Source organism: Phyllobates terribilis, unplaced genomic scaffold, assembly GCF_046119375.1.
Source record: "Phyllobates terribilis strain yellow unplaced genomic scaffold, ASM4611937v1 Scaffold_1__5_contigs__length_1240528914, whole genome shotgun sequence".
In the NCBI taxonomy this organism is placed as follows: Eukaryota; Metazoa; Chordata; class Amphibia; order Anura; family Dendrobatidae; genus Phyllobates; species Phyllobates terribilis.
Window position 1 is genome coordinate 35,742,863 of NW_027362761.1, and position 122,559 is coordinate 35,865,421.

The window sequence follows — 122,559 nt, forward strand, 5'->3', positions numbered from 1 at the left end:
TATTGTTTTTTTTTCATAATAATATTTATTTATGAAGAGAAAAAGAAGTTACATCCAGCACTGGGTCCTCATAAAAAAGTCTTCTTTATTGCAAATCCATAAAAAACTCCAGAGTAATCGCATACGCGATGGTGAATGAGTAATTAGATCTGCATTCTTCCAGGACATGACCTGTATATAGTTTGTCTAGTTTTAGTTTAGAGTATGTATGCAATGACTAAGGACGTAACCGTCTGAAACGCGTATGCGATTACTCTATCTTGACAGAGTTTTTTATGGATTTGCAATAAAGAAGAATTTTTTATGAGGACCCAGTGCTGGATGTACCTTTCTTTTCTCTTCATTGTTCCTTGCTATACTACAAGACCTCTGTGCAGAGAAGATCCTCAGTCCATGGGTGAGCTGAATACCAGGTTACCGCAAGGTTTCCTGTGACTTTTATAATATTTATTTATGGGTACAGTATATTTTTCCTTTTTTTTTTAATATTTTTACAATTTTTTTTTCACTTTCTGACACTTTCTTTCACTTTTATACTTTGTCCGACTATGGGACTTTCATTTTTTGCCGGCTGATCGCTTATATAGCACAGGGATGCAGCAGCATCCTTATGCTATGCAGGCTGTCAGCTCTGCACTGGCACAAGTTAGATAGATCGTGCACAGAGCACGATCTATCTAACTTCCTGATGCCTTCATCATAACGACATCGGGTCACCTTGGCAACGATCTCCGATCCAAGGTAAGAGGGGCTCTCTTACCTCTGCCTGCTCTCACAATGCTTCGATCGCAGCATTTCGGGGGTTAATGTGCCTGGAGCGGTGTGGGACTGCTCCCGGCACATAGTACCGGGTGTCAGCTGTTAGAATCAGCTGACACCTGGCGGTAGTCGCGCCCGCACAGGCCCAGGTCACAGGTACATATTATTACGCCTCACATCAGAAAGGGGTTTAACAAACAGCCATATTAAGCAGATTAGCAGTTAAAGAGTAATTAAACTTTTGGAAGTGTTTTTTATTTTTTAGGCTCTTTAATTTTGAAGTAGATTGGTGGGGGACCAGACGCTAAGACCCCCAGTAATCACCGCAAAGACAACATACATAAAACATACACACAGTACAAAGCAGATGCAGTAGAAAATCATAGCCTTTCTGTGCTCACCAGTCTCTTGAGCTGCGCACTTCTAAGACCCTGACAACACCTTTTTGCTCATAATTAAAGGGCATACAATATACAATGGTGTGAAAAGGTGCTTACTGATTTCTTATTCTTTTGCATGTTTTTCACACTTAAATGTTTCAGATCACAAAACTAATGTAAATATTTGTCAAACTGTTTATTTGTCAAATAAACAGTTTTTAAATGAAGGTCTTTATTATTAAGGAAGAAAGAAATCCAAACCTACAAGGCCCTGTGTGAAAAAGTGATTGCCCCCTAAACCTATTAACTGGTTGGGCCACCCTTAGCAGCAACAACTGCAATGAAGCGTTTGTGATAACTGGCAATGAGTCTTTTACAATGCTCTGGAGGAATTTTGACCCACTTATCTTTGCAAAATTGTTGTAATTCAGCCAAATTGGAGGTTTCAGAGCATGAACCACCTTTTAAGGTCATGCCACAGCCTCTCAATCGGATTAAGATCAGGACTTTTTATTTAAGTCACTCAAAATACTTAATTTTGTTTATCTTAAGCCATTCAGAGGTGGACTTGCTGGTGTCTTTTAGATCATTGTCCTGCTGCATAACCCAAGTGCACTTCAACTTGAGGTCACGGACAGATGGCCGGACATTCTTCTTCAGGATTTTTGGTAGATAGCAGAATTTATGGTTCCATTTACCACAGTAAGTCCTCCAGGTCCTGAAGCAGCAAAACATCCCCAGACTATCACACTACCACCACCTTATTTTACTGCTGGTATGATGTTCCTTTTCTGAAATGCTGTTACTTCTACGCCAGATGTAATGGGACATACACCTTCCAACAAGTTCAACTTTTAGCTCGTCAGTCCACAGAGTATTCTCCCAAACGTCTTGGCAATCATTAAGATGTTTTCTGGCAAAACGGAGACGAGCCTTAATGTTCTTTTTGCTCAGCAGTGGTTTTTGTCTTGGAACTTTACCATGCATTCCATTTTTACCCAGTCTCTTTCTTATGGTGGAGTAATGAACACTGACCTTAACTGCGGCAAGTGAGGCCTGCAGTTCTTGGGATGTTGTTGTGGGGTCTTTTGTAACCTCTTGGATGAGTCGTCACTGCGCTCTTGGGGTAATTTTGGTCTGCCAGCCACTCCTGGGAAGGTTCAACACTGTTCCACATTTTCGCCATTTGTGGATAATGGCTCTTACGGTGGTTCGCTGGAGTCCCTAAGCTTTAGAAATGGCTTTATAACCTTTTCCAGACTGATAGATCTCAATTACATTGTTTCTCAATTGTTCCTGAATTTCTTTGGATCGCAGCATGATGTCTAGCATTTGAGGATCTTTTGTTCTACTTCACTTTGACAGGCAGGTCCTATTTCAGTGATTTCTTGATTGAAAACAGGTGTGGCAGTAATGAGGCCCATGTGTGGCTAGGGAAATTGAACTCAGCTTCCCAAAGATGGGATAAACCACAGTTAATTTATGTTTTAAGGGGGAAATCACTTTTTCACACAGGGCCCTGTAGATTTTGATTTCTTTTTCCCTTAATAATAAAGTCCTTCATTTAAAAACTGCATTTTTGTTTACTTGTGTTAACTTTGTCTAATATTTAAATTTGTTTTGTGATCTGAAACATTTAACTGTGACAAACAAGCCTAAGAAATAAGGAAGGGGGCGAACACTTTCACCCCACTGTATATGATATCTCCCAAAAGCTAATTTACTTTTTACATTTTTACTGTTACTGCATGTATCTAATCAGTACTGTGGTTTTTATATGGTCCCCAATCTGATGATAGATAGCAACAACAACTCCCATCATCTCCTGACCATCATTAAAGACATACTTGGAGTTGCAGGTTCATGCAATAAAATTATATATGCCGTAAGTTGACCTGAAATTGCAATTGATCACTGTACTAAGCTTGGTGGTCTATTCATGTATTGATCATGGTTCTAATGCTGTAATATATACTGTACTGATGATGGTTCTCGTGATGTATTTATGTACTGATGATGGTTCTGGTGGTGTAGTGATTTACGGATGTTGGTTCTAGTCCTGCACTAATATACTGATAATGCTTATAGTGATGTATTCATGTACAGACGATGGTTTTGCTGATGCATTCATGTACTGATCATGGATCTGGTGCTGTATTCATGTACTGACGATGGTTCTGGTGATGCATTCATGTACTGATCATGGCTCTAGTGCTGTATTCATGTACATTCATGATGGTGGTTCTAGTGCTGTATTCATGTGCTGACAATGATTCTGGCGCTGTAGTCATGCACTAATAATGGTTCTGGTGCTGTATTCATGTTCTAATGGTGAACTTGGCCAACTGCTCGTCTTCCAGACCATGGTACATTCAAGTGGGGTTGCCTCTGGGATGCCCACAGTGCTTGGAAAAACTCCCGCAGATTGGGAGTGGGCCCAGAACGACAACAGAGATGAGAGGCCAGGCCAATATTTGGCCATGGCCAGAGGAGCAGGCAGGGCTGTCCTAGGAGGGGAAAAAGCTGCTGCGTCAATAGGATAAACTGAGTGTGATCCAGCATCTCTTGTGTCATAAGATATACCTACAGTCGGAGTTGCAGCATCGCCAACAGATTTTAATTCCCATGACCTTAGGTCCAGTAGCTGCTCGAGAGGCCCATGAGAGAGGGGTGTACTGCCCAGATCTGGAAAAGATGATAATTGAAGCGTTCCAAAAATGTTAAGCATGTGGGTTGAACAAGAGTCTGGAACAGTGGGCTCCAACTGGAGATACTCACAATAGACTATATGCAACTAGGGTACTCCAGTTCAGGACATTCGTACTGTTTGGTGATGACTTATCATTTCACTAAATATGCAGTAGCGGTACCTACCAAAGAACAGACCGCAGAATCAGCCACTGAGCCAGTATGTCATCACTTTATTCAGCATATTCATTCTGATCAGGAAGCGTGTTTCCAGGGTGCCTTAATGAAGGAACTCTATCGCCTGTATGGTATTGAGCAGTCTAGGACAATGCTCTATCATACGCATGACAACGTTGTGTGTGAGCGCTTTAATCGTGCCCTCCTTCAAATGCTGTGGACCCTACAGTAGGATCAAAAAGCGCTCTGGCCTGAGTACCTGCCTGAACTGATATGGGCCTATAGCAATTGGGTGCAGAGCATGACAGGGTACTCGCCCCATATGCTGATGTTCAGGAGGGCAGGTAGGGAGATTGAAGACCTGCACATACCTGATCCCATGGCTGACCCTCCTCGGACCACTACCGCATGGGCCCAGGAGCACCAGTGGCAATTGAGAACGGTGCACAGAATGGTGACAAACCGGTTGAGACAGGTGGCACATCATGACCAGAGACCAGTGCAGAAGGAAGTGTTAGGGCCAAAAGGCGGTCTGTGATGTTAGATGATCGGTGGGAGATGGTACAGTATGTGGTGAAAAGGAGAGTGGGGACTATTCCTGTGTATGAGGTGGAACCGGTGAGGACTTGGGGGGGCCAACTAGGAATCTTCATCGCAACATGCTGCGACAGTGCCAGTTTGAAGAACCAGCGGTCGTTGAGGCGACACCTAAACCTGAGTCGAGGAAAGCAGACCCGCCCTATAGATGTTGATTGGTGGGCTGTACCCGCTCCCTTGCAAAATAAATAAATTAGTAGTCCAAAGTAACAACAATAAAACATTGTTTTTCAACTTCCATGTTGCAATTTCAAAGAAGAAACAGAATAAACAGCATGTGCAGCAAGGCACCACTAATTAATACTTGGTTGCACACCCTTTGGCATTGATGACAGCCTCCAAACGTTTCTTGTAACCATCTATAAGCTTCTTGCACTTCTCAGCTGGAATTTTCTCCCACTCTTCCTTTAAAGCTCTTGAGTGTTTGTAGGGTCCTTTTTCCCAGTGGCAGACTTCAGCTCACCCCAAAGATTTTCTATGGGATTGAAGTGGTCAGGACTCATTGCTGGCCATTTTAAAACAGTCCATTTTTTCTTTCTCAACCCTTCCTGTGTACTTTTGGATGTGTGCTTTGGGTTATTGTCTTGCTGGAGGACCCATGATCTTCGACTCAAACCAAGTTTTTTCTTACACTGGGTAGGACATTTCGCTCTAAAATCTTTTAATAGTTCTCCGATTTCATGATTCCTGTGATATGGTCAAGGCCTCCAGTACCAGACGCACCAAAGCAACCCCACAGCATTATGGATCCTCCACCATGCTTAGTTGTGGTAAGCTCTATTTTTGTTTCATCTGTCCACAGAACATTTTCCCAGAAGGATTGTGGTATGTCACAGTACTCTTTGACAAAGATCAGTCATTCCTTTTTGTGTCTTTTCTTAAGCAATGGCTTCTTCCTTGGCTTTCGGCTATAAAGCTCTGTTTGGTTTAGTGTGCGGCTTATGGTACTTGTTGACACCATGACCCCAGACTGTTCCAGGTTAGCCTTCAGGTCTTTGGATGTTTAACTTGGTGTTTTTTCCACTATTCGCACCAACCTTCCAAGACATCTCTTGTCAATTTTCCTCTTCCCCACATGTCCAGGGAGGTTCTTGAATGTTCCATGCTTGGCAAACTTAATAACATTGCCGACTGTTGAAACTGGGATACCAAGGTCTTTGGAGATGGCCTTATACCCTTTGGGAGTCTTGTATTTGCTAATAGCAGTTCTGATGTCCTCAGACAGCTCCTTTGTCTTCACCATTGTGACAAAGGAACAGAGCCTACCATGTGGCTTTTTAAAACACTGAAGTCATCATTTATTGGCCAATTCATTTCACATGGGCACTGACAATCACAGGGGAATCTCTTTTGTGACTTACCACAGGCAAGTCAAAATAGGTTTTCATACTAAATTAATGTAAAAGAGTGCCAATACCAGTGTCACTGCAAGCTTTAGGTTTTTCTATTTTCCCTCCCATTGTTTTTGGTTTTAAATTATTGCTTATCATTTGCTCTTTTGCATTGAACAGAGTGCTCTATACAAAAAAAACTGTTGCACTTGATTCATTTCTTTCAGGAGATATTCCACATTATGTACTTAAACTTCATGGGTGCCAATAACCATGAGCAGGACTGCACATTATGCTTCAATTTCCTTAGCCCAAGCCTCCAACTTATACAAATCCATCTGCAATATTACATTATCTTCCTATGTGTTGATTACGTTGAAGAGTTTGGGATCATGCAAATATTGAAATTTTAGGGCCTAACCAATTCCATGATGCTTTACACTGCCCTCACAGCTAGTGCTAGGAGTACAGGAACATAGGCAGGGTGGTCCTATCTGTCTGCCTACTCCACTCAGACAGGATATTGCTCATGCACTGCTCTATGTAGCCAGTATTTCAGTGCTGGAACAAGGTCAGTGAAGCCATGATGGATCTCCTCCTCCTCATTCTTAGTAGTACAGCACAAATCACTTACACTGCGCCCATTACATCCATATTGCTAATAAAGTCCATACATGTTCTTCTATATTATCCTCATTAGAATACCTGATCTGCTCCCTCTCTGCCGGCTCACCCCCCTGTACATGTGTTATATTACCAACTTATCTCCTACCTTTAATCTTCTCTCTGCCTGCTCAAATTCCCATGTATTATACTACCACTCCTATCCCCATGTATTACAGTACTGCTACTATCCCCAGATATTATAGTACCCTTTCTATCTTTGTATATTATAGTACCACTCTGATCTCCAAGTATTACAGTACTCTTCCCGCATTATAAATAGTGATGAGCGAGTATGTTCTGTTGGAGCTCGGTCGAGCATACTCGCCGAAAGGGTTGAGTATTTACAGCTGCTCAGTGATATGTTTGAATCGCTCCAGTGTGCATGATTTGCGACTATTTGACAACTTTAATACATGTGAGGAATGTGTAAGAAATAGACATTCCTTACATGTACTAAAGCTGTCAAACAGTCGCAAATCATGCACACGGGAGTGATTCAAACATAACACCGAGCAGCTGTAACTACTCGGTGCTCGCTTGAGCATACTCGCCGAAAGGGTTAACAGAACATACTCGCTCATCACTAATTATAAACACTTTTGTATGAACAGAAGGCGATCACATTCTTTCTCTCCTGTTCCTGCCTCTCATACTTCACACGGGCTGAAGTTAGGTAGAGGGGTGTGTGTGTGTGGGGGGGGATTTTAACAGGCTATATCTGAGACTAGATGGCAGCTACAGGAATTCTCAGCTTTAGCCCATGATCACACATTCAGTATCTGGTCAGTATTTCACTTCAGTATCTGTCAGCCAAAACCAGGAGTGGGTGATAAATACAGAATTGGTGACGTGTTTCTATTACACTTTTCCTCTGATTGTTCCTCACCTGGTTTTGGCCTAAAAATACTGATGTAAAATACTGACCAAATACTGAATGAGTAATAAGTATGAGCTGCCACACACCTACAGCTTTAACCTTAATCCTTGATATCTAGGGCTGGGTTTCAACTTCAGTGGCAATGCTGGTTTCATTTTAAAGCTGAAATGAGTCCTGAAACACTTATGCACCTTGCGATCCAGGCTGAGATATGACCACTAGTAGCTAAGGTGTATATCAAATGTCATTGGCTACTTAGTTACTTCCCTGCAAGGCCATATGAGATACATCCTTGGCAGCAAAAGGGTTTAACGCCCCAAGGATATACCGTATTTTGCGGATTATAAGACGCACAAGTTTGTAAGACGAACCCCAAATTTTGGGGAGGAAAATAGGGAAAAAATTTTTTTTTAATAAACTGATGCGTATTATAATCAGCATAACTGGGGGGGCGGGTGGCCGTATTGGTAGAGCGGGGTCCCAGGGTTGCCACTGGCTGAGGCAGGAGACGCTGCAGGGTCCTGGAGATGCTGCGGAGGCAGGACGGGGTGTTCGGTGGTGGGTGGCGGCTGCGGGCCCCAAGCTGTCTGAAAAGTTCTGCTGGAGGTGTTCGGCGGTGCAGAGGATCCGCCGACATTTTGTGGCACCCGGAGCCCCGCACCTTATATTCAGTTCTATGTGATGGACTCCGGGAAAATGGCCGTCGGAGATCTTGGCACCGAAATCTCAATCTGGGCATGCGTCACTTCCGGCATCCATCTTCCCGGAGTCCACCGCATAGGACAGTAGGGAAGGTGCGGGGCTCCGGGTGCCACAAAATGTCGGCGGAGCCCCTGCACCGCCGAACACCTCCAGCAGAACTTGGCAGACAGCATGGGGCCCGCAGTCTCCTCTTACCTCCAAACACACCGTCCTGCCTCCGCTGCACCGCAGCTGGAAAAGTGATTTTGCTTTGTAAGACGCACCCCTATTTTCCCCCCAAATCTGGGGGGGAAAAGTGCATCTTATAAAGCGAAAAATACGGTAATTGTATAATATTTATAAGGATATCTACATAGAGACATGTGCGAAGAAGGAAAAAAAAAAGTTTATTTTTATTGGGAATGTCCATGATGTACAAGATGAACAGAAGTTGAGAACTGACTTTAAAAAAAAAAAAAGTATATTACGTTCCAATACAGATGCAGGGAGAAGGAATCCTCCGCCATCTCCGCACTAGCATTAACTTCCCTTGTGGGACATGGCATTCTGCCCAACATGAAACATATATTTTCACTGCAAAAGCTACAACTTGTGTTCATAGAGCGAAATATAAGTTAATCAGGTCCAGGTCATGCGCTGGGAGCATACTGCAGCACAAGGCGATCAAATTCATTCTCCTGGAAGAAACAGAAGAGAACTATTAATGTCTTAGGAGGAGCAACTGTTACAAAGAGAGACATTACTTCCTATAGGTCATAGATTGTAATGGCTGAAATACCTTATATAGGGCCTACATTCATTTTTCCAAAATCTATATTATGCAGAAAAATTAAAAAACTAACACTAAAATCTCTTCCAGTATATGACACGGTCAATGACATACTTTCCTGTGACCATTTGGAATGTAGCATAAAAATGAGAATTACAAATTTTTAAACAAGACCCATCAGGCACAAATATAAAATAGATGCACAAAAAAATAAAATAACCTTCATACAATGGACATTTTTATCCACTTTGATTTTTTCCTGCCCTGCTTGAAAGTGAAAACACAGTGCAGTTCCAGAATCTACGGGATACTTATGCAGCAATTTCAGTGGGACAAACCCTTAAATGTTAAGGCGAGGTGGGAACGTGACATTGGTACTATAACCTCGGAAGAATGGGAAGACGTGGTGGGGAGCATTCCGATTCTATCTACATGTGAGGCATATAGACTCTCACAGTTGTTCTTATTACATAGGGTATATAGAATTCCCAAATTTCTACAGCGCATTGGGGCAAGGAATGACAGTGTGTGTCCAAAATGTGGAGAGGAAGGAGCAGATCTTATGCATATGATGTGGACGTGTAGGAGGGTCGCGGTATTCTGGAATGAGTGTGTGCAGTACATTAATAATGTGTTTGAGTGTAATCTACCCTTATATCCTAAACTGTGTGTGTTGGGCCATGTAGAAATAGTAGGATGTGAAGAGGATGAAATAATAGCCGTTAAGAGGACTCTATATCAGATCAGAAAGCTTATAGCTGCACATTGGTTGGATCCCTCTCAGGTTCCAGGAATTCTTGGATAGAATGCATCTTTTATTAAAATTAGAAGAGGGAGTGTACAAAAAGCGGAAGGCTATACGGAAATTTGATAAAATCTGGGGTAAATGGAGCATGTTTCATGGTTATCATATTATGTCCATTTTAAATATCAATTGAGTTTGAAATGTTGTGGTCTCTCAGGTTCTACTTAACGAATCACTGACTATTAGATATTATGCTCTGTATCCATGGATCAAATTATCAATGCTTTAAGAGTTAGATAAGCTATATGATAATATGCGGTCTGTAATTAAATTCGTCTTTGCCATAGGGTTTTTAGGGGTGTAATGGGCGGGGGGAGGGGGAACGGGTGGGTTTTGAAGGGAATTGCCAGTTGGGTGATGCCTCAATGTTGTTTATGTGTAATGTTAAAAAAGTCTTTTAATAAAAAGTATCTGATTTGAAAAAAAAGAAAACACAGTGCAGTCTCTCAATCCCAGGGCTCCAAGGGGCACCGATGGGTTGCTATGGTAACCAAAGGCATAATAATGGCCTTCAAGTCTGCCATAGACCAAAGCCTAATGGATCCGGACAGAGGCTTTAACTCATATTCTGCCTGTCAGCAGAAGGGCTCGTTCATATAGAATTGGTCCTGGTAACCCACGGAGAGAACTCGACCAACGACCATATTATAGCCAGCATGCCAGTGCACATGGCTGGTTTTCTACGTGGACCGATAGACTTTGTTGAAAAAAGGCACACAAAGCTGCACAAGGAGCCAGTCACGTCCATAATTTGTGAACTTGACTAGCCCAATTACCAGTATCGCCATGTGAACTTGGCCTAACACGGACAAGCTGGATAATGCCCTGCACTACCTTAGTACTACATAGGTAGTGCAGTGTATTGTCAGTGCAATCAAAGGTTCGCCTGTTCAAGTTCCCTTGTGGGACTAATAAATATTGAAAAAAATAAATTTTTACAAAAAAAAAAAAATAAAATATCACACAGTTTTCCAGATAAAGTAATTAAATGTGAAAAAAAAAAAACGTGACTGGTACTATAAAACTATATTCATCATGATGAAAAAAAATGTAAATAAACCATGCCAGAATTGCCTTCACCCACTTCTCTGCACAAAAAAGTGAAACATTTATGGCTCTCAAAATATGGAAACACAAAAGGAAAATTTACTTATTTATACAAAAGCAATAAATCATAAATGAAAACTATATGTATGTGGTATTGCCTCAATTGTGCTGTTAACACTATTTATCCAGCACATGAATGGAAAAAAAAAGCAAGATAACAAAAACAACAGAATTGCTGTTTCTTTCTATTTTTCCTCCATAAACAGTTAATAAAATGTAAGTATTAAAGGGGTTGTCCACTACTATGGATAATGCCCCAATCCCCCAGCTATCGCTGGCCGCTCACAGGTATCACGTGAACACAGAAAGCTGCCAATCAGTGGTGGGGGCAGGGGCAGACTACCTACAGGTGCATCTCGCAATTAGAATATCATCAAAAAGTTACATTTATTTCAGAAAGTGAAACTCCTATATTATATAGAGTCATTACAAACAGAGTGATCTATTTCACGTGTTTATTTCTGTTAATGTTGATGATTATGGCTTACAGCCAATAAAAACACAGAAGTCATTAATTCAATAAATTAGAATACTTTATAACAGCTTGAAAAATGATTTTAAAATCCGAAATGTCGGCCTACTGAAATGTATGTTCAGTAAATGCACTCAATACTTGGTCGGGGCTCCTTTTGCATCAATTACTGCATCAATGCGGCGTGGCATGGAGGCGATCAGCCTGTGGCACTGCTGAGGTGTTATGGAAGCCCAGGTTGCTTTGATAGCAGCCTTCAGCTCGTCTGCATTGTTGGGTCTGGTGTCTCTCATCTTCCTCTTGACAATACCCCATAGATTCTCTATGGGGTTAAGGTCAGGCGAGTTTGCTGGCCAATCAAGCACAGTGATACTGTTGTGTGTAAACCAGGTATTGGTACTTTTGGCAGTGTGGACAGGTGCCAAGTCCTGCTGGAGAATGAAATTTCCATCTCCAAAAAGCTTGTCGGCAGAGGGAAGCATGAAGTGCTCTAAAATTTCCTGGTAGACGGCTGCGCTGACTTTGGTCTTGATAAAACACAGTGGACCTACACCAGCAGATGACATGGCTCCCCAAACCATCACTGATTGTGGAAACTTCACACTAGACCTCAAGCAGCTTGGAGTGTGTGTCTCTCCACTCTTCCTCCAGACTCAGGGACCTTGTGGAGTGTGTCAATGACTGCCTTCTGGACATCTGTCAAATCAGCAGTCTTGCCCGTGATTGTGGAGCCTACTGAAACAGACTAAGGGACCTTTTTAAAAGCTTAAGAAGCCTTTGCAGGTGTTTTTTGTTAATTATTCTGATTTACTGAGATAATGACTTGTGTTTTCATTGGCTGTAATCATTAACATTAAAAGAAATAAACACTTGAAATAGATCACTCTGTTTGTAATGACTATATAATATAGGAGTTTCACTTTTTGTATTGAAGAACTGAAATAAATTAACTTTTTGAGGATATTCTAATTTAGTGAGACGCACCTGTAGCAGTGGGTCAGGTAATCTTCTAGTGATAATCTCCTGCTGATAAAACTGATTTTATAAAACACTACATTAAGCAGACAAGTGACATCATTGTAATCAGGGTTTATGCCCCTATATCATGCTGCTCTCATCACCACCAGGAAATGTAATTATGAATCCTAAAACCAATCTAGACTACTGGACTACTACTGGCAGTCCTGTTCCAGACAAAGATCTGGCAAAAGAAAACTACAGCCAGCCCTGCTAAAACCGCCCCCCCCCCCCTTCCCGTCCCCTCAAACGAGAGCATATAGAGTTTTCTACAACACAAAAACTCAAAAAAAAAATTATTATTCATATATTAAGAGAGGCTCATTAAATATAAGATTTCAGAAATGTAAATGTGAACAGCTTGAAACAATTCTGATGATGCCACTTGCTGGAAGTATAAGGATGAATTCACATGCAACAGATTTATTGCAGAAATGAATGGGTCTGAAATTCAGTTCCAACAAAAGAAAATTAGGAGGATATGCTAAAGGGCACATGCTGCATATATAGCAAATAATCAGACACTTTCTACACAGCGGGCAATATATATGAATGGAGCCAAAACAATCACAAGTGATAATTATGTATCACATTGATGCCAGACCAGTGATAGATGCTATATTAGCTATGAATAAGTGAGATGCAACCACATGAACAGTCAAACTGGATATCAAGTAATACAGCAACAAAAAAGTGCCCTGAATGGGTAATAATACAGGCATAGCACTAGAATATACAACATCACCTGAATCAAAAGGTAGTAAATGGCTCTGGGACTGGCAGGTTGCTCAGTAAACACCGCTTCATACACCTAAATGGGGATGTTTTGGCAGCAAGCTCTTGGATTTTAGCAAGTTCCATTCATGTGAATGGGACAATCATGGAAATTTCTGCAACAAATCTGCCATTTTTAAATTCACCCTTATGGTGCATTTGTTAATTGATTTTTTTGCAGCACGCCAAAATGATATTTTGGGTTTTGTTTTGTTTTTTTTTACAGTAAATATTGCTGTTTTGCTACAATTAGGTGTTCCCTAAATGTGCTCAGAAAAAGAGTCCTTTTTTTGTTTAGTATTCCCTTAGGATGCTTTCACACTGTGTTTTGGTACACATAATAATCTTCATTTTTATATAGTGCTAACATATTCCGCACAGCTTTACACACATTATCGTCGCTGTCCCCATCGGGGCTCACAATCTAAATTCCCTGTGTGTCTTTGGACATTCGTTGGTCCAGTCGGGGATTACGTTCAAGCCCCCCGCAAAATGAGATTCGGCGTATGCGTGAATGTGTGCTCTGTTGTGCATTATTTTCGGGGGTATATGAATACTGGAGGTTGTCACTCAGACGTAGTAGACTGCATCTGGGTGTAAGTCTCCAGTTGGCATGAAAGCCTGAAAATGATGCACGACAGAACACACGTTCGCTCTGTCGGCACCATTATAGTGTATAGCCCCGTCGGTGCATATGCCCAAATCCAGTTTTGCAGGGGCGTCGGATGTAAACCCCAACGGGACCAACAAGTGCCAAAACACAGTGTGAAAGCACCCTTAGGGAACAGAAAATCGGTGTAAGGATTCCAGCAAACCACTTCCCATATCTTAATTTAACCTACAGATGCAACAAATGTTTTCCTTTGTGAAACAGAGCTATCCCACCAGAGCCACATGATTTCTGGGTGACAGCATTGTGGTTCACATTGAAAGCTTCCACCCTTTGTGGACAGCCTTAGCTGTTACACTCACTACTGACCACCATCTAATCGGTTAAGCAACCAATTATGCTATATGCACAGTGAAGTGCTATGTAGAAGGAAGAGAAGAGGAAAGTGTTGGCAGATACATCTGGATCCACTAATCCCCAGAAACTGGACAGGAAAAAGAACATACCTTTCTATATTTATCCCACCTGTTACTCCCCCAAAAGAAAAGGTTGTACAAAAGTCTTCCAGCAACCATAGAAACTGGATTGCTGGTGGCTCCGCTCTATCCACTAACGTAATCTAATTTCTATGGGCAACGTCAGGGTTTGACCAAAGATGATTATTACAAGGCGAAAAAAAACAGGAAATATTACCAGTGAAATAATCTCATTGCAAAGAAACCCATAAACTTTCTAGAATTAAACAGAAGATATAGCAAATATATGCGGTTGATGGAATACTGAAGCAGGGTTAGCTCTTTAACTAGCTGTTTTATAAAGCTGAAGCTCTGCTATTACCTTTGCTTGAAATTCCCTAATAAAAGGGTGATTTCGATGTCCATCCTTCAACTGAGACAGGTAGCGATTTGTGACCTTGAGAGAGATGATAAAGTGCACATCATGAAAATAACCCAAGGAGTGCGGCAAATCAGAGAATTAAAACGTTCTCGTAATATACAGCTAGACTTTTTATTTTAACCTTTTTCAAGTTGTAATATCCCTTTATTAATAATGTAAAATGAGATAACTGAAGGGTATACAGGTAAGGGTATTAAACACTCAAAGACCAAATTTCAGACAAGCACAATATAGGTTCAGAAATTCAGCAATACTATGGATGCATATGCGGGTTTAATGACCTGAATATGGTTTTTTTTTTCTTTTAGGGAGAACACAGCAGTTTGAAGAAGGCCCTCCCATTATTAAAATATATATTACACACACACTGGATGTCAAGGGGTCAGAGCAATTAGGGAAATATATATGCAGTGTAAGCCTGGCCTAAGATGACATAAAGTACATGTAATAAGAAACATAAACAAAACTCTTACTTCTGGAGGTTTTCCAATGTGTTGAGTTAATACAATGAAATTAATCAGTGTTTCTGGGTGGCTGCTGTCCTGCAAATCAAGTAGAGATTATGTAATGTGACATTTATCAAACATACAAATACTATTCTTTATATTAATATAGTCATTATATAATAAGTACATTTGAAGTCCTCAGTAAGTTCATTCCCACAAACATTATAGTAAGGCTAAGTTCACACACGTTGTGTTTTGCAGCAGATTTTTATGCAAATTTTCAGCTGCATCTAGCAGTACCAGCAAAGTCTTTGAGAAACCAGAATTCTCTGTTCACACGTTGCTTTTTGTTTGCGGTGTATTTTCTGCCTTGCTTACGTATTTGGAAAATAGAGAATGTCACTTCTTCCAGCGTTTCTGCACCAGAAAACGCAGGTGCATTTTTGCTGCATTTTTTCACCCATAGGAAGTAATGGGTGGTCAAAAATACGCAGCAAATGCGCAAAAAAGACGCAACAAAACCTGCGTTTTTTACGCAACCGTTTTCCTGCCAGAGAAAAGTTAGCAGCAGAAAAAAAAACACAACGTGTGTGAACATAGCCTAAGAGCTAGACTCACCATCAGTGCTACTTACAAGGAAGGGGCACTTGAGACCTTTTTATTAGTCATTTGTGGGATTCCCGCTGATCTAACATTTAACACCTCTGTGGATAAGTAATAAATGTTTTATTTATATTTATTTTTCTATATGTTCAATACTTTTAGCAACTGTATTACAAACCCAGTCTATATGGACCCAGTAAAGAGCACTATTTTGATCAATACTCAGCCATAAAAGCTGCTCCATCTACAAAACCAGGGCTGTGGAATCGGTAAGCCAGACCTCAGACTCCTCAATTTCCACGACTCCACGACTCCCTCATACATGGCTCATGTTTAAGTGATAAATTTACTGTAGCACAGATTCATCTCAGCTAAAAGTCTAGACCCTTAGATCAGGAATAGGACAGACATTTATAGGACATCTCATAACGTTCCCAAATTCTTATGGAAAAATATTCCCCACAAACTGCATTGAATTAATGTACCCAATTTATTATATATTTTAGAAGTTGGAGTCGGTCTATTTTATACCAACACCGACAAAATGGGCTCCGATTCCACAGCCCTGTGTAACACAACTGAAGTTGAAGTGTAAATGTACAGAAATGATAGGGTAGCATGGTGGCTCAGTGGTTAGCATTGCAGCGCTGCGGTCCTGGATTCAAATCCCACCAGGAATAACATCTGCAAGGAGTTTGTATGTTCTCCCTGTGTTTGTGTGGGTTTCCTCCGGGTTCTCCGGTTTCCTCCCACACTCCAAAGACATACTGATAGGGAATGTAGATTGTGAGACCAAATGGGGACAAGTGATGACAATATCTGTAAAGCGCTGTGGAATATGATGGCGCTGTATAAGCATAATAAATAAATAATAAAATGATCTTCCTGCCCTTAGGCCTACTAATTCCAAGATCACGACATTCTATATATACAGTCATGGCCAAAAGTTTTGAGAATGACACCAAAATTATATTTTCACATGATCTGCTGGCCTCTGATTTTTATTAGTGTTTGTCTGATGCTTATATCACATACAGAAATATAATTGCAATCATATTATGAGTACCAATAGGTTATGTTGACAGTTAGAATGAGTTAATGCTGCAAGTCAATATTTGCAGTGTTGCCCCTTCTTCTTCAAGACCTCTGTAATTCTCCCTGGCATGCTCTCAATCAACTTTTGGACCAAATCCTGACTGATAGCAGTCCATTCTAGCATAATCAATGCTTGCATTTTGCCAGAATTTGTTGGTTTTTGTTTGTCCACCCGTCTCTTGATGATTGACCACAAGTTCTCAATGGGATTAAGATCTGGGGAGTTTCCAGGCCATGGACCCAAAATCTCTATGTTTTGTTCCATGAGCCATTTAGTTATCACCTTTGCTTTATGGCAAGGTGCTCCATCATGCTGGAAAAGGCATTGTTGGGCGCCAAACTGCTCTTGGACGGTTGGGAGAAGTTGCTCTTGGAGGATATTCTGGTACCATTCTTTATTCATGGCTGTGTTTTTAGGCAAGACTGTGAGTGAGCCGATTCCCTTGGCTGAGAAGCAACCCCACACATGAATGGTTTCAGGATGCTTTACAGTTGGCATGAGACAAGACTGGTGGTAGCGCTCACCTCTTCTTCTCCGAATAAGCTTTTTTCCAGATGTCCCAAACAATCGAAAAGGGGATTCATCAGAGAAAATGACTTTGCCCCAGTCCTCAGCAGTCCACTTCCTGTACCTTTTGCAGAATATCAGTCGGTCCCTGATGTTTTTTCTGGAGAGAAGTGGCTTCTTTGCTGCCCTCCTTGAAACCAGCCCTTGCTCAAAGAGTCTCCGCCTCACAGTGCGTGCAGAAGCACTCACACCAGCCTGCTGCCATTCCTGAGCAAGCTCGGCACTGCTGGTAGTCCGATCCCGCAGCTGAAACAGTTTTAAGATACGGTCCTGGCGCTTGCTGGTCTTTCTTGGGCGCCCTGGAGCCTTTTTGACAACAATGGAAGCTCTCTCCTTGAAGTTCTTGATGATGCGATAGATTGTTGACTGAGGTGCAATCTTTGTAGCTGCGATACTCTTCCCTGTTAGGCCATTTTTGTGCAGTGCAATGATGGCTGCACGTGTTTCTTTAGAGATAACCATGGTTAACTGAAGAGAAACAATGATACCAAGAACCAGCCTCCTTTTAAAGTATCCAGTGATGTCATTCTTACTTAATCATGACTGATTGATCGCCAGCCCTGTCCTCATCAACACCCACACCTGTGTTAATGGATCAATCACTAAAACGATGTTAGCTGCTCCTTTTAAAGCAGGACTGCAATGATGTTGAAATGTGTTTTGGGGGTTAAAGTTCATTTTCTGGGCAAATATTGAGTTTGCAAGTGCAGTAATTGCTGTTAAGCTGATCACTCTTTGACATTCAGGAGTATATGCAAATTGCCATTACAAAAAATTAAGCAGTAAACTTTGGAAAAATTACTATTTGTCTCATTCTCAATACTTTTGGCCATGACTGTATATATATATATATATATATATATATATATATATATATATATATATATATTAAAAAAACACTTGATTAGCTGTATGTAATATATTAGTTTAGCCTGTTTACCAAGACCACTCAAATATAATGCGTCATCAGAAAATTACCTATTGTTTAAATCAGGGTTTTGTGTTCAATTAATTAAAAAAAAAAAAAAAATTGTTGCCAAGGTTTTTTTTTTAGCATATCACAATCCGTATTTAACCCCTTCCTGACATTTATAGTACACATATGTCATCGTCAGGAAGGACTTCCCGACCGATGCAGTACGTTAAGGCGATCGCCCACGCACAGGGGGCTGTGTGAGACCGATTGCTGCCAGGTGTCAGCTGATTCTGACAGCTGACACCCGGGAGTCAGTGCCAGGAGCGATGTCCGCACCGCTCCTGGCACTTTAACCAGCTAAATGCTGCGATTGCAACATTTAGCGTTCAGGCAGAGGGAAGGAAGCCTCTCTGTCTTTGGATCAGAGACTCCACGACATCATCGTTGGGCCCGAATGTTGCCATGGTGACCTGATGTCATCATGACGACACCCGAGTCACCAGAACTAGCAAAGTTGCTAGATCATGCTCAGTGCATGATCTAACAAGTTTGCCTGTCAGTGCAGCACTGACAGTTTATAAGGTATATGAATGCTTCTTCATCCCTATCTATATATATATATAATCGTCTTATCCTGTCTGTCTGTGTGTCCAGGAAATCCCGCGTCGCTCATTGGTCCGGCAGCGGCCAATCAGCGCCGGGGGATTTCTAAAAAAAAAAAAGATGGCGGCCGTTAGCGGCTCATCTGCGGGACGGAGCTGAGCGGCGATGCAGCCGGGAGATGACCGGCGCGAGGCGCTCATCTCCCGGCCGGCAACAGCAGAAGGAACCCGACCGCCGGACCCATCTGCGGGACGGAGATGCAGCCGGGAGATGAGCGGCGCGAGGTGCTCATCTCCCGGCCGGTAGCAGCGGAAGGACCGCCGGCGCCGCTGACCTCCATGAGGAAGGGAGGACCGGGGAGCGGCGCTGCGGGTCCGGATACTTCTCCTGCGAGCGCCCGCTCATGTCCCGGGTTCTCGCAGCGGAAGTATCCGCACAGGCAGCAGCGCTCCCCACCAAGACGATTCGATGATTGGTCGCGGTCTTCGGACCCGACCAATCACTGATCTTACCGCAAAACTTAAACACTATTGTGCTGATTGGTCGCCGACGCTGCCCGCGACCAATCACCGATTTGGGCGCCAAATTTAAATATCGGCCGCGACCAATCACCACAGCGGTGTTTAAATGTGGAGCCAAGATCGGTGATTGGTCGAGGCCGATATTTAAATTTGGCGCCCAAATCGGTGATTGGTCACGGTCAGCGTCCGCGACCAATCAGCACAATAGTGTTTAACTTTGGCGCCAAGATCAGTCATTGGTCGCGGGCCAAGACAGCGACCAATCACCGATTTGTGCGGCAATTTTAAATAGCGTCCGCGACCAATTGGATGTCAGCGCCGCTGCCTGTCCGGATACTTCCGCTGCAAGAACCAGGGACATGAGCGGGCGCTCGCAGCAGAAGTATCCCGACCCGCAGCGCCGCTCCCCGGTCCTCCCTTCACACCCTAGCCGCTGATGTCCCCACAGTATCCGCATGGTGTTACAAAGGTCCGGAAATTTGTGTTAAAAATCGCTGATTGGTCGCTGGCGCTGCCCGCGACCAATCACCTATTTGGGCGCCAAATTTAAATATCGGCCGCGACCAATCAGCACAGCGGTGTTTAAATGTGGAGCCAAGATCGGTGATTGGTCACGGCCGATATTTAAATTTTGCGCCCAAATCGGTGATTGGTCGCGGACGCTGCCCGCGACCAATCAGCACAGTAGTGTTTAACTTTGGCCGCAAGATCAGTGATTGGTCGCGGGCCAAGTCCGCGACCAATCAATGATTTGTGCGGCACATTTAAATAGCGGCCGCGACCAATTGGACCCGCAGCGCCGCTCCCCGGTCCTCCCTTCACGCCCTAGCCGCATGGATGTCAGCGGCGCTGCCTGTGCGGATACTTCCGCTCCGAGAACCCGGGACATGAGCGGGCGCTCGGAGCAGAAGTATCCGGACCCGCAGCGCCGCTCCCCGGTCCTCCCTTCACACCCTAGCCGCTGATGTCCCCACAGTATCTGCATGGTGTTACAAAGGTCCGGACATTTGTGTTAAAAAACGCTGATTGGTCGCGGGCGCTGCCCGCGACCAATCACAGATTTCGGCGCCAAATTTAAATATCGGCCGCGACCAATCACCGATCTTGGCTCCACATTTAAACACCGCTGTACTGATTGGTCGCGGACGCTATTTAAATGTGCCGCCCAAATCAGTGATTGGTCACGCACAGCGTCGGCGACCAATCAGCACAGCGGTGTTTAACTTTAGCGCCAAGATCACTGATTGGTCGCGTGCGGAGAGCGCGACCAATCAGCGAATCGTATTGGTGAGCGGGGAGCGGAATCGTATTAGTGAGGACCGGGGCGCGCCGCTGCCTGTGCGGATACTTCCACTCCGAGAAGCCGGGAGATGAGCGACTGCTCGCAGCAGAAGTATCCGGACTCGCAGCGCCGCTCCCTGGTCCTCCCTTCACACCCTAGCCGCTGATGTCCCCACAGTATCTGCATGGTGTTACAAAGGTCCGGACATTTGTGTTAAAAAACGCTGATTGGTCGCTGGCGCTGCCCGCGACCAATTACCGATTTGGGCGCCAAATTCAAATATCGGCCGCGACCAATCAGTACAGCGGTGTTTAAATGTGGAGACAAGATCGGTGATTGGTCGCGGCCGATATTTGAATTTGGCGCCCAAATCGGTGATTGGTCGCGGGCAGCGCCAGCGACCAATCAGCGATTTTTAACACAAATGTCCGGACCTTTGTAACACCATGCAGATACTGTGGGGACATCAGCGGCTAGGGTGTGAAGGGAGGACCGGGGAGCGGCGCTGCGGGTCGGGATACTTCTGCTGCGAGCAGTCGCTCATCTCCCGGCTTCTCGTAGTGGAAGTATCCGCACAGGCAGCAGCGCTCCCCGTTCCTCACTAATACGATTCCGCTCCCCGCTCCTCACCAATACGATTCGCTGATTGGTCGCGCTCTCCGCACGAGACCAATCAGTGATCTTGGCGCTAAAGTTAAACACCGCTCTGCTGATTGGTCGCGGCCGCTGCCCGCGACCAATCACCGATTTGGGCGCCACATTTAAATAGCGGCCGCGACCAATCACCGTTCTTGCCGCGACATTTAAACACTGCTGTGCTAATTGGTCGCGGACGGCAGCCGCGACCAATCAGCGAGATTGGCGCCAAATTTAAACAACGCTCTGCTGATTGGTCGCCGGCCGCGACTAATCAGCGATTTTGGTGCCAAATTTAAACACGCTCTCCATTCCTCACTAACACGGTTCGCTGATTGGTCGCGGATGGCGGCCGCGACCAATCAGCCAGATTGGCGCCAAATTTAAACAACGCTCTGCTGATTGGTCGCGGTCGCCGGCCTCGACCGATCAGCAGAGCGGGGTTTAAATTTGGCCCCAAAGTAGCTGATTAGTCGCGGCTGACGGCCGCGACCAATCAGCAGAGCGTTGTTTAAATTTTGCGCCAAAATCGCTGATTGGTCGACGCCGTCGGCCGCGAACAATCAGCAGTATTGGCGCCAAATTTAAACACCGCTCTGCTGATTGGTCGTGACTAATCAGCGATTTTGGTGCCAAATTTAAACACGCTCTCCAGTCCTCACTAACACGGTTCGCTGATTGGTCGCGGCCGCCGCCCGCGACCAATCACCAATATTGCCGCCAAATTTAAACACCGCTTTGCTGATTGGTCGCGGTAGCCGAACGCGACCAATCAGCGATTTTGGCGCAAAATTTAAACACCGCTCTGCTAATTGCGCCCCGTCGGCCGCATACCTATTCTAGAATACCCGATGCATTAGAATCGGGCCACCATCTAGTGCAGGGGTCTCAAACACGCGGCCCGCGGGCCGCATGCGGCCCCTGAGGCTGCTTTATGCGGCCCGCAGGCACAGACCCCTTGACGATCCCGACCTGGTCCAGGAGGAGCCGCCGACAACAGCGCTGCATTGCCGCACAGAGACTGTTTCCCAGCACTGCATTTCCAATGCCAGCCGCTGGCCAATCAGAGGCCAGCAGCTGATATCTGCGTGTCGGCGCAGCGAGTATGACGTCATTGCCATATGCAGATGTCAGCTGCTGGCCTCTGATTGGCCGGCGGCTGACATTGAAAATGCTGTGCTGGGAGACAGTCTCTGTGCGGCAATGCAGCGCTGCTGTCGGCGGCTCATCCTGGACCAGGTCGGGATCGTCAAGGGGTCGGACTCTGTGGTGCCTGCGGGCCACATCTGCAGGAAGGCCGCCGAGGGAACGGAGGACAGGTGAGAATCATCTTTTTTTTTTTTTTTTATGTGTGTGAAGAACAGCACAGGGGGCACAGAGCCACAACATGGGGACCTGGATGGGGCACAGAGCCACAAGAGGGGACCTGGATGGGGCACATAGCCACAAGAGGGGACCTGGATGGGGCACATAGCCACAAGAGGGGACCTGGATGGGGCACATAGCCACAAGAGGGGACCTGGATGGGGCACATAGCCACAAGATGGGGACCTGGATGGGGCACATAGCCACAGGATGGGGACCTGGATGGGGCACATAGCCACAGGATGGGGACCTGGATGGGGCACATAGCCACAAGAGGGGACCTGGATGGGGCACATAGCCACAGGATGGGGACCTGGATGGGGCACATAGCCACAGGATGGGGACCTGGATGGGGCACATAGCCACAGGATGGGGACCTGGATGGGGCACATAGCCACAGCATGGGGACCTGGATGGGGCACATAGCCACAGCATGGGGACCTGGATGGGGCACATAGCCACAGCATGGGGACCTGGATGGGGCACATAGCCACAGCATGGGGACCTGGATGGGGCACATAGCCACAAGATGGGGACCTGGATGGGGCACATAGCCACAAGATGGGGACCTGGATGGGGCACATAGCCACAAGATGGGGACCTGGATGGGGCACATAGCCACAAGATGGGGACCTGGATGGGGCACATAGCCACAAGATGGGGATCTGGATGGGGCACATAGCCACAAGATGGGGATCTGGATGGGGCACATAGCCACAAGATGGGGACCTGGATGGGGCACATAGCCACAAGATGGGGACCTGGATGGGGCACATAGCCACAAGATGGGGACCTGGATGGGGCACATAGCCACAGGATGGGGACCTGGATGGGGCACATAGCCACAAGATGGGGACCTGGATGGGGCACATAGCCACAAGATGGGGACCTGGATGGGGCACATAGCCACAAGATGGGGACCTGGATGGGGCACATAGCCACAAGATGGGGACCTGGATGGGGCACATAGCCACAAGATGGGGACCTGGATGGGGCACATAGCCACAAGATGGGGACCTGGATGGGGCACATAGCCACAAGATGGGGACTTGGATGGGGAACATTACTACAAGATGTTTGCCATTATTACTATATGATGCTAATTGTAAGACAATATTACTGTATGTGGCCAATTGGGGGAAACAAAATTGTAAAAATCAAAAAAATAAAAATAAAGCCTGAAAAAATATTGGGCACTAAAAATGCTGTTTTATATGTAAACTAAAGTAAACACAAAAAAGTGCACGTTTATTATCGCCACATCCATAACGACCCAAGCTATAAAAAAATAAACACGGAAAAAATGTTCAAAAGGTGTATACAAAAAAAAATGGTATCACTAAAAATGTCACATTGAACAAAGAATGCGGCCCCCCAAATTCAAATTTTTTCCATGTGCGGCCCATATACCCAGCCGAGTTTGAGACCCCTGATCTAGTGCCTTATAAGCGATCAGGGTGAAAAAAGTCCCATAGTGGGACAAGGTAAAAAAGTGAAAAAACATTTGTAAAATATTTTTAAAAAATAAAAAAATAAATCACAAAATAATAATAAAAAAATATATTGTACCCAAAAATAAATATTTTTATGAAAAAATAAATGAAAAAAAAAGTACACATATTTGGTATTGCTGCGTCCGGAAAAACCTGACCTATAAACTGTTCCACTAGTTAACCCCTTCAATGAACACCGTAAAAAATAAATAAAAAACGAGGCAAAAAACTATGCTTTATCATGATACCGCCGAACAAAAAGCGAATTCAAACCTCTGAAAACGGCTTTGTCCCGCAAGAAACATGCCACCATACAGCTCCATCAGTGGAAAAAAAATAAAAAAAGTTATAGCTCTCAGAATAATGCTATTTTTAAATTATTTTTTTCTATCAAAGTTTTTATTGTGTAAAAGCTAGGAAACATAAAAAAACAATATAAATGTGGCATCACTGTAATCCTACTGACCCAAAGAATAAAGTTGCTTTATCAATTTTACCACACACGGAAAAAAAAAAAAAAAAATTCCCGTATTGCTGTTTTTTGCTCATTCTGCCTCCCAAAAATCAGAATAGAAAGCGATCAAAAAATGTGCCCGAAAATGGTACCAATAAAAACGTCAACTCGTCCCACAAAAAACAAGCCCTTACATGACTGTCGGCCAAAATATGTAAAAATTATAGCTCTCAAAATATGGCTATGCGCAATAAAAAGCGTTTTTGTTTTGTTTTTTAGTGTGTGACAGCCGCCAATCATAAAAAAACGCTATCAATTTAGTCTCGCTGTAATCACACCAACCCGAAGAATAAAGTCGTCTAATCAGTTATATCACACGAGGAACGGCGTAAAAAATAAATAAAACTAATTCTTCACCTGCTGCTGATTTGTGTATTCTGCCTCACAAAGATCACTGTAAGGCTCGGCGCACATTTATCCTGCGCTCTACGCTGAGCGCTTACACCGGGGTTTCCGTGTAAATCTCTGCAATAAGTGATTCAGACGGAACCCACAGCGGAAGATTCCCTGTAATGGAGGCAGATGGAGGCACCGTGGACACCGTCTGGCTTATTATCTGGCGGTGTCGGTCTTTTTAGGCGTGCATAAAAGTGCCGTCGGCCACAGTTTTGTGCACTTCTACAAGGCCCTTGCTCTTGCCGACTGCTAAACACTCCCAGCATTTTAGAAAAACACTTGAAAAATTTGCCCTTTGTGTCATATTGAGAGTAAAAAAACAGCCTTCCTCTAATTTACTTTTTATTCCCATCCATGTGCCTTACATAAACAAACTGACTTTTTGGTAACTTTGCGGACCCTCTAAAATGGGGACATTAGGACTATCACATGGTAGAACAACACGTACCCATCACCATTGAACTCTATCAGTTCTCTTCAGAGGCGATTATGCCACTGATGCTTCAATGCATGTTTATTAACACTCATTCCACAGAAAGGCCTTGACTTGAAATCACACTTAGCGGAATACTTCGAGCTTAATAAATAATCTGTTTACAGATTTATTATTATTGCTTTATGGGCAGTCCACAACGTTGTCATCAATGTCTGATCGGTTGGGGTCCGACACCCTTGCCGATCAGCAGTTGTCGGTGTTGGCGGAGATCAAAATGCTCAAATGCCGAGATGCTCAGTCTTCTGATAGTGACCGTGGACTGCACATCCGCCTCCTATTGATTTGAATAGGAGGCAGATGTGTAGTACTGTGCCGCAGCCACTATCAGAAGACGGAGCAGCTTCGCAATTGAGCATCTCCGGCCGGCAGTTGCCACTGTCACCAAGAACAGCTGATCGGCGGGGGTGCCAGCTGTCGGACCCAAACCGATCAGACTTTGATGAACTATAGTTAGGATAGGTCATCAATGATAAAGTAGTGGACAACCTCCTTAATTAAAGAATCTTGCCATCCATCATACCGCTAAATTATTCACTTTCACTAGACTTATCTAAGAAAAGTAACAAAGCTATTTGCTTTTAAGCAAAGCTACTTCAAGGTGAAAAGGAATATACTCTTAGGGTATATGCGCATGTTGAGTATTTGATTGCAGAAATTTCTGCAACATTTCTGTATCTCTTGGCAGCAAAAACGCTGTGGAAAAAATGCATGTTTTTGCATGCGTTTTAGTACAGCAATGAATGCTTTTTGGAGCTAAATAAAGATATTTGAAAAAAGAAAAACGCTGCAAAACCGCACAAAAAATTGACATGCTGCAGATTTAAACGCACAGCAAATCCTTAAAGGAAAATTGCTGATCATGTGCACAGCACTTCAGGATTCTTATTGACTTAGCTGGCAGAAGGATTCCCTAGTGTTTTTGGGCCAATTCCGCGCGGACAAAACACTGCGAAAATGCACCAAAAATGCACAGTGTGGACACAGCCTTATACTTTCTATCAAAGATAAATCTGGAAGACTAACCTTTGACCCTATACATAGATAGGTAAAAGATTCCACAAGTTTTACTAACCGACACTTTAAGAACTCTCTCGACTCTTTTCACCTGCCTAAGTAAACTAAAGAAGCAATCTCTTCCCTTAATACACCTATCACAACTGAGGAGATCTTCCCCTACACCTCTATTATAAAACTCTCTCAGACATCCTGATTCTAAGATCTTCACACATTTCAACAAATTTCTCATTCTTATATAACTTTATCCTTAAACAGGGAAAAGATCCCCTTGAGTGTCCCATTTAAGCGGTCAGTCTACCACATGCTCTAACCTTACCATTCCCTGTGTACAATGGGATGGGCTGAGTGCTTTTTGTTGATCCTCCTCTTTGCATTGTGTATATGAGAAAGACGGGGAGACACCAAGCACAATAATAGGGTCTTATCTGGTGGAGAAATTGGTCTAGGCGAGAGGTAAAGGAATTGCTCACCTTTTGGGGTTGTTTAACCCACATCTAAGGAATCAATGTGTGACAGCTGCTACAGTACTCTCAGGTCGGGAAATCCCGCCGTGTAGAACAATTGGTGGAGGGTAGGAGTGACAGTCTGCGCTGCTGTGCTAGATTCAAGATACCCAGAAGATGTGATGAGGTATTAGATCATGCGGTTTATTCTCAATGCGTTTCGAAGTTGAACCAACTTTTTCATCAGGACAACGTTACATGCGATCTAAAAATCGCAGCTTAACATTGTGTCTAAAGTAGACATTTACCACATGTCTACTTTACATCAGCATCATTTTTTTAAACTTTTTTTTTCTATAAAAGGAAGTTAGAAGGGTTAAAAGTTTATCAGCAATTTTTCATTTTTCCAACAAAATTCACAAAACCAATTTTTTAGGGACCACATCACATTTGAAGTGACAGAAAAGACAAAAAAAAAACCCCACCATTTTAAAAACTGCACCCCTCAAAGTGCTCAAAACTACATTAAAGAAGTTTATTAACCCTCAGATGCTTCACAGGAATTTAAACAATAAGGAAGGAAAAAATGAAAATTTTAATATTTCCCACAAAAATGTTGCTTTAGCCCTAAATTTTGCATTTTCACAAAAATAACAGGAGAAAATTAACCCCAAAGTTTATTGTGCAATTTCTCCTGAGTACACAGATACCCTATATGTGGAGGTAAACTACAGTTTGGGTGCATGGCAGATCTTGGAAAGGAAGGAGCACCATTTGACGTTTGGAGCGCAAAACTGGATGGGATAGCGCAGTATTCCCCAACTCCAGTCCCCAAGGCCCACCAACAGGTCATGTTTTCAGGATTTCCTTAGTATTACACAGGTGATAATTCCATCACCTGTGCAATAGTAAGGAAATCCTGAAAAAATGACCTGTTGGTGGGCCTTGGGGACTGGAGTTGGGGAATACTGGGATAGCGGACGCCATGTCGCGTTTGCAGAGCGCCTGCTGTGCCTTAACAGTGGAAACCCCCGACAAGTGACCCCATTTTGGAAAATACACCTCTTTTGGAGTTTATCTATTCTAGTATTACACTGAAAACACCTTTTAGACCAAGTTCGTGGCATGGTCCAACATGCCACTGTAGCTGGCAGACCCTAAGGAGGTCATTATTTGACCTCTGGTTGCCATGATTACCATTGGCAGGACATGATTATGTTGCATGAGAGCCGATCAGGTGCGAGAGAGAGCCCCCTCCCTCTCTTAGGCTTCTAAATGCTGTGATCGCTACATTTAGGGTGTTAAGCAGCCAGGAGCAGCGCGGGCACTGGCCCTGGCAGCTATCACTTAAGCAGAGCTCCTGGCTGCGGTCGTGCAGGCACAGATTATGTATCCGCATGATTGCGATGACATAACTATGTCATTTTGCGGGAACTCCTTTCCGATCATGACGTACAATTACATCAAATGTTGTGAAAGGGTTAAAATTCTCAGTGTTCTATCATTACACTGCAGATTTATTGTATACTTTCCACCCTTGCATGGAGAATCGAACATTGTTTTTTGAATTTGTGTATTTTACACTGTAAAATATTAGTTCACAAAACATTATTTATCAAAACGTTCAATAAAAAGTAACATTTAAAAAACGATTAAAATTGAAGTCTTGCAATTTTCAGACTAGCCACGGCAGGACTAAATTCCTGATTCAGGAACATGTACATTAGCAGCAATAGACTGATTCTGACCTTATCTTTTGTACTGAAGCATCTAATAAGCGAGTACAAATATTGTGAAGGGGGGGGCAGGGTCAGCTGTGACAATGCCTATTGGGAATGCTGATTCTATGTTATTAGCTGTGTATAGAGACCTGTCATTCTAATACAGCCTCTGATTATAATGAGCCTGCAGAACACGCTTCTAGAAGCAAGAGTCTAAATACGCCCCAGTGGACAGCCTGAAAACTGCAAGATTTTATTTTTTTCGAATACAGAACACGGTACGAAAAAAAATACAAAAATAAATAAAAAGGCATTGACTTTTTTTGTTGACATAAATGCAATATAAAAACCTGATTTTAATAATATGTGATTTTCTGATGACCCTTTTCCTTTAAGCAATGTGATCATGTAAGGTAAAACTGAACCGGTCTGGAGAATGGCTAAATACCCTTTCAATGTCTTTTGGCAACAATTAGAAATGATCTCATTAGTAAACAATGGCAAAAAAATAAATAAAAATAAATCATAATTTAAGTAGACCTCTACCTTGTCTAAAGCCTCCTGTAGGACTCCTTCAGCGTCCTCCCACTTGCCCTGTCCCATGTAACAAGTAGCTTGCCCATTTAACAGCAGGACAGTGGAAGAGTATTTGTCAGACATCTCCTGGAAAATGTAGAAGGCATCCTGCAGTTTATCCCCACCCTGTTGGAATAAGTCTCAAGTATGAGAAAACTGAGCACAGAGATACAGCAGCAATAGATACAACACAAGGTGTAAAATGGTATCTTGGTCTATGAAATATTCAGGAGTGATCACACAATCTTGGTATACATGTACCGTGATCCCAGTTATGTGAGATGCACAGAAGTAAAGGGTAACTGCCATAGGGAGAAGAAAGGATATTTTATAATGGTCTGCTTAATGACCGACAATGATCCAATTTCATGAGAGGATATTGAGAAGAAAGAATAAGGTCAGTCACCTAGAGTCCATTAGGTCAAAACACAGGTTCTACTATTAGCCAAAGATTAAAGCCAAGGGGAGCAGGCGGTTACCTGTCATCCAGTATTCAGACTAATCATACTTTCTAAACTACGTATCATTAAAGGGGTGGTCGATAGCTTGATTCTGCCATAAGAGGTGATGTTTTCATAGATTGGCTTTCCATTCTGGCTTATAAAGGGAGATCCAGATTGGGAGTGCCACCTCTATTACGTCCATATGCAAGAAGCATATGGGTACAGGTTGTCTTGAGACAACCCCTTTAAATGAAACCTTACATTTTCTGTTGATTTACAGCAGATACTACATACTGACCAGGGCAATGTTAACCCATGCTGTCGCCAGCTGTGTCAGTGTTGCATCCTCATCTGTATCCACCATCTTCTTTAGTTCTTTGCTAAAATGAAAAAATAAATACAAATTATGAAACAGTAACATTGAAATCGTAATCTTTACTTAACCCCTTTCCGACGAGGTCAGTAATAGTACGTAGCTACGCCCAGGGCCTTATGGACCAGGTACGTACTATTACACGAGCAGCGACGGCGCCTGCACACAAGTGGTGCGGGGCAATCGCCGCCGGGTGTCAGCTGATTGTTACAGCGGACACCCGATGCTATGTGCCAGGAGCGGTCCTGCACCGCTCCCGGCACATTAACCCCCGCAAAGCTGCGATCGAAGTCGATTGTAGCATTGCGGAGGTTAGCCCGATACTCACCTCCTCCCCCGGCGTCTGAGTCAGATCCAGGGTGTTGTCATCACGACCCGATGTTGTCATGACAACATCCGGGTCACCAGGAAGTTACTTTGGTCATGCGCACTGCATAACCAAAGTAACTTTTCCCTGTGCAGCTGTAACAGCCTGTATAGCATAGGGATGGTGCTGCATTCCTGTGCTATACAGGCGATCTGAAAGTTAAAAGTGAAAGTCCCATAGTGGGACATAGGGTAAAAGTAAAAAAAAGAATCAGACAGTGAAAAAAAATTGTAAAAATATATATAAAAAAAAAAAAATCCCCCAAAAATAAAAATATAATACCCATCAATAAATATTATTATTGAAAAAACAAACAACAAAATAATAAAAGTATACATATTTGGTATCGCCGCGTCCGGAACGACCTGACCTACACTGCTCAAAAAATTAAAGGGAACACTCAAATAACACATCCTAGATCTGAATTAATGAAATATTCTCATTGAATACATTGTTCTGTACAAAGTTGAATGTGCTGACAACAAAATCACACAAAAATAATCAATGGAAATCAAATTTATTAACCAATGGAGGCCTGGATTTGGAGTCACCCCCCAAAATTAAAGTGGAAAAACACACTACAGGCTGATCCAACTTTGATGTAATGTCCTTAAAACAAGTCAAAATGAGGCTCAGTATTGTGTGTGGCCTCCACGTGCCTGTATGACCTCCCTACAACTCCTGGGCATGCTCCTGATGAGGTTGCGGATGGTCTCCTGTGGGATCTCCTCCCAGACCTGGACATCCGCCAACTCCTGGACAGTCTGTGGGGCAACGTGAGGTTGGTGGATGGAGCGAGACATGATGTCCCAGATGTGCTCAATCGAATTCAGGTCTGGGGAACGAGCGAGCCAGTCCATAGCTTCAATGCCTTCATCTTGCAGGAACTGCTGACACACTCCAGCCACATGAGGTCTGGCATTGTCCTGTGTTAGGAGGAACCCAGGGCCAACCGCAGCAGCATATGGTCTCACAAGGGGTCTGAGGATCTCATCTCTGTACCTAATGGCAGTCAGGCTACCTCTGGCGAGCACATGGAGGGCTGTGCGGTCCTCCAAAGAAATGCCACCCGACACCATTACTGACCCACTTCCAAACCGGTCATGCTGAAGGATGTTGCAGGCAGCAGATCGCTCTCCACGACGTCTCCAGACTGTCACGTCTGTCACATGTGCTCAGTGTGAACCTGCTTTCATCTGTGATGAGCACAGGGCGCCAGTGGTGACTTTGCCAAACCTGTTTTCTGTGGCAAATGCAAAGTGTCCTGCATGGTGCTGGGCTGTGAGCACAACCCCCATCTGTGGACGTCGGGCCCTAATACCATCCTCATGGAGTCAGTTTCAAACCGTTTGTGCAGACACATGCACATTTGTGGCCTGCTGGAGGTCATTTTGCAGGGTTCTGGCAGTGCTCCTCCTGTTCCTCCTTGCACAAAGGCGGAGGTAGCGGTCCTGCAGCTGGGTTGTTGCCCTCCTACGGCCACCTCCACATCTCCTGGTGTACTGGCCTGTCTCCTGGTAGCGCCTTCAGCCTCTGGACATTAAGCTGACAGACACAGCAAACCTTCTTGCCACAGCTCGCATTCATGTGCCATCCTGGATGAGCTGCACTACCTGAGTAACTTCTGTGGGTTGTAGAGTCCATCTCATGCTACCACGAGTGTGAAAGCACAACCAACATTCAAAAGTGACCAAAACATCAGCCAGAAAGCATTGGTACTGAGATGTGGTCTGTGGTCCCCACCTGCAGAATCACTCCTTTATTGAGTGTGTCTTGATAATTGCCAATAATTTCCATCTATTGTCAATTCCATTTGCACAACAGCATGTGAAATTGATTGCCAATCAGTGTTGCTTCCTAAGTGACAGTTTGATTTCACTGAAGTTTGATTTACTTGGAGTTATATTCTGTTGTTTAAGTGTTCCCTTTATTTTTTTGAGCAGTGTATAAAACTGTCACGCTGGTTAACCCCTTTAGTGAACACGGTAAAAAAATAAATAAAAAACAAAAGCAAAAAACTACGCTTTATCATCATTCCGCCAAACAATAAAATGGAATAAATCGCGATAAAAAAACGAATACAAAAAAATGGTACTGCTGAAAATGTCATCTTGTCCCACAAAAAACAAGCCGCCATACAGCTCCATCATCCGAAAAATAAAAAAGTTATAGCTCTCAGAATAAAGCGATGCAAAAAATTCTTTTTTCTATAAAATAGTTTTTATTGTGTAAAAGTGACAAAACATGAAAAAAAAACCACATAAATGTGGTACCGGTGTAAACGTACTGACCTGAAGAATAAAGCTACCTTATCAATTTTACCACACACGAAACGGCATAAAAAAAAAAAAAAAAAAAATTCCTGAATTGCTGGTTTTTATTTATTCTGCCTCCCAAAAATCGGAATAGAAAGTGATCAAAAAATGTCACGTGCCTGAAAATGGTATCAATAAAAATGTCAACTTGTCCCGCAAAAAACAAGCCATCACATGACTGTTGGCCAAAATATGAAAAAATTATAGCTTTCAAAATATGGCGATGCAAAAACTAGTCTTTGCGAAAAAATGCGTCTTTTAGTGTGTAACAGCTGTCAATCATAAAAACCCGATATGATTCTGGTATCGCACCGACCCAAAGAATAAAGTCGTCTAATCACTTACACCGCACGAGGAACGGCGTAAAAAATAAACTCTAGGGTTAGGGTTGTATTAGGGTTAAGGCTTGGATTTTTTTCAAAAGTAAAAAAAAATAAAAAATGATGATATGGCGACTAGTGTTGAGCGCAAGTGCTCGCTACTTGAGTTTGCATCGGGTGCTAGGGTATGCACCGAGTATCGCGGGTGCTCGAGTGACATGCTCAAGTCTCCGCCCCATATGCTTTGCGGCCAAAAAAGAAAACTCACGGGGATTGCCTGCCATGCACGAGCGATCCCCGCGTTTTTTTTTGGGTGTCTAATAACCGTGAAACATGTGGGACGGGGACTCGAGCATTTCACTTGAGCACCCGTGATACTTGGTGCATACCTGAGTACCTGATGCAAACTCAAATAGCGAGCACTTGAGCTCAAGACTAATGACAACTTATTCAATATGATGACCCAATGTTATCAAATTTTGTGTCGTACCTCTGGGTTCAAAATGTTCACTATACCCCTTGATAAAATCCTTGAGGGGTCTAATTTCCAAAATGGTGTCACTTGTGGGGGGTTTCCACTGTTTAGGCACATCAGGGGCTCTCCAAATGCAACATGGCGTCCGCTAATTATTCACGCAAATTTTACAATTAAAAAGTCAAATGGCGCTCCTTCCCTTCCGAACCCTGCCGTGCGCCCAAACAGTGGTTTTTCCCTACATATGGGGTATCTGCGTGCTCAGGGGAAATTGCACAACAAATTTTGGGGTCCATTTTTTCCTGTTACCCCTGCGAAAATAAAAATTTGGGTCTAAAGTAACATTTTTGTGAAAAAAGTTAAGTGTTCATTTTTTTCTTCCACATTCCAAAAATTCCTGTGAAGCACCTGAAGGGTTAATAAACTTCTTGAATGTGGTTTTGAGCACCTTAAGGGGTGCAGTTTTTAGAATGGTGTCACTTTTGGGTATTTTCTGTCATAAAGGCCCCGCAAAGTCACTTCAAGTGTGATGTGGTCCCTAAAAAAATGGTTTTGTAAATTTTGTTGGAAAAATGAGAAAATTGCTGGTCAACTTCTAACCCGTATAACTCCCTAATAAAAAAAAATTCTTGGTTCCAAAATTGTGCTGATGTAAAGTAGACATGTGGGAAATGTTATTTATTAACTCTTTTGTGTGACATATCTCTCTGATTTCAGGGCATGAAACCTGAAATTTTCAAAATTGTGAAATTTTCAAAATTTTCGCCAAATTTCCGATTTTTTCACAAATAAATGCAAGTGATATCGAAGAAATTTTACCACAATCATGAAGTACAATATGTCACGAAAAAACAGTCTCAGAATCAGGGGGATCCGTTGAAGCGTTCCAGAGTAATTACCTCATAAAGTGACAGTGGTCAGAATTGTAAAAATTGGCCCGGTCATTAAAATGCAAACCACCCTGGGGGGGTAAAGGGGTTAAATATTACCAAACAAGTAATGGCTGAAAATTTGCAATATTGGTTTTCATTAATTTCCAGATGCAACAAAAATGTGCTCCCATGTTAGAAAATCAGGACTGTCTGCAGTTTACCCCTTAGCGCACCCATGCCATATATGAAGTTTATGGTGATAGTACACGCTCAAATGTTGTGCTAATGTGATCACCAACAGTGCCTACTGGTAATGGGCAGTTGGACCCCTACTGTATTGCCCGGGATCAAAGATTATCCCAGGTGTGTCAATAGCAAGGGAAGACTTAAGGAGGCTTCCTCTGTTGCTTTTTTTCTCATCAGACCAATGGGAGTTCCTTTCACCAACCCCCAACAACAGGGCCTAAAAATTGTGGGTTTTGTTCACCCAGTCTCCTTAAAATGGAAACTGGTACCAATAGAAACTATAAATTGTCCTGTAAAAAACAAGCCTTAAAAGGGAATCTGTCATCAGGTTTTTGCCATGTAATCCAAGAGCAGCATGGTGTGGGGGCAGAGACCTTGATTCCAGTGATGTGTTTCTTACTAGGTTACTTCCTGAAATTTCAATAAAATCAGTGTTTTATCACAAGTAGATTACTAGAGGACTAGTTGTCTCTTGGAATGTAGTCCTCCTACTCTGTGTAACCCCGCCTCCAACATGGATTAGCAGCTTTCTATCAGTGTACAGTGTATACAGAAAGCTGTGGCACATTTGCCGTTTCTTCCTTTTACCCCAGAACAATTAGGAAAAGTTACTTATATGTACCCCAAAATAGTCCCACTCAAAAAAAAATAAAATAAAAAAAAAAAAAAAAAAAAAAAGACACAAATCCCTCATACAGCTAGATACATGGAAATATATAAAAAAAAGTTCTGCCTAATTTTATCGCTGAAGGTAGAGATGCAAAAGAATAAAAACATGGTTGTGCTCATTAATGACTCATTAAAGAGGCTCTGCTCACAAATGGTCAGTGCTCTAACAAATTCTTACTACAGTCCTAATGTAGAAACTTTCAAAGTGTAATTTACTTTTATTAGCAAAAAAGTTTCTTAAGGGAAAAAATGCTCCAAGGTTACAACCACTGGATGCCTCCCTCCCAGCAATTTGCTGTCCGCTGCCTGTTAGCAGGAGTAATCTGCCTATAGTAACAGACAAGCAGGACAGATTACAAGAAATGAGGGGGTGGGGTGTCCTTAACAAGGCTGATGCTGCTCCTGGATCTTACATAGACAGATTGTTATAGGATCGCCTGCTGCACAGTCATGCCTGTATCTGTCCATGACTTTATCAGGTCTTTCACTTTTCAGAGTAAATTAGATGTGCAATTCTAACCTCTTCTCCTTCCCCTAGAACTGTTATTAATGTCATACATTTTCTCCCGCACCTTTATACAACTCGCCTCCTTCTATTGCTCCCCATTTGAGCATTTGTGGAGTAGGAAAAATGGCCTCTGGCTGAGCTTACTTTGACACAGCTTTCTCACAGTTTTGTGTTTTACCTAGCAAAAGTATACATCAGTCAGCTAATGAAGACATAACTGGAAAGGTCAGAAACTGATGAATAGCCATGTGCTCAATGGGCATGAAATATCACATTTTCATCGAAATGGTGTGTACAATTTATGAAGTTCTCAAGGCATATGATATCCTGAGGATAGGTCATCTAATTCAGGTTGCCGAATGAGATGGACAGCTTAACTCCTGTACACCAGAATCTGCTCCTGCGATGTATGTTTATGTCGCCAAGTGCCGTCTGATTCACCCTGCAGGTGCTGGTGATAGAGATGTCAGATTCAGAAGCTCTGGACGGCGCAGGCTTTGTCCAGTCACTAAGGTTAGGGTGGCTGGGACCTGCAGTGCTGTCCAGTCTGACAGTATGGGGGTGTGTGTGCCGTCCAGCTGAAGTTATCTGCTCCTTGCTTCAGCCAACTGGAAATCACTATATCCTACTAAAGCTTCCAGCTTACTGAGGGAAGCTGCCAGATATAGATTTGTGCTTCCCTGGTTAAGGTCTGTGCTTTCCTGATTTGACATTGGCCTGTTTATTGAGGTTTCTCCTGGCTGAAGATTTTGTACCTTTGATGTCCTCTTGGTTTTGACCTGGTTACCGGTCTATATTTCTTGCTCACACTGATCTCTCGATGGTCACCATCGAGCCAAGATGTAAATCTGTGCAAGCGCCGATAGCAGCGCCGTTTTCCTGAAACCCACCGCAAGGTCAATGTGTGCAGCGGGGACTCTGCTCCTGCCTTGCACAGCTGGGGCACCTCCTACTCCCAGCCCAGGGCCTACAGCATCACCCCACTCCTGCCGCCACCAGCTTGCTGCAGCAGCGACCCTTCTCCTGCCTCCTTTGACCATGCTCTGCCCAAGCCCCCCCCACCCACGGTAAGCTACATTTGGACTTTTAAGACGCACCCCCATTTTTCTCCCAAATTTGGGGGAAAAAAGTGCATCTTATAGTCCGGAAAATATGGTAATCAGTAAATTGAGTCCTTCCATGTGTAATTTATTCTCCATATAACTACAGCTGTTCTGTGAAGGCCTCAGAGGTTTGTTTGAGAACATTAATGATCAAACAGTATCATGAAAACCATGGAACACCCCAGACAGGTCAAGGTTAAAAGTTCTGGAAAAGAATAAAGCAGGGTTAGATTATAAAAAAAATAATAATAATAATAGCCAAAACTTTGAACATCTTACGGAGCACTGATCAATCAATCATTCAAAAATGGAAGGAGTATGGCACAACTGAAAACCTAACAATTCATGGCCGTGTACCTAAACTGACATCCCAAGCAAGGAGGGCACTAATCAGTGAAGCACCCAAGAGGCCCGTGGTCACTCTAGAGGAGCTGCAGAGATCCACAGCTCAGGTGGGAGAATCTGTCCACAGGACAACGATTAGTCATACACTCCACAAATCTGGCCTTTATAGAAGAGTGGCAAGAAGTAAGCCATTTATGAAAGCAAGCCATAAGTCCCATTTGCAGTTTGCAAAAAGCCATGAAGGGGATACAGCTAGCATGTGGAAGAAGGTGCTCTGTTCAGATGAGACCAAAGTAGACGTTTTTGAGGTAAATGCAAAACGCTATGTGTGGCGGAAAATTAACACTGCACAGCACCCTGTAAACATCATCCCCATCATCAAATATGGTGGTGGCAGCATCATGCTGTGGGGATGCTTTTCTTCAGCAGGGACAGAGAAGCTGGTCAGAGTTGATGGTAGGATGGATAGAGCTAAATACAGGCTGCAAAACATTTGAAATTGGGGCGTAGGTTCACCTTCCAGCAAGACAACAACCTAAACATACTGCCACAGCTACAATGGATAGTTTGGATCAAAGCATATTCATGTGTGCAAATGGTCCAGTCACAGTCCGGACCTAAATCCCATTGAGAATCAGTGACAAGACTTGAAAATTACTGTTCACGGATGCTCTCCATCCAATTTCTGAGCTAGAGCTAGTTTGCAAGGAAGAATGGGCAAAACTTTCAACCTCTAGATGTGCAAAGCTTGTAGAGACATACCCCAAAAGACTTGCAGCAGTCATTTCAGCTAAGGGTGGTCCTACAAAGTATTGACTTAGGAGGACTAAATACAAATGCATGTCACAATTTTTCAGATTTATATTTTTAAAATATTTAGAAAACAATGTGTCACTTCCTTTACACTTCAAATACTTGCTACTTAACGTTTACATAAAATCCAAATACATTTAAGTTTGTGGGTGTAGAGTGAAAAAATGTGGAAACGTTCATGGTGTATGTTCTTTCTGTGAGGTAAAGCATTTCCCCGCCTGTTTTTAAACATGTTTAACCTCACAGAAAGAATCATCTGCGATTCCCTGCTGTCCTGGAACATTTGTTTTTAACACACCCAATTGTGAAACTTATTATTATTCCAAGATCTATGCATTAAAATGTACCTGATTGGGGGGGGGGGGGGGGGGGCATTTAACTTCAGCTCTGTTTGCTACCGGAGCTCTTCCAAGGGATCAGACCGGATGGATTAGCCTTCACTCCCCATGTGCATCAATGAGCCTTGAGCATCCATTACCCTGTTATTTACCAAATGGACCACTTTGATAGGCACTAACCACTGCCTTGACCCAGTCCTCTAGCCATCACTATTTGGTCCTTAAAGTGGTTCAGGTCTTTACACTTGGCCATTTTTCCTGCTTCCAATATACTATCTTGAAGAACTTATTACCTCATAACAATGGCAGCAAGTGAGCAATCTATATTATTCACTTCACCAAAATGTTAATTGTCATGTCAGTGAATAAAAATAATGACAGTATGCAAACTGGGGAAAAAGATTACAATTAAAAAAAGCACACTTACCGAGCTAGATCAAGTCTGTCTATTTTCAGAAGTATCTGGATAATTGTCGCCATGCTGAAATGGGTGAGATGATAATTTAATATTTTTCCATTACTCTTAAGCTTTTTTTTTTTTATACACAGATGACAAATCTCTACATCTACACTTGTAAATTAAATGTTTTTTTTCTATATTCTGGGAAAGTCAATAAAATCAATGATTTTAAGCCCTTCTTGACAGGTTATGTACATGTATGTATGGAGCAGGCTTTCCGATAGTGTGGTCAGACAAGTGTTGCCCCGCAAAAAAACAAGCTCACTCACAGCTGCATCGGCAGAAAAATAAAGTCATAACCCTCAGAATATGATGACAAATCAAATAAAATATATTTATTTTTGTATATAAATTTTAAATTGCCACAATTGTGATGACCAGCAGTATAAAGTTACCATGACTTTTTGCTGTGGCATAATTAAGACTTTTTTCCCATTCCATCGCACAAAGATTTTTTTTTATGTGATTATAAGTACACTCTGTAGTAAATTAACTTATGGCCTTAAAAACTACAACTTCTTTTGTTAAAAAATAAATAAATAAATGATTATATATATATATATATACACACACACACACACACACACACACACACACACACACACACACACACACAGTACAGACCCCAAAAGTTTGGACACACCTTCTCATTTAAAGATTTTTCTGTATTTTCATGACTATGAAAATTGTACATTCACACTGAAGGCATCAAAACTATGAATTAACACATGTGGAATTATATACTTAACAAAAAAGTGTGAAACAACTGAAAATATGTCTTATATTCTAGGTTCTTCAAAGTAGCCACCTTTTGCTTTGATGACTGCTTTGCACACTCCTGGCATTCTCTTGATGAGCTTCAAGAGGTAGTCACCGGAAATGGTCTTCCAACAATCTTGAAGGAGTTCCCAGAGATGCTTAGCACTTGTTGGCCCTTTTGCCTTCACTCTGCGGTCCAGCTCACCCCAAACCATCTCGATTGGGTTCAGGTCTGGTGACTGTGGAGGCCAGGTCATCTGGCGTAGCACCCCATCACTCTCCCTCTTGGTCAAATAGCCCTTACACAGCCTGGAGGTGTGTTTGGGGTCATTGCCCTGTTGAAAAATAAATCATGGTCAAACTACACGCAAACTGGATGGAATAGCATGCTGCTGCAAGATGCTGTGGTAGCCATGCTGGTTCAGTATGCCTTCAATTTTGAATAAATCCCCAACAGTGTCACCAGAAAAGCAACCCCACACCATCACACCTCCTCCTCCATGCTTCACGGTGGGAACCAGGCATGTAGAGTCCATCCGTTCACCTTTTCTGCCTCGTACAAAGACACGGTGGTTGGAATCAAAGATCTCAAATTTGTTTGTAGCGCTTGATGGCTTTTGCAACTGCACTTGGGGACACTTTCAAAGTTTGCCCAATTTTTCGCACTGACTGACCTTAATTTCTTAAAGTAATGATGGCTACTAGTTTTTCTTTACTTAGCTGCTTTTTTCTTGCCATAATACAAATTCTAACAGTCTATTCAGTAGGACTATCAGCTGTGTATCCACCAGACTTCTGCACAACACAACTGATGGTCCCAACCCCATTTATAAGGCAAGAAATCCCACTTATTAAACCTGACAGGGCACACCTGTGAAGTGAAAACCATTTCCGGTGACTACCTCTTGAAGCTCATCAAGAGAATGCCAAGAGTGTGCAAAGCAGTCATCAAAGCAAAAGGTGGCTACTTTGAAGAACCTAGAATATAAGACATATTTTCAGTTGTTTCACACTTTTTTGTTAAGTATATAATTCCACATGTGTTAATTCATAGTTTTGATGCCTTCAGTGTGAATGTACAATTTTCATAGTCATGAAAATACAGAAAAATCTTTAAATGAGAAGTTGTGTCCAAACTTTTGGTCTGTACTGTATATATATAAAATTATATATATATATTATATATAATTTGTTATATATATATTATATATAATTTGTTATATATATATATATATATTATATATAATTTGTTATATATATATATATATATTATATATAATTTGTTATATATATATATTATATATAATTTGTTATATATATATATATATATAATTTGTTATATATATATATATATATATAATTTGTTATATATATATATATATATAATTTGTTATATATATATATATAATTTGTTATATATATATATATATATAATTTGTTATATATATATATATATATATAATTTGTTATATATATATATATAATTTGTTATATATATATATATATATATATATATATATATATATATATATATATATATATTATATAAATATAAATATAAAATACTACAATCCCTCATAGGCCTATGTTGATGGAAAAATAAAGTTATGGCCCCTAGAAGAGAAGAGAAGAGAAAACAATGTGGCTACAGCAAAATCTGACCAGAAACAAATCACAATTTTAGTCTGTATATTCAATTTGGATGTATATCTAATTTTGGTAATAATAATAATAAAAAGATTTGAACATTTAGAATATAGTGAACTATTATAAAAGCAAGAAGTTCAGTGCCTCTTAGCTGTATTGCATTTTACCACCAGCAGGTGTCACTGCTGCTACTGCCTTTTGTACTAGTAAAGTAATTAGAGCTTCAGTAAGAAATTACATAAGTAACATTTTTATCTTTATGAATCACATACATTTCCAGCACAGGTATGGCATGACATAGGCTGGGGATACAAACATTTACCCCCTTCCACCTTCAAAAGTGTGAAAATAACTTTAAAAGATGCATGTGGAAGGCTTCTCCAAGCAATTACATTGCTGTGTCAAGAATAAAAACACTGCAAAATTCAATAAAGCTGATGTTACACACCAAGTGACCACTGGACGTGATGCAGAGCATGCTCACAACACTGACAAATGCTTACTGGGAAAAAAAAACTCTGAAGTTGCTGTTCACATTTTAAAGGGGCTTGACTTATGAAAAAGATTAACCACCTATGCAAAGGATAGGTGAAAAATGTATGATAGGTGGAAGTAGGGCTGGGAGATTAATCTAATCCATTCTATTCCCTTAATTGGAGTCGGGCTTATATCCGAGGAGTGGATCCTAGCACAGTGTGTGGACGAGGTCTGGCAGCAGGACACAGTACTGGAGATGCAGGCAGATGTATACAGAGAGGCTCTGCATGCCATTCTGTGCATACTCCTGTATGCCATTCTGTGCATACTCCTGTATGCCATTCTGTGCATACTCCTGTATTATCAGACCCGCTGTCACTCTGCTGAGGCTCACTAGGACTTATAGCAGCATCTCCATTCGTGTGGATGGGAGGCACGCCGTCACTGTGACTTCATCGGTTTAAGAGTCACCCAATCTGAATGAAAGCTCAGTCTACTGCAATAACTCCTGCAATTCTCAGCAGAGACCACAGGCCTGACAATACAGAACCCTGCACAGGACAGATCAGGAACCTGAACCTGGCTACATTACTTATTATATACAAAATAATGACTGCTACAATGGTGGTCTTAGTATAATATATACCAGTCACATTTTATCCGGTATACCGGAAATAATACACCATGTGAACAGACATCAGATGTTATATACAGGATAATATACGATTGCTATAATATCTGATGTCTGTAGTCAGTGTAATATGTACCAGTCACATTTTCTTTTATAAACCATCTGATGCCTGTTATAGCGTATCATATAACAGTCACATAACATCCAGTATACAGAGTGCACAGACACCAGATGTTATATACAGGATAATATATGACTTATCTCATATACTATACTGTGCCCTCTTCCTAATAGTTACACTGGATTGCTCTAAGAACCTGCAGCCAATGTGCAGTATACAGATGGTGACAAAGCCAGAATGCTCATTTCACTGCAGGAGCTGGCTGCCCTCAAAGCTTCCCTGTGATAATATATCCCCGTCACAGCATCTGAGTGACCATTCTAATGATCAGGATGTTACAAAACTGTGAAAGCAATTTCCTTTTGAATAAAAATGTGTATTGATATTTTTTTTTACAAAAAAACAATATCACATAAAAGCTGATGATGGCGGTGCAGAGTGTCAAACTCCCACCGGTCTGATATTGATGATCACAAGGATAGATTATCAACATGAAAGAAGTGCACATCCCCTTTAAAGAGACTAAATGGAGCAATGATTATTCATGGTCACTAGTGATGAGCGAGCGTGTTCTGCTAACCCTTTCAGCGAGTATGCTTGGGTGTTTTCCGATTATCGTGCTCGAATATTATGTGAGAGTCACTCCGTGCGCATGATTTACGACTGTTTGACAGCTTTAATACATGTGAGGAATGCCTAAGAAACAGGCATTCCTCACATGTATTAAAGCTGTCAAACAGTCGCAAATTATGCAGACGGAGTGACTCAAACATAACATTCGAGCACACCGCAAATACTCGGCGACCACCCGAGCATGCTCGCCGAAAGGGTTAGCAGAACACGCTCGCTCATCACTAATGGTCACTATTGCTCTATTTAATGCCTATGGAGATTACATACACAGAAAGCAGAGAGATGTACTCAGCTGTCTCCCGTTAAGTGATGATTAGTGTTGAGCATTCAGATACTGAAATATCGGGTATCGACCGATATTCGCGGTATCGGAGTTCCGATACTTTTAGAATATCGAATACTGGAATTGGAAGTTCCCATAATGCCTGCAGTCTGCAGTGTCTCTGAAGGACGACAAGCTGGATGGCAGCGCTCAGCTTACTGTACTTGTCATTTAGTGTTAAAGGATTTATTAAAAAAAATAATAGTGTTTTCATGCACCGTCTCTTTAAAAAAGCCGGCCGGCAATTCAGCAGCGGTACCCGACAATTTATAACAGAAAGAATAGAGCATCACACATAGATTAGATAGATAGAAACATGTCAGTCACATATATAAGAAGTACAGTGATAGTGTTGGTTACTGTACTTGTCATTTAGTGTTAAAGGATTTATTAAAAAAAATAATAGTGTTTTCATGCACCGTCTCTTTAAAAAAGCCGGCCGGCAATTCAGCAGCAGTACCCGACAATGTAGAATAGAAAGAATAGAGCATCACCTCATGCACGTCACTGACAGCGTGGGAAAATTCTCCTGCGCTCAGCGCTTCAGCAGGAGAATTCTCTCACGCTCACTGCAAGAGCAGGAGAATTTTCCCACGCTGTCAGTGATGTGCATGAGGTGAGCTGAGTTCATTGGACATGAACTCGGCTCATCTGGATGCCGTCACAGCCAGACACTGAGGAGCGCAAGCATGCCTGCGCTTCTCAGTCTCTGCGGCATGGCAAGCTGGATGGCAGCTTTCGGCTGCGATCCAGCCTGTCATGTGAATGTAGCAGAGCTGGAGCCGTCGTGGGAACCATGGAAAGGTAAGGATGAGGTTGCTTTATTATTTTACTTTTATTGCAGGAGATCGTTGGCTTCAGCTGGAATGGGCGTGATGGTAAGTATGGTTTAATTTAGAACAATAAAGAATTGTGTCTTTATTTCACTTAAAGGACATTATTCTGGGTGTTTGTGTTTTTTTTTTTAACTTTGACTATGGGGTTAGTAATGGGGGTGTCTTATAGACGCCTCTCCATTACTAACCTGGGCTTGATGTCAGCTGGCATTATAAGCTGACATCAACCCCAGCCCTATTACCCCACTGCCACCGCTACAGGGCAGTGGGAAGAGCGAGGCTAAGTGCCAAAATTGGCACATCCTATGGATGCGCTATTTCTGGGGCGGCTGACGGCTGGTGTTTCTAGCCTGGGAGGGGGCCAATATTCATGGCACCCTTCCCGGGCTATTAATATCAGCCCCCAGCTGTCTGCCTAGCCTTTGCTAGCTATTAAAATAGGGGGGACCCCACGTCATTTTTTTGGGGGTCCCCCATTTTAATAGCTAGTAAAGGCTAGGTATTCAGCTGGGGGCTGATATTAGTAGCCTGGGAAGCTCTGTGGGTATTACCCCCTTCCCAGGCTTCAAACATCTGCCCCAGCCGTCTGCTTAACCTCCGCTAGAGACTAAGATTACGGGGAACCCCACGCCAATTTTTTTTTAAATAAATCCTTTATTTTAACACTAAATGGCAAGTACAGTAATCAACACTATCACTGTACTTCTTATATATGTGACTGACATGTTTCTATCTATCTAATCTACGTGTGATGCTCTATTCTTTCTGTTCTAAATTGTCGGGTACAGGTGTATGCCGCTGCTGAATTGCCGGCTTTTCATGTAATACATTCTACATTATTCTTAGTTGTTTTCCTTCATGTAGAATTAACCTACAAGGAAAGAAAGGGTCTAATTTTATTCCGATATTTGTGTCCCATTGACTTGCATTGGTTTCCGGTATCGGAATCGGCGATATCCGATATTTTTTGGGTATCGGTCCGATCCAATCCGATCCGATATTTCCCGATATCGGAAGGTATCGCTCAACACTAGTGATGATACATTTACCACCTGTCCTGTGGCCCGACGATGAGTGTTTTTAAAATCAGTTGCTATGCTGTTCACTTGTATACTGTATTTATTTGTATCACACAACTGTCTGCAAAAAGTATTAGCCCAACCCCTACCTAGCACCACACTGATCAGCGGTTATTAGCTCCGCCAATGGCTGAGCCTGGACAAAAAAAAAAGTGTGCATATATTTGCTGGGTAACTAACCCTCACAATCTGATATTTATTAACCTAACATTCATACCACAAGAGACATGCCACATGATGTGATAATGGATCAGTCACCTACCATTCCAGGCTGTCTCCCTGGTGAAGAGTACGGAGGGCAGCATCTGCATTGCCATCATGAAAATAGATTGCAGCTGCCATTAACAGGAAAGTTGTGTTGGTGACGTCAACACTTTTAGCCATCTTCTTATCAAGCTCAGAGACAATAGCATCCCTAGAAAAAAGAAAGTATACATTAAAATATAAAAACAGTAGAAATATCCAAGCAAAGTGTGAAGGGGAAAGCAGACAACAGATACAAATCCTCCGCTAATCTCGACACAAGCTGACAACTGTCAAGCATATATGTGATAAGTGAGGACAAATCTAAAACTTCAATTAAAGCTTTTTATCCCTTAAATGTATGACACAAAAATGTACAGAAATCAGTGAAAAAAAGTAGATAGATGACAGCCAAGGAGCAAATGAAACATGATTTAATAGAATGTTGTTGTATTAAAGGGTTATGCTTGCACAACAAGTGATAGCACATCGCTAACTGACCCACAGCTATGCTTTAGGCTACATCACAGGCTTTCCTCACACAGTGGAAGTCATGGGTACCCCCAAAAACATCAAAGAGAATACTTGTAAAAATAGTATGAAATTCAAGTTTCATGTATCACAAAATAAAGCACAACACACAATACATACACTTATGTGTGCAAAACTGTAAGTGGTAATGCCCAAGTAAAAAACAGCCATGTCCTGAAGTAGTTAAGAAACAAACATTAAACAGTCAGTCCCATAAGATGTTGTACACATACCTGCGGCTTTCATTAGACAAATACTCTGCAAACATGCGAACAGCCTGCAACTCGGCACTGAAATTAGAGCGAATTTCATCCAAAACAACCCCATACTTCCTCTGTTACAAAGAAAGAACGAAGGACATTAATGAGGGCGAGAACAGGTCTTGTGACAGCAGAGAAAAAGCTCATGATATACCTGTGCGATATATGCCCGGTACAGGAACACATCTCTCTCCACCTCTTTCTCTGGGCTTGAAGTCTGCAAAACACAAAAAAGTAAAAGAGTAAATACTATCTGCAATGACCAATGTGAGAATCTAACAGAAGTACCTAGAAGCTGCCACTGATATTAGGCTCCATTTACATGAATGTATCGCACAATCCGCAAAGCCCCGATCTACTGCAGCTCTCCACACTGGAAATAATCAAATATGAGGCTGTTAGTTTGGATCAGGATACCCATGGTCGGTCCGGGCAGTGCAGTTTGTACACGGACCATAGACCATGTTTGTGTGAATGGAATATCAGGCACAGCCATATGCAGCACTAGCAGATATAGGTTTGGCATTTCTAAGGAGATAACCAGCTGAATCATCAGCACAGTCTTTGGGTGTCACAACCAAAGTCCCCGTGTAGCCACAAGCATATAAAATCACTCCCACTGGAGCGCAGTCTAATGTCCTGATGGCGCACGTCTTCTAGGACGCCATGTGGATACATGCAGTCATCCATATCTCCAGTAATAGTAGGGTAAGAAGTACACTGGCTTTCTGCTGCCTGATTTATAAAATATTTACACCATTACTCTCCTCTTCAATTGTTATTCAACAGTGATCTCCTGAAATCCTCTGCACAGCTGTGTACATATTTCTAATTAACCCTGTATTATCCTTTCATACCGAATACTACTTTTCTTTCTACAATCAGAAAAATAGATCTTGGCACTGTGTTAGTCAATAAATATAATAACGGCGCGTCCTCGGAGGCTGATACCACATTTATTACAAACAGACGCCTGGTTAGAGGCCAGAGTAGTTGTATAATAATGGTTGTAGATTCCATGCAGCTCCCCTCATCTTTTCAGTTCAACCACTGAGGACTCGGATTATTTTAGATTTTTCCATAACCACAAAACCCTCCAAACACAGTAATGGCTGTGCGGCTCCTCACCTTCACTTTCTGCGCCTCATTGATGCTCTGTTGGTAGCTGCCAATGTAGAACCAGTTTTTGATATCGAACAGCTCGTCCACCTCTCCCTGTGCAGCCATCTCTGAAGCAGACACGTCACCCGGCCTGCTGTGCGCCACTTCCGCATGCCCACAGAAGCCCCTCTGCGCATGCGCACGGCGCCTCAGTTAGAACGACACCTAAGTGGTAGCACTACGGCGCACAGTGGTGACGTCATACCGGAAGTGCTGGCCGTACTCACGTGTGTGTGTGGAAAAGATGGACGGCTTCACGAAGTTGGGGCTTTCATCGTGGCTCATCGAGCAATGCAAGCAGCTGGGGATCCGCAAACCGAGCCCGGTGCAAGAGAACTGCATCCCGCCCATCCTGGAAGGTGCGTAGATTACTGCCAGGACCCCGTGTTCCCATAACCACTAATGTATGACATCACAGGAGTATGTACATCGTCATGGAAGCTCTGACCACGAGCTGCCGGCTGTAAGGAGATGATGGGCACATGGTGAGGCAAGTAGCCTGAGGCCTCATTCACACCGCTGGCTATCACATGTTCTGTGGTTTTCTGACCCTCCACGACATAGTATAGTCTATGGAACTGTTCACATGTTCATGTTTGTTTCTTGTGAACCAAGTTGTCCATAAAAAATCATGGAGCCATGTCCACGTGTTATCGGAGTCACTGATCAAAATCACCCATACCAGTCTATGGGTCCATGAAAAATCACGGATGGCATCAGCGTACAACCCATGTGCTGTCTGTCATTAACATTATAATGTACAGGGGAAACTTTATCATCTGGGAAAAAACACGGGCACTGTGACGAACATTGGATCCAGTACCCTGATGAACTACATCCCTTGTTTTTAGAAGAAAAATCACAGCTGTCTGACAGAGGCCTGATAGGGACAGAACAGGGGGAGCTGTCTAGTGGATGCTGGAGAGTCTGCAAGCGCTCACTGATCAGTACAGGAAGTGTAAAATAGTCTGCACAGGCATCAGTGACCCTTGTACATGTTACAGTGACCTCTGGAGGACACTATGAAGGATGTTGTAGTAGTTGGGGTGGGAGATAATTAGAATATGATATATCTTTGTTCACTCTGGTTTGAGGAAAGTGCAGACTTTGGAAACACTTTTGAGCTCGAGGTGGTAAGGACTTGGAATTGCGGTTTGAAGCATAGAACAGCGTCAGAGATTCAACACAGGCAGCAGACTTACAAGATGGGAAAGTGTGGAGTAATTTTCTGAGATGGATATATCTGGAAGTGTGGTTGAGTGAGATGGAGAAAAGATGATAAAGGGTTTTTATGGGCTTTTTTTCTTTTTATATTGGCTCATCACTTATTGGTTGGTAGTTACCAACATCCTGCTTATTCTGCCATGCGCCAATCTCTCCCTGCTGAAAGCAGTCACAGAACCGCTCCTGGTGGCAATTCTCTGGCTTCCTGTGACGTCACATTGACAGAGCAGCTCCTTCTCTGCTCTGTCGACAGGAATCCCTGCCAACGTCATGTTGATTGACAGTTGGGTTCCCGTTGCCTAACGCTGTGCACTGTGATTTACATTGTATGAGCAGTATAGTGAGAAGTTTGCTAGTGACACGGATACCCAGTGCAGGCTTTGGAAGTGAGAATTACTTGAGTTCTTTAGCTGCTCATGTGCCATCATGGAAGAGAACGAACTGCTTTGTCGAGATGATGCCACTGGAAGTGGGAGAATCACCGCCAGGAGAGATCTTTGCATGGCCGAACAAGCAGGTAATTTATTGGTGCTTAGCTCCACAGAAGAAAAAAAAGAGTCATAAATATTGCCTTTAAGTTCATTTTTGTCCACAAAGTGTCATGAGAAGATGGATACAGCTGATGGATAATCTGGGATTCTGGAAAGCAGTAAGATGACATCTGAGTGTCATCAGCAGATAGGTGGTAATGGAAGCCTTGGGACTTTGAGTTGACCCAGGCCAAAGGTATAAATGAAAAAGAGTAGGGGTACTAGGACAGAGGCACCAATAGAATAGTTAGTGGGGTATGTAGATATTCAGGAAAGGGCCAAGTCTGTGATGCCAAAGGATGACATGATTTGTGACAGTAGGGAGTGGTTGACTGCGTTGATGGCAGAATGAAGGTCTAGAGCAGGGGTCTCAAACACGCGGCCCGCGGGCCGCATGCGGCCCCTGAGGCTGCTTTATGCGGCCCGCAGGCACAGACCCCTTGACGATCCCGACCTGGTCCAGGAGGAGCCGCCGACAGCAGCGCTGAATTGCCACACAGAGACCGTCTCCCAGCACTGCATTTCCAATGCCATTCCAATGCCAGCCGCTGGCCAATCAGAGGCCAGCAGCTGATATCTGCGTGTCGGCGCAGCGAGTATGACGTCATTGCCATATGCAGATGTCAGCTGTTGGCCTCTGATTGGCCGGCGGCTGACATTGAAAATGCTGTGCTGGGAGACAGTCTCTGTGCGGCAATGCAGCGCTGCTGTTGGCGGCTCCTCCTGGACCAGGTCGGGATCGTCAAGGGGTCGGACTCTGTGGTGCCTGCGGCCACATCTGCAGGAAGGACGCCGAGGGAACGGAGGACAGGTGAGAATCATCTTTTTTTTTTTCTATTTTGTGTGTGTGAAGAACAGCACAGGGGGCACATAGCCACAAGAGGGGACCTGGATGGGGCACATAGCCACAAGATGGGGACCTGGATGGGGCACATAGCCACAAGATGGGGACCTGGATGGGGCACATAGCCACAAGATGGGGACCTGGATGGGGCACATAGCCACAAGATGGGGACCTGGATGGGGCACATAGCCACAAGATGGGGACCTGGATGGGGCACATAGCCACAAGATGGGGACCTGGATGGGGCACATAGCCACAAGATGGGGACCTGGATGGGGCACATAGCCACAAGATGGGGACCTGGATGGGGCACATAGCCACAAGATGGGGACCTGGATGGGGCACATAGCCACAAGATGGGGACCTGGATGGGGCACAGAGCCACAAGATGGGGACCTGGATGGGGCACAGAGCCACAGGATGGGGACCTGGATGGGGCACAGAGCCACAGGATGGGGACCTGGATGGGGCACAGAGCCACAGGATGGGGACCTGGATGGGGCACAGAGCCACAGGATGGGGACCTGGATGGGGCACAGAGCCACAGGATGGGGACCTGGATGGGGCACAGAGCCACAGGATGGGGACCTGGATGGGGCACAGAGCCACAGGATGGGGACCTGGATGGGGCACATAGCCACAAGATGGGGACCTGGATGGGGCACAGAGCCACAAGATGGGGACCTGGATGGGGCACAGAGCCACAAGATGGGGACCTGGATGGGGCACAGAGCCACAGGATGGGGACCTGGATGGGGCACAGAGCCACAAGATGGGGACCTGGATGGGGCACATAGCCACAAGATGGGGACCTGGATGGGGCACATAGCCACAAGATGGGGACCTGGATGGGGCACATAGCCACAAGATGTGTTTCTTGGCTTGCTTCTTCTTACTCACCCCCCCCCCCCAAGAAGAAGCAAGCCGCGAAACGTGCGCGTCGGGGTCTCCTCATCTGCCAGGTCATATAATTATTTATTTTCATCTACCATTTTTTGATCACGGATATTGTTTTTTTATTCATCTTTATAATGATCTTTTGTATCCGTGGCTTTATGGAGGTGCCAGCACTTTTTGCACTACTGATTGCACCTTATATAAATTGTAGCAGATTTGCACATTAACTTAAATGCACTTTATGTGATTTAGATTCTGCACTTGCAGTATCTTCATTTTGATGAGTTACACAGTAATTTTCCTTGCTATTTCACTTTTTTAGAATATGGTGTATCTTATTTAATATAATTATGGTTCAGTGATTGTGACTTAGAGCACTAGCTCCATCTGGTGGATATATTATAACATGACTGGCTTTTGTAGGTTTCTTTCCCAATTTTTATGTATTTTATTGGATTTTTAATTATATGCTAATAAAATAATCTATTTTAATCAACTGGCGCAAATCTTCCAACTTTTTGTAGGCTTAATAATACATATCCCTATCAGTATGTCTTTGGAGTTTGGGAGGAAACCCATACAAACTCCTTGCAGATGTTCTCTGTGGTGGGATTTAAACTTAGAACCCCAGTGCTGCTCCCCACCTAGCCACTGTGCTGCCTGTTATTGTCAGATAGGGGCAGAGGGGAGTTTATAAGATCTGGTAGGAACAGATGCGTGAAGATGAGGTCTAGTATATGTCAATCTTTGTGGGTGGCTTTGGAGGACCATTTTGTGAGACCAAAGGATGAAGTGAGTAAGTGAGTGACAAGAGCTTGGAGGCTGCCGTCTGGGGGGGGGGGGGTATTAATGGGAATGTTGAAATCACCCATGAATACTGGGGATATGTGAGCAGAGGGAGTGTAGAAGTAAGGTGTTGAAGTGGTCAATAAAGGCAGTGGCAGGGATCAGTATATGAGGGTCATTTGGGGGTTGGAGAGGAGTACCGTAGATATGAGAGTGAAGTGTACTTTATCAGAAGGGAGTGTAGAAGTGGGATTGGGTTGAAATAGCAGTTAATAGACAGGAGAACACCATGTTTGTTGCCAGGGCAAGAAATGTGGATGAAGTGAAGGTCACCATAATACAGCACAGCAGGGGGGACTGTGTCAGGGGGGTCAGCCGTGTTTGTTAGACCCTGGAAGGATAGTTTTGGGTAAATGAAGAGGTTGGGAATAACATGGAGTTTATTTCAGACAGGAAAGAGGGAGTGAGGATCAAGTGAATGGGTTTCATGTTGGAGAGGTTGTGGGTATTTCTTGTAAATGAACATTTATGAGAAAGGGGAATGGGTATTAGCTGATGAGGACCAGAACTAGGAGATATATCACCAGCAGATGTGAGAAGAAGAGTGCTTGCCTTTGTGTGAAAGAGAAGGATGTAAGGTTTGGGAGGCCTGCAGACTGGGTCAGGTGAGGGAATGGAGAGATGAATATTTGTTAGCAGGTTGTTAGGACTTTGTTATTGAATGAGATTAAAGGGATTGTCTGGGCAAACAGTATTGATGAACTATTTGCAGGATAGGTGGGGGTCTGGCACCTGGCGTCCCCATTGATCAGCTGTTTTTTTTTGCATCGGCCAGATGTAAACCCTTTGAACTAGGCTGCTAGGCGCCATACCATGCACAGTATATTGGCCATTACTGTAGCACAGCTCCGATTCTTGTGCAGAGAAACTGCTGCAGTAGCAGTCAATGGACAGACACATTTCCACTTTGGAGCTGCACTCAACAGCGCTATTAAGAGTGTTTCCATCCAGCTGGCGCCACAGCAAGAAGACAGCTGATTGGTGGGAGCACTGGGTGTCGGACCCCCTGCGATCTGTTGTTGACAGGTCATCAATACCTCATGCCCATACAGCCTCATAAGAACTAGGGGAGCAATGACTGTGGGGGCATATACAAACATTTTGAGGGAGTGTTTTTTATGTAATGTTTATTAAAATAATGAGGTAATTTTTTTTTTCCTCTTTTGGTGACTGCTCTTGCCTTCTGTACTTATCTGGTACATTTCCGGTATATTTCTGATGTGCACTTAACAGAGTTGCACTTAAAGGATTAAGCATACATAGATCAGGCATACATAGTCCTGACTTTCAGTATATATTTGATAAAGACCCTAAGTGTACTGTAGCTTCTGTGTAGAAATGCTGCAATCACATGTCTGCATTGGCTTATTGAACCTCATTTATATTTTGGCTAGGTCGCGACTGCATGGGTTGTGCTAAAACTGGGAGTGGCAAGACGGCTGCTTTTGTTCTGCCCATACTCCAGAAGCTGTCTGAGGATCCTTTTGGAATATTTTGCCTGGTGCTCACACCCACTCGGTAAGATCATTCACTTGATTTTTTTTTTGTTTGTTATCAACTAGAATTTTTGGCATCCAGATAAATGATTGATCACTCCATACTAGACAGAGGTTTGTAACACTGGCCTTGTTAACCCTGCTGTTCTGTTCGGGTCTACTATACACTTATAATGTTCCGGTCATTTCTATTAAAGTCTTGATTTTTAGCTCATTTAAGTGTTTTATTTGAATACCTGTTGCATTATTATACTGTATGTGAACATGGTTGTTCATAAACAAATGAAAAATGAAATCAAAAACTTAATTTTTATTTTTTTTGTATCAAAAAATGTTACATGGCCTTATTGCAATATTCATGCATATTGCACATAAAAAAATATTCTTTATATAACTGTAAACTATAACTAATAACATCAAACTGTTTGTAAATATATTTAAAAAAATAAATTATATAAAGTTCATTTTTTTCCATATAAAATTGTAAATAAGGTTCACAGTGCTAAATTTACTGTTTGCATTGGTCACAAGTATAATTTACATGTCTTTTACATAAGTACTTTGCACAACTGCAGCATATGCCATTTGTTTTGTGATTACTTGATGTTGGACAGAAGGCGCATCGTTTCCGTTTTAGGCTGGTTGCGTTGCCGGTGGAGGCCGTGGGTATGGTAGCAGTGCCGGTGGAGGCCGTGGGTATGGTAGCAGTGCCGGTGGAGGCCGTGGGTATGGTAGCAGTGCCGGTGGAGGCCGTGGGTATGGTAGCAGTGCCGGTGGAGGCCGTGGGTATGGATGCAGTGCCGGTGGAGGCCGTGGGTATGGATGCAGTGCCGGTGGAGGCCGTGGGTATGGATGCAGTGCCGGTGGAGGCCGTGGGTATGGTAGCAGTGCCGGTGGAGGCCGTGGGTATGGTAGCAGTGCCGGTGGAGGCCGTGGGTATGGTAGCAGTGTCGGTGGAGGCCGTTGCTTCACTTTCTTTAGCATACTGTTGGATCCTGTGGACAATGGCTGCCGATCCATCATCTCTGGGTGTTACTTTTCTTTCTTTGATATATGGGCTAACCAGTGATTTTCCCAACTCTATAAAAATTCTTCTTTTATATAGTTTATTTTTGTTCCAGTTTGGGTGTATTTCACGCCATAGCACAAATGCATTGTATGCCGACACATCAAGAATGTTGTAAAAAACAACCATTGGCCACCGATTTGTTTTGCGTTTAAATATATTGATAAATAGTATTAGATGCAATATATAGTCCAAAATGAGATTATAACTCCTTTATTTTACTCAAAAAATGGCTGGAGATTAGTAACCCCTTTAAAGCCCATGACATACTAATACGCGTCAGTGCCCTGTGGTTTAAGAGCCTGACCCGTATTAGTACGTCATCGCGATCGCGCGCGCACACGGCTGTGCGGGCGCGATCGCCGCCGGGTGTCAGCTGATAGTACCGGGTGTCAGCTGTGACAATGTGCAGGGAGCGGTCCCTCACCGCTCCCAGCACATTAACCCCCACAATGCTGCGATCGAAGTCGATCGCAGCATTGCGGAGGCAAGGGGAGGTGATCGCAATACTCACCTCCTCTTCCGGCCTCCAGCGCTGTGTGCCGCGGCTTCCCGGGTGTTGCCATGATGACCCGATGTCGTCATGACAACATCCGGGTCACCAGACAGCAGGAAGATTGTTTGGACATGCTCAGTGCATCTCCAAACTATCTTCTCCCTGTCCAGTGCTGACTGCCTGCATGGCACAGGGATGGTGCTGCATTCCTGTGCCATGCAGGCGATCAGAATAAAAAAAGTGAAAGTCCCATAGTGGGACAAAGTTAAAAAAGTAAAAAAACTCCCAAAAAGTGGGAAAAAAAAAAAAAAAAAAAATTGTACAAATATTTAAAAAAAAAAATAATCTACTAAAAATAAAAATATAATGTACCCATCAATAAATATTATTATGGAAAAAAAAAACAATATAAGTACACATATTTGGTATCGCCGCGTCCGTAGCGACCTGACCTATAAAACTGTTCCACTAGTTAACCCCTTCAGTGAAGCTGCCCTATCAATTTTACCACACGCGGAACAGAATAAAAAAATGTAAAAAAACCACAATTCCTGAATTGTTGGTTTTTGTTTATTCTGCCTCCCAAAAGCTGGAATAGAAAGCGATCAAAAAATGTCACATGCCTGAAAATGGCACCAATAAAAACATCAACTCATCCCGCAAAAAACAAGCCGTCACATGACTGTCGGCCAAAATATGGCGATGCAAAAACTAGATTTTACAAAATATGTGTCTTTTAGTGTGTGACAGCTGTCAATCATAAAAACCCGATATGATTCTGGTATCGCTGTAATCGCACCGACCCGAAGAATAAAGGAATCTCATCACTTATACCGCACGAGGAACGGCGTAAAAAATAAACGCTGGGGTTGGGGTTGTGCTAATGTTAGGGTTGGGGTTTGGTTTTTTTTTTCAAAAAAAAAAAAGATGACGATATGGCGACTAGTGTTGAGCGCAAGTGCTCGCTATTTGAGTTTGCATCGGGTGCCCGGGTATGCACTGAGTATCGCGGGTGCTCGAATCGCGGGGATTGCCTGCCATGCACGAGCGATCCCCGCATGTTTTTTTTGGGGTGTCTAATAACCGTGAAACATGCGGGCGGGGACTCGAGCATTTCACTTGAGCACCCGTGATACATGGTGCATACCTGAGTACCCGATGAAAACTCAAGTAGCGAGCACTTGCGCTCAAGACTAATGACAACTTATTCAATATGATGACCTAATGTTATCAAATTCTGTGTCGTACCTCTGGGTTCAAAATGTTCACTATACCCCTTAATAAAATCTATGAGGGGTATAGTTTCCAAAATGGGGTCGCTTGTGGGGGAGCTCCACTGTTTAGGCACATCAGGGGCTCTCCAAACGCGACATGGTGTCCGCTAACAAATTGAATGGAAAATCGGCTCAAATTGTTAGCGGACACCATGTTGCGTTTGGAGAGCCCCTGATGTGCCTAAACAGTGGAAACCCCCCACAAGTGACCCCATTTTGGAAACTAGACCCCCCAAGGCACCTATCTAGATGCATAGTGAGCCCTTGGAACCCCCAAGTGCTTCACAAATTGATTCGTAAAAATGAAAGTGTTTTTTTTCCACTTTTTCATTTTTACGAATCAATTTGTGAAGCACTTGGGGGTTCCAAGGGCTCACTATGCATCTAGATAGGTGCCTTGGGGGAGTCTAGTTTCCAAAATGGGGTCACTTGTGGGGGGTTTCCACTGTTTAGGCACATCAGGGGCTCTCCAAACGCAACATGGCGTCCGCTAATTATTCAAGCAAATTTTACAATCAAAAAGTCAAATGGCGCTCCTTCCTTTCCGAGCCCTGCCGTGCACCCAAACAGTGGTTTTTCCCCACATATGGGGTATCTGCGTGCCCAGGGGAAATTGCACAACAAATTTTGGGGTCCATTTTTTCCTGTTACCCCTGCAAAAATAAAAAAAATTGGGTCTAAAGTAACATTTTTGTGAAAAAAGTTAAATGTTCATTTTTTTCTTCCACATTCCAAAAATTCCTGTGAAGCACCTGAAGGGTTAATAAAGTTCTTGAATGTGGTTTTGAGCACCTTGAGGGGTGCAGTTTTTAGAGTGGTGTCACTTTTGGGTATTTTCTGTCATAAAGACCTCTCAAAGTGACTTCAAATGTGATGTGGTCCCTAAAAAATGGTTTTGTAAATTTTGTTGGAAAAATGAGAAATTGCTGGTCAACTTTTAACCCTTATAGCTTCCTAACAAAAAAAAATTTGGTTCCAAAATTGTGCTGATGTAAAGTAGACATGTGGGAAATGTTATTTATTAACTCTTTTGTGTGACATATCGCTCTGCTTTAAGGGCATAAAAATTCAAATTTTGAAAATTGCAAGCTTTTCAAAATTTTCATCAAATTTTGTTTTTTTTCACAAATAAACGCAAGTGATATCGAAGAAATTTTACCACAATCATGAAGTACAATATGTCACGAAAAAACACACTCAGAATCAGGGGGATCCGTTGAAGCGTTCCAGAGGTATTACCTCATAAAGTGACAGTGGTCAGAATTGTAAAAATTGGCCCGGTCATTAAAATGCAAACCACCCGCGGGGGTTAAGGGGTTAAAGTCATTTTTGACTGAACAGTACAAGTGTAAAAAAAAACGTGGAGCAAAAAGGAAGCAAAAAACAAAACAAAAGCCTACCCATAGTAAGAACCCCTCAAATGAGGAAAAGTCAATTAACCACAAGTTTCAGAACCGTATAATGAATATTTTAAAAAATAACGAATTTCAAATTCTGTAATTTTTGACCGAACAGAACAGCAGGGTTAACACCGTGCGCTGTGTACACTTTTTTCTGTAGATCCGCTCTAATAGCTCCTTTAGTACACATGGGCATAACTGTACGTCCTGCACTGGAATGATCGTGTGTGGGGGTGACTCCCTCCCCACCGGCAGATGCCAGATACGTTACTTATCCAGCATCTGCCTCTAACTGTTGACCATTTTAGATGGAGCTGTCCATCATTGACAGCAGCATCTCACTAATTGTTTCCTGCTTATTAATTTTAGCAGACTCCTTATTGTACGTTCTTCTATAGCACCCAGCTTTCCCATGCTCTGATATTCCTCTTTCCCAGACTTCAGCACTTAATGGGTCTCTGGTTACCAAAGTAACTAGGTCTGCTCTCTAATAGAACATGATAAACCAATGTTAGCAATCAGTCATGGTATATAGAGAATGATTATAAATTAAGATGGGCAATATAAAGCATAGTAAATATGTACCATCAAGTATTGGACTGGTGTGTATATAGGTTCTGCACCATGAAAACTGCAGATCAAATAAGGAAATTGTGCACACTGAACCAATGGTAAGATTAACAAGTTATTTATTTCACAAAATTGAATAAAATACAATTTTATTGAATGGCTCAAGTTAAAAGCATAATATATCAATTAGCCAGTAGATGGCACTATATAACAGGTAAAATACATAACTTTCCTTGTTTTGTTTCCTTGGTGATTTTCTGTGTAATATGTGTGTAGCAATTAGATTTGGTATCAACTAGTATTGGAAATAGTAGGGGTAACTACTGGATGATCATTCCACTTAGGGACAGTAACTTGCATGTTTATCCCTTCATCTATTCATTTGTTATGTGGTGCCATCTACTGGCTAATTGAGATATTTGTGCTTTTAACTTGAGTCATTCAATAAAATTGTATTTTATTTAATTTCAGAAAATAACTTGTTAATCTTACCATTGGTTCAGTGTGCACAATTTCCTTATTTCATCTCTAACAGCTTCCCTCAGCTACACCCTGGGACATGCAGCGCTGTACGTCACAACACCTGAACTGTCCATTCATAGCCGTTACCTCTTAAAGGGATTGTTGAAAACAGACATTAATATTAAATTCAGTGCTCAAACTATTTCATTTAAAAATGTCACCACTTCTAAGTTGTACTTAAATTAAAAATTCCCCACTGCTCTAACTTCATATCTGTGTTTTTTCTTTATATATACACTGCTCAAAAAAAAAATAAAGGGAACACTCAAATAACACATCCTAGATCTGAGTGAATGAAATCTTCTCATTGAATACTTTGTTCTGTACAAAGTTGAATGTGCAGACAACAAAATCACACAAAAATCATCAATGGAAATCAAATTTATTAACCAATGGAGGCCTGGATTTGGAGTCACCCCCAAAATTAAAGTGGAAAAACACACTACAGGCTGATCCAACTTTGATGTAATGTCCTTAAAACAAGTCAAAATGAGGCTCAGTATTGTGTGTGGCCTCCACGTGCCTGTATGACCTCCCTACAACTCCTGGGCATGCTCCTGATGAGGTTGCGGATGGTCTCCTGTGGGATCTCCTCCCAGACCTGGACTAAAGCATCCGCCAACTCCTGGACAGTCTGTGGTGCATGGAGCGAGACATGATGTCCCAGATGTGCTCAATCGGATTCAGGTCTGGGGAACGGGCGGACCAGTCCATAGCTTCAATACCTTCATCTTGCAGGAACTGCTGACACACTCCAGCCACATGAGGTCTGGCATTGTCCTGCATTAGGAGGAACCCAGGGCCTACCGCACCAGTATATGGTCTCGCAAGGGGTCTGAGGATCTCATCTCAGTACCTAATGGCAATCAGGCTCCCTCTGGCGAGCACATGGAGGGCTGTGCGGCCCCCCAAAGAAATGCCACCCCACACCATTACTGACCCACTCCCAAACCTGTCATGCTGAAGGATGCTGCAGGCAGCAGATCGCTCTCCACGGCGTCTCCAGACTCTGTCACGTCTGTCACATGTGCTCAGTGTGAACCTGCTTTCATCTGTGAAGAGCACAGGGCGCCAGTGGCGACTTTGCCAATCCTGGTGTTCTGTGGCAAATGCCAAGCGTCCTGCACGGTGTTGGGCTGTGAGCACAACCCCCATCTGTGGATTTTGGGCCCTCATACCACCCTCATGGAGTCGGTTTCTAACCGTTTGTGCAGACACATGCACATTGTGGCCTGCTGCAGGTCATTTTGCAGTACTCCTCCTGTTCCTCCTTGCAGAAAGGCGGAGGTAGCGGTCCGGCTGCTGGGTTGTTGCCCTCCTACGGCCCCCTCCACGTCTCCTGGTGTACTGGCCTGTCTCCTGGTAGCGCCTTCAGCCTCTGGACACTATGCTGACAGACACAGCAAACCTTCTTGCCACAGCTCGCATTGATGTGCCATCCTGGGTGAGCTGCACTACCTGAGCAACTTCTGTGGGTTGTAGAGTCCGTTTCCTGCTACGACGAGTGTGAAAGCACAACCAACATTCAAAAGTGACCAAAACATCAGCCAGAAAGCAATTGGTACTGAGATGTGGTCTGTGGTCCCCATCTGCAGAACCACTCCTTTATTGAGTGTGTCTTGATAATTGGCAATAATTTCCATATATTGTGTATTCCATTTGCACAACAGCATGTGAAATTGATTGTCAATCAGTGTTGCTTCCTAAGTGGACAGTTTGATTTCACAGCAGTTTGATTTACTTGGAGTTATATTCTGTTGTTTAAGTGTTCCCTTTATTTTTTGAGCAGTGTGTGTGTGTGTGTGTGTGTGTGTATATATATATATATATATATATATATATATATATATATATATATATATATATATATATATATATATATGTGTATATGTATATATATGTGTATATGTATATATATGTGTATATGTATATATATGTGTATATGTATATATATATATATATGTATATATATATATATATATATATATATATATATGTATATATATAATTAGTACAGACCAAAAGTTTGGACACACCTCATTTAAAGATTTTTCTGTATTTTCATGACTTTGAAAATTGTACATTCACACTGAAGGCATCAAAACTATGAATTAACACATGTGGAATTATATACTTAACAAAAAAGTGTGAAACAACTGAAAATATGTCTTATATTCTAGGTTCTTCAAAGTAGCCACCTTTTGCTTTGAGGACTGCTTTGCACACTCTTGGCATTCTCTTGATGAGCTTCAAGAGGTAGTCACCGGAAATGGTTTTCACTTCACAGGTGTGCCCTGTCAGGTTTAATAAGTGGGATTTCTTGCCTTATAAATGGGGTTGGGACCATCAGTTGTGTTGTGCAGAAGTCAGGTGGATACACAGCTGATAGTCCTACTGAATAGACTGTTAGAATTCGTATTATGGCAAGAAAAAAGCAGCTAAAGTAAAGCGCCAGTGCCGACTGGCGCTTTTTTCTCATGCTGATTCAGCACAATGCGTACCCATACAAGTGTGTGGGTGCATGTAAAACATCAGACTGTACTCTGATGTCATCTGAGTGCAGTACGACATGCAGACTCAAGCAATGAAAAAAATAGATGAAAAAACTATACAATGTAAAATCCCACAATATGAATCAATAAGTATAAAAAATAGAAATCTTTATTGAATATGTATATAAGTAAAAATTCGTGAGGTTACATACAGAGTATAAAGACACAAAAAAGATCATGTACACCATTGGAAGAGAACAGGGACACCACAAAATCCACGGCAATTACAGCAATAGTTGCTTAAAGTTCAAAAATATGATAGTCAAAAAAATTACTTAGAACAAGGCTCATATGCACATAAAATGTGAGTAATTTAACTATAGAGAACCGCCAAGCAGTATATATAAAGTAAATTTAGACAGAGCACATGTTCCAATGCGAAGTGGGCTACTAAGTCATGTATAGCACCATGTAAAACGGCATATGCAAGGCATATTGAAATAGCACACAACAGTACCTTGGTGTAAAGTAGTAACAATGAGCCAGACGATGGGTGTCCACCCCAACGCGCGTTTCGGCGAGCCTTCTTCAGGGCCCTCATTTTTGTATACTCATTGATTCATATTGTGGGATTTTACGTCGTATAGTTTTTTCATTTATTTTTTTCTTGTTCAGTTTGCGGTGCCCATTATATTATATGAAAGAGCGCTATCTTCCAGACAACATTCTCTCCATAGCCTGGAAGAGGTCATTTATATAAAGTGATAAAATATGATTTCTCAGCAACCCATCTGATATGAGGCAGGTACAGGTAGGAGTTTTTTCAGCAGTCTATAACCTGTATGCCCATATTATTAGTTTAGATAGGTCAAATGTGGTGACAGATTCCCTTTAAAATGGCAGATTCAATGTTGGACCTGCTGTGAGATTGCTTATGCAGCAGGTCAGTTTACATGGCATGATATTTCTTCATGTCCTACCATGCTTGTTATAACTTTTTAAATGTTAAATCGGTCTAGTTTTCCTCCATTTTATTGTACTATCCACGTTATTCGCCACAACTTGAACCATCATATTTTTTTCTTGGTGCCTAAAGCATACCTTAGATAACGAATATATAGTGAGCGTCGTAAAATCATACTGTTTAATACATGTTTATCACCATGACAGTTACATTACCACCATGGATTTTTCCGTACAGTGAGCTGGCATATCAGATTGCTGAACAGTTTCGAGTACTTGGGAAGCCGCTGGGCCTGAAGGACTGTATAATTGTTGGTGGAATGAGTACGTATCTCCAGGTTAGGGTCCATGACTGTTAATACTATAAGAATGCATACACCACTTTCACGATGTGCTTACACTAACATTTTTCTGTGTAGATATGATTGCCCAAGCCTTGGAGCTGTCCAGAAAGCCTCATATTGTTATAGCGACTCCTGGCCGTTTGGCTGACCACATGCGCAGTTCAAATACATTCAGCATCAAAAGGATTAGATTCTTGGTAAGATGGCGCACATGAGAAATAGGAGGCTATGGTAACAAAACAAGTATACCGCAATTTTTGTGTGTGTGTTTTTGGGTTCTTTACCATAGTAAAATAAAAAAAATATATATATGTATGGTTGACGCCACTGTTAAAGTTTACTTTGTTGTTCATTAACCTGTTACATCAATTTATATTGCTACAGTATCATAAGGGTTATATATAGAATGGCTTCTCTTCAGTCAAATAAGCCATTTATTACTCTATTTCCTAGTTACATATGTTACATGTTTTTGTAATCCAAGAGATGTTAACCATACATAAATGAATGTTTTTATTAACATAGCGGTGAGCAATGGAGCAGGGCTCGCTACACCACTACTGACGTTGTGATTGAGTTAAAAGGGTTGTCACACAAAAAAAATGTAATCAATAGATCTTGGGATCATAATAAGTTCCACAAGACTGAGATTATCTTCAAAATGTGCATTTGCTTTGTACTGTGTAATGGTTTTGTTTGACCATACAGGCACATGGTTGGCACATACAATTCCTGGCTAGGCGAGGGAGAATAGGACCGCCTGCTTCCGTTGAGCTCGTATGTCACTGACTGACTTGATTTATGATGAACTCAGAGTGCTGGAGATGTGACAGAAACACTCACTCCAGTGATAACTGGCAGGGAAATATTTTACATCACAGAAAGAATCAGCTGTGATCCCATGCTCTTATATCTGTATGCTTTTTTGCTTCCTCCCTTGGTCAGGAATGTCCAGATCATGCTCCTATATGGTTAGACACAGCCATTACACAATTAACAACAATTTTCTAAATGAAAATAATCCACAGAAAAAGCGAGTATATGAGATCAAAAAGTAATTATTTATTAGAGAAAAAATCATAATTAAAAACATTAAAACACCTGAAGCTTCACAAAAATGGCGGGTATCATCAATTCCTACATGGATCACACACCGCATCAGGAAAATGATATAAAATAAGAAATATTAAGGATGGAAGATGTAAACTTGGTAAAGTGGCTGTATTAAACCAATATACGAATATAGGAGTATGCACAAAATGTGTAATACAAATACGGTGAATAGCTCACTTGTTACTCAGAAAAACAAAATCCTATCAAAATGCAGTAATAAGTACCCCCCTAAACACTATATCAAATATATAGGGATAAATAGGAATGATCATTACCTGATGAAGTAAATGAGTGGACCCACAGGATGACCTGACGCGCGTTTCGTCAACCTTCCTCAGGGAGCGCAAGGTTGAAATGCCAAAGGCAGAGTATATAAAGGGGTAGATGATTGCTTAAAAAGTGTTCACAGGTGGTGTCGCTAACCGGAAGTCAGATGATCATCGGCGCACATAATGGATGCGGACTTCCGTCCTTGGTCCGTGAACCGCAAGCACTGGGTTGCGTAGCAACTCTCAAGCACCAGCGGTCACTTTACCCATGTTGGGATGAAACCAGGAAGTCAATCAATCCTAAATGTGCGCACCCATCTGAATTGCCAAAGCTGAATGGAAGCGGAGCTATATTGAGGATTGTACCGCAATAATAATGGTACAATGCTTAAGCATATTGGAATGAGAAATACTAAATATTCGCACTGTATGAATGTTAAGTGGGTATATGCTAATATTGAATAGGCATATGTAAGTGCTAGTGATATGTACCCCACTAGTAGGTATACTATATGAATGAATAATAAACGCGTAAACACATAAAGGTAAGCACTATATGGCTGTATAAAGTGCTAAGTGAAATAAGGTATCGAAGTGTACAATAAATATACGATACTAAACATGGATAAATACATAACAATAGAAAGTGCACTGTGCTCATTTGTATATAATACCAAGTAAAATTAAGTACTTGAATAACAATAACAAACATTAAAAAGTGCACTGTTCTAATTGACCATATGCATATAATGACAACCTAAACCAAAAACAGGGATATTTTACATAACAGAATCCATAACAGAATATAAAGTGCATATGAACCATCCAAATAGTATCTGCAGCCAAATATATTCTACATAAAAGAAGAAAAAGTTTTTTTGTCAAAACATAAAAATCCATAAACAGTTCATACAAAATACACACAAATCTTCGTCCTCAATAAATATTGCCGCCGGCATCCAAGGGGGAACCTTCATCACCATCCCGCACTCAAAGGTAAGTTACCACGTAAGTATATGATAGCTGGTGTGTAGTGTGTAGTGTGTAGTGTGTAGTGTGTGTGTGTGTGTGTGTGTGTGTGTGTGTGTGTGTGTGTGTTAATCTGTCCCCCTATATAGAAATGAAGAAAAATACAGTTAAAAACACACAGAAAACTACAAAAAAGAACCAAAACCAATGGTTTCATTAAGCCCATGCAGTACAATGGAATTAAGTCGATATATATACATTGACTTTCTACCTGAGATAATGTTTTAAACAAGCCGCCATTACACAGTACACAGCAGGGGCACATTTATAAGATTATCTCAGCACAGGAGCATTTTTTTAACACATCCAATTGTTGAACTTATTAATATTATTCCATGATCTATTGATTAAAATATAGTTTGTGGGACAACCCCTTTAAGAAATCTGAGACAGCGTGCCAGGGATGAGTTGTTTGACAAAGGTGTTGAAAATGCTGTGGTTGTTAGGCAGTGTATCACTAGCAACCAGACTTTCCAAGGTGTCTGTTCATCTCCAAAGGTGTAGGGGCCCTGTGCGGCCTTGTAGGGAATGGCAGCCTGGCTGCAGGCACTTTATGCATACTCTAGTATCTCTCCCAATTTTCACCCCCTAGGTTCTGGATGAAGCCGACCGTCTTTTGGAACAGGGTTGTACTGATTTCACTCAAGACTTGCAGGTGATCCTTGGAGGAGTTCCTGCCCAAAGACAGACACTTCTCTTCAGTGCCACCTTGACTGACACCCTGCAGGAGTTGAAATCCATTGCAATGAACAAGCCTTTCTTCTGGGAGTCCACTTCAGAGTAAGAAGCTGAATCTATTTCATTGTGTGTGCTGATTTCAGCTGAGCAATTTGCATGCAGGCAGATGACCTGGTTTTAAATCTGCACTGAACTTTAGGAGGACATTTTGTGGTCTACATTTACATGGGTAAAACCTTTTTTCTTCAGGGTGCGGACAGTGGAGCAGTTAGACCAGAGATATATCTTGGTACCTGAGAAAGTGAAAGATGCTTATTTGGTGCATTTGATCCAGACGTTCCAGGATGAGCATGAAGATTGGTCCATTATGATCTTCACCAGCACTTGCAAGTAAGTTCTGATCCATTTAATGGAATATTATGACTCTTTGTAATGGACTTGATTATTGGCATTTACTGGTAGAATGTTGAATGCATTTGCCACACAGAAGAAAATGATTTCCAAATCTGCAAATTAAACCTTTATTATAGGAAATCTGTCACCAGGTTTTTGCCATCTAATCTGAAAGCGGCATAATGTATAGACAAAGACCTTGATTCCAGCAATGTCACTGGGCTGCTTGTTGTAGTTTTGATAAAATCACTGTTTTATTAGCAGGAGATTATCACTACAGGACTTGTAAACCTGCTGCCATGCAGTCCTCCATATTCATGAGCTCTGAATAACCCTGCCTGCACCAACGATTGGCAGCTTTCTGCCTATGCACAGTGTACACAGAAATCTGCCAATCAGTGGTGGGGGCGGGGTTATAAAAAGCTCAGCACTCAGAGAACTGGTAGATCTGCAGTAGATAAAACTGTGATTTTATCAAAATGACAGCCAGCAGCCCAGTAAGTGGCACATTGCTGGAATCATGGTCTCTGCCCCTAAATCATGCTGCTCTTACACAGGGTGGCAAAAATCTGGATACAGATTCCCTTTAAGATATAGTGAAAAAAATGCTTAAAAAGCATTTTCTTGCGATAAAAGGTGGAATTTTGAATATTTGTAGATTGTGAGCCCTCGGGAGCAGGGTCCTCTCTCCTCCTGTACCAGACAGTGACTTCTATTGTCTAAGATTATTGTACTTGTTTTTATTATGTATACCCCTTTTCACATGTAAAGCGCCATGGAATAAATGGCGTTATAATAATAAAAAATAGTAATAATATCAATATCTCCATGAATGGCTGTATTAAAGTTCCTTCACAGAGTCTTGGGAGGAAACAAAGCACAATTTCTTTGTGTATTTATCTTGTAATTTAATTTATAAAAGTAGAACCAAAGGAGTAAACCTTGGGACCACAGCGGAGCTCCATCTCAAATATTCTTGTTTTGATATTTCAGGAACTGCCAAATCCTCAATATGATGCTCCGTGAGTTCAGTTTTCCTTCTGTGGCTTTGCACTCCATGATGAAGCAGGTAAGTGTTTGCAATTGTCTTCCCCTTTTAAAATTTCAGGTATTGAAAAGAGATTTTGATTACACAGGATCGATCGCCTGATTTCCCGCAGTCATATGTTATCTGCTAAATTGAAGGTTTACTTTTGGAGCAATTTTGATAAATGAGGATTTCATGAACAGCAGTTCCCTAGTATACTTCTGTTTTCACCTCTGTTCTGTTTAATTGGGGCACTTTCTGTCAGTAATACAGTATGAGGGAGTTGCTTTAACCCTCCTATGGAGGTTTGCTCAGGCAAAGAGGTAAGGACTCTAATGTTAGGAGTGTAGTATCTGCAGAGATGGCAGGTTGGGCAAAGTGTTCTTTACTGTTCAAAGCTTATAGAAGAATTAAAGTATCTATGCACCAGGCCACTTAAGCTGTGCAATTTCCATAGCTCTTCATTGTGACCTAAGCTATGCTTTTTTTTTTTCATTCCTCCCATTAATTGCCATGGGAGTTACGGAATAATTTAGACAAACAGCTGTCTCTTTAGCCTCACCTCATGTGGCCATGAAAGGCTGAGTTGGGAATAACCCTTCAAACGACGCCTGTTCTAGTAACATGTCAACCGACAAACATTTTTTCTTCTGTCACACTTTTCCTTGGCTCACAGAGCTTTGTGTGATTACAATATACAGTTAGGTCCATATATATTTGGACAGAGACAACATTTTTCTAATTTTGGTTCTAGACATTACCACAATGAATTTTAAACAAAACAATTCAGATGCAGTTGAAGTTCAGACTTTCAGCTTTCATTTGAGGGTATCCACATTAAAATTGGATGAAGGGTTTAGGAGTTTCAGCTCCTTAACATGTGCCACCCTGTTTTTAAAGGGTCCAAAAGTAATTGGACAATTGACTACAAGGCTATTTCATGGACAGGTGTGGGCAATCCCTTCGTTATGTCATTCTCAATTAAGCAGATAAAAGGCCTGGAGTTGATTTGAGTTGTGGTTCTTGCATTTGGAAGGTTTTGCTGTGAAGTAAACATGAGGTCAAAGGAGCTCTCCATGCAGGTGAAACAAGCCATCCTTAAGCTGCAAAAACAGAAAAAACCCATCCGAGAAATTGCTACAATTTTAGGAGTGGCAAAATCTACAGTTTGGTACATCCTGAGAAAGAAAGAAAGCACTGGTGAACTCATCAATGCAAAAAGACCTGGGCGCCCACGGAAGACAACAGTGGTGGATGATCGCAGAATAATCTCCATGGTGAAGAGAAACCCCTTCACAACAGCCAACCAAGTGAACAACACTCTCCAGGAGGTAGGCGTATCAATATCCAAATCTACCATAAAGAGAAGACTGCATGAAAGTAAATACAGAGGGTTCACTGCACGGTGCAAGCCACTCATAAGCATCAAGAATAAAAAGGCTAAACTGGACTTTGCTAAAAAACATCTAAAAAAGCCAGCACAGTTCTGGAAGAACATTCTTTGGACAGATGAGACCAAGATCAACCTCTACCAGGATGATGGAAAGAGAAAAGTATGGCAAAGGCGTGGTACAGCTCATGATCCAAAGCATACCACATCATCTGTAAAACACGGCGGAGGCAGTGTGATGGCTTGGGCATGCATGGCTGCCAGTGGCACTGGGTCACTGGTGTTTATTGATGATGTAACACAGGACAGAAGCAGCCGGATGAATTCTGATATATTCAGAGCCATACTGTGTGCTTAGATCCAGCCAAATGCAGCCAAACTGATTGGTCGTCGTTTCATACTACAGATGGACAATGACCCAAAACATAAAGCCAAAGCAAACCAGGAGTTTATTAAAGCAAAGAAGTGGAATATTCTTGAATGCCCAAGTCAGTCACCTGATCTCAACCTAATTGAGCATGCATTTCACTTGTTAAAGACTAAACTTCAGACAGAAAGGCCCACAAACAAACAGCAACTGAAAACCACCGCAGTGAAGGCCTGGCAGAGCATCAAAAAGGAGGAAACACAGCGTCTGGTGATGTCCATGAGTTCAAGACTTCAGGCAGTCATTGCCAACAAAGGGTTTTCAACCAAGTACTAGAAATGAACATTTTATTTACAATTATTTAATCTGTCCAATTACTTTTGGTCTCTTTAAAAACAGGGTGGCACATGTTAAGGAGCTGAAACTCCTAAACCCTTCATCCAATCTTAATGTGGATACCCTCAAATGAAAGCTGAAAGTCTGAACTTCAACTGAATCTGAATTGTTTTGTTTAAAATTCATTGTGGCAATGTCTAGAACCAAAATTAGAAAAATGTTGTCTCTGTCCAAATATATATGGACCTAACTGTAGCTTCTGTCACTTGACACACATTTGGGTGCAGTCCTTCTTCAGACTGCAGCCCATCCTGACTTGTGAATTATGTGATGGGGATCATTTTATTACATTCCTGGATATCCCCTTTAAATGATACCTGGTTCTGCCATCTGCCACCACTATGGTGCAACAACCGTGGGCAGCCAGGTATATACACTGCTCAAAAAAATAAAGGGAACATTTAAACTACACAATGTAACTCCAAGTCAGGCTATGTGCCCACAATGCAGAAATGCTCTGGATTTTTCCTGAGCGTTTCTGCATCTCCCTGGCAGAAAAAACGCATGCGGATTATACATGCGGATTTTACATGCGTTTTTCCTGCCAGGGACAAGCGGAAGTGAAGCGTTTTGATCATGCGATTTCGCATGCAGGTTGTCAAGTGCTTTCCAAGCGATTTTAGCATCACTTGGAAAGTGCTTGACAACTTGGTCACACTATATAAATCCATGCAACCGGCATGGATTTATATAGTGTGACCAAGTTAGTTAAGAAAAATAATAAAAATGGTAAAAAATAAAAATAAACATTACACTCGCCTTCTGATGGCCCCCGATCTCCATAGCGATGCGTCCTGGCTCCCCGGCAGCTTGCGGTGGTGTGAAAGGACCTGCCATGACGTCATTTAGTCATGTGACGGGTCACGCGACCGCCGACGTGCATGGATTTATATAGTGTGACCAAGTTGTCAAGCACTTTCCAAGGGATGCTAAAATCGCTTGGAAAGCGCTTGACAACCTGCATGCGAAATCGCATGATCAAAACGCTAATCACACTTCTGTGAAATCTACCTGTCCAGTTATGAAGCAACACTGATTGTGAATCAGTTTCTCCTGCTGTTGTGTAAATGGAACAGACAACAGGTACAAATGATAGACAATTAGCAAGACACCCTTATAAAGGAGTGGTTCTGAACATGGTGACCACAGACCATTTCTCTGTTCTCATCCTTTTTGGCTGTTGTATTGGTCACTTTTGCATTGTGTCATTGCTCTCACCCCTAGAGGTACAGTAGCATGAGGTGGTGTCTACAACCCACAGAAGTTGCTCAGGTAGTGCAGCTCATCCAGGATGGCACATCAATGGGAGCTGTGGCAAGAAGGGTAGCGGTGTCTATCAGCACAGTGTCCAGAGCATGGAGCAGATACCAGGAGACAGGCCAGTACACCAGGAGATGTGGAGGGGGCCATATGAGGGCAACAACTCAGCAGCAGGATCGCTACCTCCTATGTGCAAGTAACAGTGCCAGAACCCTGAAAAATGACCTCCAGAAGGCCACTAACATCCATGAGGGTGGTATGAGGGCCCGACATTCACAAGTGGGTGCTTACAGCTCAACACCATGCAGGGCGATTTGCATTTGCCAGAGAACACCAAAATTGGCAGATTCGACATCGGCATCCTGTGCTCTTCACAGATGAGAGCAGGTTCACACTGAGCACATGTGACAGTCTGCGGACGCCGTGGAGAACGTTCTGCTGCCTGCAACATCCTCCAGCATGACTGGTTTGGCAGTGGGTCAGTAATGGTGTGGGGAGGCATTTCTTTGGAGGGCCGCACAGCTCTCCATGTGCTCGCCAGAGGTAGCCTGACTGCCATTAGGTACCGAGATGAGATCCTCAGACCCCTTGTGAGACCATATGCTGGCGCGGTTGGCCCTGGGTTCCTCCTAATGCAGGACAATGCCAGACCTCATTTGGCTGGAGTGTGTCAGCAGTTCCGGCAAGATGAAGGCATTGAAGCTATGGACAGGCCCGCCCGTTCCCCAGACCTGAATCTGATTGAGCACATCTGGGACATTATGTCTCGATCCATCCACCAACGTCACGTTGCACCACAGACTGTCCAGGAGTTTGCGGATGCTTTAGTCCAGGTCTGGGAGGAGATCCCACAGGAGACCATCCGCAACCTCATCTGGAGCATGCCCAGGTGTTGTAGGGAGGGTCATACAGGCACGTGGAGGCCACACACAATACTCAGCCTCATCAGGAGCATGCCCAGGCATTGTAGGGAGGTCATACAGGCACGTGGAGGCCACACACAATACTCAGCCTCATCAGGAGCATGCCCAGGCATTGTAGGGAGGTCATACAGGCACGTGGAGGCCACACACAATACGCAGCCTCATCAGGAGCATGCCCAGGCATTGTAGGGAGGTCATACAGGCACGTGGAGGCCACACACAATACTCAGCCTCATCAGGAGCATGCCCAGGCATTGTAGGGAGGTCATACAGGCACGTGGAGGCCACACACAATACTGAGCTGCATTTCCACTGAAGTTGGATCAGCCTGTAATTGGATTTTGCACTTTGATTTTGAGTATCATTCCAAATCCAGACCTCCATGGGATATTAATTTTGATTTACATTGAGCTTTTTTATTTTTATTGTTCACAACGCATTCCACTATGTAATGAATAAAGATTTGCTACTGGAATATTTCATTCATTCTGATCTAGGATGTGGTATTTTAGTGTTCCCTTTATTTTTTTGAGCAGTGTATTTGTTCATTTTTTTAAAAGATCCAGCCGGAGATGAGATTAGTCCAGCTCCATTCCAGCAGGCTTCTCCTAGGGGCTACTATTGGCGATTCACAGGTCTCACGCTGTGGGATAGAGCGATCATTCACCTGCAGCATTGCTGGGAAAAGCCGCTGGGGCAGAGCCAGTCTCTTCTCACACTTCAGCCCCCATTTGAATGGCGTTTCAGAAAAAATATATTTTAAACAGAGTGTTTCAAAGAGGGATGTTCCTGGCTACGATCATGCAGCCAGGCACTGATTCATGCTGTCCACGGTTTAGGCAGCATGTATCGGGTGACATGTTCCCTTTTTAAAGGGGATTCAGTAATACGGAGGTCAGACCTACCTATTTTCAGCATATCTTAAAATATTAGGTCACCTTTCCAGTTACTATTGGTATCTTTCCATTTTTAACTATCTCAGCCAAGGGGAGTGCACACAGCAGCATGCAACGCAAAGTATTTCTGACCTGCATCCGTAACTCAATCTCCTCCACTGTGTAATCTAGTTTAAAGGGGTAGTCCGGCTCCTCTCATGTCTGCATCTGCAGGAAAGCAGGGTCATTTGTGTCACACCTACAGATATTTTCTGACCAAGATCATGCTCCTGTCTTAGTCTAATGATTATAACACATGTATACTTGTGCACGTGTGATGTCACGGGCCGATCTCAAGTTCGTATCTGAAAATGAGCCCGCTTCTCTGGCATAGGTTTTCAGCTTTGATCTGATAGTCTGTGTTTTCTCATAGAAAGAAAGGTTTGCTGCCCTTGCAAAATTCAAGTCCAGCGTTTACAAGATTCTAATTGCCACTGATGTAGCAGCCAGGTAAGAAGGCTATCTCTTTAGGGGCCTTTCCTGCTTATTTGCCACTTTTCCAGTTGATTCCGTTGAGCATAGGTGTTCATCTGACAGCCGAGCTTAGAGGGGACCTTTCATATTGGTTTTACCCTAAGCTCAAAATTATGCACATATACTTCAGTGCTAGGGTCACAATGTGTGGAGAGGGCTCAGGAGCTGAGCTCTCTCCAAAACGCAGTAGATGGCGGATATTTATTTATTTTACTCACTTATACAGCGCCATTAATTCCACTGAGCTTTACATACATTATCATCACTGTCCCCATTGGGGCTCACAATCTACATTCCCTATCAGTATGTCTTTGGAGTGTGGGAGGAAACCGGAGAACCCAGAGGAAACCCACACAAGCACGGGGAGAACATACAAACTCCTTGTAGATGTTGTCCTTGGTGGGATTTGAACCCAAGACCCCAGGATATGTTACATAGCCTGCATCTGTCTCTAATAGCAGTAGCTGAGCTCTGACCATTGCTGTTCACCAGCTAGATGCCAGTGTCACTTTCTGATGGCAGCATTTAAATGGAGCGGTTTCCAGTGCACACATACCTGCTTCCTTCTGCCACTCACAATGACATTGTGCTATACCGATGGGTTACCTTGGCTGCTGGGCTCCTGGCATCCTGGTACCCCTGTAAATTCTTGTGGTACTTTCTCATAGGAGACCAAAATTTTCACTATGTAGTGCATTACTGAAAAAATAAAAAAATTAAGTGAATTGTTTAAAAAATAAAATAAATTCAAATCACCACTATTGTCCCCCCCCACTGAAAATAAAAAATAAACATATGGGTCGCCGTGTATAAAATCACTAATTCACCATGCCAAATACAAGTCGTCACATAGCTCCATTGACTGCAAGATAAAAACATTTCCCATTTCAGTAGTAATATGTTAAATGATTGGTGTCATTCAAAGTACATATTGTCCAACAAGAAACAAGCCTTTATATGGCTATATTGAGGGGGATAAAAGTTATGACTCTTGGAAGAAGGGGGTAGGAAAAAATGCAAATGTAAAAACAACAATTTTCGGCGGAGGCAACGGGTTAAAGTATATACTCTGAGATATATTTCTGATCGTCCATGTTCATTATTTGTGCACTTGTAATGTGAGAACCAGAATGGTGCGAGTTATTCCCCATTCTTGACTGTGAATCGATAGGATTATTTAGTGCCAAGTGCAGAATACTGCGATCTTGTAGACTACATTGGCTACAGTGTCTGAGTGCAGCCAAGAAACCATACATGAGGATTGTATTCACCTTTTATTTATCTTTCCAGGGGGCTAGATATTCCCACAGTGCAGGTTGTGATTAATCATAATACCCCAGGCCTGCCAAAGACCTACATCCATCGTGTTGGCCGTACAGCAAGGGCAGGTAAGGTTTTGTCAGCTCTGAACAATAATATCCTTCCTGTCTGATAGCCATTTTAACAGAATACCATATGATTATTTTGGATCACTTGGTACAAATGCTCGGGGCTTATATTTTCTCATTACTGAACTGTTTTTTTCCCACAAAGTAATTACATTTCCTATCCAGTATTTTTGTTCTTAGATCCGGCTTTATTATACAAAGTAATCCTTTGCTCCCCTGATTGTCACGTGTGTGTGTGTGTGTGTGTGTGTGTATTCACCCCCTTTGAATTTTTCCTGTTTTGCTACCTCACAACCTGGAATTTCACTCTTTTTTTTTTTTGAGTGTTTGTATCAGTTCATGTAAAGAACATGCCTACAACTGTGAACATTTGGTTTTACTTTATTGTGAAACAATTAACAAATAGGACAAAATAACTGAAAACTTCAGTGTGCATAACTATTCACCCCCCCCCCTAAATTCAGTACTTTGTAGAGCCTCCTTTTGCTGCAATTATGGCTTCAAGTCGCTTTGGATAAGTCTCTGAGTGTTCCACATCTTACCACTGGGATTTTTGCCCATTCCTCAAGGCAAAACTGCTTCAACGCCTTCAAGTTAGATGGTTTCCTCTGGTGAACAGCAATGTTCAAATCTAACCACAGATTCTAAATTCGATAAAGGTCTGGGCTTTGACTAGGCCGCTCCAAAACATTTACACCTTTTCCCTTAAAAGCCTCAAGTGTTGCTTTAGCAGTTTTCTTTGGGTCCTTGTCTTGTTTGAAAGTGAACCTCCATCCCAGTCTCAAATCACTGACAGACTAAAACCGGTTTTGCTCAAGAATTTCTCTGTATTTCAGACCATCCATCTTCCCCTCAACTCGGACCATTTTCCCTGTCCTTTCTGACAAAAAACATCCCCACTGTGAAACGTGGTGGCAGCATCATTCTGTGGGGATGTTTTTCGGTGTTCTTGGACATAGTGTTTACCTTTGTGGCCAAAAAGTTCAATTTTGGTCTCCTCAGGTGTTACAGGGATATTCATTATTTCGCACCATCCATTTTCCCTGTCACAATTGCTGAAAAACATCCCCACAGCATGATGCTGCCACCACCATGTTTTACAGTGGGGATGGTGTTCTTGGGGTGATGAGCTGTGTTGTTTTGGTGCCAGACATAGTGTTTACCTTGATGGGTAAAAAATTCCACTTTTGTCTCATCTGACCACAGCTCCTTCCTCCATACATTTGGGAAGTGTCCCAGATGTCTTTTGGTAAACTCGAAATGAGCCTTACAATTTTTTGTGTGTAAGTAAAGGCTTTTTTTCTGCCCAGTCTTCCATAAACCCTGACTTGTACTTCTCAACAACTTTGTCCCTGACTTGTTTGTAGATTTCCTTGGTCTTCATGGTGTTGTTTGGTTAGTAGTGCCTCTTGCTTAATGGTGTTGCAGCCTCTGTGGCCTTTCAGAAAAGGTGTGTGCAGTTTATACTGACAGACCATGTGACAGATTGCACACGGGTGGACTTCCTTTCACTAAGCATGTGATTTATGAATGTAATTGCTTGCATCAGACATTTTTAGGGTCTTCATGGCAAAAATGGTTGAATATATAAGCACATGCCAATTTTTAGTTATTTGATCCCTTAAATTTTATTCATGCCTATATTTTTCTCACTTCACTAACTTGGACTATTTAGTGCTAATGCATCACACACCAATTGGATTACAAAATTATTCAAACACAGGTTGTAATGTAACAAAAAGGGTAAAAAGCCAAAGGGGGTGAATACTTTCACAAGCCTGTATGCAGCAAGTCTTCATTGGTATTTTTCATGCCAGCTCTTGACAAATTTTTGAAAATTGGGTGCATCTTAACAGGGTGAGCGGATGAACAGGGGGAACTTGGATGACTGGAGGTCGACAAATTCATCATCATTTACGCCACAAAAGTGGAGTAAGTTACGACAATTGTACATTGTTCCGCTTATGTATGGCCACTGAAAGCTGCACCAAATTCATTGAGACACACATCTTCATCCAGACTGGTGTTCCTGTCTGCTGGAGCATGTTTTGATGGAGTTCTTTTGAGGCATTTAAAACGATGAGTTTTTCAAGTAAAAATTGCTTCTGGAATCGCGTAGCATAGACTGTGGACTTAATCACGTGTTAAAGATGACAAGAAAGGACTGTTATATACTCTGTATCTGTAGCATCTCTTCTGCTGAAGCACTATTTGTAGAATTAGGTGACTGTACAAAGAGGACTCATTGTACATACTAGCCTGAAGGTGCCATATTGAGTACATCTGTGGGGTCTATCTAATCTGGACAGTGGGCTAAGCTACTACATCCTGTCTCTAAAATATTTATCGGTACTCCTCATATATAAAAGACTGCTGGGTGCTGCCATTTTTATTTGCTGGTGTGTAACTGAGCATGACACTTGCACATTCAGTAGCCCCTAGGCATAGGAGATTCCGGTCAGTGTCCGCTCCACTCGCTGCTGTTGGAGGTGGTATACAGCCATTATCTGCCTCTATCATCTGCCGGGAATTGATGCAGGCACATCTCCTAATCGTTTAAAACACTGGGATCCGAGATTAGACGGAATGGAATGGACTGGTGAAGACGTTGGTAATGTTAAATGATTAAGGCCTCATTTACTCACTCTCGTATGTGTGCCAGTGATGTGTGATTTTATTATTTTTTTTTCTCTCCTAAACAAACAAGCAACGTGGACAATTTATGGCCAATAGCTGTTTTCCGATGATCATTTTTCTTCGTCATCCTAAAGGTCATGAAAAATAGAAAAACTGAGAAATGTCAGAGTTCAGCGCAATTTTCAGACCATCTAAATACATTTCTATGAATGGGTCCATGATGTGAATGGTCTCCACAAAGTTGCCGTCTGTGATACATCTGTGTGCTATCTGATTAGAGCGAAAAAGGCTGTTTACATGAACAGAAATGGCTGTAAAGTTATAGTATTGTGAGAACCCAGGCGGATACCCCAAGGCTAGCACTTTCACTCCATAGGGATGGATACTTCTGTTAGTATCTGTCCATGCATTGATTTCATTTTCAGGAATAATTTATGCAAGAAGGGTCCAAATTTAATTGAAAACTTGAGTTAATAAACTGACTTCTGCTGGGGATTCCTTCAAGATCATCTTTTTTATTCTTTGTTTTTTCTTTTCAGGACGCCATGGCATGGCAATAACATTGGTGACTCAGTATGATATTCATCTGGTGCATGCTATAGAAGAAAAAATCAGTGAGTGTTTTATTTGTGATTTTTGGTATATGCATTCTTTATTGGTTTCTAAGCTTTTCTCCCATCAAGTAGTTAGAATTCTTTTTGTTTGGAGGAAGCCCTTTTTGGCCTTAAACTTGGTGATAGAAGGAAGGACTATTAAATTTGCCGTAGATCTCCTTACTCAAGGATACTGTGGCATGCTACTTAATTGTTATGTGCATTTGGAGTTCTGGACAATGGACATCACAAGATGTGTAACTGTAAGCTTTCACTTTATTAAATCTGTTTCTTAATGGGCAGATCTGAAACTACAAGAACATAAGGTGAAAGAAAGTGATGTCCTGGAAATCCTTACCCAAGTGAATGTCACCAGACGGGAATGTGAAATTGTAAGTCTATTAATTCCTCTCAGATGTAATGGAATTATTCCTTTACAATTGGTAACACGTGGTGGTGCACTGGGTACTAACTACTATTCTCTATCGCTCCTAGAAACTTGAATGTACAGACTTTGATGAGAAGAAGGAGATAAACAAGAGGAAACAGCTTATATTAGAAGGGAAGGTAAGGTGCACTCAGTTGTAGAAATGTGTTAAGCTCAATAGATGTCCATTCATTGGGACATGCAAGAAGTCATACATGGAGAGTTTTCCCACGAAAAAAAGAAAAATCAATATATCTTGGAATAATAATAAGTTCCACAATTGGATGTGTTTTAATAAAATGTTCCTGTGCTGAGATAATCTTATAAATGTGCCCCTGCTGTGTACTGTGTAATGGCTGTGTCTGACCGTGCAGGAACATGGTCTGATCATACCACATCTCCTGGGCAGGGGAGGAAGCAAAAGAGTATACAGATATTACAGCAGGGGGTCACAGAGGATTCTTTCTGTGAGGTAAAACATTGTTTAAAAACAGGCAGGGAAATGTTGTACCTCACAGAAAGAATCAGCTGTGATCCCGGGCTGTAATGTCTGTATACTCTTTTGCTTCCTCCTTTGCCCAGGAGATGTGGTATGATCAGACTATGTTACACAGCCATTACACAGTACACAGCAGGGGCACATTTATAAGATTATCTCAGCACAGGAACATTTTATTTAACCACATCCAATTGTGGAACGTATTATTATTCTAAGATCTATTGATATGTTCTTTTGTTTGTGGGAAAACTCCTTTAGTATTTACTACTTTAATGATCGAAGCTATAACTATTGTCAAATAACATGATATACAACAATAATAATCTTATATCCTGCTTTACATGGACATACTATGTGATCCTACGCATTGAGGCTCCTTTTCCTTACCAGTATGTGTATACTGTCATTATCTGATGATTTTCTGTGGCAAGTTTCAGCTTGGAAGCCATCACACTGATGTAAGCTTGTGGGACAGTTGCCCCCCTTTTTTTGCTGCCATAACAACCCTTCAAACGTCTTTGAAGGTTTTCTACAAGATTTTAGATTGTGTACACTCACACCATCAAGGAATTTTTGAGGTCAGCCACTGATATTGGATGAGAAAAATGATCCTGTTGATCCCAAACATGTTTAAAGATGCTCAATTTCTTCCATACCGAAGTGATCATACTGTGGTTTTATGGACTTTAGTTTGTGTACAAGGGCACAGTCATGCTGCAGAATGAAATGGCATTTCCCAATTTGGGAGCAGACAGTTGTTAACATATAAATTGTCTAAAATTACACTTATTACTCTTTTAAGGCCCCGGCCAAACAACTGTCCAAATGTCCCAAACCTTTATCCCTTTTCCACCAAATGTGACAGTGGGCACTATAGTTCCTAGTATGTAGTGTACTTGGTGCATCCGCCAAACTTGGATTCATCCATCAGGCTGCCAGATAGTCAAACATGATTCTTGTCTCCAGACAACACATTTCCTCTGCTCCACCCCATGCACATTGATGGTGAGTGCTGTAGAGAACTTGGGCATAGCCTCTGAGCCCGCTCTATCCTTATTGTGTATGTTACATTTATGGTCGCATGGTGGAAAGGGTTATTATTGAAATATAATATATATACTTTATTTTAATAAAGGATCCAGATCTGGAGGCAAAAAGAAAAGCAGAACTGGAGAAAATCAGAAAACAGAAAAAGAAATTCAAGGAGCACATTCAGGAGACAATTCAGAAAAAACAAGATGCTCAAGTACGCAGGAAACTGAAAAAGAAACGACTCAGACAAGAGAAGAAGGTTGATAAAACTCAGCCGAACAGTGTCTGAATCTGTAGCTGCCTCCCTGTAGGCTCTTACCAGGACAGAATACAGAATATGGATGAAGATAGGACTGACAGTTCTCTGATGTACCCACTACATTCATGGCATCAGTATATGTATATAACCCCAAAATATTCCATTATTTTTGTCAAGGAATGGGCTGTCCTCCTCTTTTTACCCTTAGTATCGGTCATTTGTTGGTGGATCAGCAGCTCAATGACTTTCTACATTGAAAACTCACACCCTTACAATTCTCTAATGTTGACCTTACTGTATGGGGTTGTATGATACTTGGTCAAAAGAAATATTGTTTTTTTTTTACGGGGTTGTCTACCCCTGAGCAAATTTTCCGCAAGCTGCAGAATCCTAGCCCCGTACGTTACAAGTATGCAAGCGGAGCTGAATCCTAACGGTGTGAACACTACAGACTGCTAGGATTCAGCACGCTTGCACAGCTTGCCGAAAGCTTGCACAGGGGTAGATAAACCATTTAATATATCAAATCCTAAAAGTAATTTCCACATCCATCAATCAAGTTCTATTATTCTGTGGAAAATATTTGAAAGAAACCGCAATGCCCTTTAAGCTCTTTCCTCTGCCCCATTCAAGTCAGTTGGAACCAGAGTTGTAATTGTGCTAAATCTGACAAAGCAAGTAGGTGGTGGTGGTGCACAAAATATCTTCAATTCTTGGTACCAAAACTGTGGAGTCAGAGTTGGCGCTAAGTTTTGTTAAAGTCGATAGAAATATACAGAATATATTCCGTTCGTAATATTGGTTGCTTAATTTATTGATATTCATAGGAATTTAGAAATGTTAACATTAAATATTTTGCGTTTTGTCAATCTAAGTGATGTTACCATTTCACTACAGTAGATGTTTTATTATTAATTATTGTCAATTTCTGAAGGAGTCTTCACTTACTAACTCCACAGCCCGTCCTGTCTTACTCTTTCATTTCAGATAACAAGATTGAATTCAAAGCCCTAAATATCTAAAGTGTATCTAAAAATTTGTAGAAATCAGCCAATTGAAAATATTATGTATTTCATCACCTTAAACAAGCTACCTGTTTTCAACTACTTTGTAATATATATTTTTATATTAAAGGCATTAATATTTTGAATCTACTGAAGTTACTGTAAATGTGGACATTGGTTTTCTTACTGGATGAACCACAAGTGTTTAAAGATCTGAAGATTTCCCATTGATCCTCTTCTGTAATCTGTGCCTTAGAACGCAGTTTGAATTGTGCTAAATGTGTATATGTCGTGTGATTACGGAAACTCTTAGCTTAAATGTGTGACCAGAGGAGCCTACCTCTCTACTCCACAGATAATAGTAAATGCCCACTGTATATGGGAGTTTGTGTTCAGCCAGTAGAACACAGGTATTTTTCTTTCTTTTTCTCCAGAAAACACAGGAACTTTTGGAGGAATTCATACATCCGTTTGTGCAATCCAAGTACAGACCAATCCAATGTACAGACCGACTGTGGATCTTCTGACCCGAAATCGACAGCCTCATATATTCCTATGAGGCTGTTGTGTTCAGGTGAGGAGACCCACAGCCTGGAAGGAAGTTACATAAATGGGTAGGCACAGACTGACTGACCTTTATTTCTTAAAGTAATGATGGCCACTCGTTTTTCTTTACTTACTTGCTTTTTTCTTGTCATAATACAAATTCTAATAGTCTATTCAGTAGGACTATCAGCTGTGTATCCACCAGACTTCTGCACAACACAACTGATGGTCCCAACCCCATTTATAAGGCAAGAAATTCCACTTATTAAACCTGACAGGGCACACCTGTGAAGTGAAAACCATTTCCGGTGACTACCTCTTGAAGCTCATCAAGAGAATGCCAAGAGTGTGCAAAGCAGTCATCAAAGCTAAAGGTGGCTACTTTGAAGAACCTAGAATATAAGACATATTTTCAGTTGTTTCACACTTTTTTGTTAAGTATATAATTCCACATGTGTTAATTCATAGTTTTGATACCTTCAGTGTGAATGTACAATTTTCATATTTTTGAAAAGACAGAAAAATCTTTAAATGAGAAGGTGTGTCCAAACTTTTGGTCTGTACTGTATATATAGATAGATAGATATATAGATGAATATAGATATAAAGAGGTGCTATGGACGGCTTGCGTATGAATAATTATGAATTGAAAGAAAAAAGACGCAGGGCAAAGGACAAGAGCCGTGCACTCACATTGTTTAGAAAAATACAAAAGATCTTTATTAAACATTTAGCAGACAATACATGTGCAGAAAACATTTAAAACAACTAATGTACATGCTACTTCATTATATAAAGGGTTCAGGTATGATAACCCACAAACCCTCCTAATCTTGCAGAATAGAAGACATATATCTCGTTTCGTCATAGATCACAGAAAAATTAGGCAGAAAGGCCTATCCCCCCATGAGAGTACATTTCAAGTGAGTCCTTTGTTTGAAAGAGAGAAATTCAAGTTAGGGAGGAAAAGTTTTACCTGCAAGCTGGAGCACCCAACGCGTGTCGCTGATCACAAGCAGCTTCGCCAGGGGTAAGTTAGCATATGAATTGTCTGCCTTTTATATATAACTTAATTAATACATGTGACCAACAACAGCAGCGACGGCTGTTTGATCATAATCAAAGAGACCCTTAGCCCGAGATGTAGCGTGCTTTTCACCAGGTGAAGCTCACTAGCCGAACATGCGTGTTGTGTGACGCTCCGCTGACGTCACATCCGATATCATACGTGCTCCAACCGGTAATTACGGCTGGGCGCAGACCGGATGTGGCATCAAGAGTCCGGAAGATGAAGAGTCAGGAAGATGAAAACTCATCATGCGTTCCACCATGTGAGACACATAGACCGGAAGTGAAAAATGCATCATTTCCGGTTAGCGTCATATCCTGTATGGCGTGCTCTCTAACCGAATATTACGGTGGGGCGCAAGTCAGGTCCGACGTTTGAGCGATCACCCTATGAGCACCAAGGAGGCGGGGACAGGCAAAAGAGAACAAGCATGCGTTCCACCAATTGATCTAGTAGGGCGCAGGTCAGAGAGAGCGCATCCGCTATAAGGAGACGGTATGCTAAATTAGAATAAACAAAAAGGGAATAAGAAAGAAAAGAAAAAATATCAAATTACACAAAAACATTACATGTGATAACAAACAGGACCAATTACATAAGACAAAACTCAATGCATAAAATAAACATAATAGACAGACATATTGGGGTTAGTGATCCGTGAATACATAAGGAAATAACGACATAAATGACAATACACATACTTACCTTCTCCCTAAATTTGTATCACCCAATCAGATATTAAGCTAAATAAATTTATTTTGGTGAAAGTAAAAAGGCATGCAGTAGCAAACCAGGGATCAGACCAGAACAATACAGAGATGAAAAAGTATTTAATAATACTAGATCAAGGATCAGACCGGCACAAAGTAGATAAAGAAGGTTATATAGTAACAGGCCAGAGCAAGAACATCATCCTCATAGGGACCGACCAAAAACAAACTAGGCATCCTAGGACTATCTAGATCATAATATAAATAACCTGTAAAGGAGAAATCCTCATTAATTCCCCTAGGGGCAACCGAGTCCAGTAAAAATATCCATCTGGATTCTGATCTTAACAGGTCACTAGAGTAATCAGTTTTGTTTCATTTTTTGAAGGTCTATCACTTGTAAACATCTCGGGCTACCAGAATGGAAATGGAGAAAGTGAGCTGCCACGGTTGAGATGGACCGTGCCTTTTTCAAGTCCTGCTCCTCAAGGTTAATATTAGAGATGTGCTGCTGCACCCTCTTACACAACTCCTGGGATGTTTGTCCCACATATATCTTAGGGCTGGTACACTTAAGAACATAGACAACATTGGACGTCCTACAGTTTATAAAGTCCCTGAGTGGATACCGTGCATCGTCGATGGGGTTAATGAAGGTTTTTTCCGGGAGGAGAAATGGACATACGGAGCAGTCACCACACGAATAAGAGCACTTAAAACGGGTACCTCCAGAGGTGCGACATGTATAATGGCTTCTTACAAGCTTATCTTTGAGGCTAGGTGCACGCCTAGCCGTCACTAGAGGTTTGTCGGGTATAATTCCAGACAAGCATTTGTCTGTCTTAAGTATATTCCGATGTCGACCTAATACCTCATTAAAGTGGCTCCATTGATTTTTAAATCTTGTGATGAACCTAATTTGAGGGTCACCAGTTTTAATTTTAGATTGTGAAAGTAAATTCCGTGGCTTGGCCAAGATCTTTTGATGTGCTTTGGAGACAACCAACTTGGGATATCCCCGTTCCCGGAACCTGGAGGTCAGATCCCTGGCCTCCAACCTATAATCATGGTTGTTAGAACTGTTCCTTTTAATTCTTGAGAATTGTTCAACCGGTATTCCATTTTTCAAATTTCGAGGATGGAAGCTATGGTAGTGCAAAAGGCTGTTTGTTGCCTTTTCCTCTCTGTACAGCTTCGTTGTAAGAGAGTTGCTAACTCACACTAATCTCCAAGTCTGGGAAGTTTACTGTAATAGAAGATATTTGATATGTCAGATATTAAGACGGTTGTCATTACCCAATGAAGGCAATAGCCTCTAATTCCGTGCCCGTCCCACAGCCTGACCGTGCATCACGACATGTGGATGTAGCCTAAGGACTTGTTTTTGTGGCACAATTTTCGGGGTATATTTTAAGGGGTTGTCCAGGTTTGGCACTAAAGTCTGCAGTCGCTCTATGTGACTGCGGACTTGTGAATCCTCACATGGAGCACTGTGAGGGTTCTCCAATGCTGGCGACGAGACTGGGCTTCTCACTAAATTAGAATATCATCAAAAAGTTAATTTATTTCAGTTCTTCAATTTTAAAAGTGACACTCATATATTATATAGAGTCATTACAAACAGAGTGATCTATTTCAAGTGTTTATTTCTGTTAATGTTGATGATTATGGCTTACAGCCAATGAAAGCACAAAAGTCATTATCTCAGTAAATTAGAATAATTAACAAAAAACACCTGCAATGGCTTCCTAAGCATTTAAAATGGTCCCTTAGTCTGTTTCAGTAGGTTCCATAATCATGGGGAAGACTGCTGACTTGACAGATGTCCAGAAGGCAGTCATTAACACACTCCACAAGGAGGATAAGCCACAAAAAGTGATTGCTAAAGAAGCTGGCTGATCACAGAGTGCTGTATCAAAGCATATTAATGGAAAGTTGAGTGGAAGGAAAAAGTGTGGTAGAAAAAGGAGCACAAGCAACCGGGATAACCGCAGCCTTGAAAGGATTGTTAAGAAAAGGCCATTCAAAAATTTGGGGGAGATTCACAAGGAGTTAGCTGCTGCTGGAGTCATTGCTTCAAGAGCCACCACACACAGACGTATCTAGGACATGGGCTACAAGTGTCACGCCACTCATGACCAATAGACCACGCCAGAAGCGTCTTACCTGGGCCAAGGAGAAAAAGACCTGGACTGTTGCTCAGTGGTCCAAGGTGTTGTTTTCAGATGAAAGTAAATTTTGCATTTCATTTGGAAATCAAGGTCCCAGAGTCTGGAGGAAGAGTGGAGAGACACACAATCCAAGCTGCTTGAGGTCTAGTGTGAAGTTTCCACAATCAGTGATGGTTTGGGGAGCCATGTCCTCTGCTTGTGTAGGTCCATTGTGTTTTATCAAGACCAAAGTCAGCACAGCCGTCTACCAGGAAATTTTAGGCACTTCATGCTTCCCTCTGCCGACAAGCTTTTTGGAAATGGAAATTTCATTCTCCAGCAGGACTTGGCACCTGTCCACACTGTCAAAATACCAATACCTGGTTTAAAAACAACAGTATGGCTGAGTTCACACGATGCGTTTTTCATGCGTTTCCGCGGCGTTTTTGCAGTTGCGTAAACGCCGCGGAAACGCATGGTAGAAGGGCAGCAATGTTCCCCAATGGAAATCCGCATGTGCTGTGCCCATGATGCGGATTTTTCCGCAGCATGTCAATTAATTTTGCGGAAACGCTGCTCTTTTGCCGCCATTGACTTGCATTAGACCGCATGGAATCCGCATCACTGTATATGTTGATGCGCTTTTCATGCGGTCTAATGTGCGGATGGTACCCGGGTGTGGATGAGAGAACTCTCATCCAGACCCAGGTACCAAAAGAATAAAATAAAAAATATATATATTCTCACCTTCTGACGGCCCGCTCTGCGTCCTGCCGGCTTCCCGGGCACTTCGCGTTTGAATGAAGAAGGACCTTCGCTGACGTCAGAGTCATGTGACGGGTCATGTGACGCTGACGTCGGAAGGTCCTAAAGTCTTCACTGCCGGCAGCCGGGACCGATGAAGCAGGACACCGGGGGCCATCAGAGGGTAAAGTATAGATTTATTTTTTATTTTTTGACATCACACACTATATAAATCCATGCCGGTTGCATGGATTTATATAGTGTGAAGTTGACAAGCACTTTCCAAGTGATGCTAAAATCGCTTGGGAAGCGCTTGATAACCCGCATGCGGAAATGAAAGTGAAGACCGCTTCATTTCCGCATGTCCCTGGCAGGAAACCGCATGTACAATCCGCATGTACAATCCGCATGCGTTTTTTCCTGCCAGAGAGATGCAGAAACGCTCAGGAAAAAATCCTGAGCATTTCTGCATCGTGTGCACATACCCTATCACTGTGCTTGATTGGCCAGCAAACTCGCCTGACCTTAACCCCACAGAGAATCTAAAGGGTATTGTCAAGAGGATGATGAGAGACACGAGACCCAACAATGCAGATGAGCTGAAGGCTGCTATCAAAGCAACCTGGGCTTCCATAACACCTCAGCAGTGCCACAGTCTGATCGCCTCCATGCCACGCCGCATTGATGCAGTAATTGATGCGAAAGGAGCCCGACCAAGTATTCAGTGCATTTACTGAACATACATTTTAGTAGGCCAACATTTCGGATTTAAAAATCATTTTTGAAGCTGTTATAAAGTATTCTAATTTACTGAGATAATGACTTTTGTGTTTTCATTGGCTGTAAGCCATAATCATTAACAGAAATAAACACTTGGAATAGATCACTCTGTTTGTAATGACTCTATATAATATATGAGGTTCACTTTTTGTATTCAAGAACTGAAATAAAGTAACTTTTTGATGATATTCTAATTTAGTGAGAAGCACATGTATGTGATTTACATACTTCCTGCCACCTTCCGACCAGATGTACATGGCCTCACTCAATTCAAGTGAGGCCACGCACGTCTAGTCTGAATGTGGCGGGGATATGCATATCACATTTTTGCTGTCACATGTCCTCTTAGTCTTGCCGCCAGCACAGGAGAATCCTGACAGCGCGTGCCTAGAGCGAGCACTGTCTAAATGCTATCAGAGTGTGTGTACGCATGCACACAGTGGCTGGACACGTTATCCTCTCTTGATTTTTATTTTTGTTTTTCTTAATGCAGACACAGCTTGCTACACTAATGCACCCGGAAATGTAATGAGCGGCAACAGAGAAATATAGATCTATATATGCACACGTCGGGGCGTGCAGCAGCGTTCAGACGGAGACCTCTTTGACACGATGCCCCTGGTCTGCGCATGCCCGTGCTGAGTGTGCTGGAGACAGGCTGCTGGGTCTGCGGACGCATGGGGCGTGCTGGTGAAAGATCTGGGGTGCCCTGATGACACAGCACGGCGGAAAGCAATGCGGCGATCTGGGTCTGCACTTGCGTAGGGTCGGGGAATGCTCCCTGCACACAGAGCGCCGGAATAGCAAGTCTAACCTGGTGATCCGGGGAAGGAGCTGGAACGGAAATGGAGGTGTGGCTGTGGCATCCCTTCGGTATATAATGGAGGGATGGTCACAAGATGACGGAGGCCTGCAGTTTCATCATCCTGATAATGGAGGTGCTTGAGGAACAGCCACCATGACTGCAGCAGCATCACTGTCAGGGACATAGAAGCGGCAGCCGGACGAGTGGCAACAAGACCACCTCCAGGCGAGAATGGACAAGTGCACTGATCCAGCCTTCATCTCCGGTACCCTAGACTGAACGGCAGAGTGGTGAGTGATCTTTGTGAATGTTCACCATGTTAAACAGGTCCCTTTCCCTTTGTATTCTTTACTAGGAAAGGCCCAAGAAGTGTAGTGCCAAGATAAAAACTAAAAAATGTACGCTGTGCGGGCATAACCTACCCAGCACATATATGAGACTGCCCTGATTGTATTCAGAAGACCACCTCTGAAGAAACCCCCAACCTTGCCATGGATTTAAAGTACTTTTGAACGACACCATTGGTTTTTTCTATATTGTGTACTGGAAAACGAGAAAAAAATTCAAAGTGCGGTGAAATTGCAAAAAAAAGTGCAATTCCACAGTTTTTTTTTTTTTTTTTTTTTATCATGTTCACTAAATGTTAAAACTGACCTACCATTCTGATTATCCAGGTCATTATAATTTCGTAGATACCAAACATGTACAGTGCCTACAAGTAGTATTCAACCCCCTGCAGATTTAGCTGGTTTGATAAGATGCAAATAAGTTAGAGCCTTCAAACTGAAAACGAGAGTAGGTTTTATGAACAGAAGCATAAATCTTACAAACCAAAAAGTTATGTTGCTCAGTTGAATTTTATTAAATTTTAAACATAAAAGTGTGGGTCAATTATTATACAACCCCTATGTTTAATATTTTGTGGAATAACCCTAGTTTGCAATTACAGCTAATAATTGTCTTTTATAAGACCTGATCAGGCTGGCACAGGTCTGTGGAGTTATCTTGGCCCACTCCTCCATGCAGATCTTCTCCAAGTTATCTAGGTTCTTTGGGTGTCTCATGTGGACTTTATTCTTGAGCTCCTTCCACAAGTTTTCAATTGGGTTAAGGTCAGGAGACTGACTAGGCCACTCCAACACCTTGACTTTTTCCCTATTGAACCAGGCCTTGGTTTTCTTGGCTGTGTGCTTTGGGTCGTTGTCTTGTTGGAAGATGAAATTACGACCCATCTTAAGATCCTTGATGGAGGAGCGGAGGTTCTTGGCCAAAATCTCCAGGTAGGCCGTGCTATCCATCTTCCCATGGATGCGGACCAGATGGCCAGGCCCCTTGGCAGAGAAACAGCCCCACAGCATGAGGCTGCTACCACCATGCTTGACTGTAGGGATGGTATTCTTGGGGTCGTATGCAGTGCCATCCAGTCTCCAAACGTCACGTGTGTGGTTGGCACCAAAGATCTCGATCTTGGTCTCATCAGACCATAGAACCTTGAACCAGTCTGTCTCAGAGTCCTCCAAGTGATCATGAGCAAACTGTAGACGAGCCTTGACATGACGCTTTGAAAGTAAATGTACCTTACGGGCTCGTCTGGAACGGAACGGAGACCATTGCGGTGGAGTACGTTACTTATGGTATTGACTGAAACCAATGTCCCCACTGCCATGAGATCTTCCCGGAGCTCCTTCCTTGTTGTCCTTGGGTTAGGCACTGTATAGGTTCTTTTTTATTTATGTCGTAAAAAAAAAAATACCAAAATTTGCAAAAAAAAAAAAAAAGTCGCCATTTTCCAAGATCCGTAGCGTCTGCATTTTTGGGATCTGGGGCTGGGTGAGGGCTTATTTTTTGTGTGCCAAGCTTATGTTTTTATTGATACTATTTTGGAGTAGATACAATGTTTTGATCGCCTGTTACTGCATTTTATTGCAATGTTGCTTCAACCAAAAAATGTAACTCTGGCATTTTTTTTTTTTCTTGCAGTTTACCGATCCGATTAATTATTTTTATATATTGATCGGGCAATTTTGAACGCAGCGATACCTAATATGTGTATATTTGTTTTTTTTTTATTACTGTTTTATTTAGAATGGGGCAAAAGGGGGGGGTGATTTGAACTTTTATATATTTTTTAAATATTTTAAATATTTTTAAAAACTTTTTTTTTTTTACTTTTCACTTGCTTCAATAGTCTCCATGGGAGACTAGAAGCTGTGATTATCTGATCGCCTGTGTGTAGCAGAAATGCTCACTTGCTATGAGTGTCGACCGCTGGCCAGCGCTCATAGCATCTCAGCAATGACAACCCCAGGGGTCTCCTGCAGACCCCAGGTTGACATACCAACTCATCGGCGACCCGCGGTCATGTGACATGGGTGCTGATGGGCGGGACTTATGACGTCCTTCCGCTGCGGCCATGTTAAATGCCGCTGTTAGAGATTGACTGCAGCATTTAACTAGTTAACAGCCGCAGGTGGATCGCGATTACACCCCCGACTGTTAGGGGCACATGACAGCTGCACAGGTCAGCTGTCATGTGCCCGGTAACTTGCGGTCTCAGCACCGAAGTCAGCATGGTGTGCACGGATACTACCTAGGATGTGTGAGTACTTCTAGATGGTAAAGGCAGAAGTTAATGACTTAAATTACTGATTCTGCAGGAAAGGGGTAAAAAGGAGAAAAAAAAACAAATGGCAGGCAACTGATTCAGAAGAATCGGTAATATTGGAGGATAGACGAATCTGACTCTTCCTCCTCCTCCTCCTCCTCCTCTGAAGGCCGTGTTTTCCAGCAGAAGACATGGATAAATTGATCAAAAGCCATCAGAACAACCATGGGCATATAAGATACTAAAACCCCTACAACAGTCCAGGACATTATGTTCGGGGGTTTGTAACAAAAGAAAAGACGCACATTCCCCGTTAATGAGAAAATTAAAATGCTCATTAATAGGGAATCGAAGAAGCCTGAGAAAAAGGGGCCGCTGCCATGATCACCTAAAAGGAGGCATCCATTTGATGAAGAAGCGGCAGTGTGGGACAAAACCTTTAAGATTGACGTGGTGGTGGCCAAGTCATCCAAAAAATCTACCTTGCCTTTTGAAGATCTGGACACTTAAGGATCCTCTGGATAAAAAAGCGGAAGTATATCTGAAGCAGACATGGGAGTCCTCAGTGGGGGCATTAAAACCAGCAATGGCAGCAACCTGCACGGCCAGATCGAATATGATTTGGTTGCAGCAAATAGAGGATCAGGTTAAGAGCAACATCCCAAGGGATAACATCCTGGCCAATCTCCCATTAATGCTGCTGCCTTCCTCACGGACACCTCGGCGGACTCGATGAGTTTGGCAGACAGGTCGGCAAATCTATCGAATGCTGCCCATAGAGCACTATGGCTCAAGAGCTGATCTGGAGATGTCCAGTCCAAGACCAAGCTGTGCTCGATCCCATGTGAAGGAGAGTTTCTCTTCGGATGAGCACTAGACTATATACTGGACAAAGCAGCAGATAGGAAGAAAGGATTTCCCAGTGTGTCCATGCCAATGTGGCGCACCTGCGGGTCCAGTTGCCACAGAGGTACTGCATCTCAGCCAGAGGTGTGGTACCCCACTCTCAGGTAAGGAGGGAGCACTACATGGAACCCACACACTCACATTCAACACTACACCACTCCTGAGGGAGGGTCCAGATAGCTCCTGAAGGAGAGCACAGACCCGGTCCCTGTTTGGAGGTGGAACTAAGTAGAGGAGGTGGGCGGAGGAAGTAGTTTAGGGGAGCACTGAAGGAAGAGTATAAAAAGAAGGGTAGAAACATCTAGAAGGAGTTCTGTCTGAGGGGATTCCTGGTTCCAGTCCTTGGAGCAGGAGTTCAGGGAGTGAGGAGTAGGGGCCCAGTCAGAGAGGCCCAGTAGGAGAGTGAGGAGAGAAGACCAGAGCAGTGAGGAGGGCTCCAGAGAGAGAGAGGATGCTAGGGGCTTGGGAAGTGTGGAGTCCACCCGTGCGCCCGAGTTCACACTGACCGTGAAGGGATCAGGCCGCAGTAGGGGACCGGCCCCAGACTAGTGGAGGACTGCAAGACTCAGCTAGCAAACTGGAGGTTGCGGTATCTTCAAGTGCCGTAGCCAACAACCACACACATTCGCTGAAAAGGTGGCTTTATAGGACAAAAGGGGACAGACAGGAACTCGCCCAACAAGGCCCGCAGCCACTGTGTGTGAGGCGCAGGGCAGGAAGGCGAGAGCCAGCACAGAGAGACGACCTGGGAAGGTACACAAGATGGGGGTCCCGATCAAGTGCACCCAAATTATCTGAGATTTGTCTGGATCACTTCCCCAGAGGACACAGGACGACGTGGGCTGTTATAATCTGGCCGTTGTAACCTGGAGAAACTTAACAACTGTGAGTAAAAACTTGAAGACTGCCTTGACTTAATTGCTGCGTCACCTGCCTTGCACCACAACACCCACATCCCAAATTCTCCCATTTAACTACCCTGGGGCCTATCTCTACCCGTGGAGAGCTGAACCATCTCTGCTGCGTCACCAACAGCCCCAGTGGATCTGAACAGCAGTGGCGGCCACCTATAGCTGCATACCACGGGTGGCGTCATTAACTTTATCCCAAAAACGTTATCTTCCCAATTGACTTTTCGTTTGTTGACAGCCCTGGGCCACGGACCGGGTCATTGCCGCCGTGACTACCCCCAAATAGAACCAACCGGCCCAGCTACCGAGTACCCCACGGCCCCAGGGGGTGCATCACCACAGTATAGGAATTCCTTTCGTAAAAGAAGGTATAACCAAAACAAATCCCCTAGAGAACAGGGGAAATGGAAGGAGAGGAAGCCAAAAAGTGGAGGCTTCATGTTCCGGGGCCCTTCTTCTGAGGCTAGAAATCCTTCTAAGTGACGGGGCTGTCCTACTTCATGCCTGCCTGCCTGGGAGAAGATTTCATCCAGTGCCTGGATTCTGGAATACGATCAGGGCTAAAACTGGAGTTCAAGTCTATTCCCCGCAACACCTTCAGAATATCATCCCCCGGGGGTTCCAGGGAGCAATTTGCTCTGGAGACGGAAGTGTTAAATCTGGTGCAAAAGCAAGGCCTGACGAAGGTGCCAGTACAGGAACAAGGGAAGGGATTCTATTCTCCCCTATTCCTAATAAAAAAAAATATCAAAGGGAGGATTAGAACTGAGAATAAGGTTGCTTTGCATAAATATCATAAATAACTGCATAATTTCCATATTGCAACCTACTCAAAGAACCGTATGTCTCGGGCCATTCGTAAAAGAAACATATACAACGAGATGCCTGAGCAAAGAAGACTACGAATATATGGCCAATATATTGAAAAATAGAAAATTACTTTATTAGAAAAACTTATAGAAAAATTCTTATAGTCATACAGGACTACAGTGGCAAGACATATGACAAAAAATCACACATAGAAAGTTAAAACATAATTAAGAACAAACAACAGGTGTCACCACAGGGTGCAGATTCCAAATCCATTATATATCATTATCCTCAATTACTTTTATATCACATAAGGGAACCATAAGGGGTTTGCATATATGTATAGATATGAGCTGGAGAAAGATATCATACCGTGGTATATATGGCCACAAGTGGGGCCTCACACATAACCTACGCTTCCACCAACTCCCTAACATCACTATAATTAGCCCAAAAAAAGAAACATATCAAAGGCAAAGAAAAAGAAACATGATTCACCTTGTGGGATGTAGAGGCTGCACGCTGTGTGGCTCCCCGACGCGCGTTTCGGCGTTCCTGCCTTTTTCAAGGGGATGACTAAGACTGGATATGTGTAACGCTTAAATACCCCTACTACAATTAGTGATAAGATAACATACACCTGTCTATACGGCCGGAACTATACAGACATGTGACCATCCTGATGGGGGTGCATGGTCACATGACCATTACCATGGTAGCACACGTCGTTACCCCTAATGCACCACAGCGCGGAAGTGGCTTTTCCACAAGGATGTGTCTACTCCATATATCGCCCCACTACACTTGGAGGAAGATTAATATACCCTGACTAAGGGGCCGAGACTATACAATCACGTGCCCATCAATATGGGAGAGTAAAGTCACGTGACCATTCCCATAGTGATGCTCGACATAGCCCACGTAACCTGATAACATACCATGACCGAGAGGCCGGAACTATACAGTCACGTGACCATCACCAAAGAGACGCATGGTCACGTGACCGTTGCCATGGTAGGGCCCACGCTACCCACACTGCACCATGACCCGGAAATGACGCGGCAATGCGTCACTGCAACCCCGCAACGGACCACATCAGCGTCGCGGCAGCAAAACTGCCCAAGGACACCGAGGGAGTCAGATGCCAAGGGGCAGGGACGCATCCGCGTGCAGAGTCATTCGGTGAGTGTGTGTGCTAGCAAGAAGGGATGGAAAGAAAGCACGAAAAAGAGAAGAAAGAAGGAAGAAGAAAAAATAAAAAATAAAAAGCAACTATTATACTGCACATAGTGTTTCTTCCTATACCCGGAGAAATCTCAAATCTCAAATGTCAATCCTAAGATGGAAAAAAGTAATCCCACCGATAGTTCCCATGTACAGAAATAGTAGTGCCTGTGTACGACGATTTGGAATGCTAGCTCGTTCATCCCACGCACCAAGGTACGGATTGGTACTATTTAGATGCACAAAAACATTGTACATCACATCTTGTACCATTAGTTTATCATAATAGTTGTATATAGCCTCATATTACCATGTATTCGGTCATATTAGACACAACGCCATTGTACAGAATGGTATACATACATACTAAACAGAGAACCATATATCATGATGTTGTTGACAAAAGGAAATCATTGTTACGTATATATATTACACCACAAAAAAGAAAAGAGATAGCTTATGAAATAACATCAACATCAGAGAAATAGATGACATGATTACGTAATCACATAGGGCCACGGAGGCGCGTGAATATATTTCCTTGATCCTTGTATTGTGCGACTTCCAAACAGGGTTGATATAGTATGACCATCAAGAGTCACACATCCGAAATAAAAATAGTCCGGTATATTCCTTGGGTGAAGAAGCAATGCACAAATCCAGTCAAGTCCAAAGATTCATAACACCTGATAAAAAAATATATTATGTACAATTAAAAGAAGATACGTACTACATGTAATGATTGTGGCATATGTAAGATGGAACAACAGGACAGGATCACAAATATGGGGCGAAACTATTATATTCGTTCAGACCTCTCGGATGTATGGTTTTGAGGGTCCAAATCCACCTTGTCTCAATACGGGCCACCACGTATACCCACCTCTAGCATATCGATTCCTTTTACCTCTAAAAGTTTCGGATTACACTCATGAAATCTTTTAAAGTGTCTTGGAAGTGTCTTTAGGGTAGATGTTTCGTTCTGTTCAGAGGCCGCTATTATGCCTAAGACATGTTCCCTCACTCGTGTTTTCAGGCAGCGTGTGGTCATCCCAACATAGACGCTGATGTGGTCCGTTGCGGGGTTGCAGTGACGCATTGCCGCGTCATTTCCGGGTCATGGTGCAGTGTGGGTAGCGTGGGCCCTACCATGGCAACGGTCACGTGACCATGCGTCTCTTTGGTGATGGTCACGTGACTGTATAGTTCCGGCCTCTCGGTCATGGTATGTTATCAGGTTACGTGGGCTATGTCGAGCATCACTATGGGAATGGTCACGTGACTTTACGCTCCCATATTGATGGGCACGTGATTGTATAGTCTCGGCCCCTTAGTCAGGGTATATTAATCTTCCTCCAAGTGTAGTGGGGCGATATATGGAGTAGACACATCCTTTTGGAAAAGCCACTTCCGCGCTGTGGTGCATTAGGGGTAGCGACGTGCGCTACCATGGTAATGGTCATGTGACCATGCACCCCCATCAGGATGGTCACATGTCTGTATAGTTCCGGCCGTATAGACAGGTGTATGTTATCTTATCACTAATTGTAGTAGGGGTATTTAAGCGTTACACATATCCAGTCTTAGTTATCCCCTTGAAAAAGGCAGGAGCGCCGAAACGCGCGTCGGGGAGCCACACAGCGTGCAGCCTCTACATCCCACAAGGTGAATCATGTTTCTTTTTCTTTGCCTTTGATATGTTTCTTTTTTTGGGCTAATTATAGTGATGTTAGGGAGTTGGTGGAAGCGTAGGTTATGTGTGAGGCCCCACTTGTGGCCATATATACCACGGTATGATATCTTTCTCCAGCTCACATCTATACATATATGCAAACCCCTTATGGTTCCCTTATGTGATATAAAAGTAATTGAGGATAATGATATATAATGGATTTGGAATCTGCACCCTGTGGTGACACCTGTTGTTTGTTCTTAATTATGTTTTAACTTTCTATGTGTGATTTTTTGTCATATGTCTTGTCACTGTAGTCCTGTATGACTATAAGGATTTTTCTATAAGTTTTTCTAATAAAGTAATTCTCTATTTTTCAATATATTGGCCATATATTCGTAATCTTCTTTGCTCAGGCATCTCGTTGTATAATAAAAAAAAAGCCAGATGGCACCTTTAGGACCATAGTGAACCTGAAAGGGCTGAACAAATTTCTTGTCTACAGGCACTTCAAGATTGAGTCTATAAAGTTGGCCTTAAAGATTCTGTTTCCAGAATGTTATGAGTGTGCTAGACTTAAAGGACTCTTATTACCACGTCCCAATTCATGTGGAAGATCAAAAATGATTGAATGACCTTATATGTAAACAAACAAATCCGGCACTTCCAGTACAAAGCTCTACCTTTTGCCTATCTATGGCTCCCAGGGTATTTACAAAAATCATTCTGGAAGTTGCAGCGCATATTCAGGAACAGAATACCCTAATAGTCCCGTACTTGGATGATTTTCTAGTGGTCGGCAGGTCAATAGAGCACTGCAGTTGTCAAGTAATAAGAGTCAGATCCAGCCTGACCAAGCTGGGATGGCTGCTAAACTTGAAGAAGTCAAAACTGGAACCCACGGAGGGTTCAGTCTTTCTTAAGGCTTATCTTAAACTCAAGAGAGCAGACTTATGTACTGCTGGAAGGTAAGAACAACAAAGTCATGGCTTGAGTCTCAGCAGCAGTCAGAAAAACAGTTATGACTCTAAGTGCAATGTCACTACTAGGGACAATGATTTCCTGTATTCCAGCAGTTCAATGGGCCCAGATGCACTTCACACATTGCAGCAGGACATTCTAAAAGTGGGAAAAAAGACTCAAGGGCTGTTTAGAGGGAAAGATAACACTTTCCCTGGCGAATATCAGTTTCAGTTCCATGGCATGCTGGTTGGAATTATAGAACCTGTCACAGGGAGTCCCTTGGTCATATCAGATCAAGGACATAATCACGACAGACGCAAGCTCGGATGGATGGGGAGCATATATGAGAAATTACGTAGTCCAGGGAGTCTGGTCGAAGACCGAGAGGGGTTATTCCTCAAATATGAAAGAGGTTGTTGGCAGTAAGAAATGCAGTGATAAAGTCCTTTCTCCCCTGCAAGGGCATCATGTTCATATCATGTCAGACAACTAGACAACAGTCACCTACATCAGCCATCAAGGGGGCACAAGATCCCGCCATCTAATGTTGCTGACAGAAGAGATCCTTCGATTTGTGGAGCAACATCAGTTAATACTGACAGCGCATCACATAAAAGGGAAGGAAAACAAAAGAGCAGACTTCCTGAGTCGGAACACACTAAAACAAAGAGAATGGGAACTAAATCCTGCAATATTCCAACAGATTGTGGATCGGTGGGGACAGCTGGATATAGAACTGTTTGCAAACAAGCAGGAAAACAGAAAACATCTGCTCTCTGAATCCAAGACAGAAACGCTATGCAGTAAATGCGCTGCAGATTCCCTGGGACTTCAACCTGGCCTACGCCTTCCCCCCATTGATGTTGATTCCCGCAGTATTGAAGAAAGTAAGGGAGGAGCAAGCGAGGATCATTCTAATTGCTTCATTCTGGCCCAAGAGACCATGATTCACATGGATAAGGATGATGTCCATATCAAATCCATGGATTCTCCCAGATATTCCGGATCTCCTCAATCAGGGTTCAGTTTAACATTCCCAGAGGTTGGGCCTTCATTTGATGGCCTGGAGTTTGAAAGAGCATTATTGATCCGGAAAGGGTTCTCCCCGAACTTAGTCTCTACTCTGCTTAAAAGCAGAAATCCAGAAACAACTAGGATATATGGTAGAACGTGGGCAAAGTTCTTGGCTAGTTTGGGGGAATCCCTGAAAGGTAAAATACCAATCAGTGCCATATTAGAATTCCTCCAGAAAGGTATGGAAATGGGCTTGTCTACTAGCAATCTTAAGGTGCAGGTTTCAGCCTTAGGGGCCTTATATAACTATATCATTTTACGGCGGCTAGGTGGATGATTAGATTCATCAAGGTGTGGGACAGATATAGGCCAATACCAAACCCAAGAATACCTCCCTTTGATCTAAATCTGGTCCTGGAAGCATTAACTAAAGCCCCCTTTGAACCTCTAAAGGGATTACCAGTTAAGACACTCACCTTAAAACGGTGATATTGGTAGCTCTGACATCGGCTCGTAGAAACAGCGATATACAGGCGTTACAGTTAACCACCCATTTACGCTGGTCGCTGAAGATAGGCTGGGTGTGGTCTTAATATAACTCTATCTTCTGAAAGTAGCCTCCAAATTCAATAGAAGCTAGGAAATTTTTCACCCCTCCTTTTTTAATAATCCTAAAAATGCAGTGGAGCAGAGACTTCACACCCTAGATGTTAGACGGGTCCTGGTAGAGTATTTGGCTGTAACAAAAAAAAAAAAAAAAAAAAAACAAAGTCAAAAGCAAAATACACAAATACCTAAAAGTAAATGGATAAATCGCACAGTGCATAAAAATAATGATAAATAATAATGGGTATTTACACTGCTAAAAAAAAATAAAGGGAACACTCAAATAACACATCCTAGATCTGAATGAATGAAATATTCTCATTGAATACTTTGTTCTGTACAAAGTTGAATGTGCTGACAACAAAATCACACAAAAATCATCAATGGAAATCAAATTTATTAACCAATGGAGGCCTGGATTTGGAGTCACCCCCAAAATTAAAGTGGAAAAACACACTACAGGCTGATCCAACTTTGATGTAATGTCCTTAAAACAAGTCAAAATGAGGCTCAGTATTGTGTGTGGCCTCCACGTGCCTGTATGACCCTCCCTACAATGCCTGGGCATGCTCATGATGAGGTTGCGGATGGTCTCCTGTGGGATCTCCTCCCAGACCTGGACTAAAGCATTCGCCAACTCCTGGACAGTCTGTGGTGCAACGTGACGTTGGTGGATGGAGCGAGACATGATGTCCCAGATGTGCTCAATCGGATTCAGGTCTGGGGAACGGGCGGGCCAGTCCATAGCTTCAATGCCTTCATCTTGCCGGAACTGCTGACACACTCCAGCCACATGAGGTCTGGCATTGTCCTGCATTAGGAGGAACCCAGGGCCAACCGCACCAGCATATGGTCTCACAGGGGGTCTGAGGATCTCATCCCAGTATCTAATGGCAGTCAGGCTACCTCTGGCGAGCACGTGGAGGGCTGTGCGGCCCTCCAAAGAAATGCCACACCACACCATTACTGACCCACTGCCAAACCGGTCATGCTGAAGGATGTTGCAGGCAGCAGATCGCTCTCCACGGCATCTCCAGACTCTGTCACGTCTGTCACATGTGCTCAGTGTGAACCTGCTTTCATCTGTGAAGAGCACGGGGCGCCAGTGGCGACTTTGCCAATCCTGGTGTTCTGTGGCAAATGCCAAGCGTCCTGCATGGTGTTGGGCTGTGAGAACAACCCCCATCTGTGGACGTCGGGCCCTCATACCACCCTCATGGAGTCGGTTTCTAACCTCTTGAGCATACACATGCATATTTGTGGCCTGCTGGAGATCATTTTGCAGTGCTCTGGCAGTGCTCCTCCTGTTCCACCTTGCACAAAGGCGGAGGTAGCGGTCCTGCTGCTGGGTTGTTGCCCTCCTACGGCCCCATCCACGTCTCCTGGTGTACTGGCCTGTCTCCTGGTAGCGCCTCCAGCCTCTGGACACTACGCTGACAGACACAGCAAACCTTCTTGCCACAGCTCGCATTGATGTGCCATCCTGGATGAGCTGCACTTCCTGAGCAACTTCTGTGGGTTGTAGAGTCCGTCTCATGCTACCAGGAGTGTGAAAGCACAACCAACATTCAATAGTGACCAAAACATCAGCCAGAAAGCATTGGTGCTGAGATGTGGTCTGTGGTTCCAACCTGCAGAATCACTCCTTTATTGAGGGTGTCTTGATAATTGCCAATAATTTCCATCTATTGTCTATTCCATTTGCACAACAGCATGTGAAATTGATTGCCAATCAGTGTTGCTTCCTAAGTGACAGTTTGATTTCACTGAAGTTTGATTTACTTGGAGTTATATTCTGTTGTTTAAGTGTTCCCTTTATTTTTTTGAGCAGTGTATAAAACTGTCACGCTGGTTAAACCCTTTAGTGAACACGGTAAAAAAATAAATAAAAAACAAAAGCAAAAAACTACGCTTTATCATCATTCCGCCAAACAATAAAATGGAATAAATCGCGATAAGTGGACAGTTTGATTTCACAGAAGTTTGATTTACTTGGAGTTATATTCTGTTGTTTAAGTGTTCCCTTTATTTTTTTGAGCAGTGTAGTTAACATAAATTTTGATCAAAATAGTGTAAAAGCCATCCCGCCACGTCACGGTAACCCCTATGGGACAGTTCTAACTCTAATATTAAAACCTTACCATTTGTCAAGTGACATACATATGGATAAGGGCAGAGAGACTGAACCCTTAGTAGAAGCATGGACCTGAGAGGCAGAATGAACCTTTCAGCTCAGACAAAGGGGGGCCACACCCTTATATGCACTAAAGCACATTAGACTGCAAAGAAAAAACAGTGGAGGAAGAGTGAAGCCTTGTTTGTTTCCTTTTAGGAAAGGCCTCAAGGTGACAAAAGGGGTACCCTAGCTAGATGGATCAGGGATGCCATTAGCTTAGCCTACTCCTCTAGTAATGTGTCAGATCCAGAGAACTTGAAGCCTCATTCCACCTGGGCTGAGAAAGCAGAAGTGTCTATCGACAGGATATGTATGTAAGGCAGCAACATGGTCCTCTCCTTCCACCTTCTATAAACATTATTGACTTGATTTGTCTTCCTCTGCTGATCTATCCTTTGGGAGAAAGGTGTTACAAGCGGTCATCCTTCCCTAAGGTCTTTGTTCTATATAAATCTCTCAGGTGGTGCTGGGAGAAGGGGAAAAATCTTAGTTACTTTACTAGTAACAAGATTTTACAGAGCTCATGACAGCACCCTTATTTTCCCTCCCTTTTATCACTGGTTGGTGTACACTGTGTATGGGGTGTATAGTTAGAAATGTTTGGTGATGGTTGTATTAATAACTGTCTTGAGGTCCTTTCATGCTCTAAAACCCAACTGATGTAGTGGAGAGGTACCACCCTTTTATTCAGTAGGTTTCCTGTCCTCGATGGGCTGATACCCTCTCTCAGGTGGTGCTGTCATGTGCTCTGTAAAATCCTATATAGTATATATATATATATATATATATATATATATATATATATATATATATATAATACACACACAGTGGGTTCGGAAAGTATTCAGACCCCCTTCAATTTTTCACTCTTTGTTTCATTGCAGCCATTTGGTAAATTCTAAAAAGTTCGTTTTTTTTTCTCAATAAAGTACACTCTGCACCCCATCTTGACTGAAAAAAACAGAAATGTAGAAATTTTTGCAAATTTATTAAAAAAGAGAAAACTGAAATATCACATGGTCATAAGTATTCAGACCCTTTGCTCAGACACTCATATTTAAGTCACATGCTGTCCATTTTCTTGTGAGCCTCCTTGAGATGGTTCTACTCCTTCATTGGAGTCCAGCTATGTTTAGTTAAACTGATAGGACTTGATTTGGAAAGGCACACAACTGTCTATATAAGACTTCACAGCTCACAGTGCATACCAGACCAAATGAGAATCATGAGCTCAAAGGAACTGCCCAAGGAGCTCAGAGACAGAATTGTAGCAAGGCACAGATCTGGCCAAGGTTACAAAAGAATTTCTGCATTACTCAAGGTTCCAAAGAGCACAGTGGCCTCCATAATCCTTAAATGGAAGAAGTTTGGGACCACCAGAAGTCTTCCTATACCTGGCCGTCCAGCCAAACTGAGCAATCGTGGGAGAAGAGCCTTGGTGAGAGAGGTAAAGAAGAACCCCAAGATCACTGAGGCTGAGCTCCAGAGATGCAGTAGGGAGATGGGAGAAAGTTCCACAAGTCAACATTCACTGCAGCCCTCCACCAGTCGGGCCTTTATGGCAGAGTGTCCCGACGGAAGCCTCTCCTCAGTGCAAGACATATGAAAGCCTGCATAGAGTTTGCGCAAAAACAGGACTCCCAGACTATGTTTCAGAGAATATGAATGATATAAAAAAAAACTTTTTCTCCACTCCTGGTTATTGGTTGGGTGAAGCCATTTATTGTCAAACTACTGAGTTTTCTTTTTAAATCTTAATGACAACCAAAAACATCCAAATGACCATGATCAAAAGTGATTTTGGCCTGATAACATGCACAGAATTTGACACAAATGGGTTTGAGTGGCTACTAAACGTAACATCCTCACATGTGACCTGTTTGCTTGTAATCAGTGTGTGTGCATAAAAGCTGAGTGAGTTTCTGGGATCCAGACAGACTCTTGCATCTTTCATCCAGCCACTTACGTTTCTGGATTGTGAGTCATGGGGAAAGCAAAAGAATTGTCAATGGATCTATGGGAAAGGTAGTTGAACTGTATAACACAGGAAAGGGATACAAAAAAATATCCAAGGAATTGATAATGCCAGTCAGCAGCGTTCAAACTGTGATTAACAAATGGAAAATCAGGGGCTCTGTGAAAACCAAACCACGGCCACAACTGCCAGGAAAATTGTTCGGGATGCAAAGAAAAACCCACAAATAACATAAGCTGAAATTCAGGACTCTCTGAAAACTAGCGGTGTGGCTGTTTCAAGATGCACAATAAGAAGGCACTTGAAGAAAAATGGGCTGCAAGGTCGAGTCGCCAGAAGAAAGCCATTACTGCACAAATGCCACAAAGTATCTCTCCTACAATACGCCAAACAGCACAGAGACAAGCCTCAAAACTTCTAGTACAAGGTAATTTGGAGTGATGAGACCAAAATTGAACTTTTTGGCCACAACCATAAACGTTACATTTGGAGAGAGGTCAACGAGGCCTATGATTAAAGGAAAACCATTCCTACAGTAAAGCACGGAGGTGGATTGCTGATGTTTTGGGGATGAGTGAGCTACAAAGGCACAGGAAACTTGTTAAAAGTTGAAGGAAAGATGAATGCAGCACGTTTTCAGCAAATACTGGAGGCAAATTTGCACTCATCAGCCCGGAAGCTGTGCATGGGTCGTACTTGGACGTTCCAACATGACAACGATCCAAAACACAAGGCCAAGTCGACCTGTCATTGGCTACAGCAGAACAAGGAGAAGGTTCTGGAGTGGTCATCTCAGTCTCCTGACCTCAATATCATTGAGCCACTCTGGGGAGATCTCAACCGCGCAGTTCATGCTAGAAAGCCCAGGAATTTACAGGAACTGGAGGTTTTTTGCCAAGACGAATGAGTAGCTTTACCATCTGAAAAATTAAAGAACCTCATCCACAACTACCACAAAAGACTTCAAGCTGTCATTCATGTTAGAGGGGGCAATACACGGTATTAAGAACTGGGGTATGTAAACTTTTGACCATGAGTGGAGAAGAAGTTTTTTTGTTATCATTCATATTCTCTGAAACAAGGCCAAGAAAGGAAAAATTCTGCCGGGGTATGTAAACTTTTGAGCACAACTGTAATATAGATACAGTATATATACAGTACAGACCAAAAGTTTGGACACACCTTCTCATTTAAAGATTTTTCTGTATTTTCATGACTATGAAAATTGTACATTCACGCTGAAGGCATCAAAACTATGAATTAACACATGTGGAATTATATACTTAACGAAAAATTGTGAAACAACTGAAAATATGTCTTATATTCTAGGTTCTTCAAAGTAGCCACCTTTTGCTTTGATCACTGCTTTGCACACTCTTGGCATTCTTTTGATGAGCTTCAAGAGGTAGTCACCGGAAATGGTTTTCACTTCACAGGTGTGCCCTGTCAGGTTTAAGAAGTGGGATTTCTTGCCTTATAAATGGGGTTGTGACCATCAGTTGTGTTGTGCAGAAGTCTGGTGGATACACAGCTGATAGTCCTACTGAATAGACTGTTAGAATTTGGTCTGTACTGTACATATATATATAGATATACGTATCTATCTATATCTATATATATATATCTATATGTATATCTGTATATCTATATCTATCTATATACACTGCTCAAAAAAATAAAGGGAACACTTAAACAACAGAATATAACTCCAAGTAAATCAAACTTCTGTGAAATCAAACTGTCCACTTAGGAAGCAACACTGATTGACAATCAATTTCACATGCTGTTGTGCAAATGGAATAGACAATAGATGGAAATTTTTGGCAATTATCAAGACACACTCAATAAAGGAGTGGTTCTGCAGGTGGGGACCACAGACCACATCTCAGTAGCAATGCTTTCTGGCTGATGTTTTGGTCACTTTTGAATGTTGATTGTGCTTTTACACTCGTGGTAGCATGAGACGAACTCTACAACCCACAGAAGTTGCTCAGGTAGTGCGGCTCATCCAGGATGGCACATCAATGCGAGCTGTGGCAAGAAGGTTTGCTGTGTCTGTCAGCGTAGTGTCCAGAGGCTGGAGGCGCTACCAGGAGACAGGCCAGTACACCAGGAAACGTGGAGGGGGCCATAGGAGGGCAACAACCCAGCAGCAGGACCGCTACCTCCACCTTTGTGCAAGGAGGAACAGGAGGAGCACTGCTAGAGCCCTGCAAAATGACCTCCAGCAGGCCACAAATGTGTATGTGTCTGCACAAACTGTTAGAAACCGACTCCATGAGGGTGGTATGAGGGCCCGATGTCCACAGATGGGGGTTGTGCTCACAGCCCAACACCGTGCAGGATGCTTGGCATTTGCCACAGAACACCAGGATTGGCAAAGTCGCCACTGGCGCCCTGTGCTCTTCACAGATGAAAGCAGGTTCACACTGAGCACATGTGACAGACGTGACAGAGTCTGGAGATGCCGTGGAGAGTGATCTGTTGCCTGCAACATCCTTCAGCATGACCTGTTTGGCAGTGGGTCAGTAATGGTGTGGGGTGGCATTTCTTTGGAAGGCCGCACAGCACTCCTTGTGCTCGCCAGAGGTAGCCTGACTGCCATTAAGTACCAAGATGAGATCCTCAGACCCCTTGTGAGACCATATGCTGGTGCGGTTGGCCCTGGGTTCCTCCTAATGCAGGACAATGCCAGACCTCATGTGGCTGGAGAGTGTCAGCAGTTCCTGCAAGATGAAGGCAATGAAGCTATGGACTGGCCCGCCCGTTCCCCAGACCTGAATCTGATTGAGCACATCTGGGACATCATGTTTCGCTCCATCCACCAACGTCACGTTGCACCACAGACTGTCCAGGAGTTGGCGGATGCTTTAGTCCAGGTCTGGGAGGAGATCCCACAGGAGACCATCTGCAACCTCATCAGGAGAATGCCCAGGCATTATAGGGAGGTCATACAGGCACGTGGAGGCCACACACAATACTGAGCCTCATTTTGACTTGTTTTAAGGACATTACATCAAAGTTGGATCAGCCTGTAGTGTGTTTTTCCACTTTAATTTTGGGGGTGACTCCAAATCCAGGCCTCCATTGGTTAATTTATATATATACAGTACAGACCAAAAGTTTGGACACACCTTCTCATTTAAAGATTTTTCTGTATTTTCATGACTATGAAAATTGTACATTCACACTGAAGGCATCAAAACTATGGATTAACACGTGGAATTATATACTTAACAAAAAAGTGTGAATCAACTGAAAATATGTCTTATATTCTAGGTTCTTCAAATTAGCCACCTTTTGCTTTGATGACTGCTTTGCACACTCTTGGCATTCTCTTGATGAGCTTCAAGAGGTAGTCACCGGAAATGGTTTTCACTTCACAGGTGTGCCCTGTCAGGTTTAAGAAGTGGGATTTCTTGCCTTATAAATGGGGTTGTGACCATCAGTTGTGTTGTGCAGAAGTCTGGTGGATACACAGCTGATAGTCCTACTGAATAGACTGTTAGAATTTGTATTATGGCAAGAAAAAAGTAGCTAACTAAAGAAAAACGAGTGGCCATCATTACTTTAAGAAATGAAGTTCAGTCAGTCCGAAAAATTGGGAAAACTTTGAAAGTGTCCCCAAGTGCAGTTGCAAAAAACATCAAGCGCTACAAAGAAACTGGCTCACATGAGGACTGCCCCAGGAAAGGAAGACCAAGAGTCACCTCTGCTTTGAGGATAAGTTTATCCGAGTCACCAGCCTCAGAAATCGCAGGTTAACAGCAGCTCAGATTAGAGACCAGGTCAATGCCACACAGAGTTCTAGCAGCAGACACATCTCTTCAACAACTGTTAAGAGGAGACTTTGTGCAGCAGGCCTTCATGGTAAAATAGCTGCTAGGAAACCACTGCTAAGGACAGGAAACAAGCAGAAGAGACTTGTTTGGGCTAAAGAACACAAGGAATGGACATTAGACCAGTGGAAATCTGTGCTTTGGTCTGATGAGTCCAAATTTGAGATCTTTGGTTCCAACCACCGTGTCTTTGTACGACGCAGAAAAGGTGAATGGATGGACTCTACATGCCTGGTTCCCACCGTGAAGCATGGAGGAGGAGGTGTGATGGTGTGGGGGTGCTTTGCTGGTGACACTGTTGGGGATTTATTCAAAATTGAAGGCATACTGAACCAGCATGGCTACCACAGCATCTTGCAGCGGCATGCTATTCCATCCGGTTTGCGTTTAGCTGGACCATCATTTATTTTTCAACAGGACAATGACCCAAAAACACACATCCAGGCTGTGTAAGGGCTATTTGACCAAGAAGGAGAGTGATGGGGTGCTACGCCAGATGATCTGGCCTCCACAGTCACCAGACCTGAACCCAATCGAGATGGTTTGGGGTGAGCTGGACCGCAGAGTGAAGGCAAAAGGGCCAACAAGTGCTAAGCATCTCTGGGAACTCCTTCAAGATTGTTTGAAGACCATTTCCGGTGACTACCTCTTGAAGCTCATCAAGAGAATGCCAAGAGTGTGCAAAGCAGTCATCAAAGCAAAAGGTGGCTACTTTGAAGAACCTAGAATATAAGACATATTTTCAGTTGTTTCACACTTTTTTGTTAAGTATATAATTCCACATGTGTTAATTCATAGTTTTGATGCTTTCAGTGTGAATATACAATTTCCAAAGTTATGAAAATACAGAAAAATCTTTAAATGAGAAGGTGTGTCCAAACTTTTGGTATGTACTGTATATAATACAGAAAAATCTTTAAATGAGAAGGTGTGTCCAAACTTTTGGTCTGTACTGTATATATAGATATAAATGTATCTAGATATATATTTATCTAGATATATCTAGAGAGAGAGAGATAGATATACAGAAGTGTGAAAAAGTGTTTGCCCCCTTCCTGGTTTCTTATTCTTTCGCATATTTGTCACACTTAAATGTTTCAGATCACAAAATAAATTTAAATATTGGACAAAGATAACACAAATGCAAAATGCAGTTTTTAAATCAAGCTCTTTATTATTAAGGGAAAAATAAACGCAAACCTACAGGGCCCTGTGTGGAAAAAGTGATTGCACCCTAAACCTAATAAATAGTTGGTCAGCCCTTTGCAACAATAACTGCAATCAAGCGTTTGCGATAACTGCCAATAAGTCTTTTACAGCGCTCTTGAGGAATTTTGGCCCACTCATCTTTGCAAAATTGTTGTAATTCAGCCACATTGGAGGGTTTTCGAGCATGAACCGCCTTTTTAAAGTCATGACACAGCATCTCAATCGGATTAAGGTCAGGACTTTGAGTAGGCCATTCCAAAGTCTTAATTTTGATTTTCTTAAACCATTCAGAGGTGGACTTGCTGGTTTACTTTGGATCATTGTCCTACTGCATAACCAAGTGCTCTTCAGCTTGAAGTCACGAACAGATGGCAGGACATTCTCCTTCAGGGTTTTTTGGTAGACAGCAGAATTTATGGTTCCATTTACTACACCAAGTCTTCCAGGTCCTAAAGCAGCAAAACAGACTATCACACTACCACCACCATATTTTACTTTTGGTATGATCTTCCTTTTCTGAAATGCTGTGTTACCAGATATAATGGGACATACATAGTGATGAGCGAGTGTATTCGTTACTATTCGCTATTCGCACGAATAGTACGGTATTCGGGTTAACCGTTATTTGGCGAGTATTTGTGTACTCGCCTCGCTATATTCGAATGTCCCGCCTTGCAGTTTTGGCGTCTCCTTTGCAGCCACTAAACATGCTGGGCTTCTTAACCAATCACAGGAATTCCGCAGACATCTTGACTGTGACATTACTGTGATTGGCTGGCCACCCAGCGTCATAGGGTCTATGTAAGCCCTGCCGCCGCCATTTCTTGCACATTGTGTCTGGAGCCTGCGTTCTATAAGCCTAGGGAGAGATCGCTGAGCTGATAGGGAGAGTGTTTAGGCCTCTTGATCAAACAAAAGCCCTTGCAAGGCTATGTGCCCACGATGCAGAAATGCTGCATATTTTTTCCGCTTCTCCCTGGCAGGAAAAACGCATGCGGATTTTACATGCGTTTTTCCTGCCAGGGACAAGCAGATGTGAAGCGTTCTTCACATGCATTTCTGCATGCAGGTTATCAAGCGCTTTTCCAAGCGATTTTAGCATCACTTGGAAAAGTGCTTGACAACTTGGTCACACTATATAAATCCATGCAACTGGTATGGATTTATATAGTGTGACCAAGTAATAGTTAAAAAAAAGAATAAGAATGGTAAAAAATAAAGATTATACTTACCTTCCGATGACCCGTGATCTCCTTCTCCGCTCCGTTCGGTCTCCCCGGTGTCTTGCTGTGGTGTGAAGGACCTGCGATGACGTCATTGAGTCATGTGACAGGCAGGGGTGGATTAAGAGTAGCAAGGGCCCCGGGCAGTTTAGAAGGCGCGGGCCCCGCCCCCCCCGCCCCCCCCCACACACACACACCTGATGTATCACATGACACATGATCCCTGTGATAGATCATGTGATAGTTCACGTGAAATTAATTTGGCACAATATTAATTATAATAATTTTTTTTAGGCTGTGTGCCCACTATGCGTTTTTTAAGCATTTCCGCAGCGGCAATTCCGCTGCAGAAACACTTAAAAAACGCTTCGTAGAAGGTCTGCCATGTTCCCCAATGATAATCCGCATGTGCTGTGCGCATGCTGCGGAAATTTCCGCTGCAGATTATCATTGCGGAGAAATCCGCAGCATTACCAATTATTTTGCGGAAGCGCTGCGTTTTCGCCGCCATTGACTTGCATTGGAACGCATGGAATCCGCATCACTGCATCTGTACATGCAGAATCCATGCGTTTCAATGTGCGGATGGCACTCGGGTTTGGAGAAGAGGAGACTCTCCTCCGGACCCGGGTACTATAGAGCCTGTAAAAAAAGAATAAAGTAAAAAATAAATATTATACTTACCTTCTGATGGCCCCCGGTGTCTTTATCCGATGCGTCCTGGCTTGCCGGCAGCTCGCGATGGTCTGAAAAGGACCTGCCGTGACGTCATTTAGTCATGTGACGGGTCACGCGACCGCTGACGTCGGCAGGCCATCTTTTACGATCACACTATATAAATCCATGCTGGTTGCATGGATTTATATAGTGTGACCAAGTTGTCAAGCACTTTCCAAGTGATGCTAAAATCGCTTGGAAAGCGCTTATCAACCCGCATGCGGAAATGCATGTGAAGAACGCTTCACTTCCGCTTGTCCCTGTCAGGAAAAACGCATGCACAATCCGCATGTACAATCCGCATGCGTTTTTTTCTGCCAGGGAGATGCAGAAAGCTCAAAAAAAATCCGGAGCATTTCTGCATCGTGGGCACATAGCCTTACATTAATTGTATGACTCAATATGGAGCACACGTAGCCATCTATACACAGCAGGAGGCCGCATGTAGCCATCTATACACAGCGGGAGGCCGCACGTAGCCATCTATACACAGCGGGAGGCCGCACGGTGCCATCTGTACACAGCAGGAGGCCGCACAACGCCATCTATACACAGCAGGAGGCCGCACGGCGCCATCTATACACATCAGGAGGCCGCACGGTGCCATCTATACACAGCAGGGGGCCGCATGTAGCCATCTATACACAGCAGGAGGCCGCACGGCGCCATCTATACACATCAGGAGGCCGCACGGTGCCATCTATACACAGCAGGGGGCCGCATGTAGCCATCTATACACAGCAGGAGGCCGCACGGTGCCATCTATACACAGCAGGAGGCCGCACGGTGACATCTATACACAGCAGGGGGCCGCATGTAGCCATCTATACACAGCAGGGGGCCGCATGTAGCCATCTATACACAGCAGGAGGCCGCACGGCGCCATCTATACACATCAGGAGGCCGCACGGTGCCATCTATACACAGCAGGGGGCCGCATGTAGCCATCTATACACAGCAGGAGGCCGCACGGTGCCATCTATACACAGCAGGAGGCCGCACGGTGGCATCTATACACAGCAGGGGGCCGCATGTAGCCATCTATACACAGCAGGAGGCCGCACGGTGCCATCTATACACAGCAGGAGGCCGCACGGTGCCATCTATACACAGCAGGGGGCCGCACGTAGCCATCTATACACAGTGGGAGGCCGCACGTAGCCATCTATACACAGCGGGAGGCCGCACGTAGCCATCTATACACAGCAGGAGGCCTCACGTAGCCATCTATACACAGCAGGAGGCCGCACGTAGCCATCTATACACAGCGGGAGGCCGCACGTAACTACCTATACACAGCGGGAGGCCGCACGGTGCCATCTATACACAGCAGGAGGCCGCACGGTGGCATCTATACACAGCAGGGGGCCGCATGTAGCCATCTATACACAGCAGGAGGCCGCACGGTGCCATCTATACACAGCAGGAGGCCGCACGGTGCCATCTATACACAGCAGGGGGCCGCACGTAGCCATCTATACACAGTGGGAGGCCGCACGTAGCCATCTATACACAGCGGGAGGCCGCACGTAGCCATCTATACACAGCAGGAGGTCTCACGTAGCCATCTATACACAGCAGGAGGCCGCACGTAGCCATCTATACACAGCGGGAGGCCGCACGTAACTACCTATACACAGCGGGAGGCCGCACGGTGCCAGTTATACACAGCTGGAGGCTGCACGTAGCCATCTATGCACAGCAGGAGGCCGCACGGCGCCATCTATACACAGCAGGAGGCCGCACGGTGCCATCTATACACAGCAGGGGGCCGCACGTAGCCATCTATACACAGTGGGAGGCCGCACGTAGCCATCTATTCACAGCGGGAGGCTGCACGTAGCCATCTATACACAGCAGGAGGCCGCACGTAGCCATCTATACACAGCAGGAGGCCGCACGTAGCCATCTATACACAGCGGGAGGCCGCACGTAACTACCTATACACAGCGGGAGGCCGCACGGCACCAGTTATACACAGCGGGAGGCCGCACGTAGCCATCTATACACAGCAGGAGGCCGCACGTAGCCATCTATACACAGCCGGAGGCCGCAAGTAATTACCTATACACAGCGGGAGGCCGCACGGCGCCAGTTATACACAGCGGGAGGCCGCACGTAGCCATCTATACACAGCGGGAGGTCGCACGTAGCCATCTATACACAGCGGGAGGCCGCACGTAGCCATCTATACACAGCGGGAGGCCGCACGTAGCTATCTATACACAGCAGGGGGCCGCACGGCGCCATCTATACACAGCAGGAGGCCGCATGGCGCCATACATACACAGCAGGAGGCCGCACGGCACCATCTATACACAGCAGGAGGCCACACGGTGCTATCTATACACAGCAGCAGGCCGCACGGCGCCATTTATACACAGCAGGAGGCCGCACGGCGCCATCTATACACAGTGGGAGGCCGCACGGCCCCCCCCCAGAGACACACCAGGAGGGCGCACGGCGCCATCTATACTCAGCAGGGGGCCGCACGTAGCCATCTATAAACAGTGGGAGGCCGCACGTAGCCATCTATACACAGCAGGGGGCCGCACGGCGCCATCTATACACAGCAGGAGGCCGCACGGTGCCATCCATACACAGCAGGAGGCCGCACGGCACCATCTATACACAGCAGGAGGCCGCACGGTGCCATCTATACACAGCAGCAGGCCGCACGGCGCCATTTATACACAGCAGGAGGCCGCACGGCGCCATCTATACACAGCAGGAGGCCGCACGGCGCCCCCCCCAGAGACACACCAGGAGAGCGCACGGCGCCATCTATACTCAGCAGGAGGCCGCACGCAGTCACGCACACACACAAAGAAGAGGGGATGGGAAGAAAAACGCCGGACACGAACATGCAACCAGAGAACATACTAATGAAAGATATGAAGTGCGACAAAGAAGGTCCAAGACAAGATACTTGGAAGGGAGGTAAGAAAATTTCTAATACAATCCACAGGGAGAAGATTGGAACAAAACAAAATCGTGTAAACTGCGTGCTAGCAAATGCCAGAAGCCTGACAAACAAGATGGATGAACTGGAAGCAGAAATATCTACAGGTAACTATGACATAGTGGGAATAACCGAAACATGGTTAGATGAAAGCTATGACTGGGCAGTTAACTTACAGGGTTACAGTCTGTTTAGAAGGGATCGAAGAAGTCGGAAAGGGGGTGGAGTCTGTCTATATGTAAAGACGTGTCTAAAGCCTACAATACGGGAGGATGTATGGGAGGGAAATGAGGAGGTCGAGTCCTTATGGGTGGAGATACATGGGGCAAAAAACAATAATAAAATTATCATAGGAGTCTGTTATAAACCACCAAATATAGCAGAAGCCACGGAAAGTCTATTAATGAGACAAATAGACGAAGTAGCAAAAAATAAAGAGGTGATTATTATGGGGGACTTCAACTACCCCGATATAGACTGGGAAACCGAAAGCTGTAGATCTCAGAAAGGAAACAGGTTTCTGTCAATTATCAAAGACAATTATTTGTCACAACTTGTGCAGGAACCAACTAGAGGGACGGCCCTTTTAGACTTAATATTAACTAACAGGCCAGACAGAATAACTGAGGTGCAGGTCGGGGGGCACCTGGGAAATAGTGATCACAACATTATACAATTCCACATGTGCTTCAGTAGGGTGCCCAGCAAGGGAGTCACAAAAACACTGAACTTCAGGAGGGCAAAGTTTGATCAGCTAAGAGATGCCCTTCACTTTATAGACTGGGATAGTATCTTTAGTAATAGGAGCACGGATAGAAAATGGGAAATTTTCAAAACAGTCCTACATAGTCACTGTAGAAGGTACATACCTTATGGGAATAAAAGGGCTAGGAATAGGAGGAAGCCAATGTGGCTAAATAAGGAAGTCAAGAGGGCAATGAAAAACAAAAAAAGGGCTTTCGGTAAACTTAAACAAGAAGGCAGCGAGGAAGCGCTAATATCTTATAGGGAAAAAAACAAAATCTGTAAGAAACAAATAAGAATAGCAAAAGAGGAGACAGAGAGACTAATTGCCAAGGAAAGTAAAACGAATCCCAAACTGTTCTTTAACTATATAAACAGTAAAAGGATTAAAACTGATGGAGTTGGCCCATTGAAAAATAACCTGGGTAAAATCATAGAGGACGATGAGGGTAAAGCAAACCTACTCAATAGCTTCTTCTCCACTGTTTTCACAAAAGAAAACAATTTATCGGAGGAAATGCAGAGTGATAAAGTAAACCCTCCGCTAAATATCACCCACCTAACCCAGGAGGAAGTTCAGAAACTCCTAAATAATATCAAAATAGACAAGTCACCAGGCCCAGATGGCATACACCCCCGGGTACTAAAAGAATTAAGTAATGTGATAGACAGACCGCTGTATCTTATATTCAAGCACTCTTTATGGACAGGGACTGTCCCACTAGACTGGCGCCAAGCAAATGTGGTACCAATATTCAAAAAGGGGTCTAAAAGTGACCCTGGGAACTATAGACCAGTCAGCTTAACGTCTGTTGTGAGTAAATTGTTTGAAGGATTTCTTAGAGATGCTATTGTAGAATATCTTAATGATAATAACTGTCTAACTCCATATCAACATGGATTCATGAGGGATCGCTCCTGCCAAACAAACCTGATCGCCTTCTACGAGGAGGTGAGCTCACAGCTGGACCGGGGAGAGTCAGTGGATGTTGTATACCTTGACTTCTCCAAAGCGTTTGATATCGTGCCACACAAAAGGTTGGTATATAAAATGAGAATGCTTGGTCTGGGGGATAATGTGTGCAAGTGGGTAAATAGCTGGCTGAGTGATAGAAAGCAGAGGGTGGTTATCAATGGAGTAAGCTCAGGGTGTGTCAGGGTTACTAGCGGGGTGCCTCAAGGGTCTGTCTTGGGCCCTATATTATTTAATATATTTATTAATGATCTAGTGGAAGGGTTGCATAGTAAAATAGCAATATTTGCAGATGATACTAAACTTTGTAAAGTAGTTAATACAGATGAGGATAGGGCACAGCTACAGGAGGATTTAGATAAATTGGGGAGTTGGGCCAAAAAATGGCAAATGGGGTTCAATGCCGATAAATGTAAGGTCATGCACATGGGAAAGAAAAACAGCAGTCACCCATACATATTAAATGGGAAACCGTTGGGGAAATCTGACATGGAGAAGGACCGGGGCGTCTTGGTTATTAGCCAATTAAATTGGAGTGCCCAGTGTCAGGCAGCAGCTGCGAAGGCAAATAGAGTCATGGCATGCATCAGAAGAGGAATAGGGGCATATGATGAGAACATTGTTCTTCCTCTGTATAAAGCGCTGGTAAGGCCGCACTTAGAATATTGTGCACAGTTCTGGGCTCCGGTGCTCAGGAAAGACATATTGGAGCTAGAGAGGGTACAAAGGAGGGCGACTAAGGTAATAAAGGGAATGGAGGGACTAGAATACCCAGAGAGGTTGTCAAAATTAGGCCTATTTACGTTGGAAAAGAGAAGGCTTAGGGGAGACCTCCTAAACATGTATAAATACATCAGGGGGCAGTACAGAGATCTCTCCCATGACCTGTTTATACCAAGGATGGTGACAAAGACGAGGGGGCACACTATGCGTCTGGAGGAAAGGAGGTTCCTGCACCAGCATAGAAGGGGATTTTTTACGGTCAGAGCCGTGAGACTCTGGAACTTTCTGGGAGAGGAAGTGGTGATGTCCAACTCACTTAAAGAGTTCAAGAGAGGCCTGGACGCTTTTCTTGAGAACAATAAAATTACATCTTATGCTTAGTTAATTAATCCAGGGATTAAATCTGACTGCCAGATTGGTGTCGGGAAGTGAATTTTTCCTCAATGATGTAAATTGGCCTATACCGCATGTTTTTTTGTTTTTTTTGCCTTCCCTTGGATCAACGCTGCGGAATAGCTGCAGTGCACAAGAAATAGGCTGAACTGGATGGCCGCTTGTCTTTTTTCGGCCTTATAAACTATGTAACTATGTAACATATACAGACAGATACATACATACACGCATAAACACATTTGAAACACAAAAATACATATAAACCGACATCACACAATGATATCTGCCTGCACTCTCACACACTCTTACTCACTCTCACACACTCTTACACACTCACCATCCCCCGGCTCGGCTCCAGTCCTCCTGCTCCTCTCCGATGCAGCAGTGCAGGCCGGGCGCGCACTGCGTGACGTCACAGCTAGGAGACACGGCCGCGCACAGGGCCATGTCTCCTAGCTGTGACGCGGCCGGGCCAGCACAGGGAAGTTAACTGCTGCAGTGCTGGCCCGGCCGAAGAAGAAGAAGCGGCCGTGAAATGCTGCTGGGGGAGCGGTCCGGGGGGCCCCCCCGCCACTGTTTGCCAGTATGTGCTGCGGCGCCGCACATATAATGAGGGCAATCTGGCCATAGACACCCCGGAGCCCCGGGCCCCCTGGAGGCGCGGGGCCCCGGGCGGTAGCCCAGATTGCCCTCATTATAATCCGCCTATGGTGAGAGGTCACGCGACGGTCGACGTCAGCGGTCGCATGACCTGTCACATGACTCAATGACGTCATGTCAGGTCCTCACACCACCGCAAGCCGCCCAGCACATCGCACGCATCGCTGAGGAGGCCGGGGGCCATCGGAAGGTAAGAATAATCTTTATTTTTTATTTTAAATTATTTTTTTTACAGGTTCTATGGTACCCGGGTCTGGAGGAGAGTCTCCTCTTCTCCAGACCTGGGTGCCATCCGCACATTGAACCGTGTGATATCCGCTTGTGCAGATGCAGTGATGCGGATGTCACGCGGTCCAATGCAAGTCAATGGCGGCCATTACGCTGCGTGTCCGCAAAATTAAAGGACATCCTGCGGATTGTTCCGCAATGATAATCCGCAGCGGAAATTTCCGCAACATGTGCACAGCACATGCGGATTATCATTGGGGACCATGGGGCACGTATTACCAAGCGTTTTGGTTTTTTTTAATACTGTAAATTTTATTGAAAATTTATAGGTTTAACAATAGAACCAAAGAAATAACGCATAAACTGAAATTAATAGAGCATGTTGGAAATCTGCTATGGATCATACACTTATCTGCGTTCTTCTTGCAGACTCCTAATAAAGTGTTTAGTCCAAGCACTATTATACGAGGAGCTGAATATTTCCATAGTTGGTGTAACTGTAGGAGCTGCTCGCTTACTCAATCATTTGCTATAATCTATATTTCTTTACAATTTCAGAAACACTACAAACCTTTATGACACAGACAGGAAAACAACAGGGGGAAGGGGAAGGGTAATAAGGCAAAATACTGGAAGATTTCAGCAGTAAACTCTGTTCTCCTTTCCTTGAACAAATATAAGGTATTAAATTGGGCCCAGTAATAGTCCCATGGTCCCCACACCTTATTGAATACATCTAATTTGGCGTTTATTACTGCCGTCAGGTGTTCCATTCTTCGTATATCCGCAATTCTACTTAGTAAATCTCTATTAGAGGGGGGGAGCGTTTTTTTCCAATGAAGAGCTATGAGGCATCTAGGATGTGGAGAAGCAGCTTTGAGGCGTTTTGACCCATCCCTCTTGGAGTAACATTTAATAAATATATAGCCGGGTCTAGAGGGATTTCAGTGAACAATACTTCCCGAAGGAGGGATCTGACATTTTCCCATAATGGGGTCAGGATCGGGCATGTCCAGAAAATGTAGGTAAGGGACTCCGTAGCAGCTCCACAGCGCCAGCATCCATCCGGGACAGAAGGGTTTAATTTGAGTAGTAATTCAGGGGTATGATACCAAAACATCATTAATTTATATTGGTTCTCCTTGTACAAAGTGCAAAGAAAGGTTTTGGATGCTTTATCGCAGATGGACTGCCAACACTGTGGTGTTAGTTCCTTTCCCAGAAACCTCTTAGTCATGTATGAGTGTTTAGGAGGTGGATCCCCCCCCCCCCTAATTAGACCATATATGTCCAATATGAGACCCTTTGTTGACGGGCTCCTTTTACATATCTTTTCAAACTCAGTAGGAGAGGACACCTTCAAGGACCCAAACAAAGAAACTGCAAAAGATTTAATCTGCATAAATTGAAAGAATTCCCTGTTTGTTATTCTAAAGTTAGCTTTAATGTGGTCAAAAGTGTGTAATTCCAATGAGGTTCCATCCACCAGGTCTGCAAATCTAAAAAGGCCTGCTTTTATCCATGGGAGCACCATGTCTGAGCTCAAGCTATTTGGAATTAGCGGTTGATATATGAAGGATATCATTGGCGATCTTGGGGAAGTTAGTTCAAATCTCTTATTTACCTTGTGAACCTGATAGGACCCAAAAGGGGACGACTTATCTTTAAGGGTCTACTGGTCCAAAGAAGGGCATTTGGATGAGTGGGAGCCAGCCATAACTTCTCTATGTCAGTCCATTTTACTAAGCGTTTTATTATCGTTTTCGCTGCGGAAATTCCGCCGCAGAAACGCTTGAAAAACGCATAGTGGGCACGCAGCCTAAGGGCTACCTGTAGTGTGTACTAGTTCTGTGCTTAAAGGGGCCGTTCACTAGCTCCATAATACCACCAAAAAATAACTCTTTTCAGAGCTGAAGACTCACAACAAAGTCAGAGTACAGGGGAGAGATTGCGTATTAGCTAGGGAGAGGATAAAGTGTTCTTCCAGTGTCCATCTTAAAACAGCTCTTGTCAGAGGCAAAGCAATATTTTTCCTGCACACACAGAATTAGCATTGCGTGCTGCCATTTTTTTTTTTTTTTTTTTTTAAGCACTGGTCTATTTTCCCTGCTATTTTTTTTTTGGGGGGGGTCATAGCTAGCCTTCTATCCGTATTAGTGAACGTAAAAAAATCTTTCATTGCCCTGCTCAAAGCAGTAGTCCAAACATTTCCTACTGCCTGCTCCAAACAAGCACAGGCCATTTTAACCACTATTTTGGGGCGTCAGCCTGCCCTCTGTCCGTATTAGTGTACGTAAAAAATCTTTGATTGCCCTGAACAAAGCAGTAGTCCAAACATTTCCTACTGCCTGCTACAAAGCACGCACCAGGCCATTTTAACCACTATTTTGGCTGTGACAGCTAGCTTGGCGATGTGGCGCCCCTGAGGGTTCGACCGCCACAGGGATGCTGCACTTCTTTAATGGAGTGTAGTATTCTTCCTCTAAGGTAAGGACAGTGTGATGGTCGGGACCCAACCTTTGCATCCAACACCACATTTCTCCACCAGAGGGGGTTAGAATGCACTAGGTGCTGCCTTCCTGGTTACAGGGAGACTGGGGAACCAAGAGTCAGGGGAACCAGTTAGTGGGTGTGGGTGGAGGACTCACAATTTAGTGACACTTTAAATTTCATATTTAATAAAAAGCCATTTTGGTTCGTGGTTCTTTTGACTGTCCTTGTGGGTCAAGTTTACTGGCTGTCAGGCACTGTGATCTCCTACCCTGAGCGTGGATCCTGTGTGGACCTGCAGGGGATGGGGACACAGCCCTTGTACCCCGGCCTTGGGACGAGGGGAAGGTTGCAGACGAGGAATGTCTCAACCCTGTCAAGGACCACGACCAAGAAGGCCCGGAGCTTAAGAGTGTAGCTCCACAGCAAATGGATCCCAGGGAGGATGCAGACGGAGCGGTGTACGCCACCTCTCCTCGCCAACCTGATATATTCAGAGGGAGTCCGGCTGCAAGAGGGGTACCGGCCCCCGACACCCGACCTTGCTACTCTATGTCCTGGTCGGGAAAGCCCGGTAGACCCTGAAGATCCCACCGGGTATCGGAAGGAGCGGAGCTGCAACCCGTACCCTTGTTCTGAGAGGAGCTCAGAGGGAGACCCGGCCTATCTACACACACGGACAGGAAAAGATTCGGTCTGTAGTTCAGGAACACTCTGGTGCAGGGTCCCGATTGAGCGCTGGACTTGCTCGGAGGTTGTCGGACCCCGTACCTGGTGACCGCAGGACTCCGCGGGGAACAGGGAGTCGCCTTCCTTTTGCCATCTCTAAAGTGAGTAAAGCCTTGGAAGTTAACCCCTATGGCCTCCGGACTGTTTATTCTGCGCCGCACCGCACGACGCGGCGCCCGTTCTCCTCTACTACTACCCCTCCATCCTGTCCCCCTGCCCTGAGGCCTTGCTCCGCCTGTGGGGAGTAGTAATAACTTTGGCTGCCATAACACCATGCCTCAGCGGACTGCAGCAGCGCTGGGGGCCTTCACCAGGTGCCACAGGTGGCGTAGTCGTAAATCAGCCACTCAACCCAGATAAACCCACACCATCCTTTTTAATGTGACGGCCCTGAGCACGGGTCGGGTCCGGGCCACGGCTGCACCCCATCTCTCCATCATAGGACCCGACTCCGAGTCCCCCATCTCCCAGGGTAAAGACAAGGGCTTCCAAGAAGAGGCGTCACAGCGACAGCTAGCTTGGCTTGTGCCATCAACATCTGAAAATCTGTCAACAAAACCCAAAATGCCATAAAAGCCTGTTGTTAAGGGACGTGGACGTGGTGTTGTCCGTGGCACTCAGTCTGTGTCAAGTCAGAAGAAGCTTGATGCATCCACTACGTTCCTGGAAAAAATTCCCCGTCTGGAACGTAAATGTGTGTGGAAGCCAGAAGAGCGAGAGCAGATTCTGTCTTGGATAGCAGACAAGTCCTCTACACATTTTTCAAGCAGCAACAAATCTTCCACGACCACACAGTCTACTGTGGATACACGGAAGGCTGGCCCATCCAATCCTGAAGCTGGTTCTCCTTCCTACCGCCATTATCAGTCACAGGAGACACATGACCTCAAGCTTGGCCACTCCGAGAATCTGTTGGGTACGTATCCTTTGGTTGGCTCTAGCCTATCACTGTGCAGTATTGAAGAGGGACAAGAGGAGGTGGCATGCTCAAGTATTTGAGGACCTACGGCCAGAAAAAAACAACTTGGCGGAACGTCATTTACTGTCTCCAGAGGTGGAGACTGATGATGATGAGATACAGTTGCCATCAGGTCAGCCTACAATGTCAACTGGGAATGACGATGAGATGGAAGACGAGGTGGTCGATGATGAGTCCACTGAACCGACCTGGACCGTTGGCATGTGTAACGTCTCGAGGGTTCGGTCGCTACAGAGGTATTGCATCTCAACCAGAGGTGTGATATCTCACTTCCAGGTAAGGATGGAGTGTGGCTCAGGACCCTAACACCCACATGCACTACACCATATTTCCGGGGGACAGGGCGACAATGCTCCCAAGAGTGAGCACAACAGTCCCTGTCCCTGGCTGGAGTGGGGGGAGGGAACACCTAGAAAGGGGGAACCCGTTAGTGTGTGGGTGGGGAGAGTAGATCCCGGGTGCACTGGAAGCAGGAGTATATAAGGTGGGCATCATCTTAGAGTCAAGGCAAAAAAGAGAAGAGAAGAGTGGAGAGAGAGAGAGAAGGAGGCTGGGAGCAGAGGCTCTGCATGGGCTCTGCTCCACAGGCAGGCCAAGTCTCAGGGCCTGGTCCTGGAGGAGAGGAACGGAGAGGAGAGGAATGGAGGAAGCTCTAGGAGAAGACTGAAGGGACCCCAGGGGTGCGGACCGGCCAGCCACCACCGCACGCCCGCCGCTACCAGAGTAGGGGGGTCAGGCCAAGAAAAGGGAACCGGATCCCTCATCTAGTGGAGGAGAGCAACTACCCTCAGCTAGTAACCGGAGGCCGTGGCATTGTACATGCACGTCCCCTCACTACACCCGTTAGGAAGGCACCAAATAGGACCCAGGGAAATGGAACATACGTTTGCCCGCCAAGGCCCGAGGCAGCTGGACAGAAACGTGGTCAATTGTGGGCTACGATAGGCCAGAGAAAGGACACACGAAGGGAGTTCTGAAAAGCATTCCAAAGGTACCTGGGAGTTGGCCGAGCCCCTCACCTGGTGAGCACAGCACGACGTGGGCAGCCATTACCTGCAGAAGTGGCTTGGAGTGTAAAACTGTGAGTAAAGACCCTGGACTGCATCACTGGACTCTGAGTCATTACTGTTGCTCCCGCGCACCATCACCCCCATCATCTGCACTCACTGCCCTGAGGCTATACTCCTCCCGTGGCGAGTTATACTACCCCCTGCTGCGCACACATCAGCCTCAGCGGTCTGCCCTGCAGCGGCGGTTCTCGGTGACCGCAATCCACGGGTGGCGTAGTCGGACATTTAAGCATTACAAAACCAAGGAGAAAGATCCGCCACTGGTTTGACCACCCTGAGCCACGGGACCGGGTCGCCGCCACGGAGACTACAAACCCCAGCGTTACACAGAGGCCCGGCTCCGGGTATTCACACACACACAGCCCAGGGGGCGCGTCAACTTTGGCGTAGTCGGCAGGATCGAAACCAACCCGTTATCATCGGGTATTGTGTGCCTAGAGACTGTTTCACTGTATTGAATGTGACGCCCGCCCCAGAAGAACGGACGCCATGATGTGCGCGCCAAAAGACAACAAGAAGCCACCTCTCATCGTGGGCCAGGTCCCAGAATGGCGCCAAAGACGGAGCCCGCCCCCAACAGCCATAAGTGTGGCTGCAGAGATGTCCATCAACGTGGGGGGGCTGCCCCTGACAGTGATTGTCAGCAGATTGCCCTGGGACCACCCCCAACAGGGTCGGAAGGGAAAGAAAACCGAGGGGCAGGGTGTGGTTTGGATCAGTCTCTGCAGACCACACCCGGAGATGGTGAGCAGCACCAGCCCCAGTACCCGTGCCAGTGGCCTACTGCAGGCCGAAGCGGCTCCGTGCAGCCTCACGGAGCTGATGGCCCAGCTCCCCGGAGAAGACCCTGAATTCCTCCCGGCTGGACTGGAGGATTTGGATCGGAGGATGGTCTAGGCGCAGCGGGAGGCCATCGCGGGGTGGAGAGAAGTGATGGGCCGGTGGGTCGCGGCCCAGCAGCAAGAGGCGCTGCAACCACCCGACAGTGAGCCTGCCCCTGAGGACGGATGAGGACTGCCGGAGGCTGAGAGCGGCGCTGCAAAGGGAGCAGTTAAGGAGGACGCCCCTGTTACCAGCCAGGACGCCACTAACCTGCCCCTGGACCCCGTCGCGGAGCCGATCGCCCCGGAAGTCGCTGCACCTCCTCCTCCGCTCCCGCCGCCTGCACCTAGGCCCAAAGCCCCAAGCGTAGCCGCCGGACCATGTCCCACGCCGTGCCCCTTGATCCTGG

The 122,559-nt window shown here is 43.7% G+C and overlaps 2 protein-coding genes across 2 annotated transcripts; one reads left to right on the plus strand and one right to left on the minus strand.

The window, feature by feature from the left end:
* Window positions 1–8,543: 8,543 nt before the first annotated feature.
* Window positions 8,544–47,823, minus strand: COPE (COPI coat complex subunit epsilon). Its single transcript, XM_073660724.1, has 10 exons — window positions 47,634–47,823; window positions 46,660–46,722; window positions 46,479–46,579; window positions 45,734–45,886; window positions 38,934–38,987; window positions 30,061–30,142; window positions 29,290–29,445; window positions 15,102–15,170; window positions 14,569–14,643; window positions 8,544–8,854 (listed from the first exon to the last, which is right to left on the minus strand). The coding sequence occupies exons 1-10, from the start codon at window positions 47,730–47,732 to the stop codon at window positions 8,807–8,809; spliced, it is 900 nt and encodes a 299-aa protein (XP_073516825.1). The 5' UTR covers window positions 47,733–47,823; the 3' UTR covers window positions 8,544–8,806.
* A 21-nt stretch (window positions 47,824–47,844) lies between these two features.
* Window positions 47,845–80,873, plus strand: DDX49 (DEAD-box helicase 49). Its single transcript, XM_073660723.1, has 13 exons — window positions 47,845–48,025; window positions 53,402–53,525; window positions 62,525–62,610; window positions 62,706–62,827; window positions 65,634–65,821; window positions 65,969–66,109; window positions 67,106–67,181; window positions 72,784–72,860; window positions 74,175–74,272; window positions 77,449–77,523; window positions 77,806–77,894; window positions 77,998–78,069; window positions 79,564–80,873. The coding sequence occupies exons 1-13, from the start codon at window positions 47,911–47,913 to the stop codon at window positions 79,747–79,749; spliced, it is 1,449 nt and encodes a 482-aa protein (XP_073516824.1). The 5' UTR covers window positions 47,845–47,910; the 3' UTR covers window positions 79,750–80,873.
* Window positions 80,874–122,559: the final 41,686 nt, after the last annotated feature.

Bases quoted from the DNA above. Each gene is read 5' to 3' on its own strand.
- COPE (XM_073660724.1), bottom strand. From the start codon at position 47,732: ATGGCTGCACAGGGAGAGGTGGACGAGCTGTTCGATATCAAAAACTGG. The intron at 30,143-38,933 runs GTAAGTGTGCTT...TTTTCATTTTAG, and splicing joins GACAGACTTGATCTAGCTCG to CAAAGAACTAAAGAAGATGG. The intron at 14,644-15,101 runs GTAAGAGTTTTG...ATCTCTCTCAAG, and splicing joins ACATTGGAAAACCTCCAGAA to GTCACAAATCGCTACCTGTC.
- DDX49 (XM_073660723.1), top strand. From the start codon at position 47,911: ATGGACGGCTTCACGAAGTTGGGGCTTTCATCGTGGCTCATCGAGCAA. The intron at 53,526-62,524 runs GTAAGATCATTC...TTTTCCGTACAG, and splicing joins CTGGTGCTCACACCCACTCG to TGAGCTGGCATATCAGATTG. The intron at 67,182-72,783 runs GTAAGTGTTTGC...GTTTTCTCATAG, and splicing joins TGCACTCCATGATGAAGCAG to AAAGAAAGGTTTGCTGCCCT.